Source organism: Sciurus carolinensis, chromosome 6, assembly GCF_902686445.1.
Source record: "Sciurus carolinensis chromosome 6, mSciCar1.2, whole genome shotgun sequence".
Classification (NCBI taxonomy): Eukaryota; Metazoa; Chordata; class Mammalia; order Rodentia; family Sciuridae; genus Sciurus; species Sciurus carolinensis.
Window position 1 is genome coordinate 148673793 of NC_062218.1, and position 141759 is coordinate 148815551.

A 141759-nucleotide genomic window follows, 5' to 3' on the forward strand; every position below is an offset into this window, starting at 1 on the left:
TATGGATAGTGTTAGAAGTCCATTGGTATCACTCTGAAGCTGAGGCTTTGGGCTGCTCCCCAACATAGATGTGATTGGTGATCCCTGCCTATGCCCCCAAGCTATGGCCACGGTTATGAGGCCTACCTGCAGCCTTAGCACCCAGACGCACTCATCCGTGAGTTAATCTATTCACGCACACATTCACCCAACATAAGGTTCAGTGCTAGACTGTCCCAGGTCTTCACTTAAATGACCAATGGGATCACAGCGCACTGCAGCTCACATTCTCCTTGAGGGAAGGGACAGAGGACAAGCAATTCCAATACGTAGGAATGGGTGTTATGCCATGACCTTGTTGTAGGCACAGCAAGGGCCAAGCTGAATCTTGTAGGCCAGACGCGTGTTGTCCAGGCGAAGGAAGAAGTCAAAGGTCTAAGAGAACACCAGTACCAGCCACAGCCGGGAAGGGGATGAGAGGTAGAACTGCAGGATCTAGAAGGGGCTGGACTTTGGGTTTTCTCCTGGAGACAGTGGGAAACCATCGCAGGATATTAGCATGGCAATATCAGAGTTTGGGGTACTTGGAGAAGACGTGGTGGTAGCGGGTGGATGGGCGGAGGCTGGAGTTTGCAAGGAGGGCTTGGGGTTGATTAGATCTGATTTTGGCATGGAGAGCTGGAAAACTAGCTTCCGACTAGGATGACAAGCACAGGGTGGGCCGGGGAGGATAAAGACCTACGGAAGAGAAGTCTGGGGAAGAGACAAGTTCTACCAGGGAGTGTCGAGTGTGAGACGCCGAGGGATGCCCAAGGCACTCAGATCTGGGAAGCAGCCTGGATTTCAGGAGAGCACAGTATACAGGTTGTGCAGAGAACTGGCTCCTAGTCTTCCTTGCCTGAGCCTCAATTACTTATTTGTGAAGTGGGTGATAACATTACCTACCTCAGGGAGTGTGAAGATTAGATGAATGAAAATATGTCATTGAGGTATAAGTGCATCATATAGTACCAGGCACATGAGGGATGCTGGATGAATGGCCAGGCATGGTGGCACACACCTGTAATCCCAGGGCTCGGGAGGCTGAGGCAGGAGGATCTCGAGTTCAAAGCCAGCCTCAGCAACAGAGAGGCACTAAGCAACTCAGTGAGACCCTATCTCAAAATTTAAAAAAATAAAAATAAAAAAAATTTAAAAAAGGTTAGTTGAGTGAATCTAGGAATAGATGGTTCTTTCAGTTGTGACTGACAGTAGTGACTGACACCTGTAATCCCAGGTACTCTGAAGGCAGAAGGATTGCAAGTTCACAGCTAGCTTCTGCAACCTGGCAAGACTGTCTCAAAAAAAAAAAAAAAAAAAAAAAAAGGGCTGGGATATAGCTCAGTAGTAAAGTGCCCTTGAGTTAAATCCCCAGTACCCACCCCCAGAAGAAAGGTAAGACTCAGCACCGAATTCATGAATTAATCATTCAACCATTCATTCAGCTGGTACAATGGTTCTCAACCAGGGGCCACTTTGCCCCCCAGTGAATACCTGTCAACATCCAGAGACAAATCTGGGTATCACAACTGGAGCTGAGAAGGTCAAGCACCTAGTGGCAGAGTCCAGGGATCCCACCCTGCACGTGACAGTCGCCCACAACAGAGAATTCTCCAGCCCGATGTCAACAGTGTAGAGGTAGAGAGGCCCTGATTTCCATCACGCCTCCGTGCCTCCGGGAAGGGGCAATTGTCCATTAGAGGGAGGAGCGTCCTAATCAGGTGTCAGGTGCTGCTAAGCGTTATGGAGGAAGCTACAAAGAGCTGGGGGTTTGGAACTGCTGGGCGAAGGCCGGAGAAGCTGCGTGGAACTTGGTATCATTTATTCTGAAAATACTTCCGCAGGGCCCCCTGCGTGGCGGGCACCGTTCTTGGCTCTGATCATGGATCAGAGGGTACCACAGTCACAAATCCCTGCCCCCGACATTGACACGGCCCGCTCCCCTGACATTGGTGTTTCAGGGGAGGCAGGGATTCTGGCTTCCCTGGTCCCTAAGGATGTTTGGTGATAATGAAGAAAAGTGCTTTCCCCTGGTCACTGAGAAAGTGACATTAGGCTTCCCGGTAGTGGGGACCAGCCGGACGTAGGAGCCCTGGCGTGGGAGCACGCATTCAGGGGTAACATAGGGAAGGCTGGGGTGTCTGGAAGCACCAGGAAAGGAGTGGGGGAAGAAATGGGGTCCAGGTGACTGGGTCTTGCAGGCCACCGAGGTGAGGACGGGCGCCTCAGCAGTGTCAGCAGGGCTGCAGGTGGTCAAGGGCACCGTAGGGAGGGTTAGGAGTATCCTGCAAAGGCGGGGAGAGGCCTCAGGGCTCAGACCCACGAGGGAAACCAAGGCAAACTGCTTTAGGGACACGGTCGTGTTGTTGACCAGGACTCCTGAGAGGTCGATTGTGGGGAGAGGAAGAAGGAGAGCAATCGAAAACGACACTTTGTCGGGGTTCGAGTGTCTGAGGCTTGAATGTGACTTACTGCCACCGGGAGGCCTGGTGGGAGCAGCGCAGGGGAGGAGACCGCAGAGTCTGGGGCGGGGCTGGGGCTCAGGGGTGGGGCGACGCTCTGGGCTCGATCCTCGGCACCGCATCAAAATAAGACAAATAAAACACAGGCCTGTGTCCTTCTGCAACTAAAAAACAGAAAGCAGCAGAGCCCCTGTGGGGAGCGCAGGCTGGCTCAGCGGTGGCTTCCGCATGGAAGGTCTGGTTAGTGGTTCCACATGGGAACCTGGGTTCAGTGAAGTCGGAACTGAAGAAATAGATGTGGAGTGATTGGCATACGCAGAGATGGCCAGGGAAGGTGCTGGCCACAGCTGGGGACCATGTTACTTGTTTTTTTTCCTTCACGGTTTAAACTCAGGAGCACTCTCCCACTAAGCCATATCCCCAGTCCTTTTTACTTTTTATTTTGATACAGCATCTTGGCAGACTGGCCTCAAACTTGAACTCCTCCTGCTTCAGCTTCCTGAGTAGCTAGCTGGGACTAGCAGCGTGCACCACCGTGGAATGGCCATGGTGGTAGGAGGAAATCGGGATGTATTTCGTAGGAAAACAAAAACTTTTCAAGAAAGCGTTCCAAGCCAGATGAAGTAATGCACACAGGACTCACAGAGTGCATGAGTAAGGTTCTGCAGGCTCCTCCAGTGGAGGCTGGCCTGGGGTGACTGGAGTAAAGGTGAGGACCACCTCCAAGAAGCTGGTAGGAGAGAGTAATGGGTTGTGGGCAGCAGTGACTGATGTAGTAAACCCAGAGGAAGGAATGCGTTTGGAAGGAGAAGGGAGGAGAAACCCGTTGTAAGATGCTCTGAAAGTAAGCAAGATAGTGACCCAAACTCCAGGTTGTATGAGGAAATGAAAAGCAGCTTCCCTTGAGGAGACAGGAAGGGGCCACAGGTCCTGACAGAGGAGAATTTTCCAGAGAAAAAAGGGGCAGGGAGTATCCAGGCAAGAAGGGAGGAGCCGGCCATTCTCTGATGAGGAACCGTGAGCTCCTGAGGAGTGGAGGGAGAAGTGGGCACTTGGGTCAAATCAAGGGCTGTCCAAGGCCTTGGGGAGCCGGGTCTGGCTGATGGGGAGCGGGCATTGCGGGAACCCTGGGCCCACGGTGGCGGAGTGTAACAGTTCCCCAAGTGCGTACTCCCCAGTGTGGGTTCCGAGCCACTCCCTTAAGAAATGTTTGCAATTATTTTTATGATTTCCCCAGGCTACAGAGAGGGAGTTTTCTGAATTCCTCTGGGACAGTCTTCTCCATTCACCCAGGAGGGGAACAGGCTGGGCCCAGCTGGGATTCCGGGAAGCAGACAGAAACTGTGGTGGAGGTGGGGTGGCAGAGCCAGGGAGACCCCAGGGCTGCCCTCCAGCTGTTCCAGGTTCCTTATCAGCCAGACACAGGATCAGATGCTGCTTCAGAGCCCTAGGAAGCTGGGTGTGTCTTCTGTGCTTTGGGAGAAAAAAAAAAAAACGCTTTGAAAATCCATGTGCCCCAGTAACCAGCTGGCAGAGTGCAGGACCACCTTAGACCAGGCGGGGGAATGGCAGGCTTTGCTCCAAAGCCCAGACTGGGTTCAGCACTGAGCAGAAAGCTTAAAAGGCAAGGAGTCAAGTTGCAGTTGCCACCCTATTCCCACAGGGAGAAGCTGCAGCTGAACCAAAGAGGCCCCTGGGGCCCAAATGCAGGGCCTGCATCTCCCCACCAAGAGGGAGGCAGCGCCAGACCTGGCTGTTAGCCACATGCTGGGTGGCCTCTGGCAGGTTGCCACCCATCTTCGGGTCTCAGATTTTCTCAATTAAAAAACAAGAGGCTGGACCTGATTTATTTCTTTCCTTTTTTTCAAGGGTATCAAAATTGAACCCAAGGGTGCTTCACCATTGAGCCACATCCCCAGCCCTTTTTTGTATTTTATTTAGAGACGGGGTCTTTCTGAGTTGCTTAGGGCCTTGCTAAATTGCTGAGGTTGGCCTGGAACTTGCGATCCTCCTGCCTCAGCCTCCCGAGTCGTTGCCACGGTACCTGGCTGGCTCTGATATCTCTAAGGTCCCTCCTGGTTGGAACAGTCCCTGCAATGCCCTTCTCTCTCTGTATCTGAAACTCTTCCCTCCCCCACGGCCTCAGGGTGGACCCTGGGTTATCTCGATGGCATTTATCCAATTGGCCTTGGAGAGAGAAGTGTCGCTGAGCAGCTGTTGTTTACAGCAGAGGTACCTCTAAAGAGCCAGAGAGTGAAGATTTTGAGCTTTGCAGGTCCAAGTCTTCTGCCATGGTTGCAAAAGCAGCTGCGGATGAGACGTAAACCAGTGGGTGTGGATGAGTTTCCATGAAACTTTGTTTGTAGCAGCTGAAATTTGAATTTCTTGTAATTCTCGTGAATTCTCAAGAAGCTTTATCCTTTTTGATTTTTTTTTTTCCTCACCATTTAAAACCCTAATAACCACTGCTAGCTAGCGGGCTGTACTAAAACAGGAACATGACTTTGTGATGTGGTCTTCAGGGCTGGTTCCTCTGCCTGTCTGGAGCTGCATCCTTCTCTGTAAGATACCCTGGGGATGAAGGGAGACAACAGATGAAGCTTACTGCGCAAGCATTGTTATTCTTGGTGTTGCTGACTTATGTCCCCAGCAGAAGGGGACTTACGGGTTGGGAGGCTTGCCCCATTTCCTGAGTGCTTACGATAAGACAGATACTGTGCTAGGTGCTCCATGCACTGTCTCATTTAATAATCTCAGAAGAAAGAGATAGTGACACACCTCCACTTTACGGGTCAGAGAGGTCAGAAGACTACAGGGCTGGGAGTCAAGATTTGAACTGAGTGTATTGGGTCTGCCTCCAGCTCCTCTTCCCCCTTTTCCTCTGAACAGAACAGGCATTGCTTAGTCTAGTGCTATCACTGTGTAAACAGAACACTGTTTTCCTGGATGTCTGAAACCTCTCAGGTGACCAGAAATAGCACCTTTAGGTGCAACTGCTATTTTGTCCTTCTTTTACAGATGAGGAAACCAAGGCCTGAAGAGTTTAAGTAAGGAGTGGAAGTTTAGGCCTGTCAGACCCTGTGACTGGTCTCTTTCTAATAAGAGTAGCTGCAGAACAACCTAACAACCGCAGGCCCTAAACCTAGGAGCTTCTAGGACTCCTCATTTCCCTGAACCCATGTCCAATTACTGACAGGCTGTTTTGCTTCATTTGAAAATGTATCTGAAATCTATCCACTATGGGGAAAGAAGGGAGCTGTAGCATTTGGGGACTACTCTGTCTTTTAAAAGTGCAAATCAGGGGTAGAGATGTAGCTCAGTGGCACTAGGGATTGATCCCAGGGGTGCTCTACCACTGATCTACACCCCCAGTCCTTTTTATTTTTTATTTTGAGGCAGGGTTTCACTAAGTTGTCCAGGCTGGCCTCAAATTTGCAATCCTCCTGCCTCAGCCTCCTGAGACCTGGAATCCCAGGCGTGCTCCACCTGGCTTAATCTTTTCCTTTTTCTAAAGTGGGCCCATGAATGGTGCACGTCTCAGGAGGTACACAAGGGTCCCAGTGCATCTCCCACCTCTGCTCTCAGAGGCAGCTGCTGGGACAGCCAGTCCCTGGTGCGTCTGCCTCTCTGTGGTGGGGTCACTCAAGGGGGGCCTGTGGTTGCATCCCCAGGCTCTGGGCAGCCCCAGGGACCACTCCCTGGTGGAAGAGAGCTGTCAGCTCTCCATCTATGAGAGGCCTCGTGGAGGGTGAGGCTGAGATGACTCACTTTGGGCTGGAAGGTTCCCAGCTCTAGGGCGGCTGGAGGACCCCATGCAGGGAACAGCCAGGGCCTGCTGTCCCCACTGCAGTGTGTGCTGGTCCTCTTGGCCAAATGACCACAGATGCCAGGTGGCCTGACGAAGGGTGAGGAGCATCCTGGACACTCGGGGAAAGGGTCTCACTTTCTGGTGGTCCCTCTGCAATTCCAGCCTAAAACTTCCCCAAGAGGACCAAAAATGCAGTAAAAACAACCCTCAACTTAGTCCAAACATGAATTCAAGTAAGATTAAGTTAAGATGAATAGCAGAGAAACCCAAGAGGTTCACTGATGAGCTCTGAGGTTGACAGCTTCATCCCCCACTGGGGACTGAGCCCAGGGGCACTCCACCCCTGAGCTCCCTTCTCAGTTCTTTTTATTTTTTATTTTAAGACAGGGTCCCACTACCTTGCTGAGGTTGTCCTCCAATTTGCTATCCTCCTACCTCAGTCACCAGAGTAGCTGGGATTGCAGGTAAATGTCATTGTGCCCAGCCTGACAGCTTCATTTTTGAATCATCACTTGGTGACAAGGAATGGGGTGGGGGCAGGGGGAAGCCAAGACATCTCCTCCTCAAATTCCATTACCTAGTCAGTTATGGTAGTGCGTGTCTTAAATCCCAGCTACTGGAGTGGCCGGGCTGAGGCAGGAAGATTGCCAGTTCAAGGCCAGACTCAGCAATATATCTAGACCCTGTCTCAAAATAAAAAAATAAAAAGACTGGAGATGGAGCTCAGTTGTAAAGTGCCCCTGGGTTCAAGAGGTGGGGGAGGGGCGGTGAACGGAGCTCAGTGGCAGAGCGCTTGCCTGGCACGGGGGAGGCTTTGGGTTCAACCCCACTCCTGCAAAGGGCAAGGGGGCACTTTGCCACACCTTCCCCAAAGCCAGCGCTGCCTCACCTCCTCTAGCCCCACAAGGTAGCCCATGGAGTGGCATCCCCTGTGCTGTCCCACATGTGGCCCTGCCAGGGCGGACAGTTGGGTCCAGAGGATCTGTAGGGAGGGTGGGGCAGGTGGGTGGGGGTGGGCGCTTGGCTGCCTGCCCACGTGGCTCCCATCTGGGCAGTTTTTCTTTATCTTTTTCGCATTGGACTTCCCAGTAAGACTTCACTCCTACTTTGCCACCCGAATGACACTTGGGGCGAAAACGCCGTCACTAGAGAGGCAGGTGCACCACAGCTCTGGAGGGGGAAGCCGCTCGCTGCTGCGTGACCTTGGGTGGAACAGCACGGCCACCTCCGGCAGCGAGGTGGGAAGATAGGGCAGGGACAGCCTGGCCGCAGGCTCCCGCCTGATGAATGCCCGGGTGACTCAGGGAGGAGGACAGTCCCCTCCAGCTCTGACTGCAGAGCCAGGGTCAGGGTCTCTCAGCCTCGGCATCGCGGGCGGTGGGGCTGCCCTGCCCGTCGTGGGTGCTGGCCCGCCCAGGGCAGGCTGTCCTGCCTCGTCGTGGGTGCTGTCCCGCCCAGCGCAGGCTGTCCTGCCTCGCCCCTGGTTTCTACCCACTGCATGCCAGTCCCACCCCCTCCCCGGTTACGACGGACAAAAATGCTTCCAGAAATCGCCAAATGTCCGGAGGAGCCGAAATAACCTCCCGCTGAGAATCGAGGGTCCCGGGGGAGAAGCTGCGGGAGGCCTGGGGGCGGGGGAGCAGCCGGAGTGGGGCGGGCGCGGGAGGGACGCGGAAAGCCGCAGAGCGCTGCCCGCCCCACCTCCCCCCAGCCACCGTCAGCGTCTCCTGCTCTGTCCCCAGAGGCCACTTGTTTCTGCTGGAGGCTTTCTTCTGATAAGGCTGCAGTAAACTGCGTGTGTGTGTGTGTGTGTGTGTGTGTGTGTGTGTGCGCGCGCGCGGGCGCAGAGGAGATGGGCAGGAACTGGAGAGGGAAGGAAGGGAAGAGCAGAAGCAGGGGAGGCAGAGGGTGGGAGGGGGGCTGCAGATGCGGGAAGGGAGGGGGTCCCCAGGTCTTGAACATACCCAGGATCTAGCCCCGAGCATCTGGGAAGCTCTGGCAGCAGAGGCCGGGCTCCCTCCCCCTCCTCTGAGTGCACTGAGGGAGGTGACCCAGTGGTCCCCTACCCAGGCTGGGAGGGCACCAGCTGCTCCGCGCTCCCCACTCCCCATGCAGACAGCTGCCAGCAGGTCCTGTCCTCCAGGACTCTAAAATCCATCAGAGCCTGACCCCTCCTGCCCATCCTGACTCAGCCACCAGCTCCTCCCTGGTCTCCCTGCTGCTTCCACCCGTGATCTTCCCAGCATTTATCCTCCACAAAGCAGATGGAATGACATATTAAAAATGCAAATCAGCTCATGCCATCCACATACTCAAAGCTGTCCAATGGCTGCCTCAGTCCTTAGCATCAGATCAAAACCCCCGGCTACAACCTTTAAGTGTCCATGGTCCCCTGGCCCCTCTCTGACCCCAGCTCCTCTCATTCTCTCTCTCTCTCTCTCTCTCTCTCTCTCTCTCTCTCTCTCTCTCTCTCTCTGGCAGTACTTGGATTGAACCCAAGGGGACTTTACCACAGAGCCACATTCCCAGCCCTTTTTACTTTGTTATGAGACAGGGTTTCACTAAGTTGCTTAGGGCCTCACTAAATTGCTGAGGATGGACTCAAACACACAATCCTCCTGCCTCAGTCTCCTGAGTTGCAGAAATTACAGATGTGAGCCACCTCACCTGCTCTTCTCTCTTTCTTTTACCACCACGCTCCAACCACACAGCTCTTCCTTCTATACCTTGCACATGCTAAGCCTGCCACCCCACCCCAGCTATGGTACAAATTGGAACTTTGCCAGAAACACCTCTGCTATTCTCATCCTGCATCCACAGTTCCTGCATCCATAGTATTAGATGTCCACACAAACCTTCCTTTGTCAGACCAGTGGCCTTCCTTGTTCACGCCATCTCAAAATAACCTCTTCAAATACTTGTGCATCGTTCTGCTGAATGATCTTTCTTGCTTTTTCCTTTTTTTAAGGCACCGGGGATGGAATCCAGCGACTTGCAAGCGCTGGGCAAGCGCTTTACCATTGAGCTACATCCTCAGCCCACCCTGCTGTGTGGTCTTCAGAGAACTTTGGAGCATATGAGAATGATCTTTTTTGTGTGCCCCCCCCCCCCCAACTGGAATCTAAATTCCTGGAGGTCAGGACCTTGCCTTCTTTTCTGTATCCCCAGGACCCAGAGTTTGACACATCGTAGGGGCTCAGCCAGCATTTATTGAAAGAGAAATTCCCGGATGATTCTGCCGGCTCTACAAATTCCACTGCAGACCGCAGCCTCCAGCTCCGCGGTGCTCACAGGCAGCACGCGCTCAGCTCAGAGGCCACGGAGACCGTGATGATGATGGTGTGGGAACAGCGGGTGCTGACCTGCGCAGCCAGACATACTGCAAAGGGGCCGTTTGAAGCAAGTGAGAGGATGTTCCAGATCACGGACACTTGGGGACTTGTTAATGATGGACTCGTCATGGTTTCCAGCTGTCTCATTGTTACTCTTAGCCTGGCTTCTCTCGGAGGAAGGACACTCCCTGGTGTAGTGGTTGGTGGGCAACCGGGCCGCTCGTTGCCCCGGGGACCAGCCTGCTGAGCTGACCACCAGAGGGCGCTCCAGGTCACGGCATCCCGGCTCCGTGGCAGCCAGGGGCAGGCTGGGAGGAGCTTCTGTGTTTCTACAGAGGCCTTTCTTCCTCTTACCTGTCTCTGTCTCTCTCTCTTCTTCCGTCTCCCTTTCCTATGTTACTCCCCGACTGTCTCCATCAACAAATCCGCTTTGAGCCTGTCCTGTACTCAGCCCCGGCCTCAGGCAGAGCAGGGACAGAAACATTCCCCAGTGAGGTTTCTGCTCACCAGAAAGCTCACAGCCTAACTTAAACCTTTAACCCAACCTGGGAGAGATGAAGCCCGAGGGAGGGCTGCCGAGGACAGTCCTGCAAGAAATGGAGCAAGGAAAACAGAACGTGCAGCAAGACTTTGTCTTCTCTCTGCAGGGGCTCCACATCCCCCCTCCACACCCCAGCTCCAGCCAGGGTCTCCCGCTCTGGGTAGTCACACAACCGTGACTTCCTGAGAAGGAAAAAGTTTAAGCACAGTGAGACTCCTTTATCCCACTGAGGGATGCTGAGGGTCCAACTCAAAGTAGGATACGGTGTTAGTCTTGGCTTCAAATCCTGATTCTGCTGCTGGACAACCTTGGGCAGGTTTTCTAACTTCTCTGAGCTCAGACTGCAGAAGTACCAGCCCGGTAGGGTTATGAGATGTCAGAGTGCACAGCATTGTAGCTGGAGTTAGGCATTAGCCCAAGGTCATCTGTTGGACGGAGGGAGCAGACCAGGGCCCTGCATCCCCCTTTTTGAACTCTCAGGTCCCAACTTTTCCTGCTGTGCTGGGAAGAAGCCTTAGGGAACAGAGCAGCCACCCTGGTTGGATTCTTATTTGGGGGGGAAGTCTGTTACCAACTCATGTCTCAGTACTGTCCGCAGTTGCCTTCTCTGTTTTCTGGCTATGGGCTTCTCTTGGGGTGACTCCACCCTTCCTCCTGGCCAGGCCAGACCTGATCTCCCTTGAAGCTCAGCCTTGGGGTGGAGGGAATGGGGAGGCGTCCCGACCATTGTTTGAGGGTGGAGGATGGACTGGCACCACCCTCTCGGAGGACTCTGCCAGTACCTCTGCCAGTGGATTGAACCCTACAGATACAATCTTACAGATGTGAAACAAAATACGCACACACAGCATTATTCCATTGGAGTTTTGTTCGTTACAAGAAAAACTGGAGATACTCTTCACATACCGTCAGTAGATGATTGGTTAAATATATTATGGTGGAGTCAGAATGAAATAATAGGCAGTTGCAAAAAGAAAAGAAAAGAAAGCAAGACCCTTTATTTATGTGCAGCACTGGGGATCCGACCCAGGGCCCGGCATATGTTAGGCAAGTGCCCCACTGCCGAGCTGTGTCCCTCAGCTCCCCTTTAATTCTCAAATGACTTTAAGTTTCTTATGAAAAATTTCAAACAACTTGCTTTCCCTATCTGAGCGTCCATTTTCTCTCCTGTTAAAAGACCTAGAGTCCTTGCTTCAAAGCTCACAGTGGGCTGGGCGTGATGTCTCCTGCCTGTAATCCCAGCAGCTCAGGAGGCTGAGGCAAGAGGATCATAAATTCAAAGTCAGACTCAGCAATTTATGAGGCCCTCAACAACTTAGCGAGACCCTGTCTCAAAATGAAAAAAGGACTGAGGATGTGGCTCAGTGCCTCTGGGTTCAATGCCTAGTTTAAAAAAAACAAAAAACAAAAACACACACAAAAAACTCACTGTGGCAACTGAGTAACAATCCAGAGGCTGCACAGTGGCTGGCACTGAAGGTGCCTTCCGGTCTTCTCCACCCCTGCCAGTGTGTGTGTGTGTGTGTGTGTGTGTGTGTGTGTGTGGCACTGGGAACTGAACCCAAGGGCAGTCTGCCACTGAGCTACATCCCCAGGATCCCCACCCCTTCTAATTTTGAGGCAGGGTCTAAGTTGCTGAGGCTGGCCTTGAACTTGCCGGCCTCTTGGCTCAGCCTTCTGCATTGGGATTACGAGTGGGCCCATGGCATCCAGCTTTCTTTTCTCCACTGTGAAACACACTCTGGAAAATGAAAGTGAAGCCACGCCTGGGGGCCGACCCAGGGAGGGAGCCCTCGCCTGCTAAGCAGCCTTGAGCTTTGGCTCCCTGCTCTCTGGGAAGTCCTGTCCTGAGGCTTACAGCCCCGTGGGTTAGGGTGGGGACCAGGGGGGCTGCAGCAGCTGAGCTTTCCCACTGGCTGTTTGGGGGCCCATGATGCCACAGGTAGGAAACCACAGGCCCAGAATTTTCTCAGAGAATTTAGGCAGTCTCCTACCCTACTGCTGGCATGGCGCTTTGGTGGTGTTGGACTGAGTCTTCTGCAGAGCTTGGGACCAAGGTCTCCCTGTCAAGGACAAGATCCCGGTAATGATTAATTGTTACTTCAGCTAGGACTTGCTGTCTCAGGGAACTTCCCAGGAAGGCCACAGGGAGGAGAGGGGTGAGCCCTATCAACTTGCCTACCACGTACTCCAGTCCCCAGCCCAGGTGAAGGGCCACACCTGTGCATGTGTGAACATCTCCTTGTGTGTCCCTCACATTCACATAAACAGGTCTGCATATTAAACTGACACATGCCACTCACACATACACTCTCAAATGCACACCCCCACATTCAATGCTCATACGAAAATGTACACAGACACACCTGTGTTCACACACCCTCCTCAATTCCTACTGTGGTAGATAGTTTTCAAAGATGGCTGCCATTGAGTCTTTCATTCTCCATATGAGTGTGCTGCTCCGCCTATCAAAAAGCAAATTCTAAGGGCTGGGGATATAGCTCAGTTGGTAGAGTGCTTGCCTCACATGCACAAGGCCCTGGGTTCAATCCCTAGCACCACCAAAAAAAAAAAAAAAAAAAAGGTAAATTCTAAGCTGAGCGTGGCAGCACATGTAGGAGGATCGCAAGTGAGACCAGCCTAGATGACTTAGAAACTGTCCCCAAATAAATAAATAAGTAAAATAAAATAAAATAAAAAGGGCTGGAGGTGTAGCTCAGAGGCAGAGTGCTTTACTAGCATGTGCAAGGCCCTGGGTTCAATCCTTAATACTTTCTTTTTTTTTTTTTTTGCAGTGCTGGGGATTTGAACCCAGGGCCTTGTGCTTATGAGGCAAGCACTCTACCAACTGAGCTACATCCCCAGTCCCCTTAAAACTTAAAAAACAAAAAACGGTAAATTCTATTTTTCTCTTGAGTGTTTGTGGTAGAAGCAATGTTCTGAGGTCTAGACTTGAAGAAAAATGGAAGCTTTTGTTTTCCTCCTCCTGGGAAGCCAGTCCAACCATCCCGAGACCACCATGTTGTGAGGAAGCCCAGACTATTCACAGGGAGAGAGGAGTCCTGCAGAGGAGTGAGGACATGCCAGACACAGGAGTGGAGCCGCTTGGACCTTCCAGCTCAGCACAGCTGCTGGTTGAACATAGACCAGTGAGTGACCCTCTTGATTATCCAGCTACGTCCTACTCGAATTCCTGACCAATGGAATCATGGGATATTATAAAAGTTGTTATTTTAAGCCATTTTGTTTTGGAATGATTTGTTATGCAACAAAAGATAATGGAAATATCTAACCATATCATACATTTACTTATGTTCATATATACACACAAACTCACGTACTCTTACAAAAAGACAGGCCTGCACACGCATGCACACTCCTCGGCAGTAGGCACTGTTGACTGTCTGTCCAACATCCACTTCCACCGTCTTCCTTCCTAGCAGATGACCACCATGAGCCCACAGCCCGGCACATGCTAGGCAAGCAGTCTGCTGCTGAGCTGTGTCTTCCGCCCAGCCTTGCCCTTTGAAAGGCCAAGTCCATCTCCAGCTCCAGAGGTGGGACGCTGATTACTCTAAGCCAACGTTGGCCATCTCAGTCCCTCGACAGAGATTAGTTTAGCTTTGGTTATGTGACCCAGTTCTAGCCAGTGAGACATGGGGGAGCTGGCTCAGAGCTTCCTCATTCTTAAGAAAGTTATCTAGAAGCAAAGACTCTGTCATTGGGTTCTTTTTTTCTGAGCGGGGGGGGGAGGGGGGGTGGCGGCGGGTAACCAGGGATTGAACTCAGGCCCTCAACCACTGAGCCACATCCCCAGCCCTATTTTGTATTTTATTTAGAGACAGGATCTCACTGAGTTGTTTAGCGCCTCACTATTGCTGAGGCCGGCTTTGAACTCGAGATCCTCCTTTCTCAGCCTCCCTAGCCACTGGGATTACAGGCGTGTGCCATCGCGCCCAGCTGTCATTGGATTCTGCAGTGTGTGAATGGGAATATGGAATTGCTGCAGCCATTTTGCAACCATCACAGAGGAATGGTGTAAAGAACTGAGCCCAGTGCCCTTATTGAATCAATCAGCCACCTCCAGAGGCTCCCCCATCTCTGGCATTCCAGTCACGTGAGATAATAATTTTATTGATTTACTTATTTTTGCACTGTTGGGGATTGAACCCAGGGCCTTGTGCTTGCAAGTCAAGCACTCTACCAACTGAGCTATATCCAATTTTATTTATTGTTTGAAGGGTTTCTTTCTTTTATTTGTAGCTCAATATGTCCAACTGATACCTCCTTCCGTAAACAAAGTCTCCCACTTATGCATGCCCACAAATCCGTCCACAGGCAGATTCTAAGTCAAGCATAGAAAGTCACAGCTGAGAGCCAGGAGTGGGGGCACTTGCCTATAATCCCAGCTACTAGAGAGGCTGAGGCCGGAGGATGGCAAGTCTGAGGTCAGTCTGGGCAACTTAGTGAGACTGCCTCAAAATAAAATAAAGAGGACTGTGGTAGAGCACTTGCCTAGTAAGTGTGGGGCTCTGGGTTCAATCCAAGTATCGAAAAACAAACGAAAATAAAACCAAAAAACCACAGCTGAGCATAATAAAGAAACACGTACTAATATGTAAATGTGGTGTTACATCCCTCATATACACAGGAAAGCATACACCTGCATACACAGAGACAAGGATACAGATACAGCCTTTCTCACACATGCACACAATTACTTTGTGTGTGTGTATGGTGTTGGGGATTGAACCCAAGTGTGCTTTACCACTGAGCTACATTCCCAGTTCTTTCAATTTTTTTTTTTTTTTTTCAATCAGGGATTGAACCCAGGGTGCTTAACCAGTGAGCCACATCCCCAGCCCTTTCTTTTTTGAGACAGGCTCTTGCTGAGTTGCTGAGGCTGAGTTTAAACTCCTGATTCTCCTGCCTCAGCCTCCCAGGTTGCTGGGGTTTCAGGTGTGCGCTGCTGTACAGTTAGTCTTTATGAAAATGGCTATTATGAGACGGGGAGCCTTGCCCCATGGCTCTCTGGATTCCTGTCTTGCCGTGTGATCTCCCTCTTGCATGCACTCCCACCATGAAGCCACTGATAAAGTAGGGAGTCCTGGCAAGAGCTGGTGCCATGTCGTTCGGACTTTTGGCCTCTAAAACTGTGAGCTAAAGAAACTTCTTTTTTTTCCCTTTTTTTGGGGGGGCAGGGTGGGTGATAGAAGGCAGGTGTTGCTAGGACAAGTACTCTACCATTGAGTTATATCCCCAGCTCAACTTCTTTTCTTTTTAAGTCACTTCAGGCATTTTGTTATAGCAATGGAAAATGGAATAATATACAAACCAAGTCAAATGCCTAAAGGTGTATCATAGAAATCTCAAGAAACATTGAATCTAAGTGAAAGTGTGAGTCACACATGCATGAGAAGCCTAGCAGGCAATAAAGGAGGGTTGAGCTGGAAATGTACCTGGTCGCTGGGAGGTGTGGGTTCTTTTCCTCATTCTGGCACCCAGTGACCTTGGTAACTCAGGTGCTTCACCTCTCTGAACCTCCATCTCCTTATCTGTCAAAGGGATTTAATGACAATAATGGGGATGTTATAATGATCAGATGAGATAACCTATCTGTGACTGCTTTGTGAACTGTGAGGTGCACCATGATCACCTTTCAATCTGGACCAGCATCTCAGACGGAAAGGAATCCATCCCCTGGTGGAAATTCAGATCCAAGCAGCAGATCAGTGGGATAGTAGACCATCTGGAGACAGGGCCACCTTTGGATGGCCCTAAAAATAATCCCAGCATGCAGGTGGAGCGAGCACAGCTCTGACATTATAGCATGTGAGGTCAGGGAGGGCGTTCTGGTCTCTACTCAGAGCCTATTCTCCTTTGTAGAGCAGCGCACCCCAAGGAGAAAGAAATAGGAGTGGCCACTTCTTGGCCTTCTCTGAATGTCCAATCCTTTCCATAATTTAACTGCCTGCTGCACATAATTACTTTTCTCCTGGCTTATGAGCTTAGAGCAATAGTAGTTCCCAATAACTAGAGGCTTAATAAGGCTAAATTATAATGAGTGTCCTGCAGAATTACATACCGCATTAACGCCAAATGAGTTCATTAGAAATTCATTAGGAATGATTCCCATGGCTGCCACAGGAATTAATCATGGTTAGCCAGCGGCAGGAGAGGGGGCGATGAATCATTACACAGGGAGCAAGAAGACCTTTTGGCTTCTGATTTTGGCCCGAAGCAATGTTTTTCAAGGGCCAGGGGCTGCTGGGGACGTAAGTTTGGAAGCAAGGTGACTTGGATGTTATTGGTCCTGCTTTTCACCCTCTTCCTCCTTCTAGGCTCTGATCCCAGTCGGACATGAGGGCAAGCCATCTTCTTTTCCCAGCCTGGGAGGCTGAGAAACCATAGAGGGTACTTGCCTTGCATGTTCCTTTGCCCTTCTTCTGCTGGAGTACCTCTAGACCCCTGCAAGAGCTACCCCTCCAATACCCTGCTGCGTGTGCGTCTTCTTGGGCCTGTTGATCAAGACCCTCGACCCACCTGGGCCACCTCACCCACCTCCAGGAGTGGGCTTTGTCTCCTGGTATATTTTTTAGTAGCTAGTATTTATTAAGTACAGAGAGGACCCTTATCATACACAGGTTCGACTTGTGCTTTTTGAACTTGACGATTGATCTTGCAAAATGATAGACATGGGGCGGAAACCGTGTTTTGAATTTTGATCCTTCGAAATTGGTTAGTGATATGCAGTATGATACTCTGCTGGGCAGCTTCCTGTCGGCCATGGGATTGTGAGGGGAGACCACGACGCTCTCCTGTGTCTGTGTGACTGAACTAGGATGTTCAGCGGCTTAGATGTGTTGAACGCTTTCAGTCAATGCAGGTCAGGGAGCCTCTGTCTTTGGTAGGTGCAGGACCTTTGCTAAGTGCCTTCCTTTATTGTTATCCGCTCCTGAGGGTGGGCTTAATGATCAGCTCCGTTGTGCCAGCACCGAGGTTAAGTGATCTGTGCAAGTGATGCAGGCAGCAAGCAGCCAAGCTGGGACTTCGATCCCGAGTGCAGCATGTAAGGATTGGAGGACCATTGAAAGCGGTTGACCAGATGGCGGTGCCCCAGGGGGTCGGTCTCTCTCTCCTTCTTGCCGTCTGCTGCTATGTGCTATTTTTGTTGTTGTTTGTTTGTTTGCTGCCCTGGAGATTGAACCCAGGGCTTCACACATGCTAGGGAAGCATTCTACCACCGAGCTACGTCCCTTTTTAATTTTCTTTTGAGACAGGGCCTCAGCAAGTTGCTGAGGCTGACCTCAAACTTGAAATCCTTCTGCCTCAGCCTCCTGAGTCACTGAGATTACAGACGCTCTCTGATATTTAAAGGACTCCCCACTACAGGGACCCTGATGGACGGTAGGGGCCAATTCCCAGCGGCAAGCTGAAAAGGCAGATTCTCATGTCCCAGTTCCCCCTGGCAATGAGAGTGCCTGCTCTTAACTTGGGCTCAGTCTCTGAGGCTTGTGATGTAAACAAGCAGGGTGAAGAGAATCTTCTGGTGGCAGCGGTGACCGTGTCCTGTGCCTGGGGAATGGCAGCTGCACTGTGCACAGAGGTACAAATTGTCCAGCCCAGGTTTTGTTAGTTCTGTCAGCAGGAGTCCCACAAAACATTTATGTCCTGTGACTGTGGCTGTGGTTCTAGTTATTTGTCCTCTCCTGTCCCTGCTTCTTTTTCAAGCCTGAAAATTCTGTGATTTAATTGATCCCCCTTCAATAAATTTCTTTTCTGCTCAAATCAGTTCCCAAATCAGTTTAGAGTCTGCAACCAAGAGCTCAGCTTTCCTGACCACAGTCCATAGGAGCACAGAGCACGTGACTCGGGAGGGGCCAATCGGATGCTTTCCTTCCTGCAAGGAAGCCATGTTGCCTGAAGTGGAGAAAGAGGTAGATGCAGAGAAGGGGTGGTGTGTGTGGGGGAAGGGTTTAAATTTTGAGACAGTCTTGCTAGGTCACTTAGGTCCTCACTAAGTTGCTGAAGTAGGCCTCCAACTCGCAAACCTCCCGCCTCCACCTCTACCCTGGGGTTTTCTGAGATGCTCCTGCATCCTTATCATATTAGGTTGAACCATATGAAATTATTTTTATAAGTCCAAAAGGTCAAATATCAGCAATTACACATGGTTCAACCTAACCCATCTCCCATTTTGGCCAAGGGTAACTCAAGTGGGTTTCTTGTAACCCCAAGGGCTTTGTCTACACCAGTCAGAAATTCCATTAGCTCAAAAGTGGAACAGACAGAGACACAGAACAAGTACAAAACTAAGATTTTTCCCTGTTCGGCAAACACTTTCCAGTGAAGTCTCTGCCGCTGTAGGACTTGCCAACTGGGGTCATTGTCTCAGAGGTCACAGTCCTCCACTAGTTTATGACCCTGCCCTGCTTGCCTCAAATAATACTATTCCTGTGAATACCTGTTCCTGAATCATGTTCTTCCCCCATGGAGATGTTTCCTTTTTATATTTGCACTTTTTTCTTCCTAACCTAATTATCCAATAATAGGGGACAGGTTGAATAAGCTGTGATATATCATCCAGTGGATTATGATGTGGCTATTGGAAGCGATGACTGGGCTTCAACACTGAAAGAAAAATCATTTCTGGGGCTAGGTGGACCCCAGGTTGGTGGGGGTGATGAAGGAGCTTGGTAAGAAGCTGAGGTTTATTTCTAACCAGTTGTTATGGGGCATGGCGGTGGGATCCACCCAGTGAGGAAAGACCACGGAGCTGTTCCAAAGCCCTGCAGAGGAAGAACCATGACTTTGTGGTGCCCATTAGCCCTGGAGACTGGAGGTAGACAGATAAAAGCTTTTTTGTCTAAGGATCAGGTGTGGGAATCCAGTGTGGCCCAAGGATGTTGAAGGTCCTGGGAGAAGAAGTGTTGCATCCATTGACTGAACAGGAAAGGAATCGAGTCTAAGAGTAGGGATGCCCCGGAGAAGGGAAGCTGGGCCCTTCATTCACTGGAGTGACGACTGCTTTCTCTTCTGCATCTCTACTCCTGACACATAGCCTGCTATATAAATGTACACCAAGTGATTTACTTGATGAATATACGATTTACAAATCTCATTGTACATTAAAGACCGGCTGTGTGGTTTTCATCAGAAAACCAGCAGAATTCCAAGTGGCAACAAGTACCACTCCAAGTTAGAAAGAATGGAATTCCCTCCAAACTTCATCGATGGCTAGCTGTGTGACTTTGGGCCAGTTCTGTAACTTCTCTGAATCCAGACTTATTTTCTTTAAGTAGGGATTATTACCACTCTCTCAGAAGTTTTAAATTTTGTTTGTTTGGTACTGGGGATGGAAACCAGGGATACTTAACAACTGAGCCACAGCCCTTTCTATTTTTTGAGACAGGATCTCCCTAAGTTGCTCAGATCCTTTGCTAAGTTATTGAGGCTGACTTTGAACTTGTGAGCCTCCTGCTTCAGGCTTCCCAGCCACTGGGATTACAGGCATGTGCCACCAAGCCTGGCTGCTGTCCGAAGTTTTGTGTGGAATAAATGAGATGCCAAATGAATGCTTAGGACAGTGTTCAACAGTAGGGGATCATTTGCTAAGTATGGGAGGATCAAACAGTCTCTAGAAGCCCCATCAAGCTGGAGGCCACATATTAGTGAAATCGTTGCATTTAGTTGCAGACATGAGTGTAAACGTGGAGCCAGACGACCTTCTGCATGTTGTACTTTGGCATTTTTTGTGTTCGTTCGTTTGTTTTATTTTTTGGTACCTGGGATGGAACCCAGGGGTGATTAACCACAGAGCCACATCCCCAGCCCTTTTTTAATGTTTTATTTTGATAGAGTCTCGCTAAGTCCTTAGAGCCTTGCTAGGTTGCAGAGGCTGATCTCAAACTCCCAATCCTCCTGCTTCAGCCTCCAGAGTCGCTGGGATTGCAGGTGTGCACCACCATGCCCAGTGGATGTGGTGTTTCTGAGACTCTTTCTTATCTACATAGTGCGATCATGCATTTTGCACAGAACTGGACTCAGCCGATGCGCGTTAGATCTCGGTTCCCACTAGAGGCATCTGACGCTTGGAGATGAGTGAGATGATGATCACTGTGAAGTTGGCCCATCAAACACAGCAGTGTCCTGGCTGCAGAGTCGCCCGCCTCCATGTTGACCTAACACCTTCTTTACGCCCAGTGCCCAGCTCTGTAAAACGTGCTTTACAAAAATGGACTCATTTAAGCCTGCTGCGGTGGCGCATGCCTGTAATCCCAGTGACTCGGGGGTTGGTACTGAGGATGCAGCTCAGTGGTCAAGTACTTCTGTGCAGAAACCCCAGTCCAAAACAAACAAAGAAAACCCCACAAAAATAAAACAAAAATGAACTCATTTGTAACTGGAACATCCCTTTCAGGTGGATGCTATTATCATTTTGCAGATGAGCAAACTGAAATAAAAGAAGATAAATCACTTGCCCAAGGCCACATCACCAGTGAGTGGCAGGAAGAGCAAGGATAGGCCACAGGGTCTCTGTCTACTTATTGTGAGTAAACAAAGAGCAAATTTACTTTCTTAAGAAATCCTCTTGATTTCTTAGCTTTTAATTATTATTTTTTTTGGTACTGGGCATTGAACCCAGGGGCACTTAACCACTGAGCCACATCCCCAGGTCTTTTAAAAATTTTACTTAGACACAGGGTCTCACTGAGTTGCTTAGGGCCTGGCTGAGTTGCTGAGTCTGGTTTTGAACTTGTGATCCTCCTGCCTCAACCTCTCAAGCCTCTGGGGTTACAGGCATGTGCCACTGTGCTAGTTTGATTTTCCTTTTTTAATTAAAAAAATATTTTTATTTTATTTTTTTAAATTTTTGGTCCTGGGGACTAAGCCCAGGGCCTCTCAGATGCTAAGCACATGCTCTACCACTGAGCTCCTCAGCCCAGCCTTTGATTTAAAAAAAATAATAATAATATTTTTAGTGCACTGTAAGTGTACAGAATAGTGGAATTTGTAATTACATGAACACAACACAATTTTGATCTATTTCATTCCCATCAGCCTTTGTTTCTCTCTCTCTCTCTCTCTCCCTCCTGCCCCTCTCTCTTCCCTGCTGGGAATTGAAGCCAGGGATCCTTGCATGCCAGGCAAGCATTCCACCACTGAGCTATGTCCCCAGCCCCAGCCTTGGACCCTCGAGAGTGGCACGAGGAGAATCATGATGGAATCAATTGCCCTCCAAGTTCCCTAAGCCCTGACCTTCAAGGATCAACTCCAGTGAACATTTGGGATTCTTGGTTGAGGGAAGAGAAAGGGGAAATTGATTGTCACAGTTCACTTCCTCCATGCGAGACCTGTAAGACCCTTGGCTAGGGAGAGGAAGAGGATGTTCAGAGGTCCTTCTCTGATCAGGGACCCAAGCACCTCTGTCCCCTCCCCCTTCTCTAGCTATTACTCGCAGGGTAATTGTGGCTGTTCGAGGTCAGAGCCAGAGTCCAGGTAGGAAGCTGTGGTGCCTAGAGGGATCAACCTTGGGGCCCTTCTTATCTCCATCCGGGAATAGTGACTCTCTTGGTTCAATTGCCCCATAAAACCTCACTGTGATACGGATGCAGCTTGAGTTCATTTACCCCTCCTGGGAGGTTCTCAACGAGCCTCGGAGCAAACAACCGAACCCCAGGAAGAGTGAAGGAAGGAGGTGTGGGTGGATGGAGGGGGAGGAGGCACATGGGGTCTCCTGAGGCGGGGGAGGGGTGTGTTGAGCCAGGTGTCCCCTTGTCAATTCTATGCCCCTCCACTCCGTCCTGGTCTTGATGCTGACCCTGGATATGTAGCAATTGAGGAGGGGACAGTTGTGCCCACGCGGGGTGGGGGGGGTCTGTGGTAAAGGGAGTTGAGTGGTGGCTGGAGAGGCCATCAGGAGCATCCTGCAGACTCCTTGCCCACCACCCCCAGCTACACTTCTCTGAAATTCTCTCGGCTTCTTGCAAAATGGAATAATAATAGTACCTATGTTACAGAGTCATTCTGAAGATTAAATGAGATAAACCATGCAAACACTCAACAGAGTGCCCAATGCATAATAAATAATAAATACTAGCTATTATTATTTTATTTGGCAGTATTCCTTTTCAAACTCTGGGTCTCATGTGTGCTAGGCAAGTGGCGGACCACTGAGCTACACCCTCAGCCCTTTTTGTTTAATTTTATTTTATTTTTTATTTTTTTATTTTTCAAATGAATACACTTCCTTTATCGAGGGTGACAAACAAAAAGAAAAAAGACCAAACATGTAAAAACCCAGGGTGCTAGAAATACAAACTCAATTCATTCAAATTCAAGCTCATCCAGACCCTGGGCACAAACCCTAGTGAGGTGCATGGGAGCACCAAGTCAGGGAAAGGGGACAGGAGTGGATCTGAGGCCAAGAGAAAGGGTGGGAAGGGCATCCCTCTAGGTCCCTTGGTGTTCACTCCCACAGTGGTATCTCCACCTTCCCAATGACTGTAAAGACCTTCCAGTCCCTGTCCTCTTGGCTCCCACCCACCCCAGCCAGGGCTTTGAAGGCCAGTCCTGAACAGTTCTACCCTCCCTTGCTCCATCCTCACTTGCGCAGGCTTCTAGCCTCACTCTCCTCCTCCTCCACATTCTTCTCAGTGATTAGTAGCAGGTTAGGGTACTGTATAAGCCGAAGTGAGGCTGGGGCCATGGGAGGTGGGATGGAGACAGGTAAAGAGAGGAGAAGAGCTGTCCAAAGACCCCTCTCTTCACGGGATCCCAAACTGAACAACCAGCTCCTCTTTTGCGTCCACACGGATCTGAGAAAGTGCACTGTAGGCATAAGCTATCCTGGAGACCTGCCGCAAGTTAGAGAAGGGGACAGGCTCACTGGCCAGCACTTGGTGGGGCTGGCTGGTGAGAGATGGCAGTGGTGGCAGCTTCTTCCAATGGGTCAGGCTGCTGCTCAGCACAGCCAAGCAGATACTTACTGCCTTGCCTGATCCATGTACTCATGCTGCTCCATGCCCTGGGAGTCTGCAGCAGACACATCAATGATGTTGCTAGCTGTCTTTGCAAGGATGGAGGAGAGCAGGGCCTGCTCATCTGTGCGAGCAGAAGGCAGGCTGTGGTATTTGGGCTCAGCTCCATTGAGGGCTTTGGTTGGGGGGCTACTAGGGTCCAATAGCAGCTTCCGCTCCTCTCAGTCCTGGTCCGAGTCCTCGTTTTCGCTGCTGTAGCAGCACCCCATGGCCGGGGTCGGGCCAGGCGCTCAGGCCGCGCGGAGGAGGGACGGCGTCCGTCAGGAGCCCTTCTGGTCACATCTTATTTTACTTTTTGAGGCAGAGTCTTGCTAAGTTGCCCAGGCTGGCCTCCAATTTGCAATCCTCCTGCCTCAGCCTCCAAGTTGCTGGGATTAGAGGACTGTACCACCTCGCCTGGCAAAATACTTTTTTTTTTTAAAATTCAGAAACTGCTTAGTCCCAGGTCTGATAGAGCCTATTTTGGCTAGAAATGAAGGGGGTTCAATGGAGAGAAGACTCGGAAAGGGAGAGGTTTCCTTAAAGAACGATAATGATGAAGATGACGAATCTTTGAGGAGTGCTCTATACCTCGTTTGCCTGTTCTGTTCGATCCAGGGAGCATCCCACAGCCAGGTAGGCAGGTGGCACCACCAGGGAGCTGAGGCCCCACGTGGAAGACGGGGCAGGAACTGGAAGTCAAGGGTCTGAGCCTGGGGCTCCTTGCCACAGTCAAGCTTGAACACAGTGACATTCATGGCACGTGTGGTCCAGCGCCTGGCCCCCAGGGGTCCTCAGGGTGCCCTGCCACTCTTCCTCCCGCTGTGCCCTGGTCCCTGGCTGCTGCTGCACTCTGGCTACATCATCTTCATCCTTATCATCTGCCCCCTTCCAGGGCTCTTTGCTGCAAAGTCATTGTTTCCTTCACTGTGGCCCTTCCCACCTCTGTCACACTGTCCCCTCATTCTAGAATATCGTCTCCCTTTGTCCCCCCCACACCTTCCTGCTTCTCTGCATCCAAATCCTTTTGGTCCTTCAAGCCCCGTATCAAATGCCACCACCTCCTCAAAGCTGCTCCGGCCCTGCTGGACCCCGGGGTTCCTTCCCCATGTCCCAGGTCACACCCCTGCTCACACACGCTGCAGGCCTGAGCCTGGTCCCTGGACTAGACGGGAGAAGCGTGTGTCTTAGTCACCTGCGCCTGCTCAGGGCTGGCCCGCATGCAGTAGGTGCTCAATGCACTGCTGGATGAGGAGGGAGGGAGTGAGAGGAGGGATGGGAGGATGGAAGGGGAGGACACGGGAATGAAGGGAGGGACTGGCAGGGGGCCCACTCCTCAGACTCTTGGCAGACCTGACCCTGGCCTTGTGGGGAAGGGCAGTGCATGACACCTGGCATTTCCCCAGGGTGAATAACCGCAGGGCTCTGTCCCTCGGGCCCTGCCCACATCGTAAAGCAGCACGTGCTTCCTCTCCGGGGGCAGGAGGGAGACGTGGGGTGATTTTGGGCTGAGCCCTGGCCGCGGGGAGTGTTTATAAGCTGAGACTCCAGACGGCACAGCTGAGACCGAAGCCCTGAGCCCTCCGCTTGCTTCTCTCTGGCCTCCAGCCCTCCCAGCAGCATGGCCTTCAGCGGCAAGTTCGAGTTGGAGAGCGAGAAGAATTACGAGGAGTTCATGAAGCGCTTGGGTGAGTGGCCCCCCGAGTACACCTCCCCCGGGCTGGCCTGAGGCGGCCAGCTCTGGGCCAAGAACAGGACCCTGGGTAGAGCAGGACAGGACCTCATTCATTCATTTACTCGCTCACTCACCACTCTGTGTCATCTCTGAGGATAACGGAAACCAGGAGACATTCTCTGACTTTAAAACACTTACAGAATATTCGTATTTCTACTGATGGAGAACTTGAGACCCAGAGAAGTTGAGTAACTAGTCCAAAGTCACACAGTAACTGATGAAGTGGAGACTTGGAGACTTGGTTGGTGAATGAGAAACTTGATGTTTATTCATTCACACATTTATCGAACACCTGCTGTGTGTAAGAGCTATCCTGATGTCACCAATGGGGACACTCAGAATGACTTGCCCAAGTTGGTGGAAGTGGTCTTTAGCCCCCAGGACCCTGTGATGAGCAATGTCACTATGTCCTGCCTCGGGACAGATGACAAAATGAGGTCAGTAGAGAGACCAGGTTGGATCAGTCGCTCCTACGCTCAATCATTCAACAAACACAGGCCTCTACTTGCTGCGGTGGGCAGAGAGATCGGGATCTCTCCCTTTCTGCCACTGCCTGACACCATCTGTTGTGGGGAACCAGTGACAGTCCCATGGACGTCTGGGAGCTCTGAGGCAGTGTCCCGGTCGAGACTGGCCTGTGCCCCACCTCTTGGAGGCCACTTCTCACCTGCAGAGCCAGAGCAGCCCTGAGAGCAGGGTCCTTGTGCTCTGAGGCCTATTTTATTTTGAGTCAGGGTCTTGCTCAGTTATCCAGGCTGGCCTCAACTTGGGATCCTCTTGCCTCAGCTTCTCCAGTTGCCAGGGCGACGGCTGTGCACCACCACGTCCTTAAGTACTGGGGATTGAACCTGGGGGCGCTTGCCCACTGAGCCACATCCCCAGCCCTTGTTTGTATTTTGTTCAGAGACAGGATCTCACTGTGTTGCTTAGCACCTTGATCTTTGTTGAGGCTGGCTTTGAACTCGCCATCCTCCTGCCTCAGCCTCTGGAGCCGCTGAAATTATAGTCTCATGCCACCGTGCCTGGCTAAGTCTCCATTTTCCTTAACTGTAAAATAGAAGGATAAGCCAGGTTCCGTGGCTCACACCTGTAATCCCCGTGACACTCAACAACTTGTAAGACCCTGTCACGAAATAAGATATTAAAAGGGCTGAGGATGTGGCTCAGTGGTAAAAGTACCCCTGGGTTCAATTTCCAGTACTGCCAAAAAGAAAGAAAGAAAGAAAAAAAAAAAAAAAAGATTAGAAGACGGTCTTGAGGGTCCCCTTCATTGTAGAACTTTGTGAACTTGGCCGTTTTCTATTACATTTATAATTATTATCAGAAGATGAGCTGTTATTGATGAAGAATAGATGTGTCCCAGAGCTTTGTAAGACACAATCACATTAATGATTGCCATGCCCTGTGATATAGGCCTTGTTTTTAATTTTTAAGGTTTTTCTGTGTGTTTGTTTTATTTTTTGGTACCTGGGATGGAACCCAGGGGTGATTAACCACAGAGCCACATCCCCAACCCTTTTTAAATGTTTTATTTTGATAGAGTCTCGCTAAGTCCTTAGAGCCTTGCTAGGTTGCAGAGGCTGATCTCAAACTCCCGATCCTCCTGCTTCAGCCTCCAGAGTCGCTAGGATTACAGGCGTGCACTACCATGCCCAGTGGGTGTGGTGTTTCTGAGACTCTGTCTACGTAGTGTGATCATGCATTTTGCACGGAACTTGACTCAGCCGATGCGCGTTAGACCACAGGGTTCCAAGCGGCTCTTAGGTGGTTGCTCTGCTTGTCACCCGGCCCAGGTCAATCCAGCGAGGTGATCGAGAAGGCTCGCAACTTCAAGACTATCACGGAGGTTCAGCAGAATGGGCAGGACTTCACCTGGGCCCAGTTCTACTCTGGGGGCCACATCATGACCAACAAGTTCACCATTGGCAAGGAAAGTGAAATACAGACCATGGGGGGCAAGAAGTTCAAGGTGAGAGGCCCTGGCCGCCCTTTCCCGCTTCCCACACCTCTGACTTTCCCCGTCTCAGAAGTGGCCTCCATGACCAACTAGCTGAGAAGTCTCTATAGTGCAGCCACCAGCATGGAGGGCTCCAAAGACTTAAGAAATCAACACTTCTGGTGTGTAGGGTCTGTGTCAATAATGGACACTATAGTGACCATAAAAATAGCTAATATTTCCTGAGCACTTAATATAACATAACCTAGAAGCTTGTTGAGTAGTTTATGCTATACATCTTAATCCTATGAAGTTGCTACCATTACTCTTCCCATTTTAGAGACAGGAGCTGAGTCGTGGGATTAAACAGCTTATCCTGGTCACACAGCAAGGGCAGGCCTTGACACCTGGGCAGTCTGGCTCCAGAGAGCACAGTTGCTTTGTTAAGCTGCCTTTCAGTGTAGCAGAGAGATAGGGAGCCCACAACCGGTCATCCACTTTAGGGAAATTGGAAGTTACATCTCCTGCCAGTGACTCCGAGGCCTTGGACAAGTCCTTTCACTTCCCCGAGCCTCAAATCTCTAGCACGTGGTGTAGTCCAGGTGTAGTCCTTGACCCAGAGAGCCAGGAGAGGTGTCAACCCCCGGATGCACGGCAGCACCCAGCACGGGGGTGCCTGCCACACGGTGGATGGCGGGTGGGGGAGGTGGGTGATTTATTCTTGTTTTAGAGGTGAAGAAGTGAGGCTCAGGGAGGACGCCCAAGGTACCTAAGACTCTGCAGCCAGAAAGAGGCCAGGGACAGGGGCCTGAACCGTGCCGTCTGCCTCTAATGGTTAAGCTATCTGCAGAGGGCACTGCTTCTGCAGGTGCACGCAAGTCGCCAGTGGGACACAGAACCAGCAGGCCGCTAATGCATTCGGGAGGAGGTTCTTGATGAAACAGAGTTCGGGACACCTTGAATCCCTGCTAGAACCTCTCTGGTCCATTATTACGCTGCCCTCATGGGTAGCAGAAAAGGGAAATGTGGCTGGCTGTCCCCATCCTGCCAGGGTTGGCCCCTCAGGTCTTCCACCCCTTCTGGGCCCTCTCTGCAGACCTCACCAGGAGCGTGAGAGTACTGTGCTCCTCAGGCTGCCAAGGTGCAGAATAAGTCACCACAATATTCTTAGACTGTCATTTCTTTCTTTTTTTTTTAACTTTCTGGGGGCTGAACCCAGGGCCTTGTGCATGCTAAGCAGGGGACTCTACCACTGAGCTCCAGCCCCAGACCCACCATTTGGGTTTTTATAAAACTTAACCTCTCCTGGAAGAGAACCACTGTGGGTCAGCCTATCGATCAACTTCATTCTTTTCCATGGCTGCCCAGTACCCTAGAGAATAGAAAGGCTCTAATTTCCTTAGCCACTCCCCCATTGATGGATATGTAGGTATTTACTGGTGGATAAACAGAGTGCATATTGAGGTCATTAATTACTACAACATTGCAATCAAATTCCTTGGATAGTATTGCTCCAGTCTAATAATGACGACCACAACTAACTCTGTAGTTAATGCTTAACTACACCATGTGCCACTGCTCTAAGGACTTGGCATTTGTTGTTATTTAAAAATATTTTTTTTGGTGCTGAGAACTGAACCTCGTGCCTTCCACATGCTAAGCATATGCTCTGCCACTGAGCTCCCCCACCCAGTCCCCTTTATCACTTATTCCTTCCAACAACCCTAGGAGATAGGCAGTCACTAGCCCCATTTGAGAGAAGAGTAAACTGAGGCGCAGAGAGCTTAAGTGACTTCTTCCAGGTAATCGCTGTTTTGGAAGTCTGCAGCTGCCTGTGCAGAGGCAGACTCCTAGAGAGGATTGCTGGGCTGCGGGGGCTCTTCCTCCCTGGAGGAGCTGGACTGAGCGGCTGGGAGGACTCTGCAGGCTCAGGTTCCTTGTCGTTTCTCTTCCAGGCCACTGTGCAGATGGAGGGCAGTAAGCTGGTGGTGGACTTCCCCAACTATCACCACACCGCGGAGGTCGTGGGTGACAAGCTGGTGGAGGTAAGCATCGGGCCCTTGGTTTCAGGGACTGGTTCATCAGACCCTTTTCTGCCCCAGTCACCCAGCCCCCCAGGGGTCCTTAGCTCCGGGGCACACTTTCTCCTTTGATCTGCACCCCACCCCCGTCAGATGGGGCTTTTATCTCCATTGCACGGGGACACTAAGCGATCGGCGGAAGACACCCAGCTTCCATGAGGCAGCTTGGGTTCCGTGGGAGGATGGCAGACTCCAGCGCCCCCCTCAGCCCCCTGAGGGGCACAGGTCTGCTGGCTCCTGGGACCCTTCCCAGAACGCAAAGGAAGGCAGCCGCGATCTCACTCCCTTTCCACAAGGGGCTTCAGGCCCTTCCTGCAGGACCTTCTGATTTTTCAGAAGAAGCTGGAAATTCGCATTTGTGTCTCCACACTTAAATGTTGGCAATGACTTAGAAAAAAAATTTTTTTAATGCTGCAGGTCTGACACACCTGTCTGTGGACTGGCCCCTCCCACCCTCTCCAAGTCTAGACCTGGCAGGAGGCACTGCCTAGGGACCCTGGCCTCCCCTCTGCCTCTTCCCCAGGTCTCCTGAGTTTCCCCTAGGTGGAAGAAGTGAACGGGAGGGTAAAGGGAAAAGAAAGCATCCCGCAGAGGTCTAGGAAGAACTCTCCAGAAGGGTGCTGACGAGGGAGGCAGAGCTGGCCACCTCCCGCTGCCCCTTTCTGATCCCTCTCTCTCTCTCTATCTCACACACACACACACACACACACACACACACACACACACACACCCTTGTTTCTCGACAATCCTCATCTTGAGCCTAATGTGCAGAAAAGCAGCAAACTGCCTCTCTCAGCTCAGGTGGCTTAATGTCCCCCTGTTCTGGAGGCTGGGAAGTCTAAGATCAGGGTGTGGCCCGGTCGGGGGCTGGTGTGGACACTCTTCTTGTCTTCCTCATGTGCAGAGAGAGAGCTTGTCTCTTTCCTGTCTCTTCTTAGAAAGGCAGTATTCCCATCAGGAGGTTCCACCTTCCCGACTCAATGACCTCCTCAAGGTCCCGTCTTGGAATGCCCTCACACTGGGGACCAGGGTTTTAAGTGTGAACTGGGAGGGGGGCACTAATATAAAGACCCTAACACGCCGAAGAGGCTCAGTGCCTTCCCCTATTCCCATTCTACAGAGAAGCCTTACCAGGCGGACTCAGAGACAGCATGCGACTTGCCCAAGGCCACACGGCTAGTATGGGGCAGAGGTGGATCCCATCACCTGGCTTCTAGACCAGGCTCTCTGCCTGTTTTTCATGCCAATAGGTCTTTTTCTCTCCCTTCATTTTTACTTTTTAAAGATAACTGAGTCGCTCTATGGTATTACAAAAGTATAAAAGGACCAGCAGTGCGCCTCCCTCTTCTGTTGGGTGAAAACTGGCTCTTGGAGGATCTGGTGAACGTTCTGATACGTTTTTACATGAAATGTGGGTCAGTGGGTCTTGATTCCCCGGAGCAAAGCTTCCCAGCCTGTGAGATGTGTAGGGAGAGCATGGGGCGCTGTACCAGGAGCAGGCTTGTGCCGGGGAACGGAAACCAGCTCCCAAGCTCCCGGAGCCTCCAGCGTCCCCCTCTGTGCCCTGGGGCAACCTCCAAGGGCTGCTGGGAAGGTTGAATGAATCCTGTGGGGACGTGCCCGGAGTGGCCCATAGGTGAACAGAGATGGCAGTAGCACCTAGCACATCACCCCTTATAGCCGTTGGCCACGTTGACTCTGCCTGGTGACTGGGAACCGAAGACCCAGCCACGTGGGGCCCTGACCCCTCGACTCAGGGCTGGCACTGGAGGCTGGACTTCCTTCAGTTGTGCCCCAAGGTTGCCTCCCACCACTGCCCGGGGCTGTGGCACTGACTCCCTGGGTTCTGGCTGCTTCTTTCAGATCTCCACGGTCGGAGGTGTGACTTACGAGCGCGTGAGCAAGAGGGTGGCCTGAGTCGTTGTACCCGCTCCGGCAGGCTACCAACCCACCAATAAAACTGAACCAGAGCAGATCCTGCTCCCTCCAGAACCTCTTTGTTTTTGTTTTCTGGTGCCTTGGGACAGACTCTGGCTGGGTGGGGGTGGGAAAGCCCCCAAGGACGGCTGCCTGGGCCAGACATAGGCCTTGAGACCCCAGTGGAATCTGGGGACTGCACTGCTCCCACCCTGGGAGAGACCACAGGTGGTCCAGGGTGACACGCTTCTGAGGCTCCCCTGCCTCCCCGTCTCTCCGGGAAAGAAACACTGTGTTGTCTACAGCCTTCTTTCTTTCGAGATGGGGTCTTGCTGTGCTGCTAAGGTTGGTCTTGGATCTTCCAGCCCCGGTCCCCCAAGTAGCTGGGATTAAAGGTGTGCCCCATAAAGTCTCCTTTAAAGAGATGAAGTCACCTGGGACTTTCAGATGGGCCACAGGATAAGCGTCCCAGCACTCTGGGGGGCAGCCATACCTCTAGGAAGTGACAGCCTGCAAGGCAGGCTACATGCACCCCAGGATACATGCACCGGGACTCATCCTCAGGGGCTGGTCCATCTTGGCTGTGGCTCTACTGTTCTTTGCTGAGGAATCATCCTTTCAGGCCTCAGTTTACCCACTGGTACAAAGTGGGACTGGGAAAACCCATGCGGGGTTGAAAGGAAATGAGATGAGTCCAGGAGATGGCAGAGGGGCTAGGGAAGTGGCAGGAGGGACTGGCTGTCCTGGCTGGGACAGGTGATCAGGAGGCCCATTCTGATCTCTTGGCAGGAGCCTGGAGCCCTGGGTCGAGGATTCCAAGGCAGCATTCAGGGTTAGCAGATGTCCTGTGACTGATGGAACCATGTCTGTCCAGGGCACAGGGGTGGAGAAGGGTGGCCTGTTCGTCCCCTGGCTTGACTATCCCTGAGCCCTGAACAGGCCTGTTTTCATCTCCTTTCTCCTTGGAAGTGTCTGCCACATCCGGGGACCAACTTGATTTTTTTTTTTTCCTAATATTTTTCTGTAGGACAGTTCACTTATTTTTACTATAATGGAAACCTTTATGTCACTTCCATATGTGGAAAGTTAAGACCATGTGCCGAAAGTGCAGTAAAACTATTTCAAAAGTCACAGCCAAACAATGTGGACTTCTAGGTATATTTTGTTGCCGGCCCAAAGCCCTGAGCCTGACACTTCCCTTGTGAGAAAGGTAAAAGACATGGTAGAATCAACAGAAAAAAAATTTTCCCCTCATCACTCAAAATTACTCCAAGATTACTGAAAAGAAGCTGGGCACTGTGGTTCATGCCTTTACTCCCAGTGACTCAGGAAGCTGAGGCCGAAGGATCCCAAGTTCAAGGACAGCCTTAGCAAGTTAGTGAGGCCCGAAGTAATTTAGAAAGACCCTGTCTCAAAATAAAAAAAATAAAAAGGGCTGGGATATCGCTCAGTGGTAAAACACCTGTGGGCTCAATCCTGTGTGTACACACACACACACACACACACACACGTACACACACACTGAAAAGAGAACATATGCAAATTATCTAAGAATTATCTAAGGTAGGCAGGACTTGAATCATCTTGAATGAACAAGTTCTACACACAGGGAATAAGGAATAAGCTTTGCCCAGCACACAGCAGGTGCTTACTAAGTGCTTCCTCCCCTAAGATTCTTCTGCAGCCTTCACTCTTGGGGTGGCCGCAGCCTGGATGGATACTAGGCCCAGCCCACTGGCTGCCCTCCCGGGCCTCCTCCCTCATGCTTCCCAGAGACCTTGTTTATCTTTCCAAGAACAGCGCAAAGCCTCTCCCACCCGCCCATTCAGCCAGGACCCCACGAGTTCCAACGTTTTGCCAAGACTTATTGCTAATTAAGTGAACTAGGTAAGCATTAAATTAAACTAGCAGTGTTGCTGTTTCCCCTCCAGACTGAATAATTACTCATAATGAGCTTGGATAATAAGTCTCTAAATAACACAGAGTTAACCATAATTAGGCTGAAAATTGAGAGAGGGAGAGAGGAGAGCAAGGGAGGGGAGGGCAGAGAAGAGGAAGAGGAAGAGGCAGGAGGGGAGGGAGGGAGAGAGAGAGAGATTTCATTTCCACGATGGATTCAAATTGTCGGCGGGGTAGGACTTCTGAAGCCCATGTTGACGTCCACTCTCAGACGTGTAGAACACAGGACAGCAGGATCTCAGTTCTCGCCAGTTTTAGCTTTGTATTTCAGATAAGAAAAACCAAGGCTCAGAGAAGAGAAGAAACTCACCCAAGGTCACACAGCAGAGTGAGTTGGTGGGCGGGGTCTGAGATAATGGGGCCGGGCCTCTCCCTGAGGTAAGGCGTGCGTGGAAGGTGAGCTGGAGGGAAGTGTCCACTTCACTGGCCTCCTGGCAGCCAGAAGAGCTGAGTGGTTAGTTAAGTCACGTTGCCTGAACGGGAATCCCTCTTCTGTCACACGGTACTGGTGTCACCTTGGTGAAGTTCGTCCACTGCTCCGAACCTCAGGCCCCTCGGCTGTCGGTGGGTAAGGATGTGCTTACCTCATGGAGTCGATATGCGCTCCGGCACCCTCACTCAGCTCCACGTCTCTGCCATCGTCCTCGAGGCAGCGTGACTGAAGGTGACCGGTGCCTCTGCCGACTTGTAAGCCACCTGGGCAGTCGCTGGACCCTGCTGAGCCTTATCTTCCCTGTGCCCAAAATGGGTTTCTGCGACCTTCCCTTCCTCGGTCACGGGGGGTGACACGGACACAGGTTAGTAACGCACACCAGTGGCTTCGGAAGGCAGCGGTGTGTTTTGCAGCATTATTCAAGGTGCAGAGCAAGGCTCCGTGCCACGCACTCAGCTCAGGTGCCCTTAACCCAGGCTCCACGTGACCTTCGCCCTGACCCTTGGGAGTCACCTCTCCCATTCTGCCAGGGCACCAGCTTGCCTCCAGCCCAGCTCAGCCGGCACGCGGGAGCTCCTGCAGATGGGCAGCTGGCTCAGTGCACGGCCTTCACTCAGTCACCCCGAGCCTTGAGTCAGGCAGCGTGGGGCGGCCAGGTCCATTGCTGGAGCTTGAACAGACTCCTCCCTTCACTGCTCTCTCCATGTCGCTGAGCTGCACCCCCAGCCCTTGAAAATGTTATTTTGAGAGAGGTCTGAGTTGCCCAAGCTGGCCTCGAACTTGTGACCCTCCTGCCTCAGCCTTCGAGTCGCTGGGATTACAGGTGTGCACCACCACACCGGATGCAGCCAGCTCATGTCTTTGTCCTGCGCACTGAAGCATGTTGAGCAGCATCCCTGATCTCTACCCACTGGATGCCAGGACCATTTTCCCTCACAACTGAATATACCATATTTCCAGACACTGCCAAATGTCCCCAGGCTGCCATAGTGACCCTGGTTGAGAATCACAGATGTAGAGGTAAGGAGTCAGTCCCACAAGGATTAGGGGAGAAGCATAATCTGGAGAGGAAAACCAGCTTTGAAGAGATGGACTGAAAACTCTCCAGGGCAAGAGGAACTGGAAGCCCTAAACTGGGTACTTGCAAACATTAAGTCTGGAAAGAAGCAAGTTCCCTTTGGAAAAGGAGCCCGAGGATCCCAACCCTTCACACAGCTCAGGGAAGGAAATACTCAGAGAACGAAGAAATGTTCAGTTTGCAGGGCAAAGCTGAGCCTGAGCCCTCAGATGGCTGAGATCCGGGTTGGGACGCTGCTTCCTTGCCCTCTCCTGTCAGCATGGAATCTGTGTCCCGCACATTTGACCCTTCTTTGGATCTTCAAAGAAATGCCATACTCCAGTCACCAGGAAGATGGTTAAAAATGCAGGTTCCAGGATGCTACCCTTCTTAGAGAAGTCTCCAGGTCATTCTTCAGCTTGCCCAGGTTTGAAAATCTCTGGATTTAACCAGATGCCAGCCCTTGGGAGGGCCTTCAAGGCCATGGCTGGTTTTTTTGTTTTTTGTTTTTTTGATATATATAAACTTTCCTAGGCACCCACCACCCCCAGCATGGGAACTGACAAAATCTTCAATGGAACACCTGTGTGTGGAAATACAAGTGGATCCCTCTGGCTGAAGGCAGGAGCCAGGGACTCTGCAGCCCCTCTTCCCCCTGAGTTCAAACCCAGCCATCAACTCAACCATCTCCATGGAAACAGATGGGGAACCGAAGCCCAAAGAGGGAGGGATTTGCCCAGAGTGAAGCAGATGCTCTTGGTAAACATGCCTTGTCTCTGATGTTCCCAAACCCAGAGCCTCCTACTTGGCAGGGCCTTGTACACAGAAGGGGAGATCTTCCCCCAGTTCCACCTGCAAACAGACATGGTCCCCAAGCACCCTTTCCAGGACTTCCACACATCTTCCCTTGCCTTCCCACCCAGACTGAAGGGACCATTGTAAATCTCTCCCCGTTCCACTGACACCAGCCTACTTGCTGGAACCCAGTGGCAGAGAGCAGGACAGGCCCCAGAGAGAGCCCTTCAGGGAAGAGCTGGAATCCAATACCCTCCATAACCGTGGATGCTCTCTTCCATCCATTCCATCATACACATATTTTGACATTTTAAAATATTCCTGAATGGAATCCATGGCATCTTAGGCATTGTCATTAAGTTGACAGGATTTTGTTTTGTTTTTTTTTTCTTTTTGTGATGCTGGCTGGGGATGGAGCTCACGTCTTCGCAAACATTGGGCAAGTAGGCATTCTACCACTGTGCTACACCCTCGGTAACTGGCGATTTTTTTTTTTTTTTTTTTTTTGAGATAGGGTCCTGTTGTTGTTATTTGGTACCAGGGATTGAACCCTAGGCGCACTTAACCATGGAGCCACATCTCCAGCCCTTTTTATATTTTCTTTTGACACAGGGTCTAAGTTACTTAGGACCTTGCTAAGTTTGCTGAGGCTGGCTTTGAACTTGGGATCCTCCTGCCTCAGTCTCCCAAGTCAATGGGATTACAGATATCTGCTACCACACCTGGCTTTTTAAAAAAAATTTCTTAGTTCTTAGCTGGCACAGTGGTGCACACCTGTAGTCCTAGCTACATTTGATCATTTGAGCCCAAGACTAGCCTGGGCAACATAATTAGACCCTGTCTCAAAAATACAAAACCACCCCCTGCAGCACAGTCACTGGTACATAAATAAAGGTGCGTCTCATAGTGCTCTTGTGTTTAGAGACACAATAATTACCCTTTTCTTAGAGGTGCTGGCCTTGATGTACACCATATTGTTTGATCTTCCTGAGAACCCTCAGGCAAGTGCTGGTACTGCCCCCACTTTACCCACTGAGAAGACCGAGGCTCAGAGGAGTTGGTCAACTACCTCCAACGGTTAGAAAGTGGTTACGATCGTTAATTTTATATGTCAACTTGGTTAGGCCATGGCGCTCAGTGATTTGATAAGATACTCGTCCAGATGTTGCTCTGAGGTGTTGTTTTAGATGCTCTGACATTTACAATCAGTTGACTTTAAGAAAAGCAGACCACCCTCCATAACATGGGTGGGTCCTATTCCACCAGCCAAAGGCCTCCAGAGCCAAGATTAAAGTTTCTCAGGGATGGAAATTTTGCCTCAAGAGTACAACACAGAAATCATGCCCGAGTCCCTGGTGTGAGCTACAGATTTTAGGGTCTACAGCAGTATCTACTTTTTTTCTTTCTTCTTTTCCCTTCTTGTGATATTGGGAATTGAACCCAGGGCCTTGTGCATGCTTGGAAGCAAGTACTGTCCCTGAGCCACATCCCCAATCAGAAGTCTCCACTGTCACCTGAGGTTTCAGCCTACTGGCCTGCTGCCTCACACATTTAAGACATGCCAGCTCTGCAGTCGCATGAGCCAATTCCTTAAATCAGATCTCTCTCTGTGTCCTATTGGTTTGGAGATCCCGGACTGGTGCATTGGTGAGCTGGGAGGTCAAGTCTTATGTACACCCCTCCACCCAGGGAGGGGTTCCCAGGGAGGCCCGGTTCCAGCTGAGATGGCAGGACCCAGCTCCAAAGAAGCCAGTCTGGCTGCTGCCAATCCTGATAGCCCCACACCCTGCTGCTCATCCCTGGAGACACTACCTGGCCCGCTGGAGAGGAGGAGGGAAGAGCGGAAGCCCAGAAAGACAACAGAGAGAGGAAAGGCAGGTGATATGTTTATTGCGTGACACTTACTTCTGGGAGCCAGGCGGCTGGGGGAGCCCCTCACGAACGCCCAGCCCTACAACAGACAGACACAATAACCAGGAGTCCAAACCGGTCACACATAAATAGGAGGAGGTCAGCAGAGGGGAAGAACGACAGACGACCCTGCGGTTCCTATGCTCGTGTGGCCGGGCGGCAGCGCCTCACCCACAGCCCGACTCTTTTCTGTTTCCACGCTGAGACTTTCATCTGCTCTGAAAAACTCTGGAGCCGACTCAGCAGATTGGGGCCACCTTCCCGGCAGCCTCCGCCATGGTCTCCTAGACGGGCAGATGAGTCAAGAAAACCAAGATGGGTTCCTCTTAAAAAAAAAAAAAAAGCAAACCAAAAAAAAAATCACAATTTGCTTCCGCGGTCCTTTGTACCTCCCAGTTCTGACGGGTGAACAGTGCGTCCCCCTGACAACAAACCAACAAACCCAAAGAAACATGCTGAGCAGAAGCCGGGAGTCAGAATTAAAACATATTGCACATGGTTACAAGAATCTTCCTGAGATCCCTCTCGCTGCAGATCCCCCCCAATACTGGTTTCTGATCCAACCAACCCCTTGCCTACCAGCGATGGGGTCACATACTCACGGACACCCCGCTCCCCCAGTCCGGGCAGCATTAACAAGTCTTCCACAGTCTTATCCTTTGCTATTAGCCAAACTCAAAAGCCAGGGCTGGTTTTACCTCGCATACCATAAGCAAGTGGAGGGAGGGAGGTGGGGATGGTCTCCACCTTTGTCTTCCCCCCAAGGCCCTGGGTGGTTATCAAAGTTCTACAGCATCCAAGACATGGAATCTTCTGGGACCCAGAGCCTGGGAGGCGGTTCTCGCCAATCGCGTGCTTCTGAAAAGGAAGCGCTGGTGCTACCTGCGGGTCTGTCCCAAGCTGGGTTAAAACCGACGGCCTCGCGGGGGACAGGCAGTGTGGCAATTGAACTTTGTGTATTTTCTCTTAAGGAATTTTTTTTTTTTTCAAGTATCACAAAATCCCTGATGCAGTATGTAAACACGACATCTTGCAGAACAGAAAGCTAGATCACTCGGGGCAGCAGCAGCATGTGAAATATCTAAAAGGCCGGAAAAGGGTTTTTACAAGATTCAAAAACAAAAGGCAAGACAGCCACCGGCTGGGTCTCACAAGAGCCAGAGGAGGGGAGTGCCCACCATGGCGGGTCCCGGGGTCCCGAGAAGGCACCTGGAGGTCCCTTCTCTCTCCGTGGTGTAGCTGCCATCGGCTGAGAGTGGAGAAGTCTTTGAGGCTAGGACGGGACGTGCTGTGGGCTCGTGGCCTGTGTCCAGTTCCCAGTGTCCTGGCCTCTTACCAAGTCTTTCTTGATTCACTGGACCCCTGCTTGAGGGAAGAGCCACCGAGCCTTCTTTGTACCCCAGGCACACGTGGGAGAGGATTTTCAGAGGAATGCTCTCGGGTGAGGTATGTCATCGAATGTTTTGCTTGGGTCAGTTTTATTTAAAGGAAAAAAAAAAAAATGAGCCCTCTATGTCCAAGGGCACCGGGCTCCCCGGTGAGGGCCTCCAGGTGCCCCGCCTGGCTCTGCTCTCCTCTGGGGTGCTCTCTTCCTCTGCCCAGCTCTTGGAGGCTTGCCCCTGGGGTCCAAAGGTGGTCTATCTGTCAAAACAGCCTGCAGGGAACAAGTGGCTCCCGCTGAAGTAGCTACTTCCGTAGGTGGTAGCAAGGCAGTGCCTGGGCTCGGCTGCAATGGTCATCTGCATGCTAAGGGACGCGGGGACGGGCACGGGACACATGTCCAGGGGCTGGAGGGTGGGGTAAGCCGTGTGGAGGGAGGAGCCAGTGCCCCCAGGGAGCAGGCTCCCTGAGCGCTGGGCCTGCAGCGAGTCCCGGTAGGCCAAGCACAGGTCCTGCACGGGGGCCTGGAGCTGGGCCAGGGCCGTCGACGCCTGGCCGAGGGCAGGGTAGGCAGGTGGCTGGAACAGCACTTGGGTGGGGGCTGGGGGCGTGCCGGGCACCATTGCCAAGGCTTGGCTCTTGACTGTGACGGCATCCTTGAGGACATTGTCATACGCTCTGAAAGAAAAGACTCCAGTGAGACGTGAAGGTCAAAGGGCACCCGAGACCTGGGTGTTTCTCTGCCTTCCTGAGAGAGCCGTGTGCTCCGACACCGCAGGGCCTGCCAGACTGTGGAGTTCCCAGTCTCAGGCCTGACTCGGCTGGGAGAGCTTCCCCCACGGAAACCTCTCTCACCCCTCGAGAGGAGGCTGAGCGGTCCCTACGGCCCCTGAACCGCCCCACCCCGGAGGACAACTGGGGTCCCGTTTGCTTTTCTGGCCTCTGCATTTCCAGCACCTGAGCACGCAGCTCCAGCCCTACCTTCCAGGCCCTTCTGGGTTTGCTCTATTCCCAGCTTGGCTGCTTCCTAGCTTTCAAATACCAAGTAAATTGCCCACTGGGGTCTAAGAGTCTCCCTCTGCAAAGAGCAATGACGCAATGGGGATTTTTCCCATTTTGAAAAAAGTGTCCCATAAAACTTTTTGGGAAAACAAAACAATTAGAGGCTTACATAAGAAAGAAGCAAATGGAGGCTATGACTAATCCAAGACGGGGATACCCCAGAGCGGCAGCCATCAGTGAGGAGCCAGGCTGGGCTGGAGCGTGGTGCACACCTGCAATCGCAGCAACTTGGGAGGCCGAGGCAGGAGATCTAAGTTTGAGGCCAGTCTGGGCAATTTAGTGAGACCGTCTCAAAGTACAAAAATAAAGCTGGGCACGGTGGGTGCGCACCTGTAATCCCAGCTGCTGGGTAGGCTGAGGCAGGAGTATCACAAGTTCAAAGCCAGCTTCAGTAACTTAGTAAGGTCATAAACAATTTAGTGAAAGCCTGTCTCAACATAAAAAATAAAATGGGGAGGGGATGTGTCTCACCGGTTAAGTGCCTCTGGGTTCAATCCCTGGTACCAAAATATAATTAAATAAATAAATAATACAAAGGGGCTGGGGATGCAGTGCAGTGATAGAGTCCCTCTGGGTTCCATTCCCAGTTTCAAAAAAAAAAAAAACAGGCTGGGCTGGTGGGCTCGATATTGGGGGCAGTCATCAGCACTCCGATCAGGCTGTGTTCTCTGACTTTGGGGACGTTATAGAAAGCACAAAATGTTTTTTTTTTCTTTTTTTTTTGCGGTACTGGGGATTGAACTCAGGGCCTCGTGCTTGCAAGGCAAGCACTCTATCAGCTGAGCTATCTCCCCAGCCCCAGAAAGCACAAAATTTAAGACAAAGCCGAGGGGACAGGACTGACAATTTTGAGAGTGGGTCAGAGGAAGCCACCCGCCAAGCTCCTCACATCAGAAGCTGAGGGGTGGTTCTCCAGGGGCCGGAGGAAGTTTGCTTTCACCACACAGATCCACATCCAGGATGTGCCGCCACCTGTTGGGTGCAGGAGGGAGTGCGCTGGGGTAGCCATGCAGGAGCTGTCCTGTCTGTCCTCCTCCCTGTGGTCCCTATGGACCTCTTTGGTCTCCAATATCCATTTCACAGTACTGGACCCAAGAGGCCTTTAAACTTCTTCCCCAAGATTCCAAGGGACCCTTACAAAGCGGCTGTGGCTTCTTAGGTGAAGCCACTCGGTTTAGCTGGATAGGTCTGCTTTGCAACCATGTATGAGAAAAGAAGTTTATAAGAGTCCCTCAGTGTGATTATCCGTAAGATTACAGTGGGCCTTACATCAAAGAGCCCAGATGTTTATTTTTTAATTTTTTTTTTGTACCGGGGATTGAACCCAGAGAGGCTTAACCACGGAGCCACATCCCCAGCCCTTTTTATATTTTATTTTGAGACAGGGTCTTGCTAAGTTGCTTAGGGCCTCACTAAGGTGCTGAGACTGACTTTGGACTTGTGATCCTCCTGCCTCAGGCTCCAGAGTTGCTTGGATTACAGGTGTGCACCACTGCATGCAGTAGGCCAGATGTGTGGAAGGGGGAGCACACAGCTTCTCGTCTCCTTCCTCCCTGACCTTAAAAATGCAAGCAAGCCCAAAGTGAACCCCAAACAGAAGGGGCCAATTCCCTAACCCCATTTCTCTCAGGAGTCACCATAAATCCACTTCACAGGAGACAGGTGGGTGGGGCCCCAGATGTAGGAAATCCCCTGTGCCCTGAGGTGGGCCTCAAGGGCAAGTGGAACCTCGATATTTCAGAAACACAGAGATCAGGAGAGGAACCTACACCAGCAGGATTTCAATACATGTGCTAAGGTGTTCCAGGGAATAGTTCGAGATCCTCTGCAGGTCTCTGGTCCAGTAGGGAGAAAGCTGCAGGCAGATCCTGGAGGCCCCAACACAGGCTGCAGCGACCACAGAAGGCTGGAATTTGTAGAATATATGATCTGAAAGAGAATCCCAGAGGGAGTTAGCACCAAAAAGCTGCCCCGGAGTCTTGTGCCTGTTCTGAGAACTGGCAGACAAATCAATCAGTTAGTTCAAAGGTTATTCATTGATGCTCTATAAATAGGATAAAAACTTGGAAAATGTGAAGTTCCATTATTGAATTTTTTTTTTTTTTTTTCCCCCAAAAGCACCTTGGCTCTCAGTTTGGGATTCCTGGTCTTACCTTAGACAAGTGATTTTTCAAATTATTGTCCATGGCTCTTACGGAGCCACAAGGGGCTGGCTCATGGGCTACAAAGAGAACTGTAAAACATCTGTCCTCTTTTGGTTGTCAAGGGTAAATGAGGGCTGGGGAGATAGCTCAGTTGGTAGAGTGCTTGCCTTGCAAGCACAAGGCCCTGGGTTCAATCCCCAGCATCGCAAAAAAAAAAAAAAAAAAAAGTGAATGATACACCATTTCAAAGGAACCTGTCTTTGGGCATGACTAAAGGTTGCTTAGTAATAGCAACAATGCTTGATCCACAGTCGGTACTCAGGGAAAACATGCTGAATGCCTGAACAGCGACAAGACTTTGATATATATAACTCAAATGGGCACCTGACCTAGGTTTACTGAGAAATCTCACGTCCTACCTTAGTAGCTGGCAACAGAGCAAGTTGATACTATTTTTGTGCCAAGGCCAAGAGCCAAAATTCCTGCAGTTTTCATGAATGGTATTGGTTTTCAGTGCATTCCTCTGTTGTCTTAAATTGCTTGTGACTTTCAATTACTTGAACTTTCACCTTTTAGGGTATTAGTCAGTTAGGATGGCATTACAATTAGAGGCTCAGTCATGGAGTCAGACTCCCAGGTTCAAATCCTAGCAATGACCTTGGGTAAGTTAGTTTACCTCTTGAACATCAATTTCCTCACTTCTAAAATGATGTCTGTGTGGGGTCACTGTAAAGTTCAAATGAGATAATGTGTGCAGAGTTCTGGACCAACAAGCTTGCACACAGTAAGCACTCCATTAATGCTTGGTATCACGACTATGGATATTGCCATTCACTGTCCTTCTGGTTAATGGCAGGTGATTGAGTGTGTGGTAGGTTATCAAGTGGTTATATCCATAGTATTTCCGACTGGTATTTCACCTAACACCTACATTCTAAGACACTGGGGTTTCAAGTGAGGGCCCCCAAACTGGGTAACCTTTATTGCTAAAGCAGATGTAAATACAATTCCCTCCCCCATCCTACTGTGTAATGAAGCTCTCTGGGCATGACTGAGCTGTGACTCTGTGCTATTCGAATCATCTGCAATGTTCAGGTTACCATAAGAGGATTATGGACTGAGCTATAGTCTGCAAAGGCCTCGTCGCCTCTGCAGAAGCTGCTGTTTCTTTTGCATGCTCCTGGTACACCATGGGCCAGTCCTTGCCCTTTCTTTGCTCATCTCTTGCAGAGTGGGGATGAGGAGGGTGTGCGTATCCTCATCATTAAGGAAGGCCCTCTCTAGATGGACATGCCCTCCAGTGCCTCCTGATCTCGGTCCTGTGTGTGTGGTGGGGGGCAGTGTGAGCCCCCAGCTGCCTCTACTGCCTCACCTTGCAGGGTGACCTCTAGGAAGTAATGGGCGTATTCCTTGAGGCACTCTTTGGTCTTGCGGGGGCAGGTGGTGGGCCAAGTGTGGCAGTGGTGGTCCTTTTGGCTGACGGAGGCCAAGAGGTAGTAGTCCAGGAAGTGGGCGGGCGTGGGCAAGCAGAGGTTCCAGCTGAAGGCCTCCAGGAGTAGCAGCTCTGTGCTCAGCAGCTCCTTCTTGGTCAGGGAGAAGTTCTGGCTGCTCAGGATCCTCGTGCTATTTATCTGCTCCAACTTGGGCACGTGGTCTTCCCTATCCTCAAACTTACCTACAGGGCAGCAGAAGCAGACGTTACACACAGGAAGCAAAAGGTCATCTTACAGCACCTGGATGCCGTGGGCAGGGAGAAAGAAAGCAGAAAGGCTGGACTTCCGATGGATAAAAGCACACATTGCAGGTCTGTCAAATCTGGGCTTGACCCCCATGACACTGCTTCCAGCCGTGTGATCATGGCCAGGGGTCTCAACCTCTTTGGAGCTCAGCTTCCTGTTTTTTTTTTTTTTTTTTTTTTTTTTTTTTGTACTGGGTATGAAACCCAGGGCCTTGCACATGCTGGGCAAGTGCTCTGCCACTGAGCTACATCTCCAGCCTTTTATAAAAACAATTTTTATTTTGAGACAGGGTCTCACTAAGTTGCCAAGACTGACCTTGAACTTGTGATCTTCCTGTCTCAGCCTCCCAAGCAGCTGGGATTACAGATGCGCAACACCAAGTCTGGTTTCGGCTCCCTCATCTATAAATGGAACCTACGCTTCATAAGGCTTTTGTAGATTCAATGAGAAAACGCACATCCAAGGCTCAGACTGGTGTCTGGCACACAGGAGAGAGCAGCCAGCGACAGCAGTCAGTCAAGCTCTGGGGGATAAGCGCTCCCCAACACGCTGAATGGCCCTCACCTATCCAACCTTCAGGTCAGAGAGAGAAAATGACCTTGCAGATATGACCTTGTTCCCTCACCATGGAAAAGTCCTTCAATGGCTCCCCACCATCCTCAAGATGGAGTTTAAACTCTACATGGTGTCTGAGCTTGGGTTGCCATGGAAACAGGTGGCTTGGAAAGTGGGCCCAGGAAAGACTGGTAGGTTGGGAGAGAAAGCAGGAAGGGAAGAAAGCCTCTAAGGGCACATTCGCAAATCACCACTGTGGGCAGCTGGAGCCTGACCCTTGAAGATTTCTGAGACGCTGTCTGAAACACAGTCCTTGGATTGTCCCACCCCAGTGCTGGGGAGCAGAAGCATCATTTACCTATCCACCCCTGGTTATCAGTGTGGAAATCTCCTCATGCACTGAGGGCCAAGGTCCGGGGGCTATGTGGGGGGGGGCACGTGACAGCGCCCCTCCTGGGATGCCCTTCCCCATTCCCTCTTGACTCAGCCAACCCTGGCGTGTCCATCACCTGCCAATTCACTGCCTCTTGGAAGCTTTCTCTAACTCCCACATCAGGTGCTGGGCCCCTCGAGGGCCTGGCCACAGCCTGGTCACCTGTGACCTCCAAGCTCGTGGGGTGCAAAGCAGCTGCTGAGGCCATGTCAAGACAGGTGGTGGGTGGCCCGGTGGACCTCAAAGGGAATGGTGAACAAAGCGTGCACACACCTGCTCACAACTGCAAGGGCCTCTGACCCAGTTCCCAGAAGCCTCTGGTGCTTTTCAAGAGAGAAGGCAGTGCCAACCACAAGCTGCTCTACAGTAGAAACAACTCATTCCTGAGCTCAAAGACCATCACTGCCAGATGAAACACGACTCTAGGCCGCCAGGGACTGTCCTCTGTGTGCCCGGCAACAGCCCCTCAAGTGAGAATGGCAAGACAGGAAGCTCTGGTCTGACGGGTGGGAGCTGAACCAGCAGGATGTACCCACAGAGTGAAGGGCAGAGACACTGACGACCAGTTCCATCTCCTCCCAGAGCCCCGTGCGTGGCAGTCAGTGGGAAGGGTGCTCCTCCGCGCACACGTCCTCTCTTGTCTTGCACTCAGGCGCAGCAGGGCCAGGTTGCGAAGGCTGCCTGGGGGAAGAGCCCTGTGCACTATGGAATCCAAGCACTGGTGGCTTTCAAGCCTCACGCCCAACACTCCCTCCCCTACCTTATCTAGGGTCCCCCAGGAATCAGGGTAGAGGTCACTAAACATCATCTCACACTTCTCACATCCAGACTACTTGTCAGCGTTAACATGGATGGTCAGCCCCTGCTCCCAAGACCTCGGTTCCCACTTTCATGGGACCCATTTGCTGCGCCTGGCACTTAGCAGGTGCCCAGTAAATATTTAGTCAGTGAGTGAATGGTCACTCATTTCTGGATAGTGGAATTTGGGGTGATCTGAGTTTTTCTCTGATGATCTTATAGTCCCTCTATTTTTCTCCAGTAACCATGTATTCATTGAACAATTTAAAAAGGAAGAAAAAAAATTCTTTTTTTCTGAATTGCCCAGGTATCCCTGAACCTTGTGCTGAACACAGTTTGGTTGTTCACCCTCAATAGATGTGAGCTTTATTTTATTTTTTAATTTTTTTTTGGTGCTGGGGATCAAATTCAGGGCCTCACATGGGCTAGGCAAGTGCTCTACCACAGAGCTATGCCCCTAGCCCCACGATCTCTTTTTTCTTCCTAGAGCTGAAGGTGACACTGTGAAACACGCTGAGCTGGAGGTGGCACTAAGACCCTTGCATGGTACTGCTGGCAGCCAGCATCTATGAGGACCCACCAGCAGATGGGCTCAATCAGATTAGTTTTCTCCTCCTCCTGGCTTTTCAAACCTTTCAGAACTCTGCTATCAGGTCCAAGAGGATTACCCTCCAGTGGAAGGGCCTCGGCTCACTGAGGAATCTCACTTTACCAGCTCCTCCCCCCGCTCCCTCGCTGGGGAGGACTCCCAGAGTCCCCCCACACTGCAGGCCAGAGCCAGGCGGAGCTGGGCCTGAATCCTCAATGAGTCTGCTCTGGACCTAACAGCACTAAATTCTACGGGCTGACTATTTGTGTGTGATGTAGGAACACACCCCATGTGAAGAGGAAATGGTCACCCGGAATGGAAAGTCCTCTGCAGCCCCCAGCCCCCAGAAGAGGCCTGTGCTTTACACTGGCCCTGAAGTTGAACCCTCCAGAGAGGCTCCTCCAGGCTTCCCCAGGTGGGAGAACCCAGCGTCTACACCCAGGAGTGACTCTGGAGTTCCTGCTCTTCCTTGTCGGCCCAGCGGACCTCAGCTTAGTGACGATTTCCCAGCCCAACACATTTCACAGCCAGAAAAGATTTTACGAGTTTCTTGATTTGCACGTGGCCTCCCCTCCTCCCAGGGCCACAGGCCTTTGTCCCCAGCGTTCCCACCACCAACACAGTTCCTCAGCTGCTTCCTCCTTATCGACAGACTGCACAGACGACAGATGCCTGCAAGTCTTCAGGCAGGTCCCCTGGGAGGATGGGGACAGAAGTATGAGCCTTTCTCAGTCAGCAATGGCCACTGGCTCTCTCTGATTCCCTCAGTGCACTTATCATTTTGAAAATCTTCACATTTGTAGAAATGATGGAAGAATAGAATAGTGAGTGCACATGACCCTTCACCCAGGTCCCCTAACTGTGGGCACTGAGCCACATGAGACTGAGTTCCTGCGTGTATGCCGTATATAAGTCCTGCTCCTCTGGACCATTTCTGGTTAACCTCCAGACATGCTATAGCACCCCAAATATAGCACGGCAGCCTCTATTCCTGAGGACATTTTCCTACGACTCATAATGCTTTTGGCAATTCCTAGACAACAACATCTTCTAATACTCAGTTCAGTTCATATTTCCTTCTTCCAGGGTACTGAAATGCCTTTGACAACCTGTTTTTAGGATCTAGGATCCAAACTAGGTTCACAGATGGAGTCTTTATATCTCTTCAGTCCCATTTTTTGGTTCGTTTTTTGTGACACTGACTCTTTGGAAGAAGCCAGGCCACTCTGGATTTGTTAGATTTTTTTTCCTCATGATGAGGTCAATCTGGGCAAGAGGTGATTGTCACATCAGGAGTTAGAGACATTGCCAATCTGTCCCAGCAAAGCAAGGTTGGATACCTTGGTTAAGACATCTCCATTTTAAAGGTACCACTTTCCCTGTGAAATTAAGCAGGAGCCTGTGAGGTGACACCTTGAGACTGAATATCCTGTTTCCCAACCTTTGTCTCCCTCACTTGGCAATCACCGATGATCCTTTCTCGAATAAGTTATTACACTGGGGGTTGAAAAAAAATGTTTTACAAATCCTATCATTCCATCTATGCTTTTCTCTTTTCAAAAAATATTTTTAGTTGTAGATGGACACAATACCTTTATTTATTTAATTTCATGTGGCGCTGAGGATTGAACCCAGTGCCTCATATGTGTGAGGCAAGTGCTCTACCACTGAGTCACAACCCCAGCCCCAATATACTTTTCTTTTTGATGTTCATATTGTCCCAAATTTGAATTTGTTCATGTTGTCCTTCTCAATATACTTCTAAGACTAAAAGCAACCCTAGATCCACAGAGGTACTGAAGCTCTCTGAGGCTGGGCACACCCCTGTGCACCCTTGGTGCTGCAGGCGAAGTGTGTAAGCAATGTCTCACACGTGCCTTTTGCACTCCTGGATGGCTGGCTAGTGACACCATTCCCTGAGGCTGATTCACAGAGACCCGGAGCAGTTTATGACAGGTCACAGCTAGTGGACTGATGAACGGATGTCTAGTCAGGTGTCATAAACTTTTTATTTTTTTTTAATAATCATTGAGCTGCATCCCTAGTCCTTTTTGCTTTTTATTTTATTTTATTTATTTATTTATTTTTTGGGTGCTGGGGATTGAACCCAGGGCCTTGTACTTGCAAGGCAAGCACTCTACCGACTGAGCTATCTCCCCAGTCCCTTGCTTTTTATTTTGAGACAGGGTCTTGATAAATTGCTGAGAGTCTTGATAAGCTGCCCAGGTTGGCCTAGAACTTGTGATTCTCCTGTCTCAACCTTCTAAGTCTCTGGGATTACAGGTGAGCATATAAACTTTTGACCACAGACCAGGACATGGTAGGTAGCAAGACCTTGTCGATCAACTTCAGTGGGAAAGTTTGCGAACTGACTTTTCTTTTTACAGTATTTTTAAAAAATTGTGGTAAAAAACATGCAACAGAAAGTTGACCATTTTTAAATGTACAGTTTAGTGACGTTAAGCACATTGACAATGATGTACCACCATCACTACCAGCACCAGCCACCTCCAGAACTCTTTTGATCTTGCAAACCTGTAACTCTGTACCCATGGAACACTCCCCCGTTCCCTCTCCCGGAAGCCCTTGGCAAACCCCGCTCCTTCTGTCTCTGTGAAGGTGACCTCCCTGAACACTGGTTTGTTTTCTTCTTACAGGGCAGACCAAACAGGATTCCTGACTTTTCTGAATTAGGGCCAAGAGAAATGATATTTTAATTGCTTAAAAAAAAATATATATATATATGTATATATATATATTGGGAAATTTTAAATATACCAACACAAAGAAAAAAGAGAGAAAGAAAGAAAATGTTGTGATGAACCCCCATGAATGTGCCCATTAGCTTAAACAATCATCATCATTTACAATACCTTTTTAAAAAGTTCTTAAACAAAAAAGGCAAACCCCATGAAATGACAATGAAAATTCAGAGATCCCCGTTCCCGCTGTCCAGGCCAGGCGCTGCCCTCCCTCAAGTAGAGAGGCTGCTTCCTGTCCTGTGCCCCGTTAATCTCCCCAGCAGTCCTTCCTGCCTGGCTGGATGCCCATTTACAACTCACGCAGCGTTACCTGCTGCCCACTCGGGCGCTAAACCCAGGCTCCGAGAGGAGGCCAAAGTTTCCTGGCTAAAGAGAACCAGGTTTAAAGCAATAGCTGGCTACTGTCTTCCCTAAAGAAATGCAGTACCTTTAAAAACAGGCAAAGCAACTGCTCCCCAGGAATGGTCACTCTCCTTAGACACGCCTACCACAATCTGAGCAGGAACTGGGACCTTGGGCTACCCTGTGTGGCTGCAGCAGACCCTGCCCTACCATGCACACACTGGTGAGGCTGATGACGAGGCTGGCCAGACAGATAACAAGTTACCCCAATGGTGTCCAGCCCTTGCCTAGCACCCAGGTAGAGCCTGATGTCCCCCCAGGCAAAGGTGCCAGGCAGCGGAGGTGACCGGGACCCAAGAGGAATGAGGAAGACTTGAACCTGGAGGTTCACAGACACTGAGCCACATTCCCTGTCCTTTTTTCATTTTTAATTTTGAGACAGGGTCTTGCTAAGTTGCTTAGAACCTTGCTAAGTTGCTGAGGCTGGCTTTGAAGTCTCGATCCTCCCCTGCCTCTGCCTCCGAGTCGCCGGGATTACAGGTGTGCACCATCACGCCTGACTTCTAAAGTCCTATTTGTTGGGTATGAATGAACTGAAAGCATACAGCGTTATGACCAGTGCCACAAGGCATTTCCTTACACATTCTGAAAACGGGGTGGGTAGAAATAAGCCCAACAAAAAGTTCTCCCACCTTTAACTCAATCTTACTGACCAGGCTGGACTGGATGCCCAGAGTGGACACTACAATTGCTCCAACCTCCTTTCCCAGAGCTGTGACCTTGAACTTCAACCCTCTTGTTGGTGTTTACAAGACTCAGAGGCTGAAGGGAGTGTTGGCTCTGGGGTCTTTCCCAGATGCCCCCCCACCTTGCTGTGGGTAGGACTCTACAGGTCACTCAGCTGGTCAAGAAGATAGAGAGATCCACACGGCAGGGAAAGCAGGGGCATCTACATTTGGCTCTCTGCTGAATTCAGGTCAGACACATATCAGGCACAAAAACCAGGGCAATGGAGCTACCCTTGCTTCATAGCAGGGGTGAGGTGGAGCCTTGCAGGCTGGGCTGGTCCTGACCTTAGCAGACACTCTCTCAATTGGTTCTGGGAACAACATTGGGAGGCCGGGGTGTTCCCCATGTGGAAAGGGAAGCCCAGAAAGATTAAGTGAGTTGCCCCAATCACCCAGGTCCTAAGAGACAAAGGAGAAATAAGTCTGGCTGTCTGCTCCCTGATGGGAGGGTGTGTATCTGTCATGAAGAACACCAGAGCACAGTATTTGGCACAAGGCATATATATTCATCATATATGTGTGTGCGTGTGTGTGTTTATATATATATATATATATTTTTTTTTTTTTTTTTTTTTAAACTGGGTGCTGGACCAGAGGTGCTAAGTGACATCCCAGTCCTTCTTTCTCCCCCTTTTTCTTGAGACAGGGCCTTGCTAAGTTGCCCAGGTTGGCCTCCAACTTGCAATCCTTCTCCTTCAGCCTCCTGAGTTGCTGGGATTACAGGCGTGTGCCAGCACGCGCATGGCTTGCTTGTTTTTCCTTGTCCTGGGGATTGAACCCATGGCCTTGCATGCTAGGCAAGTATTCCACCACTGAGCGACATCCTCAGCCCCAATTTTTAAAGTTAATAAATGATTCCCAAGTTCAGGGCTTTCTATGCCCAAAGCATGAAACCTCACAGTCTCAAGGCAATCCCAGTTCCCAGGAACCTCTCTCTGTGGGTGCAGGAATTCCCAGGGATGTAGGTGTCCAGCCAGCTGCAGCCGCTCCCCACCTAAACACCCTGTTCTGTGCAAGCGCTCTCTATGCTAATTAGCAATTTTATTCCAGAGCTTTCTACTACAGATCTGAATGATTAACAGGACTTAAATGCCTCTCCCCCACACCTTAAAAAAAATACTCTTTGGCTTTTTTTGTAGTTACTGGAAACAAGAAGGATGCTTCCTCTTCTTCCCCAGAAGAGGCTCTGCACAGACATCCGGCAGGCAAGCATCTTTCTAGGAACCAGCAGAGACAGACTGGAATAATTTGGTGGATAAGCCAAGTGAGAGGACAGCTGAGACACCCCTGAGGACAGCATCCTCCGCAGATGCAATTTTAATTCTGCAATGCAGAAGACACAGCGCACTCTAGGGATCCCGGCTCAGCCACTTACTGGCTCTACGGTCTGGGGCACGTCTCGACTCTTGGGCCGGCGCTTCCTCATCTGTGACATGGGGATGACAGAAGCAAACTGGTGAAGTTGACATGACAGCTTAGTGCCTAAAACGGTGCCCTTTCCAAACGGTGCTTAATTCAGGACCAACCCTGTAAATCCAGTTGCAGGTTTCTGGGTGGAATTTGATGAAGGGGAGAAAGTCAGGGATAAAGCAAACCCCCCCCCCCCCCCCCCCCCGCTCTTCAAGACAGCGCTACGGTGGTCATGGGGGGGTTTCTGGACCATGGGGCCTGCAGAGTAGGTAGCAGCTTCCCCACGGTTCCTAAGGACCTGCTCCAGCTGCCTCCAAGATCTTCGGTCCCCCTGGGGATTTTGAGGTGAGGACATGTCGGAATAAGGAGTCCCCAGTACCAGTCAAATCAGGCTTCAGAGACCCCCTCCTGGGGTGAAGGTGGAACCCCACCTGGCTGAGCTGCCTTCCTGCCTTGGGAAACAAAGAAAAACTGCCTTCCCCTCCGCTTCCTTTCTCAGGAGCGAAGCTGTCCTGTGCAGGGCTGGCTCTCCGGGCTCTGGCATGGAGCAGGCCTGGATAAATAACGAATGGGTGGGTGGCTGCCGGGACTGACGGGGGATGAGGGCAAGCACAGCTCTGACAGGCAGGATCCGTTCTCGGCTCCAATTTTAGAAACAGAGACGAGCGGTGAGGTTGTGGGTGGCTGTTTTCTTCAGGGAGCAAATTGTGGAAATAGAATGTCCCCATCAGAGGTGGCATTCCGCCAGGTGGGTCACACGCGGGCTTCCCCTCTAGCTTTTGAGGACTTCCTTGTCTCAGGATGAAGAAACCGGCGCAATGACTTCACACGGTGGCTTCAGCCAACCCATGATTCCTCTGTGCTCCACTTTGTAAGCGACCCGGATAATTTCACTGGCTGTCTGCAATAGGGGCCTGGGGGACGGGGGCCACTTTCACGTGCATGGTGGCATCGTGCATGGAGGAAGGGAGCCCTGCAGGTCAGGGCTCACGAAGTTCCCGGGTCACTGCTGGGCAGAGTGCTCCTCCCCTACTCCCCAGGGGCGCCTCCGGACCAGGTCTGAGGGGGTTGCCGGCTACAGGAAGAGCAGAGTGAATTCTCCTGGCTGCAGTGTCAAAAGTGTGACACCAGGGTCCCCGGTTCCAACTTCTGCTGGAAGCAGGCAGAAGGAAGAGGAGAGGCAACTTGGCCGCTGCTCTCTAGGTTAGGAGGACAGTCACTTCCAGACAGGAAACCGGGTCCTGAGGGCTGACCCTTTCGTCCAGTCAGACAATCTGCAAATCTGAGGCTCAGAAAGCTGTGGACCTAGGGGCCTCCCGGTAGGGTCTCCATTTGCTGGCCTGAGCCTTCCTGGTATGGGAGGGGAGGAGGGGATCTGACTGAAGGATAAAGGCCACTGCACAGAGAGCCACCAAGTTATCACCAAGTTGACCAGCTGGCTAACCATCCTGTCCAGGCCACTCCAGCTGGGCGTTTTAGGCCAGTTACCTATTTTCCAGGCCTCAGTTTTGCTCCCTGTGAGTTGCAAAAAATAACACTTCCTATTTCATGGGATTGTTCTGAGATTAAATGAGTAAACATGTGTCAAAACAAAACAAAATAAAACCACTGCCTGACATACGAACACTCAATAAACCTTAGCTGTTTTACTCTATCACAGGGGCTAGGATTTACCCTTCCCCCCAAATTCTAATTACGGGGGGAAATGTAGTGACATTACAAATGACTTTATTTATTTGTTTTTTAATCTTCTAATTTTCTACAAGAAACAAATACCATTGTCCCACAGGGGCTGGGGGTGGGTGGAGGGACTCTTTTAAAAACTCTTCAGAAGGCAAAACACTGCTGATAGAAACTTAGAAGCCAGAACTGGGAGAAGAACCGTCAGAGAAGGTTCCAGAATGCAGGTCTGCTCTGATCCAAGAATATCTCAGTTATGAACCTGCTTTTACAAGTGCCCACAAGTCAGAAGGCGTTGGAGTTTCCTAGAAGAGCCAAACCTTATGTCGGTGACAAAAAAGAGACTTTTCCTGTCTAGACACTGAAATACTTGTAATTAAAATTAGGATGCAGGAGATGGGAGAGGCAACACAGGTTCCCTGAAGAGTCTTGAAATCCAGGCGAACACACCAGACACGGAAATAATCTCTGATCTCAGCAGCAAGGTGCAGGGATGCAAAGGACTGCTAGATTTCCTTCGAGTCTGAAACTTGTTTCAAAACCAACTGAAACAACCAATCACACTGACTATGTGGGTGACGGGGGCTGGGGAAGGGTGACCGCTGAGACCAGGGTCACTCCCCAATCCTGTGAGCACTCCACCCCATGAACCTGAGCATCCTAGGCAAGGCAAGCAAAAGTTCTATTCCAGGGGGTTTTCCCAGGGAGCAAGGAGTCTGATGAAGGAGGCCCCAAGACTTCAGCACGAGCAGAGAATGGGGGGCTGGGGTGCTGCTCAGTGGGAGATTCAGTGCTTCGTGTGTGTACGGCTCCCGATTCAGTCCCCAGGACCCCAAACAGGAACAAAACCAAACCAATCCAGGAGGACAGGCATAATAACCCTGGCCCTAATGGTACAAAATGTCTGGAAGACACAGACATTCACCGTAAGAACCCCTAACTGATAGTCCAGCTCAGACAGTCACAGAGGGCAGGGGGCACCTGACGTCAGTGTCCCTGTCATTTCCCAACCTTCCTGCTAACCGCGTGAGCCAGTTTTCCTAAGGGCAAGAACACCTGCGTGTTCTTAGAAGGGCCACTGGCTTGTCCTCAGCAAGCTCCCAGGGACCTGCTGGTAACGCCAGGCTTGAGGCTGTGTCTCCGAGAGGTGCGTTCAGATCTTAAGGAGCTTGAGGATGGGGGCTCCATCTATTTCATGCCCCACTGTCCCAGCAACGCCCGGCACAGGCTGGGCGCGTAGCAGGTACATCTGTGGGGAATGGACCATCTGCATGGACAGGGGCTGTGGCCACGCCTTCCATTCACCACGGTCTCCCCAGAGCTGACAGTGTCTCTAACACAGCACAGGTCAAATCAATGGTTCCTGAGCGATTTACCTGTGTGCGGTCAGGGTCTCCTGAACACTGCATGCTCCCTTAACTCATGCAGTCTGAAATCCAAGGCCCCTGCAAAAACAAAAATAAAGACACCCCCTGCCCCTGCCACCTAACACTCAGAGCCCAGAGTCCCAGGTCCCCAGAAGCAGGTCTGGGTGCTAGACTTGTGGAGGCAGACAGTACAGTATGAGTTTCTGGCCCAGCCAGCTGTCTGACAGGCAGTTCACACAAAATCCCTCCCCCGAAATAGCTCTAAGCCTTCCAGTCTGCAGAGATGGGAACAGGAAATGGAAAATCACCATGTCCTCGGCTCACTGTGCTGTGACATTCGTGCCATTCCGGGATCTGCTCAGCACGGCCTTCATTAAACAGACCGCCCTCCCCAGTGTGCTCTGCGCTGGGCAGACCCCCACCGAATGCCACCGATTACAAGAAGCACCGCAGATGCTGCAGCGATATTTTTCAGGGGAAAACTATTGTCATGTGAAGTGCACACATCAAATGCAAGCCCCACCCTGCTTCCTGAAATGCTTAACCGTGTACAAATGCTCTCCCAGGCAGGGCGGAAATGTGGCCACTCCTAGCCACTGTTGTGCCAGCGCACCAGGAGCTACACCATCATCCCCTGCACGGGGGCTGCTGGGTTTCCTTGCGGATTTGGGTTCAATTCTGGCAAGAAATCTCAGGCTTTGTCTGAGATACATCCCCGAAAGAGATCACCTGGAAAAGTCGCTCCCTTTGCCTATGCTGCCTACAATCTGACCTTGGGGTCATCTACAGCATTCCTGGCTTTGTGGGGAGCAACAGAGCTTAACTCCCTCTTCCCCCAACCTCCCTAGGCAGAAAGCAGCGCAACAGTTCATCCTTGTCTACCACCAGGGATTAAGACCGCTTTCAAGTTTCCAAAATCTTCAATAAAATCTCCAAGAGGGTCAGCCCATCCTGCCCCTGCTTTGCTGTCAAAGAAGTAGCTCTGCAGAAGCGGTGGTTGCCAAGTAATCAAAGCAGGATTTGGGGTGCGGAGGCACTGGAGGGAGTTATGGAGAGGTGCAGGGGAAGTAAGGGGAGTGCAAGTGGTTTCCCAGGAAAAAGACAAGCCTCTCTAGAATCTCCAGAGGCACCTGGAATCTCCATTGCACCTTGCAGGCAGTAGCTTTTTTTATTGGAGTCTGCCCTAAGAGATGAGGCTACTGATTTCTGACTTAAGAAGCCCTCAGTGCAATTGGTTCGGAGCCACTCCTTGTCTGTGCAAGGTGGACAGGGCAAGGCATGCATGTGGACTGCAGATGCACTCACCACTGGAAGCAGAGGGCAAGCCACCAGTGGACCTCGGTGGTTGCTGAGGATCCCCACCGAGTTCAGTTCCATTTAAATAGAGGGATCTCATTAGCTCTCCTGTGGAGTTAAAACCTCTGCCAGGCAAGGAAGCACCAACTACCAAAGTCTTGACCACAGGGGCTCTGAGCACATCACTCCCACCTCTGGGAATCCATCCTGCGGACAGACTCGGGTGAGTGTGCAGAGATACAGGGAGACATGCAGGGCCGTCATGCTGTGGGTAGCAGGGGAAGAAGTGGGCGGCGATGGAAGGGTCCATGGGTAGAGGAATCATTAAATAAGCAACAGTGCTTACAGCATGGGGGACACTGCAGTAATAAAACAGGTGAAGTGTATCCACATGGGCTGAGGTACTGTTAATATAAAAAAGCACCCTCACTCCTAACCACTTAGGGACATTTACACTAATGGTTTGTAATTCATGGTTTTCTATTCTAGAAAGTCACCCTGAGCCATAGATTAGTGAACACTGACCCACCGCTCCTAGAAGATAGAGGGTTAGGTACCTGTGAGCATCTGATGGCAATGTTTTGTCAACTGAGCAATACGTAACTCAGAAATTGCATGTTTCTTTTAATGTACTATATACTGTTGGTTCATCAGCACTGAATTCGTGGCAAAAAGCACTACAGCTCATGTCTAAGCGGCGCTTACCCAACACACACGTATTTTCCCTCCAAGGCACATCAAAGCCTTCTTGAGCTTAGGATGCTAGACAGCACTCAGCGATGCTTGGGGGCCACTTGAAATAGCAAACCATGGACAAAAAATACAAAACTGAAGAAAACGGGGCACTAAGTAGGACATGAAAAGAGTACTTGTTTACAGTTTAAGAGCTAAAAGAACAAGAGCTGAGCTTGGTAGCACAGGCCGGTAATCCCAGTGGCTCAGGAGGCTGAGGCAGGAGAATGAGAGTTAAAAGCCAGCCTCTGCAACTTAGCAAGGCCCTAAGCAACTCAGCAAGACCCTAAGCAACTTGGCGAGACCCTGTCTCAAAATAAAATACAAAAAAGGGTCTTGGGATATGACTCAGTGGTTAAGTGCCTCTGGGTTCAATTCCCACTACCAAAAATAAAAAAAAGTAAACTGAAAGGTAAAAGATCAAGGCAGACTCTGCCCTGCTCCATCTTGGTGGGCAAGACACATGGAGGGCAACTCCAAATTGTTTTTGCTGCTCTGCCGGTGTCCACGGACAACCGCAAAAGCAGAGGCACTGATTTTAAGTTTATACCCAAAGGACTTAAAACAATTTTAAGGAGGGGCTAGGAGCGCAGCTCAGTGGTACAGCACTTGCCTGGCAGGTGTGAATCCCTGGTTTCAATCTCTAGTACGGCAAAAGAATTTTTTTATCAAGTGGGCAAGTTTAAAGTACAGAATCAGTTAGAAGGATTGCCTATATGTTAGTATATGCACAGAACATTCTAGAAAAATATTAGAACAATTTTGGAAAAAAGAGACAGAAACTGTTCCCAGAAGTTACCTCTGTAGTGTGGGATGGGAAACAGACATTTTTTTGTTTTGTTCTTGAGATCTCACTTTACAAATGAGCATTCCCTTCCTTTTTTTCTTTCTTTCTTTTTTTAATTTCACAAATCTACAGACAGGAGGTGGGCTTCCACAGGTAAGCTCAGTGCAGCGTAACAGACTCTGTGGGCTAAGGGATCCTGCCCTGCAGGAAGGCCAGTGTCCAGAGAGGGGGTCCTTTCCCGGCATAGAGGACACACGAAAATCCTCCCACTTGACACTTCTCTCTCCTGGGGAGGAGGATGGGGGCTGGGATGAAGGTCAAAACCGAATTCAATCTCATCCACAAAACCCGGAAGTCAGAACTTTACCCTGAGGAACAGATGGATCTGCCACCCCATCTGGCACTGAATTTCAGCCCAGAAGCGTCAGCCAGGGCCTGGACAGGCTGCTGCTGCCGCTCCAGAGCTAACGACTCAGCAATAACAGGTCCTGTTTTCCCAGGGCCTGGGTGGGGTCCAGAGGTGACAATGAGAGAAAGGACAAAGTGTTAGAGAACCGGGATGAGGTTGGGGAAAGAAGAATGGAGAAGGAAGAAGAGCGGGAATCTGGCCCGTCTGCTCCCCGGGAGGCTGATATGGGTGCAATCCACGAGGCATTTACCCCTCACAACGAAAATAGGCTTATTTTCTCAACAAGGAAAACACGTCCGTAGGTCGAGGTCTGCAAGCTGTGGGTGGGACTGTGAGCACAGGACAGAAACCACTTTCTTACACTCGGTACTTCTATAGCTTTTGAGTTTTCACGATAAAAACGCACCCCCTATGTCTCGCGTCGTGATAACTAGGTCTTCCATTTAAGGCCATGCTCCCCAGGGATAAGGCTACTCCTGCCTTTCTGGCTTTCTCTCCTGCCCTCCCTCTTTCTGCAGCTGCTCTGGGGCTAAGGATTCACGATCCTAGTCACCTCTGAGCAGTCACCACCAAAAGCACAATGATGAGTTCTCTCCAAAAAGTAAACACAGAGTTAACCTATGACCTGCAGCCTGTTAGCTGTATACGCCCCCAAAATGGAAGGCAAGTGATCAAATACACCTGGTCCCTGAATTCTGACAGCAGGATGAGTCACCGTAGCCCAAAGGTGAAAACGACCCAAATATCCATCAACGGGTGACTGGATAAGCAACCTATGGCACAGACAGTGGAATATTATTGAGCCTTAAAAAGGAACCAAGTGCTGATGGGTGGCACGACAGGGGTTGACCTGGCAAACGCCATGTGATTCCTTCAGATGAAAGAGTGGACAGAAAGCCAGAAAGCAGATCACAGCACCAGGGCTGGAGGAGGGAAGGAGTGTGCAGGGACTGGTTAACTAGCACGAGGATGTCTTTGAAGGGGATGAGGATGATCTGGAACTAGACAGAATGGTGACCGCACACTATCAGCGTGCGTGCGCTAACTGCCACCGAAGTGCATACTGTAAAATAGACAAAACAGCATAGCTTAGGTCACAGTGTGAATTTTTCCTTGATTGAAAAGAAAGCAAAACTCCTAAATTTCATGACCTTGGGCAAGTTACCCAGCCTCTCTGGACCTAAAACCTGGGCAGATCACAGTATGACCAGCTAGGCTGGTGGGAGGACTCCGTGTGGTGTACCAAGTGCCTGGCACGGGGCAGGTGCATAGAAAGGGGCCCTTCGATGGCTGCAGCTGTGATAACTTTTTCGGTGCTGGGGATGGAAACCGGGGCCTCGGGCATGCTAGGCGAGCACTCTACCCCTGAGCCACACCCCAGCCCTTTTTTTTGGCAGTGCTGGGGATTGAACCCAGGGCCTTATGCTTGCGAGGCAGGCACTCTACCAACTGAGCCATCTCCCCAGCCCCACTCCAGCCCTTTTTATTTTTTATTTTGAGGTTGGTGTGTGTGTGTCCTGCTCTGTGGCTGAGGCTGGTCTTGAACTTGTCATCCTCCTGCCTTAGCTTCTGGAGCTACTGGGATTACAGGGGGACCATCATGTCCGGCTGTGGTGACAGTCTTATGGGGTACTGCCAGAGCTGCCCCACAGGAAATCGTGGGGTGTCCAGGTTGTCAAATTATCCATTTTCTTTGTGGTGCTGGGGATTGAACCCAGGGCCTGTGCACATCAGCTACACCCCCAGCCCTTAAATTATCCTTTCAATTAAACTATGAGAACAACAAAAAGACAGACGGGGGAGGGGTAATGTATAAGATGAAGATTCGAAGCAGGTTCATATCTATACTCTATTTACGTTAAAATTCTATCAAGGTGGGAGATGCCACGAACTCGGGCAGAGACAAGAGGGCGGCTCTGCCACATGACCTCTGGGGAAGGCCTCCCTTTCCACCCGCTTCTGCAGGCCTGCAGGCCTGCAGGCCTGGGTCCTCGCCTGATCCCCATTTTACCGGGCTGCAGGGGCTGTGCGCAGGCAAGAAAGTCCTGCCTGTGCAAAGGCCCTCCTTATCTGGAAGCAGCTTTGCAAACCTGAAAACCGACAGGTGGCGGCAAGAATCTAGCTCCTCTTATCTCAGAATAATTTGGGACCAAATTAGCACCACTCCAAACTTCCTGAGGCAAGGTGACCCCCTGTGGCTGACAGTCTTCCTGGGGAGGGAGGGAGGAGTGAATAGGATTTCAGGCTGCCATGGAAACTTTTCTTTCCTGGGGCCTCCGGAGCATATGGCAGGTGTCCTGAAAAATCCGTTCCTGCCACCCACCCAGGCTGGCTGTCGCCTGCAGACATGTGGGTGGGGGCGTCTGCCTCCCCATCTGAACGGCCCCCTCCCTCTGCCAGGGCGACGCACAAAGGAGTCTCCGGTGTGCAGTGTGTGCCTCCCGTCCCAGCTCCCAGACAGTCCGCTGGCTGGGGAAATGTTACGTCCGCCATGGGAATGTAAGTAAGTCCCCTGCCTCCAGCAGACCTCAGATCACAGACAGCAAGAGGCCAAAGGCCACGGCGCAGATTTCCCCTGCGCCTCCTGAAATGCGACGCGCGCATTCGGCCCTCTGCTGACAGGGGCGTCTTGCAAGCCCTGCATCTCTTCCCAAGACGAAAGGACGCTGGCGTGCTGGTTTGGGACTTTCCAGTAGGAAACAGGCTGGACTCCCAGCAAGACTGGCTGGGAAAGAAAAAGCACACATGTGGGGGTGTTAAACCTGAAGCAGCCAAACGGGTTAAAACCAGCAGCAGGTAGGTCCCAGGGAGGAAAAGCAGGCAGCACTGGACACTCCGAAGCTGTGCGTCTCCAGCTGGTGACGGTGCCTGGGGGGGCCTGTGGCAGTGGGCCAGGAACGGCAAAGCCACAGCAGAGAATGGGTGCCGGCCTCCTCAGCATCAGCTGGGAAACCTGCAGCACAACAGGACAATGGCATATCACGGAGGAGGAGGCGACGCCTGGTTGAATTTTAAGGATAAACTCTGCAATGCCAAAGAAACACCCTGAGCCATGCCTGCAATCCCAGGCGGAGGCAGGAGGATCATGAGTTCAAAGCCAGCCTCAACAATTTAGGGAGGCTCTAAGCAACTCAGAGAGACCCTGTCTCTAAATAAAATAAAAAATACGGCTGGGGACGTGGCTCAGTGGTTAAGCCCCCCTGGGTTCAATCCCGAGTACCAAAAAATAAATAAATAAATAAAAAACCCAATTGCAGCTGGCTACTTAGAGCCCAAGGTCTACACCACTGCTCTGCATTAAGGGTGACCTAGAGAAGTGCGGACCCTCTGTCTGGAAGGAGCCATTCATTTTATTTATTCCACAAATGATTCCATGAGGTCCTACTATGTGCCAAGCTCTGAAATTCAAGGGATGAAGTGGGCAGTGGGTGTTAGTTCACAGCACCCGAGGCGCGGGTCTGTCATCAGACACGACCTATCCAGGGCAGTGGGGAAAGGGTTCCGCAGGGATGAGGGGCCTGGACCAGAAGGATAAAGGGAATGAGAAGCAATCCAGGCGGAGGGAACAGCATGTGCAAAATTCTTGACAGAATGGGGACTGGTCAGTGTGGCCAGAACCCAGCAGTGAGGAGCAGAAAGGTCAGAGGCCAGAACCTGAGGGGTGGTCTTTATCCTAAGACTCCTGGTAACCACGGGTGATTTCAAGTGGCAGGTGGCACGGCAGACCTGTGTTCTGAGGATATTGTTCAAGCAGTAGCATATTCATATGGTGATCCCTCTGGAGGCAGACAGATGGTCAAAGCCACACTGCGTTTTTGGTGAGGCCTTGTTGGAAGGTGCAAATCCCAAGAGGGCCATGCTCACTCAGGCCTGGTGACTATAGAACAGGTCCTGCTTAGGTCCAGATCAAGCATTCACATTTAAAACAATTTTTTTTATTTTTACAGACTGCATTTTGATTTACTCTACACAAATGGGGTCCAACTCTTCATTTTTATGGTTGTACACAATGTGGATTCACACCATTCATGTAATCATACATGTACATAGGGTAATGATGTCTGTCTCATTCCACCATCTTGCATACCCCAAATGGATAAAGAAACTGTGGTATATATACACAGTGGAATATTATTCAGTCATAAAGAAGAATAAAATTATGGCATTTGCAGGTAAATGAACGGAATTGGAGAATATCATGCTAAGTGAAATAAGCCAATCCCAAAACACCAAAGGCCGAATATTTTCTCTGATAAGTGGATGATGATACATAATTGGGGTGGGAGGTAAGAGAAGAAAGCAGTCACATTTTTAAGTACCTCTAAGAATAGTGGTTGCTGGGGTTCCCTCCCAGCACATTTGGAACCCCATGTCGAGAAACAGGAGCCACAGCCTTAGGTTAGGAGCACAATTCCAACATTATGCAGATCTGGCTTTGAATCTTGCCTACCCTATACTAGTGGGGTAACCCAAAGCAAGTTTCTTTTTTGGTGCCGGGGATTGAACCGAGGGGCACTTAGCCACTGAGTCACATCCCCAGCCCTTTTTATGTTTTATTCTGAGACAGAACCTGGCCGAGTTGCTGAGGCTGGCTTTGAACTCCTGTTCCTCCTGCCTCAGCCTCCTGAGCTGCTGGGATTACAGGCGTGTGCCGCTGCGCTCAGCTCCAAAGCAAGTTTCTTAACATCAGTGGGCCTTGGTAAAGCGGGGTAGTACGAGTATCTGTCTCCTAGGGTGCTCTGCGGATTCATTAAGATCAAACTGCTAAAATTCTTATCACTTAGTGTGGCACCTGACAGACCCTAAAAACCATTGCTGATTATTAATACAGCTGACACCCGGCTACGGAGGTGCACAGAAGACGCTCAGAGATGCGGGCGTGGGAAGCGGAGCAGCAGGGTCGCTGAGGGGCAGAGACGGCACAGGAGGAGGCCGGGTTCCACTTACTTGCGAGCAGGAGGCAGGAGACGGCCACAGTGTACAGCTGCTTGGAGGTGGTGACGTTGTAGCGATCCGTGAAGTGGTCCAGCAGGTAGATGGCCAGGTGCCGGGCCGCGGGGCAGAGCTGGCAGTGGCTGCTCAGCAGGGTCAGGATGTCCACAAAGAACCGGCGGCTCTTCAGGAGCGGGGAGTGGGCTCGGAAGGCCGGCAGCTTTAGCTCCTGCAGGACAGGTGGGACAGGTGGGGGTCAAGGCTGCTTGTCAACCTCAGAGGCCTGGGGGCCAGCTGCCGAGCGGCCAGGGTGGTGCGTCCCTCCATCCCCTCGTTCCTTCTGCCTCAGGTCTCAGGCTGGCAGCCCCTCTGTCCCAGAATGCTGGACAGCCTCCTCTGTCTCCCTAAGGACACGCGGAGTATCTGTAACTACACAATGACAGCCCGACATTCCCGGGGGAAGGCTTTGCTGGCCAAGACACACAGGCCAGACGCCCGTGCCCGGATTCGGGTTCCACTGCTCAGTCAAGCCGTTAAGACTCTGGTTACCTGCCTTCCCCTTGGTTCCCGCCTCAATCCCTGAAGATTAAATGAAAAAGATAATATGCAAAATGTCCAGCTCACATTGACCTCTGGTGGGCCACAGCTCATTCCTTCTGTGGGGAGGATCATGAGGCAGAGTTTTGAAAACAAACAACCACAACAACAAAGCCTAGGCAGAGCTGGGGAAATAGCGCCAGGAACTCGGGAGCGGCCCAGCTCGACTCACTGGTTGCCGACATTCTGCCTTCACTCTCCATGTGCACGCTTCTTTCCCAAAGTAAGTTCCAGACATCAGGATCCCACCTCCCGGGAGGTGCCCCCTGCTTTGCAATCAGCACACCACCACGTTATCTGAGTTTGTATGTCTAACACAAGGAAAGCCAACCAAAGACAGAGCAAAACAACAAAGATCTATAAGTCAGGAAAAAATTTTTATGTGTGTACCATATTTAACGTTTAACTAAGTAGATAGACAATTTGTTTAGGAAATGTCTTAGCGGTATTTTGTCAAGAGAAAAACTAAACAGAAACAAAACCGAAGGAAAATGGGAAAGAAGTTTGCAGGAAAGGGATTATGAGAGCTCACTCAGGTTCGTGGGGGATGGCACTGAAACAAATCCGTGTCCCCTCCCTCCCTCGCTCCCTCCCTTCCTCTTGCGGTGCTAGGATGAACCCAGGGCCTTGCACATGCTGGGCAAGCACTCTACTACTGAGTTACACCCCCCAGTCTTATAATGCCTCTCTTAATCCTTTACTCAATCAACCAAAGACGAGGACCAGAAAGAGGTGTGTGTCCATCCATTCCACACAGAGATTCATTCATTTTCCTCCGTACGGATCAAGTGCCTTCCAAACACCAGGCATTATTCTGGGCGCTGCATCTGCAATAAGGCAGACACAGACCTGAGTGTAGGATCTAAACTATAAAACTCTTAGGAGGAAATCTTCATGATGTTAGATACGATACCAAAAACTGAAGGCACAAGAGAAAAACACGTAAGTTGGATTTCAAAATTAAAAACTTGGGGCTGGGGATGGGATTCGGTGGTACATGCAAGGCCCTGGGTTCCCTCCGCGGCACTGCAAAAAAAAAAAAAAAAAAAAAAAAAAAAAATGCAGCTAGTGAAAAAAAAAATGCAGCTAGTGAGCACATATCAAAAGACACTCAACATCACTTATCATCAGAGAAACGAAAAGCAACACCAAAATCAGATACTACCTCACACCCACGGGGATGGCTGCTAAAAAAAAAAATCGTAACTCAAAAAAGTGCTGGTGAGGATATGGGGCAAATAGGAACCCCCAGAGACCATGGGTGGGAAAGGGAAGGGTGTAGCCACTGTGAGAAAGAGTTTGGCAGGTCCTCAAAATATCAGATGGAGTTATCACATGACCCAGCAATCCCAGTTCTTGCTTTACAGCCAGGAGAAAGGAAAACCCATGGCGGTACAGAGACTCGAACATGAATATTCACAGGGCATGATTCATGACAGCCCCCAAGCGGGAGCCATCCAAATGTCCATCAACTGATTATCAAAGAGATTAACAAAAGTGTGGCACAGTCGTGCAATGGACTCCTACACAGGTCACACAGGGATGAACCCTGTGGTAAGAGCTAGCCATCAAAGGCCACATGCTATGTGACTTGATGTACGAGACATGTTCAGAAGCGTCAATCCACACAAACTGAACGTAGATGAGTGGGGGCCAGGGCCTGGGGGCAGGAGTCCATAGGGATGGGACTTCTCTGCCAAGTGATGAAACTGGTCAGAAATCGGACAATGGAGATGACTGTATACCTCTGTGAATATACTAGCAACTGAAATGCACACTTTAAAAGGTGAATTTTATGGGACATGAATGAGTCTGTCCCAAGAAAGCTGTTATTAGAAAACACAAGACAGACACACCACCCACGCTCACGCAGCCTATGGTCCAGTAAGAGAGACGGTCATAAACAATAAGGCAGTTACATAATTCCAACCAGTGAGCAGTGCTAGCAGGAAAGCAGCAGATCGGAGAGCCCCCATCTTCCCTGAGGGAGGTGCCTGCCTTGCGCAAGCAAAGCTGGGGTACGGACTTCACACCGATTCCCTCTCTGGCGGGTCCTGAGGCTCTGAGGACTCAGCTATCCTCATAGCCTAGGGCCTTGCTCATGAAAGGTGCTCAGAGCCAGAATAAATTACTTCCTCTCCCTGATATTTATAGATGAAGAAACTGAGTTTGAGAAAGTCCCTTAACCCCGAGGCTTTACCGAACTAGCGAAGGATCTGAGACTGGAATGTTTGATGTATCCTTTCTTCCAACATTTTCATTTTCAAGTCAGGGTATCTTTCATCCCCAGCTTAACTTCTCTGAGGATAAAGACCCCACCATCCTGGTGTGTCCCTTGTCTTCACTGACTTGGTGCAGGGCCTCAGGCCTGCCAGGCAAGCACTCTACCACGGAGTCACACCCGGCCCCCATCTGATGAGCCACGTGGCCCCACCAGAGTTCAAACTCTGGGTCCAGGTTCCAGGCTTGCATTTGCTCATCACTGTTTCCCCAGCTTCCCAGCGTGATCAGAACAGGTGGGTGCTCAATAACCAACAGTCATGGGAAAAGACAGGGAGGGAGGGAGAAGGGAGGGAGGAAGGAGTGAATTGCAGGGGTGGGTACAGATGGCCCTGAGCCTAGAAGGGACTTCAAAGAGGAGAAATGGAGCCAAGTTTTTCTTTTTTTTTTTTTTTTTCTTTTGGTACCAGTTTTGAATCCAGGGGTGCTTAACCACTGAGCCACATCCCCGGCCCTTATTAAAGTTTAATTTAGAGACAGGGTCTCGCCGAGTTGCTCAGGGTCTCACTCAGTTATTGAGGCTAACTTTGAACTTGTAATTCTCCTGCCTCAGTCTCTCAAGCTGCTGAGATTACAGGCATAGGCCACCATGCCTGGCTGGAGCCAAGTTTTGAAAAGGACATCTAGGAATTACCTGTGAAGATGCAGGAAGGGAAGTATGCTCAGCAGAAGAAAGAGTGTCTGTGAAGTCACACAGGTGACTCATCTGGGGAAACTGGGGTGGGTGGAACAGCCAGGCAGGCAGGGTCTGCCTAGACAAAGCAGGCTGGAAAGGTGGGCTGGCTTCCAGCTTTGGATGCCCTGTAAGATCCTGCCATGAGGTCCTGGGGGCCATGGAAGGGTTTCCACAGGGCCTTGACCTGGCCGGTACAGCCTTGCTTGGATCTCTCAGCTAGCCTCCCCCTGAGCCAAGGCCATACAGCAGCCGCAGGGTCTGCGGGTCGACCACTTCCTCCCAACACTGCTCCCGCCCTCCAGCACGCACCCCCCACCAGCATGCTGCTGCTTGGGTATTTCCTCTAAACACAGGGCTCTAAGTTCAGGTCACAGCAGAAGCAATCACAATCACAGATCCTTGCTGTCTGGTAGGCCACAGCTGCTAGAAATCAGTCCTTGCCAAGTGACCTTTGGCTAGACCACGCTACCCTCATCAGGGTGGTTCAGGGCCTTGAGACAAGTTAGATAATGCAACATCCTGACTTCCAGCCCCACTCAACTCATCCGAGCTCAGCACCTTCTAGATTTTCCTTTGTGCCAAGCAGGAGAAGACAGCTCAGTGCAGCACAGCACAGTCGTACACATTTCTGGGAAGCCATGGATGCATAAAAGAAAAAGTTATGGACTGTCAGAGTAGGCAGGCAACCCCTGTCAAGAAGCAGTGAGCAGGTGAGACTTTCTAGAAAAGGCTTGTCTCAAGGGGGCAGGGTTGTGAAAGCGAGAGCCATCTCCCTGGGATACTCTTCCTCCCTGTTTCTACTTGAACCTCAAATATTGGTTTAAATGTCACTTCCTGAGAAGCCTCCCCTGACCCTCCCGTCATCCCAGATCAGGGTCCCCTTATTCTCTCTCCTGGCATGCTGTTCTTCAGGGCCCTCATGTTACTGATTTAAGCGTCTCTCCTGCTAAAATGCACGCTCCAGAAAGCCTGGGCCAACGGTTTCACCCGCTGTTTGCCCAGTGCCCAAAGGTGGCTGGCATAGAGCAGGTGTTTAAAAATGTGTGTTGAGTGAAAAAGAAAGATTACAGGGTTGTCCTTCCCTGTGTCAGGCACTGCCCCAACCGCTGCTTAGAGGGAAGCTGAAGGTCACGGGCTGTGGAGACCAGCAGCTTGGGGCTGGGATCTCAGTTCCGTTTGCTAACCTCGGGCATGTGAATTCTGAATTTCAGAGTCCTGAGAAAGGGAGAAATGGTGCTGTGAATATGAAGTATTTGGCACTCAGCAAGCAAGAATGGCCCCTCTCTCAAACTCCTGGATAACCAAACCCCACGTAAGCAGAGTTTGTCTAAGGCCTGGAGCCCTGGTCTCTTTAGCAGGTTCAAAGGAACCCACTTTGAGGAACGAAGTTTTCTACCATGGGATTTGTTGACAGCTGGGTTGAGACACCTCTGCCAGGAAGGACACCTGCCTATCTCTGCGTCTCCTGCAGAGCCCCCAAAACGAATGGAATTAGTGGCGCTGAGCCTCAGCTTCTTCCTGTCCCTCAGAAAAGGGCGACTCTTTGGCCCAAGAACAACAATGTGGAGCTGCTGTCCTGTTGGTTTGTGTCCAGCTGATTATTTCACTAAACCAATTAGGGCTGTGCTCTAAGGCTCTGTACCTCTCCCAAGCCCCCTGGACCTCAGTCTGCTCCAGGGAAGGCCCAGCAGCCCACGTGCGGGAGGCCAGTCCCTCTGCCGAGCGGCCTGGGCTCCAGAGACAAAAGGGCAGCCTGCCCAGGGTGGCTCGCAACACTCTCCCTGGGTCAGGCAGCTGCTGGCAGGCAGTTAGCAACCAGCTCAGACAGGAGCCTCGCCGTCACCCGGCTGGGCAGGTGACCTTCCTCTCACCAACAGGCCTCAGGGCCGGAGCAGCATCAGTGTGGCTGGCAGCAGGCTGTGGGGAGAGAGGAGACAAAAGGGACGGAGGGAAGGTTTCCTGACAACGGTCCCTCCCCCGCTGCTGCTCTTTATCACCTGAGCTGGACAGGAGAGCTCACCTGCCACAGGTGCATCTAGAGATGAGCAGATGGTGACATGGCACAGATGGTCACGACTGAGGCCGGTGGGGAGACCTTCTTTATTAAAAAAAAAAAAAAACCCCTTCTCATAGTAGCTTGTTTATTTTGTGGCACTGGGGATTGAACCCAGGGCTCGCACACGCTAGGTAAGTGCTCTACCATGAGCTACGAATGACACTACCCCAATCATTTAATTTTTATTCTGGGACAAGGCTTTGCTAAGTTGCCCAGGTTGGCCTCGAACTTGTGACCCTCCTGCCTCAGCCTCTGGAAGAGCTGAGATTTAGGAGTGAACCACCACACTCGGTCACGGTAGTTTGGTTTTTAAAATAAAAACTATGGATCAGAAAAAAACAGAATATACCAAAATGTTCGGGGTAGTTATCTGGTGAGTGGGTGAGAGGTGCTGACATTCTGCTCAATTTTCACTTTACTGACTTTTTTTTTGCAGGGGTGCCATGGACTGAACTCGGGGCACTCAACCACTGAGCCACACCCCCAGCCCTACTTTGTATTTCATTTAGAGACAGGGTCTCACTGAGATGCTTAGCACTTTGCTGTTGCTCAGGCTGGTTCTGAACTCGAGATCCTCCTGCCTCAGCCTCCTGAGCTGCTGGGATTACAAGTGTGCACCACCATGCCCAGCACTTTTCTGCTTTTTGATATTGTCTGAATTAAAAAAAAAAAATCCATATATAACCATTTTATTTCAATAAATTGATTTCCAGTTAAAAAAAAAAAAAATGAATTGGACTAGATGCCCGCTGCATTGAGGTTCAGCGCAGTTTATCCCCAAGGGTTAAGCTTACACCAGGCCTTTAATGTTAAAGGCCCGTCAAGGCCCCGTCAGTCCCTGCTTCATCCTCCAAGGATGAAGCCCAGGCCAACGTCTTCTCCCTGGGTGTTCCTTCTCTCTCTTTCTCTCTCTTTTTTTGGCAGTGCCGGGGATTGAACTCAGGGCCTCACATAGGCTAGGCAAGCACTTTACCACTGAGCCACGTCCACAGCCTCTCTCTTTTCAACCAATTATAAATTATAAGTTCACTGACGAATTTTGAAAAGTAGAAGTGCAGAGGGATCCAGAGCGAAGGGCTAAGTTTTATTCAGTACATTTTTCTGAGCACTGGGGATGGAGCCCGGGGCCTCCAACAAGCTGGGTCAGGGCTGTTCCATGGAGCTCCACCCAGCCCAGCCCAAGGACTGGGCCACAGCGGGTTCCCCAGATGCTTCCTGATGCGAATGCTCATAAAATGGGGTCACGACCCACAGCTGCTTCCCGATGCCCTCAAGACGGCTGCGTGGACAGTTTTCAGCACTGCCTGGTACTTCACAGCAGTGTTGTACCGTGACCTGGTCTTGGACATCTGGACCGTTTCTCTTCCTTCGGGTCTCTCTCCTCAAAGGCCCTTGCCCACTCTCCTACCCCACAGTCAGCAGTTTAGCTGCTTATTAAGTGTCCTCCCTCCCAGCCGGCACGATGGGACCTCTCTGAGGCGGGAGACTCGGCTCTCGGCTCTATCCTGGGTACCTGGCGCACAGCAAGGGTGAATGAACTTTCCTAGGTTCATGTGAATACAGGCCAGTGAAACTCCACAGCACATACAACCACAGAACGGATCCTAATTAGAGTAAGTTACACTCCATGTATGTGTAATATGTCGAAATACGCTCTCCTGCCATGTGTATCTAAAAAGAACAAACAAAAATTTCAAAGACCCAGTAAGATGTACAAAAAATTAAAAGTAAAAAGACACCTGCTGAATGAGACAACGCAGGTCTGAAGGACGGGGAGGCTCTGTGGGAATCCCTGCCCTGCTGGTGGCTTCTATGCCCTCCTTCCCCTGAGGCTCTCTTACCTACAGCCTTCCTTGGGGTAAGTGCCAGGAAGTAACTGCTCCCCATCACGGGAACACTGCTGTGACTTGTGAGCCAGCATCTGCAGGACCAGAGGCGCCCTTCAGGGGGACAGGAGGTGATGGTGTCAGGCAGGCTTGACCCCACTCTCCTGGGGCTGGGGTGCAGCTCAGTAGTAGAGTGCCTGTCTAGCAAGAGCCAGGGACTGGGTTTGGTCCCCAGCAACACCATAGAAAAGAACTGAACAGTTAAGGGAAGGGCAGGGAAACACCTCTTTACCTGGGGGCTCTCCAGCAGGAAGAGGGTTATCAGTGGGGAGCTCTCTGGGACAGGTCAGGGGTCAGTGAATCACGACCAACACAGAGCCCCAAACTGAGCTACAGAGGCAGTGGGCTGGCCACACAGGTCTGCGAAGACTCCAGGTGTCAGTTGGGAGTGGAGGCGCACACCTGTACTCCCAGTGACATGGGAGGCCGAGGCAGGAGGACTGCCAATTTCGAGGACAGTCTCAGCAATTCAGGGAGGCCCCAAGTAACTTAGCGAGACCCTGTCTCAAAATAAAAAAATAAAAAGGTCTAGGGACGTGGCTCAGTGGTTAAGTGCCTTTGTTTTCAATCCCTTGTACCAAAAAAAAAAAAAAAGTCTCCAGGTGTGTGTCGGTCCCTGATCCTTGGTTCCTCTCTCACGGTGGTGCTCAAATTGGCAGAGTGGGGTACACTTCCCTGCCTGTGCTAGGCTCCCAAGTGCCGGGAGGGCTTGCAGGTGGGCAGGGCCAACCTCAAGCCAAGTGACACAAGACCCCAAGCCAAGGGCCAGAATGTGGCAGACACTGCCCCAGGGACCCACCCATGACTGCTGCAGGACAGGCTGAGGCTGGGAGAACGCGCTTCACACATGCTCTGCACACACGGGCTCTTACGGCCTTTGTGGCTAACCTTGGAGGAGTCTGAAGGTCAAGTGCACTCAGAGTCCAGTCGGGTTCCTCCTATTAGGGGAGAAGGGGACATCCTCCCTTTAACCCTTGCTATCCTGCGGGCTTTATTTTCTTCTGGCTGCCTGCAGCTTCACTTCTGATTATGAGCGCTCTGCTATGTCACCTGTCAGCTTAAGTCACCTCTGACTTCTGCTCCCTGCTCACAATTCTGTCAGCTACTCCCCAACTGCCCAGGACTCTCCATCCATCTGTCCAACCGCTCTTACTGCCCTTCTTCCCCACCAGACTGCAAATGTCGCAAGAACAGGGACAGGGCTCAGCTGCTCAGTCTCCTGACCCCAATACCTGATCAGAAAGAGATCTTGCTCACTCTGGCAAACACTTGAAAAGAACAGGAGAGAGAAAGAATGATTTATTCCTGATCTTCGGTTGTAGGAAACTACTCATCCTAGTGAGCAATTCCAAACATTCAGGAAGGCCAGAGGGGCGGCCCAAGAAACCGGGGGAGCTGAATTCCAGGGGAAAGAGAAGGCATTTCCTTGCCTTAGGGTGGGAAAGGAAAGGAGCTTCTGTCTACCGCGGGCAATAAAGGATTTCCAGAGGAAGCAGATCAGTGTTTATGGAGGACTGAGAACTTCAAGAAGAATGACAAACTATGCATCCATTTTAAAGGCAAAGTTTCCCAATGTGTGTTCCGTGGTATACTGGTCCTGAGACACGTTCCCTGAAGCAAAAGGGTTCTAGAGGCCATAGTTTGGGAAACAGTGCATACAACACTGCTTCTTCCTAAATAAGAAATAGTGCATTAGCCCAGGAGAGGCCCCAAAACACTGGTTCAGCAAAAAAACTTAACTATGGGAAACTCTAGGTTCAATTCATCTATCCACAGGATACCATCCCGTTTTGGGGGAGGCAGAAAGCTTATTCTGGGAAATAGTGCTTTAGGGTGCTTGGCTGCTGGGTTCCAGTCTCCTGGGGAAATTAAACTCTAGCACATCTGTAAGGCAAAACTCTGGCGGAAATCCCTGGCTTGGTGCCTAATAATTCGATGATTCTAAGCCTAGAGATTTACAGAAAAGCTCACTGAGATTAACGAGGGCAGCTTCCACCTGCAGAACTGCCCTGGTAGAAGTTTCCATGGCCATGGCATGAGGAGACCAGGAGAGGCTCACAAGCAGCTGCAGATGGCCACTTGTGGCAGCCCAGGGTTGGCTGTCCTGCCTTGACTAGGCTCCAGAAGAAATCCCCCACCCCGTCCCATCTCATACACAGTGTATCTTATAATTGTGGCAGCTCCCAATCCTCCATAAACAGCACCCTCCTTGGAAGCTCTCTGAGGCTGTTTGGTAGACTGAGACCCATGCCACCCTAAGGCAAGGAAGCACAGAGACTTCTCTCTTGCAGAAATTCAGCTCCCCAAGCTTCTTGTGCCCTCCACCCCCAGGACTGCATGTGTAATTTAGAATTGCTCTTTATGATGAATCGTTTTATACAGTCTTCTGAGGGTACACATTTATGTATATCTCTCCATATCCATACAGATGGAGTTAAAATAGATCATTTAAAGCCTTTTATTTATCATAGTAAGATATGAAGAAAGACCATGTGTAACCAAAGCGACCAACAGGAAGCAGACTTGCAACACTGAAGGGAAAAAGAAAGGGGAAGGGGAGGGGTTCCTCAGCGGCCTCAGGAGTCCACACGCTGACCCGGCCGGGCCGAGTCTCCCTCCTTCCCTCTCCACCGTTGCCTCACCCGGCCCGAGGACGCACTTTCGGTAAAGCATCTGTACCTCTGTGGGAACTGTTTCGACACCCTCCGGACGGTGCGCTGCAGCAAGACAGGCAGCAATGCCAGTCATGTGCCCTCCTGCTGAAGTCTGGCCTGGGCTTCCATCCAGCACAGTGAGAGGCCGCACCCAGGGACATCTGTCTGTCCCTGGCCCTCTATTCCTCAGCAAATGGCAGGTGGGCCAGCACCACCCGCTCCTCATTCCCAGGAGCCAGAGTCACTGCCCGCTGAGCAAACCTCTGAGCCAGGCTCAGGTATGGCTGCCAGGGCATCCGACAGGGACCACACGCATCTGCCCAGTCCTCGCAGGTCCCCACTTCTCTCCTCCAAACACCTCCAAAGACAACAATCAGGGCCTTTTTATATCCCTGCTTCCGGAGTTCTTCACTTCAGCAGCTTCCCGATAGGACCACACCCCTCACGCCTCCTGAACCAGTGGCCCTCACTCTCCCATGCCAGTGTCCAGGTGCAGGACACAACCCTGCCCCCGCATCCTGCCCGGGATCTCTAATAAGTCCCATGCTCGGATCTCTCCTTTTCCCTCTGAGTTACTAATCTTGTTTGGTTCTTTTCCCCGCTTCTCGGGGCTGGGGAAGGAACCCACAGCCTTGCGCACGTTAGACAAGCGCTGGATCACTGAGCTACATCCCCGGCCCAGGGTTACCACTCTGGTGCAGTGGTCCCCAAAGCTCTTCTCTGTCAACTTCCAGCTCCCATCCCCGAGTTCCAGGTTCATTCTGGTGCTTTTCCTGGGCAGCCTGACTACAGTGTGAAGCCCAAGATGGTTCAGCAGGTAACCCCCACCCCATACCCCCCCCGGGGCTGGGACTCTGCTCCCCTGCCCCTCTACATTCCAGGGTTTCTCAAAGGGTCGTCCGTTGAACACTTGCATTAGAGTCTCCTGGAGATCTGTTTAAAAACAGAGGTTCCTCCCTATACTGGGTTGAATAATGTTCCCCCACAATTCATATCCACCCAGAATCTAATAACATGATCTCATTTGGAAATTATGGTCTTTAGGATGGAATCAAGTTAAAATAAGATCATATGGGAACAGGATGGGCCTTAATCCAACAGTTGGTATCCTTATAAGAAGAGAAAACAAAACAAAACAAAAAGAAGAGAAAACAGGGGTGGAGAGATAGCTCAGTGGTAGACTTCTTGTTCAGCCTGTGTAAGGCTCTGGGTTTAGTCCCAATCATGACAAAAAAAAAGAGAGAGAATGAAAACAGATACACACAGACATGCAAGGTAGAGAGAGATCCAGAAAAGGTCTTGCAAAGATGGACGCAGGAAGTGCAGGCATGCAGCTATAAGCCCAGGACCATCCTGAGCTGCTCGGGACCACCTGAAGCTACAGAAGGCTTCAGAGGCGGCACAGCCCTGCCCACACCTCCATCTCAAGCTTCCAGCCTCTACAAGTGTGAGAGAATGACTTGGTTGCTTTAAGTCTCTCAGTCTGTAGGCTTGGGACATCAGCCTTCGGAACTGAATCCACCCCCTAGTTCCTGAATCAGGAGCCCTGGAGAGGGAGCTGGGTGCCTTCCTGGGCAATTTTTGAGTTGGCTGTCCAATTATCAGCTCCACAAAGATAAAGCACTGAATTCTGTTTAAAACATGGCGACTCACACTGAGCTTGGCACACAGTCAGCTGCTAAAAAAAAAAAGAAAAAAAGACAGCGTGGAAATGAAGAATGAACAGGCACTGATGTTCACAGAATTGCCAGTGCCTCCCTCGGGCAGTGGGTTTAACTGGTACTTTCTCTTTCAGAAGCAACTTTAATAAACAAATGAGACAGTGTGCACAAGGCCCTGGCAGGCCCTGGCATACTCTAGGTGCCCGGTAGACATCGACTCCCTTCATTCAGGGCAGAACGTCCTTTGAGATTACTAGAAGCTAACAGTTTCCTTCTGGGACTCTTCAAGAACAATGTTCACTGTGAAAAAGGCTGACCGTGCTCAGTTCCGGAGTTACTTTGTTCCAGCGAGGGAGCAACTTGAACTTTTTCCTGTCTCGTCTATCTAACGGGTCCTCTTGACCCCAGAGTCCAAAACCTCTGGGGTCTCTGGGCTTCCTGTGCTGGCTTGGATGCCATCACCCTGGACCGCTGCAACACCCCGAGAGCCAGGGTCCGCTCCCAGTGAGCCGGCACCCGCTCCTCACACCTGTCCCATAGCTCTCCACCGGCTCTCAGGGTTTCAACATCCAGGGAGCCCAGCATCCCCAAAGCCGCTGCTCCTGGCCCATCTCCCTGCTGCCCACCCTCAACTCGCCAGACAGCCCTCATGGGGCTCACGCACGGATGTGTGACTATCACACGCTGCCCTGATCCTGGGAGAAGAACCTCCTCCACTCCTTTCTCTCCTTTACTCATCCTGTAAACCTGCATTAAACAACATGTCCTCTTTAAGAGCTTTCCAAGACTCCCCAGGCAAGGGGACAGGGGTCATCAGTGTGAGCTTTGAGGCCAGGTTGCCTAGTCGCTGGGGGGTCTTGGGTAAGTTATTTAACTCTAAACTTGGCATGTCCCACCTGGGAAATGGGGACAACTATAGGACCTTCTAGAGAGGGTTGCCTGGAGACTTAGCTAGTGGAAGGGAACAGAGCGCAAGCTCTTAGCACACAGTGAGTTCCCAGACAAGGTGGAATATCGTCACTAGCCACTGTGGCCATGACGTATGCCGTAAGTGGTTTTATATGACCACGTCCTCAGCTATACCGTGGACCCCCAGGGCAGAGTCTGGGTCGTGGTTTCTCCTGGCAGAGCATCTCGTGGGGCTGCAGGTAATACACTGGGCTCACTGAATGACTGTGAATGAAGAGCAGTGTTGTGGTTTGGATCTGGAATGCTGCACGGAGGTCTTGTGTTGAAGGCTTAGTCCCCAGAGCAGCAGTGTTCAGAGACAGGCTTTGAGGAAGAAACTGGATCACAAGGGTGGTTCCCACACCAATGATTTAATCCATCGGGAGTTCACAGCTCAATGGCTGTCAGGAGGCGGGCCTGCTTAGAGGAAGCAGGTCAATGGAAGGGGATATACTGTCTCAGGTCCCTTCTCTCCCCGCCCCCCTGCTTCCTGCTGCCATGAGCAGCTTTGTTCTGCCACACCCCTCCGCCATGATGTCCTGCCTCACCTCAGGCCCAAGAATCAACGAAGTCGGCCAACTATGAACTGAAACCTCAGAAACCGTGAGCCAAAATAAATCTTTCCTCCTTGAAGTGGATTTTCTCAAGATATTCTGTCACAGTGACAAAAAGTTGACTAACACAGGCTACCTGCTGGGCACTGAGTGCCAACCGAACCAAAGAGACAACCAAGGACGCGAGACAGAACGCTGCTTTCCCCGGCCTCGAGGCCGACAGGGCCCACCAGGACCGCGACGCTGGGCTTCCTCTTCCTGACCAGAACGTCAATCTCCCCCTCCAGAAGTGTGCCTCACACCTGGCACGTGTCCTTAGTTTTCATCTGACAAAAAAATTCTTCCAGAAACAACTTCAAGGTCAATCCTGAAAGTAAACCTGAGAAACAAATCCTCAAGTATTGAAGAGCTAATGGGGTCTAATTCCTGCAACTGGGTTCAGAAGAGAAACGTGTACGTGTAGAAGAGACTAGTAAGGCAAGTGTGTCAAAATATTCACAAAATCGTGTACTATGCCTGCCACTCAGACTAAGTTTGAAATCATGTCGAAACCGAAAGTCAACACCAAAGGAGACTAAAGAGAGATTTTTGGCTCCAAGTCAACAGCTCTGGACCACGAATCCCCACCTTCTCGCCTAGCCGGGCCACTGCCCGGGGTCAGCTGTGTGAGGGAAAGTCCACACGACACCATCGCTAACTTCAAGGACCACTGAAATTCCTCTGCATCCTGTGTATTCTGGCTAAGGTGGGGCTCTTAGGACAGCAGATCACAAGATTTTGAGGCCCCCAGTCTCCCATTTGACAGGGAGGCTGGGGCCACCTACCTAAGCTCTGGGAGGCTGTTTCTCCACCAGTGCGTTGGAGTTATTGGCAGCCGGGCCACCTGCCCCGCCAGACTGCTGCAACAGGGAAGTCCAGGAAGGCCATCTGTGGGCTGCAACGTACAGTCAGATAAGGCGTCTGTGATGTGCACATGCTGAGGGGCCCTTGGGTTACAGTGAACCCTGCTTAGAGTGGGGGGGGTGTGTGGGGTGGGGGGGCACCTGCCCTCATGGCCTGTGGTCTAGGGAGGGACCCAGACAGACGGCAGGCAACCATGTACGTGTGTGAGTACAAGCTGTGCTAAGAGGCGTGTGGGTGGGCTGAGAAGATATAACAAGGGGCCCAGCCCTGAACTTGCTGGGGAGTCAGGGACGGCTTCACTGAGGAAGCGGAGTTGAAGTCTAAAGCCAGAGAAGAAGTGGGTTAAGGCACGTTACAATCCCGCAAGAGTGGGAAGTACACAAGCCAAACTGTTAACAGAGAATGTGAATGAGAACGTGAGGAAGGTACAGGTCCGAAAAGAACATGGGAAACAAATGTCCTGGCTTCCCTGAGAACCAAGGGCATGAAAAAATAATTTAAGGAGAGGTCACAGGAAGGAGCCACTGGAGAATAAAGTACTTAAGAGATTTTTAAAAAATGCAATGCATAGACTTATCTGGATTATGATGTAAACAAATCCCTATAAAAACCTTAAAAAACTTAAATAGATTGGGGTCTCACTATATTGCTCAGGCTGGCCTTGAACTCCTGGGCTCAAGTGATCCTCCTGCCTCAGCCTCCAAAGTAGCGGGGACTACAGAAGTGTGCCACCACATCTGATTAATTACAGGAGCCATTTCTGACACAAAGGAAAACTGAAGACCAGACTGAACAATGGAAGGTACTGATAAACTATTGGTAATTTTGTTAGGTGTGATAATGGCATAGTTACGTTTTTAAAAGGCATTAACTGCAGTTGACCTTTGTGGATTAAATGACATGTTGTCGAAGAACAGATGAGACAAGTAATGAGGCTGGGTGGGGGACACGGGAATCATTCTACTATTCTCTCTTATAACATTTAAAAATTTCTATAAAAATTAAGAAAAAAACAGTGGTTAACGTCAGAGTCAGAGGTTCTCTGAATTACTGGGCTTTTTTACGATGATCTGAAACATCAAGGATCACGCAGGACAAGGCTGTCTAGCATGTCATACCAGCGACTGCACCGTATTTTGGTACAGGGATGAACCACAGTGTCAGCGACTCCCTTCTGACGGGCACTGCAGTTCCTTCCAACCTCACCTGGCAGCTGACGCTACCGATGCCTAACACTTCAAAAAAAAAAAAAAAAAACATGACGTCCTTTCCTCCCTCCTTGTCTCCCCACAACCCACCCACCCAAGTCCCCCAGTCACCACTTCTGGACTAAGCATCTGGCAGCACACTGTGGGCGTCCCTGTCACAAGAATGCTCAGGTGCTGGCAACATCTTCCCCGAGGCCTGCGAGAGACCGATGCCTCAGGATGATTCAAATTCTGCCTCCAAAGGATTCAGCTAAGGAGTGACGGCCACTTGGGGGTGGGGGGAGCAGCACACACTGCAAAGGCTGGGGTGAAGAGGGGGCAGGATGAATTTTCTAGGAGGTTCTCTCTACAGTCCTTACCTGGCCCCTGACCAGGGTCTCAGGTCAGATTCCTGCAGCAGACAGGGGTCCATGATATCAGAGCTGATTCAAAGAATACCATTTCCATTTTCTAGACTCTGGACTCCTAGTCTTTTTAAACAAAACCAATAAAGCACAATTTTTAACCAATCCAAATGGCACTATTTTTTTTTTAAAGGACAATATTCAGGGTTAGCAAAGTTACCGGAAGCAGTCATTCTATCACATCACCAGGGCAAGTGCAAACTTAGTGCAACCTCTTGGGTTAATTAACTGATGGTTCTTAAAATTGTACCCTGTGACCAGCAATTTCAAATCAGGGATTCATTCCCCTGAGCACACTTACGGATATACAGACAAGGACCACCACCACAGGAATATGTAAAATCCAATGGTGAATCCAGTGGTTCACCAGACACAATCCAAAAAGCATTCATTGGGAGGATGGATGAACAAACTGTGTTACACACATGCAATGATATATTACTTGACCATAAAAAGAAATAGACTCCTGATAGATGCAATGCAAGTGAATCTCATGAGCATGACATTAAGTAAAAAAAAGTAAGGCAGAAAGGAATACATACATAACTTCCATTTATATGAAACTCTGGCAGACTAATCGTAATCTACAAAAAGCAGGTCAGGGACTGTTTGGAGCTGAGCATGGGATGGGGTGACTAGCAGAGGAGGGGAACAGGGAGCCTTTTAGTTGATGGTAAGGTCTTCCATCTTGATCATGGCAGTGGTTACCTGAGGGAGCAAGTTTGCCAAAACTCACCTAAGATCTGGACTTCGTATCATATATAAGTTATACTTTGATACAAAAAAAAAAAGTAGCTCCACCTGAATATCCAATAAGGAGATAAGTGAGTCAAACTGTGGGGCAGCCATAAAATAGAACATTACACATGAGACTGGAGAGGAATGATTAAGAACATAGAAAGTCATGTAGTACACCCAGCTGAGGAAAAAAATGAGGTTACAGAACTGTAATACAGTTGATGGCATATTTGTAAAATGAAACGCATCCCTTTGAATAGAAAGTGATCAAAAGAAAACATTCTACTCACTCATTCAATATGAATCGGCTGAGTTCCTAGATACAGCATTATTGTTACAACCAGCAGAAGACAAAACATCCCTTCTGCTCTGCAAGGAGCTTCTGTTCCAAAATTTTATAAAAATATTGAGATTATTATGCACACATTAAAATAATGAAATGGTCAAGGAAAGTATGCAAATTATACTACCAAGTGTGTCAAAACACACACAATTTATGCTTGCTCAAGCTTCCACAGAACAACTTATAAAGGTCTATGAGACATTAAGATCCCTTCCCTCTGGGGACAGGATGAAAGAACGTCTTTTCACTATTCTTTTATACAGTTTTTCCTTTTAACCATGTTCACGTATTCTCTATTCCTAATAAACACCAGTGATTATTTTTAATTTTTTTTTTTTTTGCTGGTATTCAGTAATCAGGAATTGGGTGGAGAACAAGGTGGAAAGACACATATGTGAAACGAACATAACATTTTAGGAAGTTACTTTCCATTTTTACTTTTTTAAAAAAATCTCAAAATGCCTTGTGATGAGATGAGATGCATACAGAAGAACGAAATATACATCCAGTGTCGGCAGAGGTCATTTCCAAGTGGTGGACAATGAGGAGAACCTGACCTTCTTCTGATGGCTTGTATTTACTCCTGCAGTTTCTGAAACAAATACTTTGTGAGCTTGTGTGTGTGTGTGTGTGTGTGTGCACGCACATGCGTGTGTATGTGTGTAATAACCCAATGTCACCTCCCACTGCCAGGTGCACAAGAGAATCTTTGGCTGCGTTCCCTTTACCCAAGGGGAACACAAAGAACGAGTCAAGGGCAGGGGCATGGGGCCAGGTCCCAGGCCTCAACGTCCTCCCCTTACATAGGGTGCCCAGTCAACCAGGGTGCCCAGCCAAGTCCTTCCTCATCCCACACCCTAGAGGCCCGGAGGTTGACAGAGAGCACAGAGACCCATTTTCTCCCTGGGACACCTGGGAGGCAGGTGTTACAGATAAAGAGAAGCCTTTGAAGATAAGTCTGCTTCTTCCACACACAAGGTGCACTGAGAACAAGCCTCAAATGGGTGCTGTGCACACACACACTCTGCACTTTGGTATTCTAAGACCTCAAGGACTCCAGGGACAATGCCAAATCCTGATTCAATTTTGCCACTAGCTTTCTGCAAGATGCAGGTGAAGGTTGGGTACAGGGGTGCATGCCTGTAATCCCAGTGACTTGGGAGGCTGAGGTAGGAGGATCACAAGTTCAAGGCCAGCCTCAACAACTTAGACCCTGTCTCAAAATAAAAAAATTAAAAAAGAGAGAGAGAGAGAGAGAGAGAGAGAGAGAGAGCGCTGGGGGTAGCTCAGCTGTAAAGCGCCCCTGGGCTCAATTCCCAGAACCAAAAAAATAAAGGAAAAAAAAAGAAAGAAAAAGAAAAACAAGACACAGGTGAGGCATTGGAGCCAGGGAGCCTCAAAGCTGGACACCTTCTTGAATGACATCTCGTCCAGCTCTCCAACCCCATTTGCAGTTTTTGGTCCTTCTCCATCTTTCATCTAGTCTGTACATTCCAGCACTGGGGTCAGAATCAGGAGTTAGTGACCTCCTGGGGCAGCTCAGATCACCTTTGCGATGGGACTGAAGGAAACTCCTTCTTGTACTGGGAAGCTTGGTACCCTCACCTCCAGGAAGGACCCTGAGGGCCAATCACTTAAGATCTCACCTGAAGACTCAAGTGACAATGCCAAGTCACTTGAGTCACCAGGAAGCACGCTGTTAGTACTGTAGGTAAGGGGGCTTGTTAAGCCCACATTTGGGTTTGAAAGGCCTGAATTACATGTTCCTAGATGTAAGCTGGGCAGACACATCCCACCAACAGTGTCTAAAACACCTTCCTATCGGCAGATCTGTGATATGGGAAGAAATCCTGTCTGGAGGTGCAGAAGTTCCAAGCAAGGAAAAGAAATGGAAAAACCAATTGTGGGGGTGACCTAGCCAAATTATTGAGTAGGGACTTGGGTTACCACTTTCTATAAGGAGACAGATGTGCAGCCTATAGTGCAAAAATTTAAGGAATTTAGGAGACAAAGAGTGAAAAAACATATTCACGTGGAAAGAGAGAAATAAAAGAATCTGCCAATTTCAGAGGTTGCTAGAAAACAACATGGTTGTAACTCAGGGGCCAAGGATGGCTCTAGAATGAGATTCTGCCATCAGTCAGCTGGCAGACTTCATGTGGTAGGAGGAGCCTGAGGCATTTCTTTCCCTGATCAACTGCAAAAGCCCACTGTAGCCTCTCCAAGGACAGGCAATGGCAGAGGCCAAATCTCTTCAAGGTGAGAAGCACCATATACAGGTGAGGTATCAGGCATGGCCACCCACCAGGACCAAACACGGAGATCCTGGCCTGGCCTGGCCTGGCCCTTCCCAATGCCTACAACGGGGCCAGCACCCACAGCGGCTAACTTTTCAGGGTGGTTTAGGGAGAGCACATCTCCTAGAGATCACTGTGAACAAACTAAAGCACCAGAGCCTACAGAGTCATGACTGACAGTTTAAATTTTTTCCTGCCTTCTAGTTCCTGTCTTTGTTTAAAAAAATTTTTTTTCAAAATAATTTACATTCAAGCTCTGATACAATCAGGTGTTTGATATCAAGACAGTGACATCAGGTGGGGCTTGTAGTTCCATCGCTGTGAAACAGGGGGAATACCCACACCGGGGCCAAGATGAGGAGTAAATGAGACAATACATGGGAGAATGCCGAATGCTGGCACGTTATCTCCAATAGTCGAGTGCACCGTAAACAGCAGCCACCAACATTATCATCACGCGGCAAAATTCAGGTTGTTGGTGTTTTGGAAGATCTTTTTCTATGTTCCATCACAGATCAGTAAAAATGTCCTTTATCAGTGCACTGACTGAAGAAAGGTGGTCTCCCACATAAGGTCCTCGAAGTGCACAGTGAAGTAGCTTCAGGAAGTAGGAGAGGCTCCAGGTGGCTGGCTGCTCTGCAGACTCAAGTCAGAGGCAGGTACCATGCTGACTTGGAAGTCAGAAGATGGGAGGATCCTGGGGGAGTGGGAGGAGGAGGAGGCCTCTGGCCAGGTCTGCAGCTCCAGAGCCCAGAGGGATGAAGCAACTAGGTCATGCCAAGCCAGGCTGGTCAACATGGCCTGGGGGGCAGACACTGTTTTCCTCCACGCATTCCCCCAACTCCCTAAATTCAAAACATCTTAAACCACAATGCTGAGGGCCCTCCAACATCTTCTTCACTTACTAGCTCCTTTTCCTAGTTGGAGAATGAATGCTATGCGTAAAACGAGCCTAAAGAAGACAAGAGAGAGTTCTGTTTTTGTGGCTCCTCTGGAGATAAAACTCAGGAACCTTTTGATGGAGGTCTGGGCAGGATTATCTAGATTCTTCCTTTCTAGGCTCAACCTGTAGTCACCCTTTCCCTCAGATCCTGAAGCTGTAGTCTGGTCCAGGCCCGAAAACCTGCCCTGCGGTAATTGTGTTCTAAGTCTCCGCCCAGCAGTGCCCGAGAGGAGAAGGTGCAGGTGCCTAGGGAGCTGGGAAGCGGCCTCCTCTGTGTCCTCTGCCCAGTAGCACAGCTAAGTGTGGACTCCCCTGGCTGCTTTTGTCAGCTTTGTCACTGCTGTGACCAAAAGACCTAACAAAAACAATTAAAGGAGGGAAAGTTTATTTGGGGGCTCACGGTTTCACAGGTCACGGTTCACGGAACGCTGGTTCCATTCCTCAGGGCTCAAGGTGAGGCAGAACGTCATGGCGGAAGAGCGTGGTGGAGAGAAGCAGATCAAGACATCTCTCCAGGAAGCACAGAGTCCACTCACCAGATACAGACTCCAAAGTCACGCCCCCGATGCCACCTCCTCCAGACACACCCTGCCTGTCTTCAGTTGGCACTCAGTTAATCCCATGGGGGATTAATCCACTGATCAGGTGAAGGTTCTCACAACCCCATTCTTTTACCTCTGAATGTTCTTGCACTGGGGACACATACTATCTAAACTCTAACACTGGCTAAACCAGCGGGCACCCAATGGCAAATGCCAAGGGCCTAAAACAGGATCCCGGGGAAGTGCTTCTGAACACCCGTTCAACTACCCTGCAAAAGAATCCATCCTGGGCCTGTTTCCAACCTCTGGGCTCCTTCCTGTCTGTGACTGCAAGGTCCCTCTGCCTGGGGACCCCAAAGTATAAGGCACGTTCATGCCCACAAGCGGCCCAGAGTCTAATGGGCAGACACACATTTAATACACAGGTGACAAAGACCTTGAGAGAAGTAAACACAAATTGTTGGGACCAGGACACATGGCAGAGGGGATAGAGGCTGGACAGCTTGGAGGACAGGAAAGGTGGCCCTTAGGCCAAGTGCCGTCCCGTGATCTAATTTCACCATGTGTACCCCAAACTTGTCCAAACCTACTAATTCCTGGATTTACGACTCTGTATTAATTTTAAACTTAGCTGGATGTCTCTTTCTGTCCCCAAAAAAGTGACTATGGGTTCGCTCATCTGGTACAAGTACTTTACCACTGAGCTGCATCCCCGGTCTTTTTTATTTTATGTTTTGAGACAGGGCATCACTGACTTGCTGAGGCTGGCCTCAAATTTATAATCCTCCTACCTCAGACTCCCAAGTCATTGGGATTACAGGTATGCACCCCCGACCCCAGTTGGCTCAGCGTTTTAATGTGGATACTTGTGGTGGCATGGACCCAATTACCAAAAACATCACTAAAGCCTCTCCCGGTCCCCAGGTAGCCCAGGATGTGCTAGCTCCTCCCTCAAGTTCAGTGAAGAGGGTCAAAGGGCACCAGGCAGCAGCAGCAGGTAAGAAACCTGGCTCTCCTGTGTGCTGGTGTCCCACCCCCAGCAGAAAGGTCAGAGGGGGAGGAGCCGAGGGGAGGCAGGTTCTAGGCGGCTTCCACAGGAGCAACAGGCCCAGGGCATGATCAAAGGAGGAATTTAAGGGCTTAGCGTGGGATAAAGTGGTCTGGAGAGGGAGAAGCAGGAGAGCTTTCTCCAGAGCCCTCTGGGCAGCAGGGGGGCTCCACTGCCCCACTCACAGGACAGCACGCCTTCCCCAGGCAGGCCAGGTCTTCTGATACAGGGTCGTGCTCCTGGGCACCAGGACTCCGCAGACACATGGCTATGGGCAAACTGCTCTCTTTGGGGGCCTCAACCCTGTCACTGGTCCAATGATTCAAAGAAATAACAAAGTCTTTCTTACAAGGATTGTGAACCCTGTGGAGGGTGGCCACTCCCGAGCCCACACTACGTGAAGGGGCCGTGGTCTCCCACGCAGGGGTCATACATGGGAAGGCGGGACGCCAGCCAGGTACCTACTGCAAGTTCCACACGGCCCTTAATCCTTACATTCCTATGAAACACTTCTCCCCAGCTTCCTTGCCAGCGATCCTTCTCATTACTTCATATACATCAGGAAGGCTCGTGCTAGGTACCACATCCCCAGCCTGAGCAAGACTGGCCTGTTCTCACGGAGCACATTACAGGGTCGGAGGAAAGACAGCAAACAAATAGGAAATGATTTCAGAGACTGGTAACTGCTATAAAGAAAATAAAACAGTGATCTGAGAGTGACATGGAGGGGATTAACACACTGGGTCGGGAGGCAACCATGCTATAGATTGAGACGCCTAAGAAGTCAAACAGAACAGCCAGTGCAAAGGCCCCAAGGCATGAACACGTCTGACCTGTTCAAGGAACAGAAAGGAGGTCAGTGAGCCTCCAGAGCAAAGAAGGGAGCTGGGGGTGTAGCTCAGGGGCAGAGCATTCTCCTAGCGTGTGCGAGGGTCTGGGTTCATCCCCAGCACAAACAAGGAGGGGAAGGAGGGAGGGAGGAAAGAGAGGCATGAGGGGTGGAAAGGGAGCAGGAGACAATGTAGTAGAGCAGGCTGGGGCCAGATTGTGTCAGGTGTCCAGGGAATTTTACTGTAAGTGCAACAGGATGGCATTGAAGGTCTTTAAACAAGGAAGTGACACAATCTAAATTGTGACTATCGTGAGAAGATGGACCCCAGCAGCCAGGTTCAAGAAGTTAAGGGTGCGGCTTGGGGTTCCACTGCCATTATTACTTTGCACCCAACACCTACACTTGTTTCCATGGTGTTTCTTTTTCCACAATCTAGTCTGATGCTAGACTGGACTCTCAGATCTGATGAAATGGGGCTCCTGCTCCTCCTTCCCAGGTCTCTCAGGGTTGCCTTGGGATTACCCTGGTCAGGTGGGATAACTGCTAGTGGTTCTGTAATGTCAACACGTGGCATACGCGACCCCGTGCTTTGGATTCATCCAGCAACGTGCAACAAAGAATGAGTGTCCACTATGCACCAGGCGCTTGCAAAGTTGTTCTACAGTGTTAAAAATGCATTATCAGAGAAGATGTTTCATAAAAATTACCCCGTCAGGGAAAAACAAGGGTCCAGCCCTCATTCCTCAAGGAAGGCGAGGCACTTGACCCTGGAAACTCTCCATTAAGCCAAAGCTTCTTTTTTTTAAGAAATCTTCTTTAGATGTTGACAGACCTTTATTTTATTCATTTATTTATATGTGGTGCTGAGAATCAAACTCAGTGCCTCACACATGCTAGGCAAGCACGCTACCCCTAAGCCATAACCCAGATCCAAGCCAAATGTTCTTAAGAAATACCTTCTTTGAAGAGGGAGAGGAAATAAAAAAGAAAAACAATAGCAATATTTGGAAGAGGTGGGACATGATAGCCAAAGACCCTTGGGATTTGCTCTAGTAAGATCAGTTTCAAGTCATGGGTGACCCTGGACACCAAATCCCAAGTAAATCTTCTATTTCTAACCTATAAACCTGGGGCAAACCTGACTTCACTTAGAGGGGAGCAGCCAAGAGGACACTAACGTGGGACTATTGCAAGGGAAGCAAAAATTCATGGGGGAATTACTTTCTTTGAACGGCTTGTATATATACTTGCTTATATATAAAGGCTGGGCTTGTCAGGTAACTGAACTAGTTGAGTTTATATTGCTCTTAATAATCCCTCCCTCTAGGTCAAAGTCATTCCTCATAAGCCATGAGCAGAAAGGACAACCCGTGGAGCCTTTGATAAACAAGGAGGCTTCAGCACCTCAACTCATCCGGTCACCACCTCCGGAAAAGGACAAGACCACAGCTGCCGGGCCTACCACCCTCGCCACCACTGCCCCGGTCAAACGGAACCACTCAGACCTGGACTTCTCCAGAGGCCCAGTTTGTCACGCTGTGGCCATTCTGTTCCAGGAAGACCAGGGGAACCGGGGAAAGCTATAGCCTGGACAAGAACGCCAGACAGGGGTTCAGCAGGTGCCCAAAAAGAGAGAAAAGGACCCATGTGACTGGAAGACAGCCACTCGTGGTGGAGCAAAACCCCCAGGAGCTTTATGCACAGGTCCTACAGACACCTGGTAGGGAAGTGCTGAATGCAGGACCTGTGTGTGGAGGAACTGGGGTACCCCACAGAAGACCTCTCCCTCCCGGCACTGGGTTGAGTAGTGCCTCCCACTTCCCTTAGTGTCCATCTAGAACCTCAGACTGCAGCCTTGTGTGGAAATGGGGTCTTTTCAGATGTAATGAAATTATAATGAGGTCATACTGGATTAGGGCGGGAGTGTTCCTGAGAAGAGAAACACACTCTGATAGACTGGAATCAGGGAGGCAAGGAATGCCAAGGATTGTCAACAGTCACCAAAATTTAAGAGAGAAGGAAAGATCCTTTTCTGGGGCTTTCATAGAGGGTGTGTCCCTGCCAACACAGTGATCTAGAATTTTTAGCTTCCAGAGAATAAATTTCTGTTGCTTCAAGCGCTCCAGCCCGCCAGTCGAATTTACGGTGGTCCCAGGCAACCCACCTACTCCCCTGCTTCACGCCTGTTCCCCAAATCACCCTTCCCAGTTTCAGCGCAGGCCCGGGCCTCCAGTCCACCTGGCCCTTCCACCCTCCCACGCCCATCAGCACTCCCCTCTCCAGGGGAGGAGAGTGCTGGGGTCACATTTCAGCCGCCACCTTCTGCCACCGCAGAGAAGCCCATCAGGAGGTTTTGTGTTCTCCCTCAGCCTTCCAGTTTTGTAGCCTCTTTCAAGTAGACTGGAGTTTCTTAAATTTCAGTCATTCCGTTCCATACCTCCTCCCCACACACGCACACACACCACACACACACACATTTGCCCATAAATATGCATATCCCCGAAATACCACTTACATAATATTTCTTTGCATAAACTTACTCTTTTTACTTAAATTTACTGCACCCAAGCACTCTACCACGGAGCTACCTCCCCAGGCTAATAAATTTATTTTAAAAGGAACTGCTACATCATTACTATAATAAATGGAAAATCAACATCGTTTATCCTATGCAGAACTTTTTCTCTCTCCCTCTCTACACATAGACGTAGACACAAACGCACACCACGCATATAGGCACACCTATAAATTAGAATTAATTACAATATGTTTAAAGATCTATTCATATACCATCTAAGACAACTTGGGGAAGCAATCCTATGAGAAATACTGCCTTTGCGGTACAGGGACTATCTCCGTTTAATCGTCCTGGCCCGGAGCTCCAGGTTCCTAAACAGAAAAACCGAGTTCAAGTTCTCCAATATTGCTCCAGTCCTCACTCCCGGCCCCCAAACGCCACGGCACCACGGAGAAGGAAAAGGGCAGCAGCAAAGAAAAGCACCCGGAGTTCTGAGTTCCCACGCGGGGCGGCCTGCGGACACCGAGGGGAGGCGGGAGGAAGAATGGAGAAAGAGGGCCGGCTTTAAATACCCAGTGCCGCGAGTGACAAGGGCGGGGAGGGACTGACCTTCTCGCGCAGAGTGCAGTGGACGTCCGAGGCGACGCACCCTTCCCACCACGGCTCATCCATCATCGCGACTGCAGCGCCGCGCTCCGCGGCTATCGGGATCTCCGGACGTACCCTGCCGGGACACGGGCAACCACAGTGGCCGAAGCGTGTCGCCGGCTCCGAGCCCCGCGCCCCCCGCCCCTGCTGTCCCAATCCTCCCTCGCCCTGGGTCAGGGGCCCGGACGGGCGCCCCTCCTGCCTCTCTCAGCGAAGCGGGCGGTCACCTCCCGTCCGGGAAAGCCTACGGGTGCCCCCTTCTCTCTGCCCGCTGGACCCGGGGCGATCAGGAGCTGTGCAACAACTTGCAGAATTTTTATCTTCCCTTTTGCAAAAGTTACAGAGAAAGTTGCCGAGTCCGCTAACCCGCCCGAGGCTGGAGCTCCGGCGGCGGCCACCGGCTCGCCGTCCCCAACTCCTCCCCCGCCGCCCAGCCTTTGTCCTGCTCCCACATCCTGCCCTCGAGCCGGGGCGAAACTCACGCATCCCTCTCCGGGCGTGGGGGGCCGCGGGCGCCGGGCCCCTCCCGGGGTCGAGCGGACTGTGCCCTCGGGTGCCTGCACGCGGCTGGACCTCGCCCAGGCTCTGGGCGCTCTCAGCCGCGGCGTCCGCAGCCCGGCTCCCCGGCAGCCGCCGCGCCCCTGCGTGCGCTCGGGTCCCGCCGCGGCTCGCAGCTCCGGGCCGCCGGGGGCCTCCCTCCCTCGCTGGGGGAATTGGGGGCCGGGCCTCGCGCATGCGCTGCCAGCGCCCCGCGCCCCGCGGGGCGGGGGGCTGGGAATTGGAGTCTTTCTTTCCCCACCGCTGGCTGGGCTTCCTGCCCGCCCTCCTCCCTCGCCCGGGTGGAAAGCTTCTTCTCACCTTCGCGGACAATCGCCGTGGGCTTCTGGGCACACCGGCGGCTTGCGCCGCGAGCGTGGGGACGCGGCGCCACCTGCGCGCACCACGCGTGAAACGCGCGGGCAGGACGTCCCCAGAAAGTTCTCCCTTCCGCGAGCATTGCTCTAGCCAACCTGCGATCTGTTCCACCTGTTTTTCTTTTTTCTTTTTTTTTTCTTTTCTTTCCTTCTTTCCTTCCTTCCTCCCTCCCTCCCTTTTATTTTTAAACCTGTCCTGTGATGGGGAGGTGACTTACCAAAGGACACTGCCCACAAAAGCTCTAGAAAAACCACTCCTCGTTATCCATGAGTTCCTCACTGGTATTTATTGTGCTCGTGCAAAGTATGGATCCATGCTGTACATGGGAGGAAAACCAGTCTTCTGGAAAGGTAACGCGGATGGAAAGCAGTGTTTATAATTCAGTTGTTTTCAGAAAGGCGCTTTCTTCAGTCAGCCCACTTGGTAGCTCAGCATCGGACTGTCCTGATTTTTGTGAGATCTTTGTAGATCACAAACTTTGGATCAAATCCACCTACCAACTGGGTGATTTTTGACAAGTTCCTCAAACACTTCAGAGTCTGGGGTCATGTAAAATGGGACTATAAGTCGCACTAACCTGCTGGACATATGTTATCGTTAAATGAGAATGCACGTGAGAGAATAATCACTATGCCAGACATAAAGTGAACACGGAAGAGTCTTTAGTCTTCTGATTTTCTAGGAGCAAAAACCCACCTGGGAAAAAAAAAAAATTAAGCCAACTTTGATAAAACTTCAGTTGAATCTTAAAAAGCACCCCCCTTTTTTTAAAATTTATTTTTATCGTGCTGGGGATTGAATCCAGGATCTCTCCTGCTAAGTAAGCATCCTATCCCTGAGCTATATCCCCAGTCTATTTTTACTTTGAGACAACAGTTCACACCAAATTGCTAAGACTGACCTTGATCTTGCAATCCTCCTGCCTCAGCCTCCCAGGTAGCTGGGATTACAGGTGGGTTCTACCAGGTGCCTAGTATGAAAAGCATATTTTATGTTGTGGTGTTGGGTTCAACCCAGGGCCTTTGCATGCTAGGTAAGCAGTCTACCTCTGAGCTGCATTCCCAGCTCCTTGAAAAGCACTTTTTTTTTTCTTTTTCCACATTTTTTATTGGTGCATTATAGTTGTATGTAATGATGAGATTTGTTTATGTAAAAAAGAAAGCATTTTTAACATAAAAACATTATGAGCCCTTGTAAAAGAAAATTCCCCGGGAATAAACCAATAAATGTGCAGGCCCTTAATGAAGAAATTACAAAGGTTGAAACATAATAAGGAAGACTAGAAGGAATTGAAAGAGGTAAAAATACAAACTTTACCAAACTCACTCTAATAAAATCCTAATAGTTCAGAGTGGGTGGGAAGGAATGTAACAATTTTTCTAACATTCTAATGGAAGGATGAAAAGCTAAGAAATTCATATTTTTTAGGGAGATAGGCCTGTATTTTACCAAATCTTAAAGCATATTAAAAGCTTTACAACAACTTTTGACACAAGAATGAATATATTAAGCAAAACTGGAATAATTGAAAATCTAGAAATACTCAGTATGCTGAAAAAGTCCACTGTGATATATATGGCATTTCACTTTAGTTGGGAGAGGGATCAAAGGATAAATTCTTTAATATATTAGGAAAAATTGCAGAAATTAATGGGAGGTATGAAAGTAAAGATTTATTTAAATTATCAACAAATATAAGAGCTGCAAACAAAAATCACCAGAAAATTAGAAGAAAATAGGTAAATTATTCAGAGGGGAAGGTCTAGATACTAAGACATAGGAAGAAACTAAGAATAAGGATGAGTAGGTAAATTTGAATAAATATGCAAGACTTAGATATGTCAAACATCATTACCAATAAGTCAAGTGACAAAGAAGAGAAAAAAATTTTTAACAAATGTGACAAAAGGTTGATCTTAGTATATAGATCTTTTATATATCAATCTGTAAAACACTAACCACCCTACATGCCAAAATGAAGGAAGAATTTGAAGTGGCATGCCATCAAATCAATCCACAAGAACTGCACATGGGTAAACATATTTTTTTAATATGTATTTTTGCTGTCCTGGGGATTAAACCCAGGGTTTCATGCATGCTAGGCAAGCCCCTTACCACTGCGGTACACCTCCAGCCCTTTTTATTTTATTTCGTTTTATTTTATTTTGAGACAGGGTCTTTGCCCCTACTGACCTTCAACTTTCGATTCTCTTGCCTGTGTCCGGAGTAGCTGGATTACAGGCATGCACCACTGTGCATAGGTAAATATCATTTTTAAATGCCCATATGCACTAGCAAACACTGTAAAAATTTATAAAAACAGTGGGTATATTTTTGGCAAAGATTTTTGAAAGCATAATACACAAAGTTGGCAAATATACAGTTTTGTTGGTTATATAAATCAATGCCATCTTTCCAAACAACAACATGAATCAGAAAGTTTAAGAGTGTATCATTTGACCCAACTATTGCACCCCTGGAAATTTTTTCTTAAAAAAAAAAAAAAAAACAGACAAGCACAAAGATTTATTTAGGAGGGGTTTCATCAAAATGCTTTTTTTTTTTTTTTAATTATAATGAACTGCTAGAACAGTGACCTGGCTAAAAACAATTCAGATCTTTAAAAAAATTTTTTTAAAGAATGCATAATGATTTAGGGAAATGTTCATGATACATTAAATAAATAGAAGTCTAGAGTACAATTCCAGTTGTCCTACATTCGTACGTGTTTATGCATATCCATACTGTGTGATCAGAACAGTGGGATTATGGGAAATTTTAATTTACTTTTTTTCCTAGTATGTCTATATTTTCTAAATTTTCTACGAGAAACATGTATTACTTTCATAACCACAAAAAAAGAGTGAATTTTTTTTTTGTTATACATGACAGTAGAATGTATTTTGACATGTCATACATATGTGGAGTATAACTTCCCATTCTTGTGGTTGTACATGATGTGGAGTTACACTGGTCGTGTGTTCATATATGAACATAGGAGCGTTAAGTCCGATTCCTTCTATTGTCTTTCCCAGTGAATGCTGTTTTAAGATCACATCACCTATTTTACTAGAGAGGCCTTCCATTGAACAACTTGTGGTGGGGTATTTTTATTTTGCTTCCCCCCCCACACACACACAACTGTATTATTTCTTTTTCAAAAACCTTTCTTTTCTGGGCACATGGAAAGAAAAAAGGCCTTTATTAGGTAGTTTGTAGTCCCCTTTCCTATTCCTCAGCTATCAGTTATCAGGAGTGCTGATAACAGAGGGAAGCAGATACTTTGGACTCTTCTCCAGGGGCTATTTTAAGAGGATTCTAAACATTCGGGTTCTGCACTCTTGTCTTCTGCATTCTCAGGAGCCCTTCATTTCCCAGTTTTATCTCTGAAGAGTAAAAATACATTGCACCAATAAACTGATGGCTTTGGTGGTAAGTCACTGTCCACAGGTGCTCTTAGCAGAGGGGGGCTTCCTGGGCTGGACAGCAGGGAGCTGGAGTTCCTTCTCTCATCTGCTCTCACCCTAGCCAAGCCAAGAAGAAATATTCTGTCCTCCGCTTACTCATTCAAAAACTAAACTTTTAAGTACTTGCTGTGGGTCAGTTGTCCCCCACCTCTTCCCTCAGCCTCTGAAGGTCATGGACTGGGAGGCACATATTTAAAGCAAATGCATTCTACCCGTCTGCAGATTTCTTATGTTTAAATTGAGGGGGGAAACCCTCTGCTTGTTCCAGTCTTCCTTAAAGACAACTTGATCTAATATTTCCACCACAGTATTATTTTATTGACTGCTAACTTGGCAGTGGACTTGACTTTCTCCTTTTTTCTATGATACAAACTCACGTACAGTGAAACACACATGCTGTCCCCCTGGTCCCAGGCCTTAAACTCCTCCCCAAGGATGGCCATCACCTTACGTTTCCTTAAAAAGTGACCTTTGCATTTACCAACATAGACATTCACACCTTTTTTCCTTTTACATCAATGAAAGCATAATGTGCATGTTTTTCTGGACTTCATTTTTTCCCTGGTTGTCTGTGGCAGTGCCCACAGAGCGGCATGATACCCCATGATGCCATAAGCCCACCCTACTCCAGGATGGCCTCATTTTAACTAATGACATCTGCAACAACCCTATTCCCCAATAAGGTCACAATCTGGGGTACTAAGAGTTAGGATGTCAACATCCATCCCATAGGATGGATCCGTCGAGATGTATGTAACCAATCTTTTGCTGGATACTGAGGCTGTTTCCAGCTTTTGCTGCCAGGACCACACTGCAGTGGATATTCTGGTGAATCAATGATGTAAATTCCTTCAACACAACTTCCTGGGGATGTTGAGGCATATACTTTGAGTAGCACTTCCTTGGGGTCTTAATGGTTTGAACTTGCCATTTGGGACCAAAAGCATGAAGACTGACTTGGAAGACATCTACCTTGTTATGACTTTGGTCTTTAACCAAAACCCAAGCTAACCCCTTGAAACTGTTCCTAGCTGTGTGCTCTACATAGTCAAGAGAACATTTGCCAAATCCTTTATGATCCTTGCCTAGAAATTCCTGAGATACCATTCTGCAGATTAGGCCTGAGAATCAGGCAGGAAATACAAAAAGAAAGAAAGAAACAAACAAAAAAATAGCAATTTGCAAACGGAACTCAAAAATTAGGACATTTATAAAGCTGGCACATCTTACTTTTTGAAATAATAATAGAAAAATGCATAATGTGATGAAAATATAAGAGGAATAAGTGAAAAGTCTCCCTGTGCCCAGAGCCAGCTTCATGCCTTTCTGTGTGACCCACACAGTTGTATAGCATCTGTGCTTGCTTCAGTGCTCCGCCATTTGACATTCTGAAGAGTTTATCTTTGAACCTGTGTTCCATAAATGAAGTTTGTTAGGACAGAGGAGTGTGCAGGAGAGCAGAGCAAAAAAGTGCCGTAGGTGCCTCTTGTCCCTTGCAGTCCCATTTGCCTGTCATATTCTGTGCCTTATAAGCACAGAATTCCAGTGGATCTACGATGCATTCAGTGGATTGAGGTTCCAAGGGATTACAAGGCAGGTGGGTTAGGTCTACAAGTTCGGTGGAGGGCTGGGTAGTGAGAGCTTTGGGAGGCCAAGGGTTCCATTTGAACCAGAATTTGCTTTGAGAACAGAAGGAAGGCACTGCCCATTTCCTAGGGTTGCTGTAACAAAGTGCCACAAGCTAAGTGACTTAAAGCCACAGACATGCATGCCCTTGGTTCTGGATGCAGAAATCTGAAGTCAGGTCTGGCTATGCTCCCTTTGAGACTCTAGGGAAGGATCCTTCTTTGCTTCTTCCTAGTTTCTGGTGGTAGTCAGGAGTCCTTGTTCCTTGGCTTGTAGCTAGCTACATCTCCGTCTTCATGTAGTCTTCTTCCCTCCTGTCTTTACTTAATCTTTTTATAAGGACACCTGTCATATTGGGCTAAGGGCCCACCCTACTCCAGGATGGCCTCATTTTAACTAATGACATCTGCAACAACCCTCTTCCCCAATAAGGTCACAATCTGGGGTACTAAGAGTTAGGACCTCAACATATCTTTTGGGGGACACGATTCTGCCCTGTAACAAAAGACAGTATTATTCTAAGTAATACGGATTACCAAGAAACCCTGTTACATGCTTTCATATGACTCTTACTTCCTGCCTTAGGCTACCATGACAGAGAAGGAAAGGGAATATTGGATTAACCACTAGTCCTTCTTCCTTCTGCTCTTCTTTACTCTTAGTAAGCCAAAGGTAGAGAGTATGAATTGGATGTGCATGTATCAAGAGGTGCAATAAAAGTAGCCAAGGTAGTTTTGTGCAGCATTTCTACTGTTTATGGTTAGAACTAAATATGTCTGTGTGCACCAGTTGCAAAATAGTTGTGCAATTTCAGTGATTCTGCATGAGTTAAATAGTTCTTTTTCCATTTAAGACTGGTATTTCACAATATAAAGATGAATTATTAACACAATATTCATATATACAATAAAAATATTTATACTAATATTTTAAATTTTGAATTTTTGTTTACTGAGAACATTAAATAGCATATTATTTAAAAACAAATGACAACAACAACAAAATACCCTGGGCTGGATATAGAGCTCAGTTGGCACAGCACTTTTGCAAGGCCCTGGGTTCCAACCCCAGTACCAAAAAAAATCAAGAAAGATGGAAAACAGAAAGGAAAAAACTGTATATCTGAATACCTTTTAACAGCACTTTTCCCCTACTTTTTAAACAATGGTTCCAGTATTTTTATTTTGCAGTGGGTTCCACAAATTGTGTAATCCTGTTCCTCTGAACTCCGTCCCAGGAGAAGTCCATTTATGTTTCCCTCCAGAGATATTCTATGCCATTTAACTCTTAACCTGCACTTACCCACTTTCCTCCATGGGTAATCTTTGGGGCAAAAATTTCCCTTTGCTAGTTTTTAAAAAAAAAATTTGTTATTCAATGATTATAATAATTTTTAGTATTTCTGTCAATACATATGATAAACCTGCCTTTTGTGAACTGCTTAGCCTACGCCATGCACAGTGCCACAGTCCCGAGTTGAGAGTAGGTGTCCCTCATCCCCAAGAAATTAGCCACATCTTTCCTCCAGTTCTCCCACGCCCGTCTCTGTCCGCCCTCACACAGGCCTGGCTCCTTGAAGACAAGGAGAGTGTTTGTCATATTTGTATCCCTGGCACCTAGCACAGAGCAGTCAGTATGGGGTTATTGAATTAGTAACAGTGGACACGGGGATGGGGGTGCTAAAGGAACCGTCTGACCCAGATTTTGGACTGATAAAGATTTATTGTCTCCATCTTCCAAATGGGATCCAGAAAGTTGCGAGACCACAGACTAGCTGCGTAGGGCCTTGTTCGTGTTAGTAAAGTGAAGGAATCCACTTAAAGGATTGTCTTGACTATGAGTGGAAGCATATACTGCTCTCTAATACCATTTTGTCATTCGTAATTATTACAGGACACACTAGAATCTTCCCGGGACATTGCTCTTTAGAACCCCATGCAAGCTCTGAGCTAACTCCCTGAGGGACTTCTCCTGATTGGTAAATATTGGCTTTCTAAAGAAACTCCGCATGGGCCACACACACAGCACCAGCCCTGGTTTGGGAACCAGGATTAGGGTTGCAGGAGGAGCCTTCCAGTCTGACGAGGATTCTGTGGGGAATAATGGAGCAAGATGCTCAGAACTTCCCCGATTGCAGGAGGAGAAAATAAAAGGAGCCATTAACTTCAAAGCCCCCAAAGCCTGCCAGACCTCCCTTCTCTGACAGACAATGAACAGGAAGGAGACTGAGACTGGACAGTAAAAAGTGACCAGACAATCTTGCTGATGGGACCCTCCAGCCAGGGAGACCGAACTGCCAGCAAAAGGGCACTGCTTTCCTTGGGCCACCGGGATGTCACAAAGTCACCTTCTGTAAGGAACTGCCAGAGCTTCCAGATATGCAGAGATTCAAAGTCAGGGGATCAGGGTAACAGTTGCTCAAATGAGGGGACTGAGGCTGGGGGTGAAATAAAATGCCTTGAAATATCCTATTAAAGCTTTTTAAAATTATCTAACTATCCTTTCTCTTTCTAACATTATTAGAGCATGATTAAATGCTTCTAAAGAGCTTGATCCCCCTCCAGCAGGTAAACAGTTCATATCAGTGCAGTATTATCCTTGGCTGGGTACAGGGACAGTGAGGGACAAGGCAGACCGTTGAAGACAACTGTAATCATCCAGTCAAGAGGGGTGGTGACCTGGACCAGACAGAGGTAGCGGAGGAGGAAAGGAGCCAGATCCAGAGCTGAGTTGAAAATAAGAGTTGACAGGCTCTGGTGATGGACTGGATGTGGGATGGAAGAAAGAGAAAGGACTCAGAATGAGCCCAGATTTTAGTGTTGAGCACCTAGGGTGAAGTTCCCATTTCCTGAGAGGTGGAATATTATCCTACCTCTCAGGATATCATCCCACCTCTCAGGATATCGTGATGTGCTGCCCCCCTCCTTCTATCCCCACCCAAGCCCACACCATCCTACCTACCCGCCTCCCACCAGCTCAAGGATTAAAGCTAAGACTCAGAGTCAGAATGCCTTTGACTTCAACCATGGCTTTGAGTCTTTCCCATTGGTGATCTCAGGCTAAGTTAGTTAACTCCAGAGTCCTTGTTTGCAAAATGATGATAATAATAGTACCCGCTTTACAGAGTTATATGAAGATGACATGATAAGGAAGCCTGGTGTGTAGAGGGTGCTGCATAAGAGTGAGCTAAAACTAGTATGGAAGCTGTCACACACGTACCTAGTTTTGTATCCTGCTGCTTCTAAGCCCAAAATTATCTCATGAGCATTTTTTATAAGATACCTTAAAAATGTCTTTCAAAGATATTTTAATGGCTGCATAATATTCTATCATATAGCTGGACTCGGTGCCACATGCCTGTAATCCTGGCAGCTTGGGAGGCTGAGGCAGGAGGATCTCAGGTTCAAAGCCAACCTCAGCAACTTAGTGAGGCCCTAAGCAACTTAGCGAGATTCTGTCTCTAAGTAAAACACTAGAAAGGGCTAGGGATGTGGCTCAGTGGATAAGCACCCGTGGGTTCAATCTCTGGTACCAAAATTTTTTTAAAAAATTCTATCCTATGGATAATTTAACCAGTTTTTAAGTTGTTGAATATTTTAAAATATGACTAAAAACTCCTTACATCATTTCTGGGTTTTCTCTGTGTTATCAACAACACGAAGATGACAATTCTAAAAACATAATATTTTTATGCTTCTTCAATTATATACTGGGGATACGTTCCTAGAAGTGAAATTGCTGTAATGAAGGATGTGATGGTTAATTTTTTGTGTCAACCTGATATTTGGTCAAATACTACTCTGGGTGTGGCTGTGAGGTGCTTCTGAAAGAGGGTGACGTTGGATGAGGAGTCGGGGTGATGCACATGCCCTCCCTCTTGTGGGTGGGCTTCATCCGGTCCATGGAACACCGATGGGAGAGGGTTCTCTCTTTGCCTGACTGCCTTTGAGTTGGGACATTGTTCCTTCTTACCCTCAGACTCAAGCTCACCAGCATTCAGATTGGAACTATTCCACTAACTCTTCTTGTTCTCAGGCTCTAGGACTTGGACTTGAGCTACTTGAACTATAAGACTTGCCCAATGGGGACTTTGGAACTTGTCAATCTCCATAAACACATGAGCCAAATCCTGATAATTAATTAGTCAACCCCATTGGTTCTGAGTCTCTGGACACCCTGAGTTACACAGGATGTGAATCATTTTAAAACTTCTGAACAGATTATAAATTGACCTCCAGGAAGACTCCAGCTTATAAATTGACCTCCTATACCAGAACATCCCCTGTCAACAACCATGTTAGACAGCTGGACCTTCATCAGGATTAAGTTGCCATTAATGTATGGTGTGTCTGCCTGTAATCCCAGCTACTCGGAAGGCCAAGGCAGGAGGATCACAAGTTGCAGGTCAGCCTGGGCAACTTAGCAAGACCTGTCTCGAAATAAAAAATTAAAAAGGGCTGGGGATGTAGCTCAGTGGTGCAATCCCCCACTCCCCCCCAAAAAATCTATCATTTGTATTTCTTCTTCTGCAAACTTCTACCTCATCTTTCTGTTGGTGTGTTTGAGTTTTGCTAAAGGAAGAGTAGTTATGTACTAAAACTAACAAGCTTTGCTCTGCCGAACTTGCTATGTGTGTTTTTCCTGCTGTCTTTAAATTTTGTGTTGATTTTTAGGACCTCCAGGACACACGTGGTCAGACCTCTGAGTTTCCATTGTGACAGTGTCTGACTTCCAAAGCATGTTGGCATGTGTGCTCCTGGGATCCCAGGTGCTAGGCCCGCCCCTGCCCTCGCTTGCTCTGTGGCCTTGGGCATGTGACGTCTCCTCTCAGATCTCAGCTCCCATCTGTCAGTGGGGGTGGAGTGGGTAGGCCTGTGCTTCCTTGGGGCTCTGGCATTCTGTGATTCTAGTCCTAGGGCTAATAATCTACCATGCTGACTGTGTGCTCAGAGCTTATTTCGAGAAGCCATTACTGCTTACTACAACAGTCTCTAAACCGGCCTCCCCGTTTTTGATTGCTCCGTGTCCTGATTCTTAATGGGCATTGCTACCATCAACCTAAACGGCGGTTCTAAGCACGCTGCGCACAGTCCTTAGACCAGACTGCAATCCATAGACAGTCAGTCTCCCTCCCTGTTGCTCCGACCTTATCACCTGCTACTACCTATCAAAATGAATACTGGGATTCCCAAATATTTTTGCTCAGGCCATTACTTTTCTTGGAATGTGCCCAATCCCAACGTGTTACATGGAAAATCCTTACTAAACTTTTAAATCCCACCAGGCACCACCAAGTATAAAGCCTCTCTCACTATTTCCTGATTCAGAGGAATCTTTGTCTCTTTTGAACTGCAATATTCCTCACATGCCGTGATATTACAGTTGTTGATATTTATGTCTTATTGAATGAACAGAAGTATATGAACCTCTGAGGCAACACAACAGACCGCTAAATTAAGGAGTGCAAACTGGCAGCCCATGCGATATTTTTGGAATTGGGAAATTTTACATAAAAATCCTGATTTCCATCTTCTCTCAAAATATCGGATCTGACTTGGGTTCTTAAATGCAGAGGCCAGCAAACTACAGACCATGGGCCAAGTCTGACCTGGCCCCTAGTTACTTTTGTGAATAAAGTTTTATTGGAACACAACCATGCTCATCTGTTCATAAATTCTCAATGGCTGCTTCTCTGCTACAGTGGCAGAGATGAGTAGTTGCAATTGAGACTCTATGGCCTGGGAAACCTATTTGTCATCTAGCCCTTTGCATAAAAGGCTTCCTGACGCCTGATAGAAGGTATGACTGTGGAACATGTAGAGGTGCCTTTCAAAGGGAGTTGTTCTCCAGGATCCTGCTGCCCTGCCCCATATCAAACCTGGTGAATTGCAAGTATTTATCCTGCCCTTCCAAGACCTTTGAACCTTTTGAGTTTTTCATTCTTATTAATCCTCTCAATCACAGCCTCTCAATCACTACATGAAATCCATCAGGCCATGCATATTAGTCAGTTTTTTGTAACTGAGAAAATACCTGAGAAGATCAACTTAAAGAAGGAAAGATGAATCTTGGTTCCACGGCTCTAGTCTGTAGTCTCTTGGACTCCTCATTGTGGTCTGGGAGCACATGGCAGACCAGAGTTGCTTACTTCATGGAGGAAAGGGGTGGGGGCTGGGGGAGGAAAAGACGAGGGACAAGCTATAGTCCACCAGCATGCCCCTGAGGACCTACTCCCTTCAACTAGGTCCCACCTCTTAGAGATTTCCATCACCTCACAGTTGTCCATTCAGCTCTGACTCCCTCAGTGGATTAATCCAGTGATGAGGCCAAGAATCCTCCACTCACTTTCCAAAAACCCCACCTCTGAACACTGCTGCCCAGGGGATCAAACCTTCAACACCGGAGCTTTGGGGAACATTTCAGATCCACAGCGTAACACCACGTAAGCAAGACAATTTCTAAAAAATATCCAGAAACATTCTCCTGCCAACACACACTTTGATGATCGAGTTTGAGAATATTTCTCAGTAACTGTAGCTGCCGGCAAAGCAGCCCGAGGTCCAAGGGTAGAGAGTCTGAATCTGAACTCCAGGTGTGCCATCTACATGGTGACCCAGAAGCAAGGCAGAGTCTTTGTTATCTCCTTTAAAATGAGGACAGCAACAGTACCTGCCCTGGTTTGAGGAATGGATTAGATTCATTCAACTAATACCTATTGATACCTACTATGTGTTTGGCACCATGCTCATTCTAGGCTCTCGGGATACATCAGTGAAAAGAACCAAGGTCTCTCCACCTACGAAGAACTTACCCTTCAGTGGGGGAAATGGATCAAGGCACAGACACCCCCTGTGCCCGCCCTACAACTCTTCATTCAACCTCTGAGTTCAGCCACAGCTGTGGGGGAAATTCTGACTCCCTACTGGGTACCAGGACCCCTCAGAGCCGCAGTGCAGCTGGAACAGCTTGGCCCCCAGGCAGGTGTATCCTGGAGGCCAAGGGAGTTAGAGCCCCCCAGGCAGCCCCAATGGGTGTTGGGGGGAACGGTGGATAAAGGCTGTAGCCTCCCATCTTCCAGAAGGTACTCTGTGTGCTTCCAAGAGGTCCTGGTGGGGCAAAGCTGCCAGAGTAGAGCAGGGAGACGGATAAGCCCCTTCCCCTGACGTGGCACCTTCTGTGTCTCACTGTCTCTGTTTTCTGACAACTTCTTCCAAATACATGATCTGCATCCAAATGGCTCAGTCTCTTCATTTGTGGAAATCCAAAATTAGAAAAACAAACAAACATAAATAAAGGCAAGAAAATGCAAGAGAATAGTAATAGGTTGAACTATTACATGCAGAGAATTAAAATAGGTTGAGACAAGTGAGTGATCAGAGGCCACAGGATACTGGAGCCAGGGAAGTCCTCTGTTGAGACTGGAGTGACAGGAAGAATCTAGCCACACACAGACTAGGGGCAAGGATAATCCAAGCAAGACTGACAGTTGTTGGTGCAAAGGCTGAAACCAGAAATGTGCTTGGCATGTCAGAGAAGAGAAAGGCAGGGGGTGCAGTAATGAGGTGCAGAGGAAGGTCACATTGCAGGGGACTTTGCTGAAATCCAGGTATAATGATTTGGACTTTATCCTAAATGACATGGAAATTCCTAAGCAAAGGAGTAACACGGATTGATCTGCAGTTTCACAATGTCTCCCTGGCTGCCATGTAAGAGTGGTTAAAAAAGAATGTAATCCCAGCAATTTGGGAGGCTGAGGCAGGAGGATTGAGGGTTCAAAGCCAGCCTCAGCAACTTAGCGAGGCCCTAAGCATTCCGTGAGACTCTGTCTCTAAATAAAATACAGAATAGGACTGGGGATGTGGCTCAGTAGTTGAGTGTCCCAGAGTTCAAACCCTGGAAACCCCCCTCCCCCCAAAAAAAGGAAAAGAAAATATTTTTTGCACAATTGGGGATTGCAGCAGAGCCTCGCATGTTAGGCAAGTGCTCCATCAAGGAGCCATATCCCTAGCCCTTGTCAATTTTTTTTTTTTTTTTTAATTTTGAGACAAGTCTGCGTTAAATTGTGGTCCTCCTTCCTCAGCCTCCAGGGTAGCGGGGATTACAGGGTGCATCACCACACTCAGCAGCAGCACTGAGATTTGAACGGAGACCATCCGGCTCCACCTCTGCATTCCCTGCTTCCCCAGAGCCCAGCGTCTTGTGGAGGGTGAAGAAGAGCAGAGGAAGCGAGGAGCTAAGCTCCAGCAGACAGGGTTCCTGGTGATAAATGAAACTCACAGGGGTCATTGTTTCCAGCTGAGCTCCCATACAGCAGGCCAGATCCATCCAGATGCAGTCGCTTGTCCTAGGTGCCCCATAATCAAACTGCACTTAGAAAAAGGAGCTTCACAGCTACTACCCAAAGCGGCCTGGTCAGTCTGAGTTGCGTAATACCGAAGCCGCCCAGCCCAGACCCGAATCAGACGCTCCAGTGGGCCTAGCGCTCTGCTTTAGCAGGCCCTCCAGGTGAGTCTGACGCCCTTCCAAGGTTCAGCGGTGGTTCTACTGCAGAGCCTCTTCCTCGCAGAGGCCCTTGGGCGCACCGCCTCTCCCCGCACCCAGGACTTCCTCAGGTCTGAGCTCCTCAGCTCCTGGGTAGGCAGTTTGGTGCGGGAAGAGCTATTCAGCTTGGTGGGTCTGGGGAGAGAGAACCAGAGGCGGCTCCTCAGTCTCCACCTTGCTCTGCCCGGGTGCAAGTGATAACCAGGACAGGTACAGTGGGTGGGCGCAGGCTGGGGTGGGGCTTGCCAAAGCTAGCCCGACGTGCTGTAGAGGGAGGGGCTGTCCCGGTGCCCAGACCTCCACCACGGGCAGCACAGATTTTGGCCACCAGGGCTCGCAGAGGAGGCTTTAGAACTGTAAGTCAGGCACAGCAAGTCAAGTGCACTGGTCTCACTCATAGGTGGGATCTAAAAAAGATGATTTCATGAAATTGTAGGATAAGGGTTACCAGAGGCCGGGGAGCGTGGGTAAGGGAAGGCGGTGTGGGGGAGGGAAGTGTGGGAGAGGGGAGGAGAATGGGGAGCATGGGGGAGGGGAGAGGGAGGGGAGCACGGGGGAGGGGAGGGTGAGTATGGGGGAGGGGAGGTGCCACATGACATAATAATGATCTGGACTTTATCCTAAATGACATGGAAGTTTCTAAGCCAAGGAGTAACATGGACTGAACTGCAGTTTCTGCAGGGAGGAAGGAGGGAGCATGGGGGAGGGTGGATAGGAAGAGTGGGGGAGGGGAAGGGAGAGTGGGGGGGAGGGGAGTGTGGGGAGGGAGAGTGGGGGAGGAGAGGCATGGGGAGAGGGTGGCCATGGGTACCAAGTTACAGTACCATAGGAGCTAGGAGCTCTGGTGCGCCCTCGCACAGGGGTGTGACCCTAGATAACAATAACGTACATAAGTTTTTACCGTAAGGAAATGACGAATGTTTGAGGAAGTACATATTTAACCTGATTTAAACATCACGCCATGTATAAACTTGTCAGACATTACATGGCACCTGGCTCATACGCTGATATGTACAATGTTCATCTTTTCCCAAGTCAGTTAAAAAAAAATAAAGGAACGCCCCACCAAAAAAAAAAAAAAAGAAAGAAAAAGAAAAAGAAAAGGATAACAAGCTTCCTGGGACTCCAAGGCCAAGCCACACCCACTCTCAGCTGGACTGTGGCAAAGCTTCCTCTCTGGGCCCCCTTATCAGCGGCTTGCCCCCCACCCACTTTGCTCTCCACACAGCAGCCAGAATGATCCAATCTAAACGCAACTCACATTCTTCCTTTGCTCAAAACCCCTCCGTGGTTCCTCATCTCACTCGGAGTAAAGGGCAAGTCCTCTTAAGACCTGCGCAGCCCGGCACCATCTGCCCACCCTGTCAGCAGCAGCTCTCCATGTGCTCAGCCAAGCAAATCCAGCCCGGTGTCTCACTTTCGGCTGATAGCAGCCACACTGGTGCTACCGTGGTCAGGGTGCTGTTGTAGTGCTTTACACAGTTTATTTAACCTCACAACCACCATGTATGTGAGTCATTCAGAGCACCATTGCTTTCCAGATGAGGAAACTGAGGCACAGAAAGGTTAAGGGGCTTGCCCAAGACCACACAGCTAAGTGGAGGAATTAAAGAGCTACACCTGCAAATCCAGCTCCAGAATCCATACTCAACCACTCCATTGGCCGCTCAGGATCCACTGACCTCGTTCCCGCAGCTCAGTGGGCCTGTGATTACATCCCATTTTCTTTGGCTAGTGTGGCCCAAGGAGACCAAGGCTCAGGTCCACCTGGAGGGTTTGGGCAACACAGATGGCTGGTCCCTCGCTCTGGGTTTCTGAATCCAAGGCGAGGTGGGGGTCCTGACTAGCCTTCTTAGCAGGGGATGCTGCTGGGCAGGATGGAGGCCCTCCCCTGGACAACGCTGGCCCTGGTCCGTCCCTCCCTCCCTCTCAGAGGTCCCCATTTCGGCCTTTCCTCAGCCTTCAACTTCTTGTCCCTTGTCTCGTTTTGGTGTTGGGACTTGAACCCAGGGCCTCGCGCATGCTAAGTACACACTCTGCCTCTGCATGCGACATCCCTGGCTCCTGTCCTTGCTCCGATGGATGACTTTGCTCTGGTCCACTGAGAACATAGAAGCAAATTAGAAGAGGGTGTCTACAAGCTGCCCTTCATGTCCCCTTCCTGTGCCTGGGTAGGGGCCCTCCTTCCTGTCCTTATGGATGGGCCGTCTCCTCTGGGATCATCCCCATCAATATGTAAGCATCCTATAACTTTTCCCTTTTTTTTTTTTTTTTTTTTTTTTTTTTTTTTTGCGGTGCTGGGGATCGAACCCAGGGCCTTGTGCTTGCAAGGCGAACACTCTACCAACTGAGCTATCTCCCCAGCCCAGCTTTTCCCTTCTTAACAGAAATTACTTCAGCTATCCCTCTGGCTATTTTTATCTGCTTTTAACAAAATTTCTCAAATCTGTTGCCTGTACTCACTGCCTCCGACTACTCACCTCCTTTTAAAAATTAATATTTTGTAAAGACTGCAATTTTAGCTGGTTTTTCTCGGTAGTGGGGGCACTCTACCACTGAGCACATCCCCAGCCCTTTTTTAGTTTTATTTTGAGACAGGGTCTTACTAAGTTGCCCGGGCTGCCTCAAACTCCCAACCCTCCTGCCTCAACCTTCCGAGTTGCTGGGATTACCCGTGTACACCACCAAGCCCAGTTCTTCTTCTTCTTTTTTTAATTAAAGATGTTTTGTTTTGATAAAATATGTAAAACATAAAAACACCCTTTTGACACTTTTAAGTATCCAATTCAGGGGTAGCAATACAATTAGACCATTGTATAGCCATCATTACCATTTTCAAATCTTTCCCCATGTATAGAAAACCCCCAAGAATCCACAAGAAAGTTACTAGAGCTAATAAATGAATTCAGCAAAGTTGCAGTCTCTGATTATCTCTCAAACATTCCTGGGTCACGGATTTATTCCTCCACCCGAAAAGTCCTTCCCAAGTCACCTCTGAGCTCTGCAGTGCTAAAGCCAGTGGTCTACATGTGGTTCTTGTCCTAATTTCCCTGCTGCATCATCTGATGGGCTTGACCATTCCCTTCCTTTCTAGCACGACTCCCCAGACTCTCTCCTGGCTCTGTAGCCACTACTTACGCCTCCATTACCTTGCTACTTCCTGCTCATCTCCCACGCTCTAAATGCTACAGTGTTCCGGGGCCTGGTGCTCAGACTCTCTCCTCCTTTATCAGTTTTCACGCCCCTGGTGATCTCAACTAGGACTAAGATATGAGAGAGAGAGAGATTGTCCGTAGACTAACAACTTCTAAATTTATAGTCAGCTAGATGTTCAACTACCCGCTTGCTATCTCTGTTTGGATGCTGATGAGGTTGCTGATGGTTTCCCAAAAGATATGTCTATATCAAATCTCTGGAATTTTGACTATGACTGCTATAATTTGGATCTGGAATGTTCCCTAGGGGTGCATGTGTTAAAAGTTTGGTCCTCAGCTTGGTGTAAACCTCTAAGAGTGGGAGGCTTTAGGTCTTTGGGGACATGCTATTGAAGGGGCTAGTAGAAATATAGCATCTTTCTATCTCTCTCTTTGCTTCCAGATCATGAAGTGAACAGTTTGCTCCAGTATATGCTGGAAACCTTTGCCATCCAGCACTCCACCCAGAGACCCCAAATCAATGGGTCTATCTGATCATGGGCTGAAGCCTCTAAAACCATGAGCAAACTAAACCTTTTCTCTTTAAAGTTGATTACCTCAGGTATTTGTTACAGTAATAGAAAGCTGACCAATATACTGACCTTATTTTTGAATAGGAAGTTTGCAGGAATCCTGGGTTGGGGAAATCACTAGAGTGGGTCCTCAGTCAAATACACATGTCCTTAAAAGAGACATACAAGCGATAGACAGAAGGAAAGAAGGAAATGTGACCAGGGAGGCAGAGATTAAAGCAATGGGGCCCAAGTCAAGGAACACGGGCAGCCACCAGAGCCCAGAAAGGCAAAAAAAACCTCCTCTTCTCCCCCAGGACCTTTAGTGTAGCACAGCCCCGCTGACAGTCAGATTTCAACCTCTGGCCTCCAGAGTTGCCAGAGAATTCATCTCTGTTGCTTTAAGCCATGGAGTTTTTGGTAGTTTGTTATGGTAGCCGTATAATGCTAATACCGACGTCTAATAGACATCTCCAGCTCAAAGTGTCCCAAGAGAAAACCTCATTTACTCACCTCCAGCTCCCACCAGCCAGACCTTCTCACTTTGCAGAAGCAGCCTATCCCAACCCAGTAAAGGGAAATTCCAGCTTAATGTCATTTGGATCAAAACTTTGACTTCATCGTTTTGACCCTTCGCTTCCCATCAACCCCCTCATCTGAATCATCAGCAAACCCTGGTGGCTCCTTTTTCAAGGATAGTCCAAATCAGATCACTTGACAGCGTCTACCCTGTGACTCCTTGGGTCCAAGGCACTATCATCTCTTGCTTGGATTATGACAATACTCTCCGGTCTCCCTGCTTTCTGTCCTAACCCTATGCAGTCTATTCTCAAAATAGTGGCTGGAGTAATGCTGCTAGAACCTAAGATTACTCTCTGCTCAAAACCTTCCAGAGATTCCCCATCTCACTCAGCAGAAGAGCCAAGTCTACCATGTAGACCCCACAAGAGCCTCCGTGATCTTGGAGCCGGTAACCTCTCTGATGTCACCCTCTGCCACCTACACCATCGCTTGGCTCCTGGCACCAATTGTGTTGGTTCCCACCTCTGGGATTTGTCACTGAGAATACTGGGGATTTACAGGGAGCTAGTGGGATTACCAGGCTAGACTTTGTGCTGTTTGAAATTTACAGGCTTGAATTTAAAGTGAGGCCAATCAGCATAGCTGTGTCCTCTTTCCATTCCATTGGGAATGCGTGACTTGGCCAGATTAAGATTCTGCTGGGGAATAATTATGGGATGAAGGGGCAAAAATATTAAGGCCATTTGTATACAGGAGTGATGGCTAACATTGAACCATGAAATCTGAGCTGGGTAAGGATGAATTAAGTGAAGTCATGCATATAAAGCACGCACTATAGGGTCTGGCACATTGTAAAGGCTCAATAAGCCTGAGCTGTTATTACTACAAGCCTTCAGCCTAAGTCTGCTAAAAGTACTCTTAAATGCAAAAAGACCTGGCAAAACTAACTTCAGTGCCACAATCAAGCCTAGCACTTGTAATTAAACCTCGATTCCTGTAAACAAGAGTGGGCTTTGAAGATAGAGCAATAAAATTCAAGACAAGGATAATATTTAAGAAATGTATGTGTATTTTAGGCATAAATAGATAAAATGTATAATTTGAACTTCACCACCACCAGAATGAAAAGCTATCTTTACTTTTCAACTCAAGAATTTACAAGTTACATGCAAGAAACACATCTAAACATGTTCTTCAATTGAAATACATGAAGATTTACTTCCAAATATTTCAGCTGGATAATATTGTGGTTTTCTCCGAGACGTATGCCACATTTTATAAATCTTTATCGACTTGCTTTCAGTTATACATTAGTGCTGACACCAAAAGTGCCTTTTCATCTGTTACCCGTATCTGCCAAGTAGCAAGCTGTGACTGGTTAATTGGAAACACACAACCAAATGCATCAACTTTATCAATGTGTTCCAGGTACCCAAGGCCATGGCCTGTTTTCCTCAAACTTCAATATTATTCAAAGACTTGGCTAAGAAAAACATTTTATGTTCACACAAACAGAGGTGTTAATACGTGGAATGTCAGGTCACATATATCTTAAATATTAAAGCATTTCAGCAAAACTCAGGAGTGGGGCCACGGAGCAAGAAATCAACAGATGGGAGTCATAGACAGAGGCCCCATCTGCCAATTCAAGGTCCTGCTAATTCAAGACTACGGGAAATCCTCTGTGACAACACTGTGGTGGAGGGAATGGATTCTATGTTTTTGAGCTGAGAACCCCAGGCGGATGGAGTCGCTGGTTACTGAAATGTAGGAGCTGGGGTTGGAACGAGTGGCTGAGGGGTCAAGTCCTCTGTTTTCTTCTAACTGTAGGAGCTTAAGTTTATTGTCTGTGAAGTGGATGTGAAAGCTCCAGACTTTCTATCATTCAGTTTTTGACATTTCTGCTATTAAGAATGTGCCTTAAAATGAACCCATTTGGAGCTGGAGATGTAGTTGAGTGACAGAGTGCTTGCCTAAGGATTCATAAGGCCCTGGGTTCAATCCCTAGCATACTGCCAAAAAAAAAGGAAAAATTAATCCATTTGTACAGACCGGGCTTGTCTTTTAGTGGAAAAATTCTGAGATCCAAGTCCTTTCGTTTACATGCTATTGATTTTAAGTGTGTTGAAATGAGTTGCTGTCTGTAAAGCCTTTGGGATAGTATCTGGACCTCGGGTGGGGTGAGGAGAGGTGAGGAGCAGGTCAGAGATGCAGGCTGAAGCTGCTCCATGCCCAGTCCCTGTGCTGCTAGGATTTCCGCCTTATCAGAGCACAGCAGAAAAAAGGAAAGGGAAAACGTCCCTAGCCGACTCTGTGGGATTATTTCTTATCTACCACTCCCTGTGACTAGGTTCAGGGATATGCATTTCCCTTGAGTGTTTCCTAGCCCATCCCCCTTTTTTGGTTATAAACTGCTTCAGAAGAAGGTCATACTCTGGTCCACCCAATCAGCATCTTTACAGAGGGACCTGGAGCTCCCCTTTATTTCCTGTTTACATGTGAGTCCTTTATTTAAAACCATTGTTCAAAACATTCCAGAACCCAGTGTCAGGTCAATGGTCCACAATGCCATACATGATCTACCCCACCATTACTTCTCCAACTGGCGACTCCAACCAGGCGTTCTCCCATCTCAGGGTTTTGCATTTGGGGCTCTTTCTGTCTGAAATGGTCCCCTCATCACCAACCCTCTGCACACCTCAGATATTCTCGTCTCACCTTCTGAAAGGTCTTTGTTCAAAGTCTTCTTTGCAGTAACATCATTTCTGACCAGCCCCAAAGTCAGTAATCCAGCCCTAACTAGCTCTCATTTTCTCACTTTTCCCTCTATAGTGCTTATGGCCATCTAATATATACTAATCCATGTGTTTTCCTGGATTATTGACTCAGCTGTTAGAATCTTTCTCTGTTTTGTTGACTGTTTTATCCCCTGTGCTCAGAACAGATCCTGGCACCTATAGGTACTCAGTAAGTCTTTATTTCAATAACTATTCTTTATGCATTTAACATTTCCTTCTATAAGGTGGGACTCTGGGCCAAAAAGGATGAGTGTTTTCTCTAGTTCTTCATCTAGGCTGTTCCATGTATCAATAGTGTGTACCTTTGCTGAGTAGTATTTCATGGTATAGACATATCAGTTTGTTCAACTATTCATTCATTGAAGGACATCTGGACTATTGCTACTTTGGAGCTATTATGAGTAAAGCTGCTATAAAAATTGTATACAGGTTTTGGTGTAAATGCAAGTCTTCATTTCTTTGGAATAAATACCAAGAAATATAATATGGTTGTTGGTTGACCAGTAGTTGTGTGTTTAGGTTTTAGGCTTTTGTTTATTTGTTTTTTTAAGTAAGAAACTGCAAAACTGTTTCTCAGAGAGGCTGTATCATTATTTTATATCCACCCTTAATGCACGAGTAATCCAGTTTTTGTGCATCCTTGCCATATTCATTATTGTCACTGTTATTTATTTAGTTATTGTCATAGATGTATAGTGATGTAGAGGTTCTGATTTGCATTTTGCTAATGTCTTGAACATCTTTTTCTGTACTTATTTTTCATAAGATATTTTCCATCTGTATATCTTCTTTAGTGAAATGTCTCTTAATATCTTTTTCCCATGGTCTAATTGAATTGCTTGATTTTTACTGTTGACTTTTGAAGGTTCTTTATGTATTCTAGATACTAGTCCTTTCTCAGATATGTGGCTTGCAAACATTTTCTCCCACTTGGAAAGAGTCCTCCATAGGATGAGACTGAGAGTCTTCTCATCCTTTTAACAGGGACTTTCATAGAGTAAAAGTTTTAAATTTTGATGAAGCTTAATTAGTTAGTTTTTCCTTTAATACATCATGCTTTGGTGTCAAATCTAAAAGGGCTTTGCAAATGAGAGCTTACACTCTTTTTGTGTATGATCTATCAAAATGTATAAATGCATTCTACTGTCATGTACAATAAATTGGAATAAATAAAAAAATTAAAAATAATTAAAAAAATAATAAACTTAAAAAATAAAATAAAAGAGCTTTGCTTAACTAGGTCTTGGAGATTTTCTTTTCTCTATCTCTCTTGTTTCTTTTTTTAAAATGGGGTCTCACTATGCTCGCTATGTTGCCCAGGCTGGTCTAAAACTTGTGAACTCAAGCTATGCTCCTGTCTTCAACCCCAGAGTAGCTGGGATTATAGGATTACACTTTTATGTCTGGCTATAGTTTAATATAGTTTAAGCATACCCCCCACCATATTTATATGTATATATATATGAAGTATGTGTGTGTGTGTGTGTGTGTGTGTGTGTGTGTGTGTGTGTATGGTACTAAGGATAAAACCCAGGGCCTTGTACATGCTAGGCAAGTACTCTACCAGTGAGCTATATCCCTAACTCCTATCCTAGAGTTTAATGGTTTCCTTTTGCATCTGTGATCTATTTTGAGCTAATTTTTATATAAAGGCATGAGGTAAAGCTGAAATTGTTTTCTCTTTTTATTTTTTGGCCTGTGGATATACAATTTGGAACTTGGATTTTAACAAACTCTTCAGGAACATCAGGTTCTGAGAACTGGAACCATTCATGGGATTTACACCATGATGGAATGTTTAACAACCCGATTTTTTTTTTTCAGGGGGGTGCAATTTCAGTCCTATGAGTAGAACCCCACAAGCTGATTTCAGTCTACCAAAATGATGCCTCAGAACACTGATTTGGGGACAGATGTGCAAATGCACAAATTATACAATACTGCTGCACTTAAAATAGATATAAACAACCTCAAATGCATAAATAATAGTAAAATGTAGTAGGAGTGAGTTATAAGTTTTCCCTTTGCTTTTAGTTTAGTAAATTTTAGGTCATTTCAAAAACTTTGAAGGTGCCGAGTTTACCTACTTGGAAGCTAACAAATAAGCTTGTTACAGTTTCATGGACGCTGGCAGAAGACACGAGATTCCTGGGTCAGAGACAAAGGTCTCTATTACAGCAGTAAGCAGGAAGCAGAGCGTCAGCATGATCTTGCACTGTTCCCCAGATGCCAATGCCCACATAGGGTGAAATAAAGTGCACCAGCTGGTACTGCACATGCACTGGAAGAATATGAGAGAGGAATAGGGAAAGAACCCTGAGTGTAGGTTACTGAATCTTTCATAAAGATAACATAACTTTTTAGAATGCTGTAAAAGTACATATTATTTTTTATCATTCTAGATATCGTTCTTATTTTCTGGAGAAAAATACTATTCAGAAAGTTTGAAAAGATAATTCAGAACAAAGATCATCAAAACCTCCACTCCTAAGACCTGCTGAAACACAAAAGGCCCATGGAGAATTACCTCCCAACAATTTATATAATTTAATTTTTTAAAGGACTGTCTTTTGTGCGTGGTACTAAAGATTGAACCCAGAGACCCTTTTACCATTGAGTTACATCTCCAGTCCTTTTTACTTTTTATTTTGAGACAGTATCTCACTAAGTTGTGCAGGTGGGTCTCCAACTTGTGATTCTCCTGCCTCAGCCTCCAGAGTCACTGGGAATATAGGTGTGTACCACTGAACCCAGCAATAATGGGTGCCTTTAACAACCAGTTCATAAAATTCCTGAAAATTTAACAATGGGTTCTTAGAGCTAGGACAAGCTGGTTTAGAGGAAGAAAAAAGAAAGGATAGAGAGAAAAAGATTTCCCTGGCTAATTTCTCCAGCTGGGAGCCCAGGAAGCTAGAGAGGAGGCCCGTGGCTGGAGGGGCTTTCTGTTTATTCACTTTCCAGAAATGGTTTGGCTATTGCATATTATAATAATGGCAAGTAAAATTAAAGCAGCAGCTATTCCTTTATGCCTACCAACTGTGGGTCATACAGTTTGAGGCTTTTAATTTAATCTAATTCTCACAGTGAGCCTATGAAGTAAGGACCATTACCATCCTCATTTAATAAGTGAGGAAATTGAGACTCCCAGAGGTCAAGGGAAAGAGCTGTATGGGAAGGAACTTATCTGGCATATTCGTTCTGAGCTGCTGAGAACTCAGTTCTGAAGCCTTTTCCTCAGAACCCATATCACCTGGTGCTATTTTCACCACACCTGCCTTCTCTCTGCTCCTCTCTGAAGCAGGGCACAGAGAGGATGTAGGCTTCTGGTCTCTGTCACTGAGGTCCAGTGTGACTCAGGCAGATTGATCTGTCTCTGTGCCTCTGTTTCCTCATCTGTAAAATGGGCTGAAGGTGCTTCTCTGCCAGTCTTGCTTCAATATCCTGAGAACCAAAGGTGCAATGACATTACTGCGATTATAATCACTCAGACCTTAACCAAATGACTTTGAATGAGCTGTGAAACCTCTTGTCCCTAATATTAGGTTTAAGTGAAAACAAATTGGTGTCTCACTTCATGATATAATGTCCCTCACATTTACTTATACAATGAGGTGGTCCCTGAGAGGTCACCATGTGCCTTGTCAGATTCTGTGAGTCTATAACTGAGACAATGGTTCCTAAAGGGTCTGACAAGGCAGAAAGCAGCCTGTAAAGGTGAGGTACTGCTCGGCACTCTCTGCTGCCCCCTCTCTTTCCTCTTCCTGTGGTTGTGCAGCCAGTGGGCTCAGAGAGGGTCAGGTGAGCATTATGAGTTGAGTCCTGGAGAGCAATAGTGGGGTGCTTCACCTGGGGTTGGTCTCCCTGGGGGCAAATAAAGCCTCACCCCAGATTCCAGGGTGGAAGGGCCTAGAAGCAGGGAGTACAGCCTTTCCACTCAGCTTCTTCCAGAGCTCTTCTGGGCCACACCAGGCTTGAAGCAGGTCCTGGGTTTCAGGCCCAATTGTCCTGGCCCAGCAGGACACTCAACAGCAGCCTGCTTCATCCTCCTAGTCTCCTTCTTAAGAAACAAGGATGGAAATTCCCCTGGGAAGGAGTGTAAGTGAGGCTCATGTGAAGAAGAGATCCCAGTACAAATTCAGTGCCTATTAACTTTAGCTACTATGATTAGTAATGGCAGAACCAGGAATAAGATATTTATTGATTTTCAAAGCAGTGCCCTCTTCATGATAGTAATGAACTTTACCAATCCTTTACAATGTACCATTTATCTTACACATGCTAAATCTCAGCAATCTCACCTGGAGGATACTATTTGACTACCATTTTACAGATTGGAAAACTATAAAACTGAGAGGTTGAGTCAATTGCCTAACGTCACACAAGTTGATGGGCCTGGAGTCTGGATTTAAGCCCAGTCCACCTGATGCTGGGGTTCTAGCTCATTCTTCACTACAAGACTGTTTTCTCTGGCACTCAAGTTACCCAGGTGGTCAGCAAGAAGGTGTGCATCCCTACTGAGTGCCAGGCTCCCTTCCAGACGGTGTAGTAATGAAGACCCTTCCTCAAAGGGACTTTATATACTCTAGCAGGAGATCACACACACACACACACACACACACACACACACACACACACGCACACACCCCTTAAGACAAGTAAGCAGGCTGTGTGCTCAGGAATGAAGGCAGGCGAGACAAGCAGGGTCTCTGGGGAAGCTAGAGAAGGCTGCTTCAGGAAGTGGTCTTTGAGCTGAGGTTTCGGGAGGTAGCAGTGATCCAACAGAGGGCTGGGAAAAGGCCTTCCAGGCTTAGGGACCAGCGGGTGCAAAGGCCTGGAGGGGGTCATGAGCTTGGCAGGTTCAAGTGACAGAGCAGTGTGGCTGGAGAGAGGAAGAGGAAAAGGTCATATGTTACAAGATGACCCCAAGCAGCAGAACCCCCAGGCCACCCAGGGGCCAGAAAGGGCATGTGAACGATGTTCTCTTGGACTTTGGCTGCCCAGCACTCAGGCATGGTCAGCCCTGAGCTCGGGGGGCCTGGGCTTTGGGAGGGGTTGTCCCCCTTTCATAGCTCCAGATGTTCTCACGGGAGTCTGCAGGCTGGGCCTGGGCAGAGGGAAGGCGCTGGCAGGGACTCAGAGATGCAGCCTTGAGGACTCAGCGCTCCCTGCCCAGGCCTTAGAGCCAACACAGCATTACCAAGGTCCCCTGACCTCCATCTGTCAGTTCCAGAAATCCAGTCGCCTTTGGGGGGAAGGCTTCTGGCAGCAGAACTGGTGAATCATAAAATCGCAGAATATCTGAGCTGAAAGGGAACTCAGAGGTCACTGAATCCAGCCAGAGAGATGGCTCTGCAGTGACAGCTTTCCCAAGTGTTTCCCAAGCAGTAACCAGTGGGTCTCCACCTAGCAGCACAACAGACCTACCTGGGTAGTTTCCCAAAGTTCCCAGACTCAGACTGCAGTGCAGATGAATTGCATTCGAATCTCTTGGAAGGTGGGGGTGCAGGATTGAGATTTTTAACCCGTCACTCTGGCGATTCCATCCTGCATCCAAGGTGAGGGTTGGGGCCACAGCCCTTGTGGCCTCTTAGTAGTCAGGGTGCTGCATTCATTACACATGGGGCCCTGGGGTCAGATAGACTTGAACTTGAGTTCTTGTTGTGCAGCTTTTCCAACTGGGTGACCTGAGTTGACTCTTTGAACCTCTCTGAGCCTGTTTCCTCATCTGTAACACATCATGGTAATACACCTGTCTCATAAGGCCACATATATTCATCCACAAAAAGCTCATGACATAATGCTTCATTTCTAATAAGAGCCCAATAAATGTTAGCTTTTGTTGTTATTGCTTTCCCAGGGCCAAGCCTTCCATTAGAAAGCTCTTCTTTAAGTTAGGTCGAAATGTTCTTAGAGCTGCAAGAGTGATCTTCTTAAAACCTGTCTGCTCATGTCACCTGCCCACTTAAAATCCTTCTGTGATTTTCCGTTATTCCCCGGGTCATTCCATCAGCCAGGCTTTGAGGTTGGGGCTCTACCCCCTTGTCTTCTTGCACCCTCTCCCCTGTGTCCTAGAGGAGGGGCATCTTTGATTCCCTCCAGCTGCCATGCTTTGTCTCGCCACAGGGCTTTTGCATGTGCCGCCTCCCCTCTGGATACCACCTCCACCCAGCTTCCCCTGGCTGACACGCTCCTCGGCTCTCCGCTCTGTTGGCACTCCCCCAGAAAATTCCCCCACTACCATTGCCTGTCCTCTGCCATTCTCATGCTGACATTCTGCACTTATTAGTGTGGTCTTTTATCCAACATGTGTCACCTGTACTAGACTCTAAGTTCCAGGAGGACACAGACCATACTTCTGTTTTGCTCATCACCCATCCCTAATGCCTAACTTGGTGCTTGGTACCCCGTAGAGGATCAATAGCTAATTGTTGAATAACAACGTTTTCTGGTAGCTTTTGAAATTGATCCCAGGGCCTCACACGTGCTAGGCAAGCACTCTCTCTACCGCGGAGCTACATTCCCAGGGTTTTTATTTTCTCATTTTTTGAGACAGGGTCTGGCTAAGTTACCCAGGTTGACTTTGAACTTGCCATCCTCCTGCCTCAACCTCCTGAGTAGCTGGGATTTCAGGTGTGTGCTACCACACTTAACTTGAATCAACAAACTTGGTAAGGTCTTCCAGCTCTTTAGGTTCTGCTCTCTAGAGCTCTACAAAGCAATCAGTGCCTTCCTCCTAGGATGACCCTGCAGGGCTGGACAGGCGCCCTCCAACCCCCATTCTCTCTGTTCCTCATGGTAAGAGGCTCTTCTAGACCCTGCTCGCCTTCCTTTGCACAGGTTCGGGTTGAATGATACTGGAACAGGACTCAGTATTGGGCAGTGGGAGCTCGTCAACAGCTGTTGGCCCATCCTGCTCTGCCAAGGGATGGGGCAGCTGTGACATGGGTTGGGATTAGTGCTCAAGTCAGCCTTTCCGCCTTGAGCCCTTGGTCTCCGTGTAATTATGCTCATACATTGAACGTGCTCCATGGGATAAGAGCCTGCCAAGTGGAATATGGGCATTTCACACCAGGCTCACTGTCAGCCTCAGCCGGAAAAACCCACAGGGTTGGGGACAAGTGGGTGCCACACTTTATAAGGGCATCAGCAAGAAGAAATGCCAGTGAAGGAGCTGGACTCTCCCTTTTTATTTTTAAATCAGGGCCAATCCGAGACAAAATTATTAAGTAGGTGAAGAATATCTGGAAAAAAAAAAAAATAGACGTGTGCCCAGAACCATCTTTGGATCTTTTCTGACAATTTTTTTAGGTCTCTGGACCTCTGGAGCAGTGTGTGGAGGTGGCTAGGGATTTCACAGCCCTTGAAAAGCAAGTGAGCTCCCTCTCCTGCCCTTGGACCATGTGGCTGGGCTATTGGGCCTGTGACCTTCAAGTTCATCTGCAGAGCTTCATTCTGTGTCCATGTGGATCCCAGGACAGCTGTGGACGCAGCACCAAGGAAGGTAGAGAGGAACAAAAAGGTACACACGTCCCACTTCCCTGTAGAGAGCGGAATCCAGCGGGTCCTGTTTGAAATTCCCCTGTAGCCAGGCCAGCACTGGCGGAGCTGCAGATCCAGTGGAGGGGCTCATTAAAATTCCAGACTGAGGAAACTGAGACTCCAGAGGAGGCCCGTTCTGCTCTGGATGCCTGGGGTGGTTGTGGTGCCTCATCTGACCTGACTTGGGGACCACTATGCGTTCCCAGGCTTCCCATGGCAAGTACTGAGGGACATATGATGAGCTGAAATGAAACTTTCCATAGACCCTGCTTTGGGGGAGGTAAATATTTTGGTTCCAACTTCTTCCCACTCAGGAGTGCTTTAAAGTCAGGGCAATTCTCATTTCTCTGGCTGCCCTCCAGGGAGGGCCCAAGGCTCACAGAAGGATCTGCTGGCGGCCACCTGCCAATAGTTCACTACTGGATCCCCATGTGCCTGCCGTCATCCCGACTGTGCCATTTACCAGCTACCTGACCTTTGGCATCTACCTGAATTTCTCCATTTCTAAACTGAAAATGGTGATCCGGGCACCTGCTCACAGGAGCCTGGCGAAATGGAAGAGTCTCCACAGCCAAGTACAGTGCATGTCTAACGTTCAATAAATGTTAGCTCTTCTTTCTATTCCAGCTTAAGAAACCTGAGAACAGCACTTTGTTAAAAGTGTTCAGCAGAAGAGAGGGCGGAGCGTGAGAGTTCAACCTTCCAGAACATGCTGGACAAATTCACCCAGCAGTTTTATTGTACGTTTTAGGAATCTTAAGTTCTTTCCTAGCTCTGCTTTAAAGTCAGAAACGTAAATATTTATTGCCAAAATGGGCTCTGAGATCATTTTGCCCAGCCCTTCATTTTGTAGATGGGTAAACTGAGGTCACCAGATGTTGAATGACAAGGTCAAAGCCACACATGGTATGTGAAGACACACAGGCTTCTGGTATCCTGGACAATGCTGTATTGCTGTGCTGTTCCAGGCTGCCTGCAATTTACAGGGTGCTTAAAACCTCTTTAGTTGAAAAAATTAGAGAAGAGGTGAGATTCTTGTTTCCTTTTCTTTTTCTCAATACGAGGTCATGGCTGCATAAGACCTCGTCCTAAAGCTCTATTCCTTTCTGTCTGTGCAGAAGGCACAGAGGCAGATCCGCCCTCTGGCTCCTCCTGATGGTTTTTGTAGTAGACGTTCTCCCCCTAGCGGCACAAGTGTTAAGTGACAAGCAGGAGAGAACCAGAGGTTCCGCCTTCCAGGCACTGCTGAGGGAGGACCCAAGGATCCAGTCTGCTCTTGTAGGACTCAGCCTCTCTCACATAAAAATTTTGACATTTTGTTTATCCTGTTTTTTTTACATTCATTTTGATTTACTAATATATTGTATTAAAATATTACTTATATTGATTACTGGGTCTTGGGGCATCCTCTGAAATTTTCTGCATGAGGTGAGTGCCCCCTTCACCTGTTCGGTCCCTCTCCCCAGTGAGAGAGCCCTCATCAGGAGGTCAGCTCAGGGGGCGCTAAGTAGAGGAAGTTCACCCCTCCTTGTCAGGTGAACCAGGAAGCCTGTTGGGGCGCAGAGGAGCTGGTGCTGTCTGTACTGTAGTGATAAGAGATGCATGTTCCTCAAGCTTTCTCCCGAAGGGGATGGCTGCTTTTCAAAGTGGGCCACGAATGAGAAAAGACCTTTGGATCAGGAGTGATTTATTGCACAGAGATGCACCAAGTTGGCGCTTCACTGATGCCTACAAATGTCAGGACCTCAGGACAGGCCCTAGCTGCTGAGGTCCAGAGGAAACAGCCAGAGCTGGGAGGAAGGGCTGGAGCCGGGCATCTGGGAAGGCCACCTCCTGGGAACACTGTTCTCATTTGGGCCTCCAGTGGCTTTCCAAGGAAGCGACCACCCTCAGAGGTACCAACGGATAATCCAGAGCTCAACTTTGCCCTCAAACGGCTACCAGAGACCCTCATCTGCATTATCTGCTTCTACCCCTCCTGTCAGGGACCTAGCACCTCCAACAATCCCAGATCCATCCAAGAACACAAGACCCCCAGCCCTGGGACCTGTAAGGTCTCTGCTCCCCGCTCCTTCCCAGAGTACTGGGTATCCCCCCATGATCCTCACCACTCTCTCAGGGGATTCCTCAGCAGAGTGCCAAGAAGACAAGGATTTAGGGCAGACCCAGAAGAGACAACCACAGAACTCTGGGGTCCTACCTGCCTTGCTGAGTTGGATCTACTCCCCAGTTGACAAAGGGTTAAGTTAACTGCCCACGAAAGCCTATGTCCCTGGGGACAGAAGAAGAAGTGGCCAGAGGTTCTCAGGAAAAAAAAAAAAAAAAAAAAAAGAAAATAAAGGGAAAGAAAAAATAACTATTTACAAAACAAAGGTGTCACTTAATCATGCTGGTCCTTCCTACAGGATGCTGGACAGGTCCCCACCTACACACTGCTCTGTTTGGGTCTTGAACTCTTGCCTGGATTTCTCAGACCCATCCCAATCTCTTATCATTTGTGACCCAGGGAATGGAATTATGTGAGATGAACCTGCTTTATTTATGTCAGAGGCTACTCTGCTCAGGACCATCCCATGCAGTATTTCTGTCTCTGAGGGTCCCAACAGAGGCAGGTCAGAGGAAGCAGCTGGGAGCTGCGGTTCCACGCAGTTGGTCTGGAGGGCCTGCTCAGCACCAGCCATCTGCCCCATGGCTTCTTAGGTCCCCAGATCCCGGCACACTGGAGATGCCTGTACCAGGGTGTCTGCCATCCTAGAGGAATGCTGTTAGGCGTGTGCAGATAGTCTGGTCTATCTCACTGATTGTGAAGCAGGCCAGAGTGTGATTTGTAGCTATTAATACAGTGCTTGAGTCTGTGACTTGCCTGGTGCTTAGAGCAGATTTAAGGTTACCCCTGTGTTAATGTCATGCTCTCTCTTGCATCCTGCTAAGCTCTGTGGAGTGAGCTGCCGTGGCCTTGAGGTTCTTCCCTGTGATCTTCCAGTCGCCCACCGCCCTTCTGCTTTGTCACTTCCTCCCATGGGAGAAGCTCTTCCCTGGGTCAAGGCTCTTGTACGTGCATTTCATTTTGCCAGGGGACCTGTCCCCCCTGTCCTTTGCATTTCCCTATATCTTGCTTCAGGATTCAGCTTAAGAACAAAACTTGCTGAGGGGCTGGGGTTGTAGCCCAATGGTAGGGCGCTTGCCTAGCATGTGTGAGGCACTGGGATGGATCCCCAGCACCACATAGAAATAAAGTTATTGTGACCCTCTACAACTAAAATTTTTTTTTTTTTTAAAACGAATCTTGTGGAAACAGATGGTCCCTGACTTAAGGATGGTTTGACTCAGGATTTTTTGACTTTATCATGGCGTAAAAGCCATCTTCGTTCAATAGAAAGTGTACTTTGAATTTTGATCATCTCCCTCACTGATACACACTCTCTCGGGATACTGCTCACAAGGAGAATGGCTGATGCTCTCATATGCTGTGTTGCTAAGCAGGGTAGGTGTGTTGGGTGCACTTTGACCTTATGGTATTTTCAACCTATGATGGGTTTTAACTTTATTTAATTATTTTGCTGTACTTGGAATTGAACCCAGGCCCTCACACAAGCTAGACAAGTGTTCTACCTCTGAGTTACATCCTCTGTGATTTGGGGGGGGGGGGGTTGTCACCCTATTGCAAGTCTAGGAGCATCTGTACTGATTGGGAGAGGTCTTAGACCTCAGATAGGGGGATGGGGGCCGCAAATAGTTTGTTTTTGATCTCTATAGTTGTTACAAGGCGTGCACGTCAGTGCACTGAGCTGTCCACTTAAAATTTGTTGACTTGTATATAAATAAATTGAAAAAGACGAACTCAAAAAAACCTCATTCAACCTATTCTGATCTCCTATTACTCCTACCACTCTGGCAACATGCCTATTTCCATCCTGGCATAATGATTGTATCCTTAGCTTCTTTATTTGCAAATTGTATGTCCCACTAGCATGTAAGCCCCGTGAGGACCGGCACACTGTCTTGTCTGTTGCTGTAACTTCCAGAGTGACAGAGCCTGTTACAGGGCAGATACTGAAACAATTAGTGAGTGATTCGACAGATGGATAAAAAAGCTTGGATTTAATGATGGAAAAAAAAAAAAAAGCAGAGGAGGTCAGCCTGAGGCTAGAAGCTCCTGAGATCCCCAGCACCCAGCCTACAGTCGAGGGGTCTCTCTCTGTAGGCAGAAAATCAGAAGCTCGGTCCCTGCCTGGAGGCCAACACGGGCCTGTCTACACCTCATTCGGGTCCTCCCTGTCGGCATAGATGAGAAAGCCAGTGAAGAGGCTGTCGGTCCAGTACGGGTCATAGAACAGCCCGTTCTGCTCCGAGTAGAAGATCTGCAGCCAGACCTCGTCACCCTGCTTGAGCGCCAGGATGGTGGAGCCCGAGGCCACATCGTGGTTGCCAGTGTTGGCATCGAAGGTCCGGATGCGGTACTGGCCGTTGTGCACCAGGCCGATGGCCAGGTGCTTGTTGGCCAGCGTGATGTCGTAGGTGAAGTAGTAGATCCCCGGCACGCCGCAGACGAACTTGCCGCTGGACGCGTTGTAGTGACCACCCTCGTTCATCAGAATCTTGTCAAACTTGATGGGCAGCCGCTCCCGCGGGTAGCTCTTGGTCACCGCCACTGAGAAGGCCGACTTGGCGCGGCCACTGCCGCAGCTGCAGGGGCCTGGGAGGCCCGGCTCCCCCTTCTTGCCCTTGGGCCCCTTCTTGCCTGGCGTGCCATGCTTCCCAGGGGTGCCGCTGACCCCCTTGGGGCCGCGAGGGCCAGCCCTTCCGATGGCCCCGGCTTTGCCCTTTGGCCCTTGCTTGCCCCGGTTACCTGTCCGGCCAGGTGGACCTGGAAGACAGAAGGGCTGGCGTTATGGGGAGGGTGTCCTCCTAGGCCCAGGCAGAGGCTCTGGTCTCGCCCCAGCCCGATCTTGTAGCAGGAACCCGGGGGTCGTGGAAAGAACAAGGCTTTGGAGTCACAGTAATGGGGCGAAGTCTCACTGCCTATCTTGGGGGTACTTTCCTTCCTCCTCTTATCTGAAAAAGGGGAATGGTGAGACCTTTCAGAATTATCACGGGTCAGGACAAAAAATCACAATAAATCACACCCTCTCCTCTTCCTACCTTCTGCAGAACTGCCTGGTTTGTCTGCCAGATGAGTCCTTCAGTGGGCATTGTGGTAATCCCCGACTGAGGAACAAGAGCCGGCCCCATGTGCCAGGGTTTTATTGTAGCATTGATTTTAATAGCAAAAAAACAAAAACAAAAACCAAAAAAAAACCCCCAAAAACCCAAATGCCCTTCCAAAGGAAAATGATTAGAAAATTATGGTCCATTCATACTGCAGAATTCTATGCAGGTGTTAAAAAAAAGTAAGGCACTCTGTCACCACTGTGTAGATCCTCCAAATAAAACCAAATAAAGAAGATACAGAAGTAAAAAATTCAACTGATAATTTAGACTTAACAGACATATATAGAATTTTCATCCGTCAATGATTGAACACACTTCTCAGCAGCACATGGATCCTTCTCTAATATAGGCCATGTTAAATAAGCTATCACATATGTTGGCATGCAATTGTAATATTGCCTTAATATTTTTTTAAAATATTTTTTTAGATGTTGATATATTTTTATTTTATTCTTTTATTTATATGTGGTGCTGAGAATCAAACCCAGTGCCTCACACATGCTAGGCAAGCACTCTACCTACTGAGCCACAACTCCAGCCCCACCTTAATATATTTTTAGCATCTGTAGGGTTATTTTTTTTGTAGGGTCATTTTGATAGCTCCCTTTCCATTGATATTAATTTTTGTGTTCTTACTTTTTTCTTGATTAGAATTGTTTTATTTTCATCCAAATTTTAGCTGTATTATTTCTTCTCTATTTCATATATTTCTGCTCCTACTCTTATTTTTTTCCTTCCTATGACATAATTTGATTGTTTTTCTAGCTTCTTTCTGATACAAGTACTTTAAGTTATAAATGTTCATCTGAGTACTGTTTCATCCCAGAGATCCTGATATTTTTAGCTTTTATTATCACTTAGTTCAAAGCACTTTTTATTTACTTTTCTTGTACTTTCTTCCTTGACCTCTGAGATATTTAAAGTGTGCCATTTAATTTTGAAATAGCTGACATGTAGGGGTGGGGTTCTATATATCTTAAGGTGACTGAATTCTAATGTAATAAATAAGCAGGAAACAGTCTACATGATTTCAAATTTAAAAAAGTAATGGAAACACTTTTTATATTGATTGTATTGGTTATATACATGTCAACACTGATCAAATTGCATATTTCAAATATGTGCACTTTATTGTACTTCAGTTTTACCTCAATAAAGCTGTAGGGGAAAAAACGTGAGGCAGATTTACATGTACTATATGCTACAATAAGAGGAAAGGGCAGGACCCTTTCCCTTCAAGGGAAACCACAAGGCTAAACATTTGCATACCCGTCTAGGTGCCTAAGACAGTGCCTGGTAAACATGCTAAGCACAGGTTGGCATTACCCTGCAGAACATGCCCCCACCAATGTCTCCTGTAAAGCAACTCTCAGTTCTTAATACTCATATTTCATAATAAATATATATTTCTCTCAGTGCAACATTTCAGACCAATGATGACATAGAAAACAATATTTATATTTAGAATTCCCCAATACAACATATTTTAAACATAATATATATAGAAAAAGATTTTAGTTATATATGAATACAATGTACATTTGGCAAAATGGCAGAATTGAGGGTAGGTGTTCTGAAGTGTAGTTAACCAAGTGTCCTTCTTCTAAGACTGTTGGTGCCCACAGCATCCTGACATCTCTAGACACAGCACAACTTTTTATTATAGCCACAGGAAAGGGGTGACAAAGAAAATACTGTTTTAGGCATTTTACCTCCTGACAGGGTATTTATGTATACATATATAGGCATTTCACTGTCTTTTAGAGATTTATCAAGAAATGTATTTAAATGTTCAAATCTTAAGTATTTGGGAAATAGATTTCCAAATGGGATTTTCTCATTGAATATCTAATGTTCTGGAATATATTCCTTATATTAAGGGCTTAGCAATATCTGGCATTATCATACACATACCTAGGAAAATGCTGGAAGGATACACATATAGCCGGCCACAGTGGTTCCCTGTGGAGGGCCGGGGAAGGGTCGAGAGGAAGGAGGACTTGTGCCCTTGTGTTGTTTGACAATGGGAAGGTATGTATGTTTTTATTTGTGCAAGAAAAAAGAAAAAAAGAAAAAGAATGGGGGCTGGTGGCTCCATGGTGGAGCGAGTGCTTAGTGTCTGTGAGACTCTGTGGGAAAAAAAAGAAGAGGAAGAGGAAGAAGAGGAAGAATGGAAAAAATCCGTATCTACTGAAGGTTGCAAAACTCTTCCTTGAAACAATGAAAACAAAGAGAAGGTGGGAGAAGGGAATGAGAAAACAGGAGGAGCAGAGGTTTGTTCTGGCTTGGCGCTTTTCCCCTGGAGACACCTACCAGGGAATTCCACCATGGGTTTTGAGATTTCTTCCTTCTTGACTACCTTTTTTGCGAGACTCCAGGAAACGCCAACTTTACTTGTCAAGACTTTTCTGGAAATGGATTTGTGTGTGTGGTGGGAGGATGGTTGGATTTTATCCTGAACTGGTCCCAGGGTGGCCCAGTTTTATCTGGGTTACACACTGGGACTCTCCATGTCTGTTTAAGAGACCCAAAGCATGGGAGAAAAGATGGCCTCTCTGATCAAGGGGAAACTGTCCGCTTCAGACACCCTCCTTCAGGATCCATGGGCAAATCTCTAGGAAAGCTTTAATTGGCCCTGCTTAGAGTACACGTCCCTACCTGAATGGGTCACCCCTCAAGTCCAAGCCACTGTCAGTACTTTCAGAGTTTTTTTCCTGGGAAGGAGGTATTTTGGGGGAGTCAGTGTGGTGTGGTAGGGAAGGCCTGTCTTTGAAGGCTGCTCCCAGTTTATGGGAGCTCAGCAAGTTAATTAAGGGGTGACTAACATTTACCGTGTGCCTACTTGGAGGTTAGGGATTTGTGTATTATTATATTTCATCTTTACCCCAACCTGGTGAGGAAGGTGCTGTTGTTATTCCTGTTTTAGAGATAAGGAAACCTAGGTCTGGAGAGAGGATAAGGCATTTGCCAAAACTGGTGTCTAGATTGGTTTCCAAAGTTCAAGTTCCTGCAGTGACGACATGCTGTCCTTCATGACTTTGGTTCAGCTTCCTAATGTGTAACATGGGACAATAAGAATATCTCCTCTACAGGGTGGCTTTGAAGGTCAGAGGAGCAGTCTGTTCAAAAGTGCTTTGCAATGTTAAATGCCATGCCAACAAAAGTTATTACAGGGCTGAGTGTGTAGTTCGATGGTTGAACACGTGATTAGCACATGCAAGACCCGGGGTTTAATTCCCAGCACCCCCCAAAAATAAGTTATTATAATTTCCCTGCTGCTTACAATGTACATCTGGGGATTCTGACACTAAAAAATGCCAGGATGAAGGTCCAGAGCTATAAGGAAAGTCAACGCTGGAAAGGTCTGTAGAGAGCATCCAGTCTGTCCTCTGCCCAGCAGCCCTTCCTTTAGGAATCCATCCTTCACTACCTTGTGGGTTCTCAGCGAGGCTGTCAATCACAGTGACCAGTGGCCCTCACCACCCACTCACAGACACCCAGGGCTGGCACATGACCCTGTTCTGACAAATGGTGGTACCTCACCTCTATGATCAAAGAGATTGGTCCAGGACACACAGGTGGCCAGGGAGGATCTGTCACTCTGAGGTGCCATATGCATATAGTCATGAGCATGTAGACTTGAGCCCACCAGCTGCCATTCCAGAATTTTAGCCTGTGGGACAATGAAACCAACCTCCAGAGAGAAGCAGTGCCCTGACAAGGGTATTTAAGCTCCTGGACCGAGTCATTGCTGAAACTCAGCTCTTGGCCTTCCTGTACAGTACAGTCCATTTGGGGCTTTATTTGGGTTTTCTTCTCTTGCAACCAAAAGAGTTTTGCATACTATTTCAGGGAATTTGCTCAAAGTCACTTAGCAATTCAAAGTGCAGCAGAGGCAGGAACACAGGATTTGATACCCTCCGTTCCTCTCAGAAGTCACTGCTCTGTTTATACAGAGACACTAATTTGGTTTACAGAGAAAATAATTCATATCATAAGCAACCACCTAAGCCCCCTCTGTGTCAATGCTGTCACCCTGGGTGGGACAGTAGGGGCAGGTACTGGACCTCTTACCTTCCTCTCCGCTGTCCCCCCGGTCCCCGTCCTGGCCATCCTGGCCGTCTTTGCCAGGAAAGCCCATTCTTCCCACCATTCCTGAAGGCCCTGGGGCTCCTGGGGGGCCAGGTGGGCCCTGGGGGCCAGGCAGGCTGCAGACGAGTTGAGGGGAGCCCTTCTGGAAGTCCCTGCGTGCGAAGGCACCAAGCAGCGGGTCAGCAGCACAGGGGAGGGCACAGGCCAAGAGCACCCAGGGGATCATGGTGGTCGCCTGTGGGAGGCAAGAGAGCCGTGCAGGTGAGTGTGGCCATGGAGGAGGAGGCGGCAGCGGGGGCAGACTCAGGTTGTATTTCTGTCCCTTGCTCTTTCCCATACCACATACAAATAGCTGGACGATGCCATCGCATCTTTTTTAAAATTAATGCACTATAATTATAAATAAACTTGGGTTCATTCTGACATAATTTTACTAGCATGGGTTTGTCATCGTATCTTGAGGACACGTTTGGATGAGCTGAGTCATGTACCCAGAAGACACTTTGGAGGAGTCCTGGGGTAAGATGCTCATTCTGTCACCCACCCAACTGGCTGAAATGCACAAAGAGTTTACTGCCCAGGACTGATGGCCGTGAGGAGCTGTGGAAGAGAGAAGTGATCTAAAGTTTCAAATATATGACCTGAATTGACAGTTACAAGGGCAGAAATACTTTGAATTGTAGGTGATGATTTGTAACTAGGCTGCTTCCACGAGGACGTCAGGTTGCAGCTGTGCAGAAGCAAGGACTAGTGACTGGGGAAGGTGAACCACCACCTGAGCCACACTGGCAGGCCCTGGTGATGGCTCCTTTCCCAAGTGCCTCCTGTACCCCAGGCATATGCCAAAAGCATGTCATACATGACTCTTTCTTCATAACAGAGAACCCTTGCACAGAATACACACAGGTGGATAAATGGAGGTGTATGTCATGCAATTAGCAGGTGCAGGGCTGGGGTTTGATTCAGTCCATCCAGATTCACAGCTGTGCCTTCCTGGTCCAAGCTAGAGTGTCTCCTTAACACTAGTGGCAGAAATGGCACAGCCCACTGGAAATCAAGATGCTACGCACCCACAGATTCTCTGCTCCCTGTGCTCAGTGTGCAGATGCAGAAACTAAGGCCCAGAGCAGAAATCAGGGACTTGCCTGAGACCTTTCAACAAATTGTTGCTTTGCAATCCTGTATTCCTAGAATGAAACCAGCCAAGAGAGCAAGCATTTCCTTCCAAAGGGATGATTCCAAAGTAGTAACTGGCTTTGTGACCTTAGGCTCACCTTTTCTGTCTCTGAGCCTCAACTTCCCACCTCAACAGCAAGGGCACCAGACTAGAACAAGGTTCCAAACCTTGTTTGTGCATCAGATTCACCTGGAGGAGCCTGTTCAAACACAGGTGGTGGGGTCCCAGCCCCAGAGTTTCTGAATCAATTGTTGTGGAGTGGGGGTGGATGAGTTTCATTCCTAGCAAGTTTCTAAGTGATGCTGCTGATGGGGGCCCCTGGGTACCACTTTGAGAACCACTAGACAAGATGGTCTTGAAGGCCCCTTCCAGCTCTGCTGCTGAGCCTTGCAGACTCCAGGCTTCCTTCCCTTCCTAGATAGGAAGCATGGCTGGCTTCATGGTTCCCACATGGCCTTTGCTACTTCATCAGAGCCCTTGGGGGCTCATGCAGCCATGGTGCTGGTGGCAGGGCAGGAACACTGCTCCATCTTGGGGTCAGTCTTCCCTCCAGGGCCCTCGACCTCTCTTTGCTTCTGATGCTGCTTTGGCCTTGGTGCTGGGAACTAAACAGGCAGACCTCACCTCTCCTCCTGGCTCCCTCCAGGACCTTTAAAACCAGAAATAGCTGAAGGGGACAGAATGCCAGGCTTGGATGCTGAAAGGGCCTGTAGAGAGCATCCAGTCTGATCACTGTCTGCCTGGTGTCCCTTCCTCTGGGCAGCCACCCTTCATGACTTCTGGGCCCCAGTGAGGCCATCAATCATAATGACCAGCTGTCCTCACCACCACACACAGTTCCAGGGAGAGCCAGGGAGACCTCAGCATGGCACTGCCTACACTCGGGTCCCCTTCACCGCCAGTCCCGATGCTCACCAGTGGTGTGACTTTGGGCAAGTCCCTTTCCTTTCTGGACCTCTATGGAAGTGCCATAGAAGAGCCACTGATCAGGCAGAGAAGACTTAGCCAGTGCCAGATACTGCTTTCAACACAATCGCATCAAGTGACCGTGAGGGTATCTGCTTTCCAACTTCTTCAATCCTGATTAAGGCAAGGTGTGGGGACAAATCTCAAGTTGACATCGTGAGTCTTGAATGTCTCGAGGCCCCTTTTCTAATGTCCCCACCTATCAACTAGCATGCTCATTGGTAGCAGTACTGACCCATTCCTTCTCCTACCCCCAACCATTTATTCAAAAGGTATTTATTTAGTGCCCACCAAGTGCCAGGCACTATTCTTTGAGAATATAGCCATGAAGCCTGGAGTCAAAAGTCCCTCCTGGAGTTAACCTTTTAGTGGGAAGAAAGACAGCAAATAAAAATAAGTAGAATATTTAGTATGTAAAGATGGGGGAGGGAGAGGGGATTGAACACTTGAATGGGGAGTTTGCATTTTATTTTGTTCCTTATTAGAACCAATAACAATTCATAAATTGGGCAGCACTCAGAACCAAAAGAGATGCAGAGAACTTCACCCAGCAATGTGGGCAGGCAATATTTATAGACAGAAAGAAGGAAGTGCGGAGCAGAAACAGCTGGAGCTTGCTTTATTTGGGCATGGGGTGATGAGGCATTGGCCTTAAATGGATATGGTCTGATTAGTTGGCAGCTTGGGAGCAGCTGAGAATCAGTTATTTGATATTCTTGTGTGGCAATGTTTACATATTAAGTTAGGTTGCAGTTTGCTACATGGGGATTCAAAGTATGGAGGCAGCTTTAGGCCAAACTTAATTTAATAATACCGATATGTTTCATTTAAAAAGGGGGTAAAAGTGAAAACAGAAAAGTCCTGAGAATTAGGAACTTCGCACAGCGGAAAAGTGGGATTTCACCATCATATTAAGAAAAAGGAAGAAAGGTGGGAAGGTAAAATGGCACGTTAGCTATAGAAAACACTACTGAGTTTCCTCAGAAATGTAAAAATAGAACTATCGTCTGAGCCAGCATTCCCGATTCTGATTGCATATCCAGAAGAATCAAAATCAGGATCCTGGAGAGACAGCCACACTTCCTGTTCACTGCTGCATATTCACAACAGCCAAGATAGGAAAACATCACGAGGGTCCCTGGTCCACTAACAGAGGGTGGATGAGGACAATCTGATAGATATTTAGAGTGAAATATTATTCCTGAATATATCTTGCCTGAAAATCTTGCCATGTTCAATAATATGGACGAACCTGGAGGACATTCTGCTAAGTGAAGTAAGCTGGTCACAGAGGGAAAAACACCACGCAATCTACATAAATGAAGCACATCTATGAGTTGCAACCGTGGGAGCAGAGAAGGGGGTGGGGGAGGGCCTCCCTGTGAAGGTGACTTGGTGGTCGTGGAATCCTGCAGGGAGGGGATGCTCACCTGAGTGCTGCCCAGCCTGCCACAGAGCCTCTGTGTTTTGACCTGCTGCTGAGCAGAAGGTACAGGGGCGGATCTCAGATGGAAAGGTCACCTCACACACAGTGTGCAGCCATTCCTAAAGAATCTTGGGTAGGCCACCCCAGAAAGGAGCATGGAGACCCAGTCACCTTGGATAGGGGCATGGAGCCAGGGACAGAGGTGCTAGTGGGGGCAAGGAAGGCCCTTGCACTATGTAAAGAGACAGTGGACATATTGGCTTTGGGTGTCTAGTCCTCTGGAAAGATGGCAAAAGAAGGACTTGGTGGGTTAATGTGCGAGGGCGTTGATATCCATGACCCACCTGGGCACCGAGGCCCATAAGCTGCTTCATGCCAAACCGAGGTATGCGTCACGGGGCAGAATTTACAGAGGAACAATTTGAGAGTCCATTCCACGTCTCTTGACCCACTTGTCAGATCAAGAGTTTTAAAATGTGACCATGTCATTGTGAGTGGAAAGGGGGACAGGACCTGGGTCTGAGGGAGCCAGCAGGTGAGAGGCTGGATGGCTGCTTGGTGGGGGGATCAGAGGCAGCACGAAGCTGCTCTGGGGAAGGGGACTGACCGCCTTTTGCCTTCCCCTGGTAGATGAAAGGTACAGGACAGTCTGCAGTAGGAGCTGGCCTGGCCCAGTGGAGGTTCTGATGGAAAGTGAGCAGGCCCAGGAATGGAGACCATGAGGGGTAGACACCAGAAGGCCCGCAGCTGGGGGTAGCTTGGGCTTGCCAGAAAAAGGAAAATGTGCTTTGTTAGCACTGCAGGTATTACAGTTACCGCCTAAGGTGAGAACGCCCAGGGAGCACGCGAAAGGCCCCGGGAGAGGCAGCTTCCTGTGGATGAAGTGTGAGCTTCCGGGGAGTGCAGCTGGACAGGAGAGATCCCCACTGACTACATTTTACACAGGGACAGAGGGGGCCGAAGTAAAGTTGCAGTTTGAGTGTATGTTGGTCTCACACTCGCTCAGCACAATAAATAACAGAAGAGCTGGCAGGCAGGGGTGGCAGACATCATGGAAGTGGCCCGGGAGTGACAGGTGCTTCCGGAAAGCTGACCAAGGCATCCCTTCCCCCGGGCCCCACAATTCGCCATCTCTTTCTTTTTGTGTTCATGAGACGGGAGACCTGGAACCAGGTAGCTGCATTTTCAAAGCAGGTGTGAAAAGATCTGGAAAGTTGCAGTCAACTCACACTTTGGACTAGGCCAGGGCGAGGAAGGAAGCAGGTGGGAGGGATCTTCAAGGTGGATGGATGAGAATTCTGGGAACAGCTGAACAGGCAGGAAAGAGACCACGAGATGAGAGAGCCAGGAAGGAGAGCGAGGGGAACCATCCCTCACGGTTTAGGGTCCTCTCTCCTGACCTCCATGCCCAGCCACACAGGCCCCCTGACAGGGAGCTAGCTGGGTTAGCTCTCTCCAGTGCAGGTTTGCTCTGCGCTGACCTCTTTGGACAAAAAGGAAACGCCTCCCAGTGACAGCTGGCTGGACAGGCCCCAATGCCTGGGTGGAGGAGGGGGTTCTGGAACACAGGAAGAGTTTTCTCAGAGCTGGAGGCTGGAGGTTCCTGCGGCCCTGGAGTCCCAGCATCTGAGCCAGGAACTGTTTTGGAAATAAAGGCGGGAGACTAGATTTGGTTCCAAACCTGGAGGGAGGGAGAGGAGAGTCACTCCCTCCAGGGCACCTCCAAGAAAAACAAGACTCCAAATAGCTCTGCTCCCAGCCTGTGCCCCACCCTGCCCCCACACTCCACACCCTGGCCGAGAGAAAACCCAGGGGCAGGATTTTTAGGGAGGAGCCAAGACCCCAAGGAATCCAGATAGGTTAACTCTTCCAGGGCCTTTTACAAACATGGAGAGTCAGGAACTTGGGGAGAACCCCAAGGGACCATCATCTCCCATCCCTTCAATTACTGGTGGGGACACTGAGGCAGAGGCAGACACCTGTGAGAAGCTCCAGGTACTGCTCCTTACCTACACCATTTTATTCCAAGTGTACAACAGACTAAATGAAGGCAATAGACATACTGCCCCATTTTTCAAATGGAGAAACAGAGTCTCCAAGAAATGAAAGGACTTCCTTAAGATCATATAATCAGGGAACAGTGGACACATCTGAACCCAGAGCTGAGCAGTTCTGAAGACTGTCCACCCCACTCCACCTGCTTCCTTCCCTTGCTACTTTTTCCCTCCAGTTTTACAAAAGAGGAAACTGAGACTCGGAGAGACTAATCTGCTCCTGTTTACACGACTTGTTGGAGGCAGCAGTTATATTTGAACTTGGAGTTGGCTGCCTCTAGGACTCAAATGCTTTCCATTATGTCAGCATTTCTTAGATTTTTCCTCCCAAATATCCCAAATTATAGAAAAGACCTTGGAGCAAATGCCAAAGCCACACATGGCAGTGGAGAAATTTCTTTGATATCTTGTATTTTATTTTATAATTTTCCATGCACACACACTGTGTGACTTTGAAAAAATAAGTGATGCTTTTCTGTTCTTGGAATACTCTAGTAAGTTGATGCTTGAGGAAAACCTCCTGTCCTCTGAGAGGCCTTCCTTCTAAGGACAGGAGCCTCCTGGCCCTTTGGGCCAGTGTGCAGAGCCCACCAGCAGACCCTGCAATCCATCCATCCCTTGCTTGGACACTGCAGCAACCACTAGCTGCAAACTGCAAAACTAGGGACCCCTGACAAGGCCCTAAATGACTGGTCCTCAGCTGCTCCCTCTCCACCTCTGCCAGCTGACCCAGGCTCCTTCAGGTCGCACTCCATTCCGACTCAGGGTCCCCTCTGGGATAACCTGGCGGCTCCACCCTCTGACTTACTGGCTACGTATTCAATGTGTTTCAGCTTCCTGATGATTCTCTCGGGCAGCTTTCCTTTTGATTCCAGCTCTTCCATTCTTTCCTGGCCCTTATAACAACTTGCTGGTATTTATTTAGTTACGTCTCCCATGTGTCTTATGTTCAAAACTTAAGCCCCGCCTCCACCAAATGGGGCCTCCAGCCCCCACTTTGAACCTGGCTTCAAACTTCCTTGCACACAATGAATATCTAAGAAATATTTGCTTAAACAAAAGTGTTTGAGATTCAGACTCTGCCATTAGAAAGTCCACAGCAAAGAGAAAAGGAGGCAGTAGTCTAAACCCAACACACATTCAAATACCTTCAAATTCAAATACCTTCTCTTTTTTCCCTTGGTTCTTCCAACCAGCCGAGATCTGATCCCTCCTTCTTTGGGCCTCCTAGCTACAGGTCTGGGTCTTTCTCTGTCCCTGGGGCTGGGCTTACACCAGACCTCACATAAAACAGATGCTCCATGAAGAGTCACTCAGTTGATGGGCTGGGGTTGTGGCTCAGTGACAGCATGCCCACCTAGCACGTGTGAGGCCCTGGGTTTGATCCTTAGCACCATGTAAAGGTAAAATAAAGATATTGTGTCTACCTACTACTAAAAAGTATACAGAAATATGTAAAAAAAAGTTGCTCAGTTGATAAGAAGCAAGCATTATTAGTCCTTCCTTACCCTTTTCATGGTTTATTTACTTACTTTTTTTTGTGGTATTGGGAATCAAACCCAGGGCCTTGCACATGCCAGGCAAGTACTCTACCAATTCCCAGCCCTTCCTTACCTTAAAAACAAAAAACAAAAACCAAAAAACCCAGCTATCTAAATTGAGCTTTCTGGGTGTGGGGAGGGTGAGATGGACAGGGACAACTGTTGAAGGGGGAAAAGATTGGTTGGTTAACCCCCAGATATGGACTCATGGGGTGCTGGCCTTGGATTGTATCTGCAGTCTGGTTTTAATCTGCCCAGTCCTTGGCTTCCCATCTCGTCTATGACGAGTAGCTGATGATTCCTAAGCACGCGTGCTTCGCAGGAGCAGGAGTGTGGCAGCTGACGCCCCCTGTGGGAAACAGAGCCTTCTTCCTCCCCTGGCCCACACCCACAGCACGCAGCCCCCTGGCTCGTTCCTTGGGGTCTTTTGCCCAGACGGTAATGAGAGAAGGGGCAGAAGAGGAGATGCTGGGCTCTCAGATTCTTCTGGAATGTGGTCTCTTGGTACAAACTCCAGGAGCCCCCGTCTGGGCCTCCAGCAAGGCTGCTAGGCCTTGGTGCTGAATACTCTCCCCTTGGAGATTATAAATTGTGCTCACGTTGTTGTTTCATTTAAGTTTACAACAGCTTTTTACTCAGTGGTTAAGAGCTGCGGGAAACACAGCTACTTGGTTTCCTTAGCCGTCCAGTGGAAGGAACGGCGTACTGCCCTAAGGACTTGGAGTGAGGAATGAGTGAGGCCCTCAAAGCTTCCACCCCGAGTCTCACACTGAATGCTCAGCAGTTGAACAAAACTTCACCTGCTGCCTAAAATGCCTCCTGTCCTAACTTCCTCCCCAGGAGCCCTTCGAGCTGCCTACCTGCACGTCCTCAGGTCTCCTCTCCTCAGGGGGGTCTGACCAGTGGCACGGTATGAAGTACCCTGCCCACCTGGCCTGCTCTCACACCCTGCTGTTCTTCCATTCCAAGCACTTGGCTCAATCCTTGATTATGCATTTGTTGGTTCCTTAACTATCTGCCTCTTCCCATGGAAGGCCCAGGGAAGTGGGAGGCCTGTCCCTTGCTCTCTTGTACCACCAGAGCCTACCAAGTGCCACAAGCGGGGCATGCACAGCCAGTTTCTCAACAGCCTCAAATGCAAAGGTTGCTCTTATAATTAATAAAATATCAACAGGATCACAGGACATGGATGCCAAAGCTACACAGGGTTAATGAGGAGACCCCCATCAGATGACTGACGGGTCTTGGATTCAGAGGACCCTGACAGCCAGTCCTAGTTTGGTAACTGGTTACAAGACTGAAAAAAGACATTCCATCTTATCTGGATCTCCATTTCCTCAACTGTAAGATGTGGAAACTTCCCTGTTTGCCTCCAGGGCTATTGTGATAAGAAATGTGAAAGCAAAACCTCATACAAAATCTGAGCCTGGTTTAAGACTGGAATTGCCACCAACTGCAGCTGCACTAAGGAACCGCAGTCCCGACCTCCCCTGGAGCATTTCATGGGGATGCCTCATCCTGGGTGGAAGGGGACACCTGAATCAGACCCAGCAGGATAATTCTCTCCGTGTTTGGAGTTAAAAGGGACAAGGTGGGTGGCTGGAATAGGAAGGAGTGTCCCTGCAGACGAAGCTTGCTGAAAATCCACTTTGACGGGAGTGAGAATTCTATAATGGAAAACACCCCTGCCCCCGCCCCCCCGAATTCCAGGAAGCAAATTGGAAGCAGCCCTCTCCAGTTTCTCAGCAAGAAGGCTAAGAAGATCAAGAACCAGAGGAGAGGGGTTGGCTGCAGCTCGACATACGGTGACCTTAAAAAGTCCTCTTTCCTGGAATCTCAAGACTGGGGAAACACTCCATTAGCCAGAGGATTAGAACTCATGGGGCTCACTTGACCAGAGGCCCCAGAATACATTTGATCTTCTCTCTCTCTCTCCCCCTCCTCTCTCTCCCCCATTTCTGGCTCAGCCAAGAAAAAGAGGTCCAAGGACAAATTATGACCTAACGAGAGACCTCAGAAGCTGGGATATTGCAGGGTTTATTTCGGCAAGCATTCCTGAGCGCATACAGGAAGTCAGCCTTGGAATTAAAACTGAACTCTATCTTCCGATACATACACCCCAAGTCCTTCCCAAGGACAGATGTGGTGTGTAATGTGGTGGGCGGTGGAGTTCACTCTCTGGGACCTATTTCAGGTCCAGACCTCAGCTGCCTCCCTTGAACAATGAGGGCAAGAGTCAGGCCCACTGGGCTTGGGACCTGCCCACAGCTTTGTGTGCCACATGGAGACAAGTGTGGAAGTGAGGGAGAACGGTGTGCAGACGCGACGGCAGGGACGAGGCCCAGAGTGCCGGACACCTATGCCCAGCGTCTCCTGAGGATCAGCTCCCACGTGGCCGCCCAGGGCGGTAGGGGTGTGTTTGGGCAGCACTGACAGATAGGAAAATTATGCAAGCCACATGTGTCATTTTAACTGGTCTCACTGCCACATTAAAAATGTAAAATAAGCAGATGAAATTAATTTCAATGTTATTTTGCTCAATATATTCCAAATGTCATCATTTCAATGTGTGATCATTGTGAAAAGTACTAATGCCACCTTCCACATTCTTTAATTAGCACCAAGTCTTTGAAACCCAGTGCTAGATTTACACTTGCATCTCTCAGTTCAAATGGGCCACATGCCAAGCGCTCAACAGCCACACGATGGCTACTGGATTAGCTCTAGCAGAGCTGCTTGAGATCAGATCCCACCAGCTCACTGTAGGACCTTTCTACGGTTTGAATGTGACCCCCCAAAGTTCATGTGTTGAAAACTTGATCGTCAAATTCATGCATTAGTGGTATTTTGGAGGTAATTAGGATTTGAGGAGGTCATTAGGGTGGGGCATCAGTGGTTTTATAAGAAGATGAGTGACCTAAGCTAGTATGCTTGTTCTGTCTTGTCACGTGATGCCGTCCCTATACGATAATGCAGCAAAGCCTTCAGCCCCCCAAACTTAGAGCTAAATAAACCTCTATTCTTTATAGATTTCCTAATCTCATGCGTTTTGCTATAGTAACAAAGTGGACTAAGACCTTTAAAATGTTACATATCTTCTTTTATTCATTCTCCTACTCTCTAAAATTGGGGGTGGGGTGGGGATAATAATTGTACCTACCTTAGAAGGTTGTTATGAGGATTTAATATTCCTATAATAAGGTCTGACCTAGGGTCAGAAGAATAAGATTATTAGCTATTATTATTTTATTATTTCTTGCCCTTCTGAAAATCAGACAAGATAGTGGATCAACATCAAAAGTAAAACATGATACAAAATTGAAAAACCTTGTCTAAAATCATAATTGTCACCAACTGTAGTCGCACTAACAGAAAACAATCCTGATCTCCCACCATGAATTCTATGGCATTTTGGGTGGGGGCTTCTGAGTGTTCTAATAAATTCCTATTTCATTTAAGTTCATCTGAGTTGTGTTTCTGCCAGTTGCTACCGAAAGAAAGCCCCAGGGGGGCTGGAACTTCACTCCTGCCCTGCTGCACTGTGCTGAGGGAAGGTGGGGGTGTCACCTTGGCCCTATACCTCTGAGCCATCTGGCGAGCTCATGCTCCCAGTACAAAGATAAGCGAATCAATGGAACAGTGCTTATCTCATCAAGGGACTGGCCAAACGGATGTCGCGTGTCTGTGTTTGACCTGGCCATTGCTTGTTGCTATTTCTCTTGGGGCCAGGCACTGTGGGTGCTGCTCCATTAGGGTGCATTATGATCCCTGTAACGCTGTGGTTACTGAACATCCAGCCCCATCTACTTGTGTGACTGGGACAGAAAATAAGCCTTGCTCCTCCTCTTTCTTCCTAATAGGTGCCCCCAAAGCATCCAGGATAAGGCGGGAAGCAGGGCAAGAAAATTTGGGGGCTTTATCACACCCCCAGAATGGTACTGAAGGGACCACAGTGGAAGGTCCAGGAACTGAGGGAGAAGAACAAGTTCTGAACCTAGAGGGGGGTGGGGGGAAAGGCTGTTTCCTTGATTTCTTTAGGCTGAGGGCTTCCCTGGATGACTTGGAGGCAGGCCCTAATGGGCAGTCAGGGTAACCTTAAAGATCTGACATAGGTCTGGCCTCAGAGATCACAGAGCTAGCCTGGTGGTTAAGAATCATTTTCTAGTTGTTTGACCTTAGGTAAGTCATTTAGCTTCTTTGGGCCTCAGTTTCTTATCTGTAAAATGGGGACAATGATATTATCTTATTTGAAATTGAAATGATGTAAAAATGTTCACTGTTTCACTTTAGGTGTGAAACCTGACATCTTGTAATTCTGGTTATACAGAGTCCTGTAACTCTGTGGTTACACTGGGTTGTACTGAGTTGTATTGGTTATACAGTCCATACTGTGTGGACTGTAAATTGCAAACTGTTTATTCTCTAGCTAGATGATAGCACTATTCTTTTTCTTTTTTGTTCCAGGGCTTGAACCCAGGGGTGCTTAACCACTAAGCCACATCCTCAGCCCTTTCTATTTTTATTTTGAAACAGGGTCTTAGGGTCTTGCTAAATTACTGAGGCTGGCTTTGAACTCTGGATCCTCCTGCCTCAGCTTCCCGAGATACTGGATTATAGTGTGCTGCACCTGGTAACGGCAGTGCTGTTCAGCATAGGTAAGCAGATATTCCTGCCATCCTTCTGCAGGTGAGTTTTGAATTACTCCAGTTTGGAACTGTTTGAAGTCTTCAGGACTTTTTCCTCTGAGTGATTCAATCGCTTGCCCCTTCTAAAGTAATTATGCACATTAAACAAGACCATGCAGTAACCAGCCCACAGCAAGCACTTGTGACAGTGTACTCCTGAAACAATAATCATTTGTGAGAACAAAGAGAGAGATGCTATCTCAGAGAAGGCTGCTACACACCTGTGGATAAATAAGCAAACCTGGGTTTGCTGTTTCCTTGCCTGAAATTTGGTCATAACTGAGTCATGTTGAGTTCAGCAGTTGAGCTTTGATGTAAACAGCAGGCAGGATGCTATTTTCTAGAACAGCATGAATGCCAGGGTACAGGACTTCTAAGGGCGTGTCCTACTTTAAGCAAGGTTGTAAAATTCAAATCTAGCCAGTGACTGTAATCCAGCAACTTGGGAACCTAAGGCAGGAGGATTGCAGGTTTAATGCCAGCCTCAGCCATTTAGCAAGAACCTGTCTCAAAATAAACAAATTAAAAGGGCTGAAGATGTAGGTCAGGGATAAAGCATTCCTGGGTTCAATCCCCAGTACCCCCCCAAAAAAAATTGAATGTAGCCGTTCAGTGATGAATTTTTTGTTAATATTGCAATGTGCAAGAACTGGCTGAGAGCGGTTAAAAATCTGAGCTGGGCATGTAGCTCAGGGGTAGAGCCCAGTGTGTGCAAGGCCCTGGGTTGCATCTCCAGCACTGAAAAGCAAAACAAAAACAAACCCAAAGTTTAAGAACATGTTCCTGCCACTGAGGAAATTACACCTGGACAAGAGGCGGTCATCTGGCCACAGACCACACTGTGAGTTTGTTTGTTTTAATTTAAAATTGTTATAATTGAAAACTTGAGAGTTTTTTTATTAAAATAAAAATTTCCAGTTTTTCCTGGGATCCTGGTGCAGCTGGTGACACTGAGCCTGCACTCTGGAAGGTCACCACTTGGCTGTCCGTTGAGACAGGTATGATGGACTGATCTGTGCCACCTCAAAATTCACATGCTGACATCCTATCCCACAGAGTCCCAGAATGGGACTGCATTTGGAGACAGGACCTTTAAGTGGTAACTAAGGTAAAACGAGTTACGTAGGTGCGTCCTGATTCCTTACGACTGTGTCCTTATAAGAAGACATTAGGGGGCTGGGTTTGTGGTTCAATGGTAGAGCGCTTGCCTAGCATGTGTGAGGCACTGGGTTCAATTCTCCACACCACATAAAAATAAATAAAATGAAGGTCCATCAACAACTAAAAAAATACTTAAAAAAAGATATTAGGACATGGACGCACACAGAGGGACAATCAATATGAAGACACAGTAAGAAACTGTGGCCATCTGCAAGCCAAGGAGCAAGGCCTCAGACCTGCTACCACCTTGATCATGGATTTCCAGCTTCCAGACATGAGAGAAATAAATGTCTGTTGTTTCATTCCGCACCCCTCCCCCCACTCTGTGGTTTCCTGGTAGAGCAGCCCAGGCTGATTAAGATACAGGGCTGGGTGTGGGTTCAAGGACTCATCTCCAGCAACTGTGCATCTATAATCCAGAGATTCTGGGTGGTTGCCACCTGTCTGCCACCTGTCTTTTCTTTTTATTATTACAGTGTGATTTAAACAAACTGTATAGTAACCCCTGATCTAAAGGAAAAGAGTGAAGATTCTCTAGATGTGCATGTCCTGAGTTCAAAGCTTTGATGTTCCTAGCTCCTTTAATTCTCCCCATGGTTTTAAGGGCCGACATTGTCATCTCCACTTGGCAGAAGAGAATACAACTCAGAAAAACAAAAAAAATCATTTTTCCCAAGTCAAACATACCTAGAACCCAGACCAACTGAGTGGGGGCCTGGAGCTCATGTCCCTCCCCGGCGGCCCCTCTACGAACAGGAGAGTTACTGACAGGGTGGTGATGGGTGGGTGCATGTGTTAGAGAAGTAAACCATTTATAGAAGTGAACAAATCCGGGGAGGATTATTGGCTTGAAATAACACTTAGCATAGAATTCCTTTAAAAAGTAAACCTGGAGTAGGGCTTACTTCACAGACTCCAGATTCATGCAGGAGTTTATCTCACCGAGGTAAAGCGCACTTGGCAGACCCCAGATGGAGGAAGGCGTGCAGAAGTTGTGTCTGTTACCCCCCAGTGAACATTGGCAGCAGGAAGCATCCGTGGGAGACTGGAAAGAATGTTCCATGTGGCAACAGGATGAAAGAAGGGATAGTGAGGTAGGGAAGAAAGGAGGGATCGGCAGAGAGAAAGCGGGTTCCTGAAGAGCCAGCTGCATGTTTGATGGAGACAGAGTAGTGTCAGAGATGACTCCAGACTTGTGAAAAGGGACTCTCCCTCCACCCCTACAGCCACATACCCCAAGGCCACTGCTAGAACAAAGAAGTGAGAAAAGCCAGTTGCAGCACTGGATGTCAATGATTCTTCATATCTATTTGGGGGATTTCTGAAAACACACTGAACTTTGTTAAAGGGGTTACTGCACCGAATTGGGAAGGACTATGAGGGCTTTTACTTTTTACTTTCCACCTTTATGAACTGTCTGAATTTCTTATGATAAGCCTCATTGCTTTTATAGTTTTTAAAATACAAGGTAAGCCTAAGGCTTAAGGCTTGGAAGACAGGCAGGTGCTGATCCTGCCTGGAGAGGGGAAGAAGCAGGGCTTTGCTGTGGAGCAGTGAGGAGTTAGGATGAGGGCAGTGGGGATGTTCTGAGAGGTGTGGAGTGTCCGAGGGGCGGGTAGTCAAAAGCAGAGCAATGGATATGATCACCAGGTAGCAGAATAATCTAGGCAGACAGGAGGGCAGCAATAGGGATATGAGAGATTTTGCTGAACAATGCTACAGGGGCACCAGCCTTCATTTGACCTATATAGGACATTATCATCACTACTGCTGCTGGTTTGGTTTGGCAGAAACACAGGTCTCTGGGAGATGGCCAGTCTAGGGAAGGAAACTTTGAAGGGTTCCAAGAACAGTTGTGTGGTCAAAGAGCCCAGGAGGCACTGGATACCTCGATGCTAGAACACTTACCTAGTGCATCAGAGGTCTGGCATGAATCCCCTCTCTCCTACCTGAGGATCACTGAGGTTGGACAAACGACTTAGGTGTTAGAGAAGAGACTGAATTGGTCCATCAGGGGCCACTGCCATAGTTCAAGCTGAGAGATAATCAGTCCTGGGCTGCGACAGTGGCGATGGGGATGAGGATGGAGGAATAGGAAGAAAGTGGATGAAGATGAGCCTCGGAGACAAGTAATTTGGGGGAGGAGATAAAGAAGAGAAGAAGGGGGTTGTGACGAGCTGGGTACAAACTCTGGCTGCTGTTTATTACCTTTTGAGGTTAGATGCCCATCTGTATAAAGTATTTAATCAAAGAAACATATAGAGTATTTGAGACGATGCACTCAATAAACGTTAATTGTTTGTGATCGTTGGCCCAGGAATTGAATTCAGACTTTAAGGGGTTCAAGTCTTTAGTATCTTTGAGCCCAACTCTGTAGATGGGGATAA

General features: G+C 48.8%; 3 protein-coding genes, 1 non-coding gene and 1 pseudogene across 8 annotated transcripts in view; 1 reads left to right on the forward strand and 4 right to left on the reverse strand.

Annotated features, from left to right (window-relative positions):
• Positions 1-12950: 12950 nt before the first annotated feature.
• Trnam-cau (transfer RNA methionine (anticodon CAU)) lies at positions 12951-13025 on the reverse strand. The gene has a single exon. It is a non-coding gene; the product is annotated as a tRNA-Met (tRNA).
• A 9374-nt stretch (positions 13026-22399) lies between these two features.
• Positions 22400-23410, reverse strand: LOC124987473 (ragulator complex protein LAMTOR1-like; annotated as a pseudogene).
• Positions 23411-24752: 1342 nt separating this feature from the next.
• Positions 24753-30916, forward strand: Fabp6 (fatty acid binding protein 6). Its single transcript, XM_047556845.1, has 4 exons — positions 24753-24868; positions 26709-26884; positions 28807-28896; positions 30796-30916. Exons 1-4 carry the CDS (start codon positions 24802-24804, stop codon positions 30847-30849), a joined length of 387 nt encoding a protein of 128 aa, XP_047412801.1. The 5' UTR covers positions 24753-24801; the 3' UTR covers positions 30850-30916.
• Positions 30917-37915: 6999 nt separating this feature from the next.
• Positions 37916-88928, reverse strand: Ccnjl (cyclin J like). 2 transcript variants are annotated; one of them, XM_047554661.1, is made up of 6 exons: positions 88804-88928; positions 87907-88021; positions 62225-62438; positions 42963-43265; positions 41216-41375; positions 37916-39062 (listed from the first exon to the last, which is right to left on the reverse strand). In XM_047554661.1, the coding sequence occupies exons 2-6, from the start codon at positions 87970-87972 to the stop codon at positions 38642-38644; spliced, it is 1164 nt and encodes a 387-aa protein (XP_047410617.1). In that variant the 5' UTR covers positions 87973-88021; positions 88804-88928; the 3' UTR covers positions 37916-38641. The 2 variants fall into 2 exon arrangements, with proteins under 2 accessions (XP_047410617.1, XP_047410616.1); XM_047554660.1 differs by lacking the exon at positions 88804-88928 and adding an exon at positions 88428-88641.
• A 32252-nt stretch (positions 88929-121180) lies between these two features.
• C1qtnf2 (C1q and TNF related 2) overlaps positions 121181-141759 on the reverse strand; it is a 21003-nt gene continuing 424 nt past the window's right edge. Inside the window, exons 2-4 of one of the 4 annotated variants that reach the window (XM_047556349.1) lie at positions 141322-141490; positions 126345-126597; positions 121181-121926 (exon numbers count right to left, since the gene is read on the reverse strand). In XM_047556349.1, the coding sequence (XP_047412305.1) occupies positions 121313-121926; positions 126345-126588 (858 nt within the window). In that variant the 5' untranslated portion in view covers positions 126589-126597; positions 141322-141490 and the 3' untranslated portion in view covers positions 121181-121312. Of the gene's footprint in view, positions 121927-126344; positions 126598-128454; positions 128563-141280; positions 141491-141759 lie in introns of those variants that run through there. The other 3 variants (XM_047556348.1, XM_047556350.1, XM_047556347.1) reach the window with 3 other exon arrangements.

Bases quoted from the DNA above. Each gene is read 5' to 3' on its own strand.
- Ccnjl (XM_047554661.1), bottom strand. From the start codon at position 87,972: ATGATGGATGAGCCGTGGTGGGAAGGGTGCGTCGCCTCGGACGTCCAC. The intron at 62,439-87,906 runs GTCAGTCCCTCC...CCTGTCCTGCAG, and splicing joins ACTGCACTCTGCGCGAGAAG to GAGCTAAAGCTGCCGGCCTT. The intron at 41,376-42,962 runs GTGAGGCAGTAG...ATTCTCTTTCAG, and splicing joins CCTAGAGGTCACCCTGCAAG to ATCATATATTCTACAAATTC.
- Fabp6 (XM_047556845.1), top strand. From the start codon at position 24,802: ATGGCCTTCAGCGGCAAGTTCGAGTTGGAGAGCGAGAAGAATTACGAG. The intron at 24,869-26,708 runs GTGAGTGGCCCC...CACCCGGCCCAG, and splicing joins GGAGTTCATGAAGCGCTTGG to GTCAATCCAGCGAGGTGATC. The intron at 26,885-28,806 runs GTGAGAGGCCCT...TTTCTCTTCCAG, and splicing joins TGGGGGGCAAGAAGTTCAAG to GCCACTGTGCAGATGGAGGG.